Here is a 115,938-nt window from a genome sequence, read left to right as displayed (position 1 = left end):
GAATATATATAATTCACTTACCCACTAGGTCGTGATTGTCAGCACCAAAAGTGAAAAGCCTGCCTCTGAGGCAAGGTTGACAGGTGGAAAATTTTTTCCCACCCAAACCAGCCTAAATCCAGCCCAAAACCCGCCCAAACTCAAACCCCGCCCCTGACACCCCCACCCCCGCGTCATCAACCCTGCCCCCGTGCTGTGACGTCAGACTCCGTCCAACTGGAACTAAGGATGCATGCAGCTTTCAGCACGACGACGATGAAGAAGTTAAAGAAGACCGCGGCTGGGCTGGCGGGGGGTTGGGGTCCCCCGTCAGCTGAAGCAATATTTTAAAAAGCCGGCATGAGAAAGCGGACCTCGGGGGTAGGTGACGGCGGTAGGGGGGTCAAGGGCGAAATCTGCGGGGGCCCAGGCCCCTGTGGCCCCACGCAGATACGCCCCTGGGATAGCAGTACAAACATATGTCTCCATATACAAAGCAAAATGATTTAGTAATAGGACATATACAGACAATAAAACCGGCGTAACAACATTTACAAAGACATCCAGAGGTCAATCATCCAAGAGATGATAGCATAGAATAACAGTACAAGCATATGTCTCCATACAATAAAAGTAATATACAGTAATAGGAAATAATAAAATAATGTGTATAATTCATCAGAGGAGCTACTTTTGTCCATATAAAAATAAATAATGTGTATAATTCATCACAGGAGCTACCTTTAGCATATAAAAAGCAAATTAGGTCAAAGGCAATTTGAAGTCATGCAACAAGCTCATTGAAGGATGATATTATAAGAAAACTGATAGATCTATCTCTGCATTGAGTCCTGCTGAGGAGACTGTGTTCAATTCGAAAATGGATCTTTGTTCTTGTTGTAAAAGAATCTTCTCTGTGTTGCTTCCCCGCCATGATGGTTTAATTAACTTAAAGACTAAAAACCGGAGGTCGAAAAGTTATGAGAATGGTCAGTACAATGTTGTATTAGGGGGGCTGTTATATTTTGTCTTCTGATGTTACTTCTATGTTCGATCATTCTTGTTTTGATTTTTCTGATGGTTTTTCCTACATAGATAAGTTCACACGGGCAGAGGATAAGGTAAACAACACCTTCCGTATTGCAATTGGAGGAGAGTTTGAGAGGATATTCCTTCCCAGTTTGTGGGTTGGTGAACACTGAGGTGATCATGGAGGATGGACATATAGAACATGAACCACAAGGTTTATGACCAATCGGTGAGGGTGTCATGGTCAGTGTGACAGGTAGAGCAGAAGGGGCTATTCTCCTTAATATTCCGCTCCGTGTGTGGGCCATGGTAAGCCATTTGTCTTGAAAACAGTGGTGGCCTTCCAGAATGTGCCAATGTTTATGTAAAATCCTTTTGATGTTATTAGATAAGTTAGAAAATTTCATGCTACATACAATATCGGGCCTTCTTCGTTCTTCATGCCTCACAAGTAGCTCATCCCTGTCTGCAGCCCTCGCTCTATTAATGCCCTTAGAGATACACTGCTCTGGGTAGCCCCTGTCTCAAAATCTTTTTTGCGATGGGTATGCTTGTTTTCCAAAGTCACGATAGTCGCTGCACACCCTTCTCAATCGCAGGAATTATGAGAGAGGGAGATTCTCCTTGAGATTTCTATTATGATAGCTTTGGGAAATGAAGGTAATTGTTCTTATCAGTGAGTTTCCTGTATATTGTGGTATTGAAGTTATAAGTATCTTTCTTAATAAGAATGTCCAGAAAGGGAATTTCTTTGGAATCATAATGCATAGTGAATTTCAAATTCACATCTAGGCTGTTGAGCCACGTGTGAAATTCAATGTTTCTCAACTGTACCCTTCCATAGCACAAGAACATCATCAATATATCTTTTCAGAACTGCAGTTCCTCTTGAATGGATGTTCTCCAGATGTTGATGCTCAAAGAAGGCCACATAAAATTGCAATATCAGGGGCCATACTGGCCCCCATAGCAGTCCCTTTGATTTTTTGAAGACTCTCTCCTGAAAGCAAGAAACAAATGATAAAAGAACATAACGCAACAGGCATGGTGGCAGACAATAGTTTCATAAAAATACTAAATAATCGATTTCTACATTCAACCCTGCTGGTTGGACTGTATTGAGTTCAAAAATGCTACATTGTTTCTGTTGTAACAGTAATTGATCTATGGCTCCTCCACACCATGGTTTGTTGATGACCTTAAGTACAAAGAATCTTAGTTCATCAAGAGTATGTGACAATTCCAGACAGTGTTAGACAAGAGGTGCAGTGATATTCTTCTACGCACATTACTTCGGTGCTCAATAATTCTAGTTTTAATTTTTCTCAGAGTATTTCCAACATAGATGAGGGAACAGAGGCAATAATCACATAGACGACTCTTTCAGTGTTACAATCAGAATTATGTTTCAAATGATAAATTCGACCTGTATGTGGATGTGTAATGGTATCCAAAGTTAAGAACAGAGTACAGACGGAACATGTTCCACAAGGGCAATGACCAGAAAAACTAGTAGATGACATTCTTTCAACTGGCAGGCCTGATGGTGCTATTATTTCTTTGATATTTCTACTCCGGTATAAGCAACTGTCAATTTCTTATTTTTGAAACATGAATGTCCTTCCAGTAAATGCCAGTGTTTCCTCAATATCTTCTGTATTTCACATGACATATTAGAAAACCTCAGACAACATACAATGTTGGGGCTTATTCTGTCGGTCCTAGGTCATAACAAGGTGTTCCGGTCAGCTGCCCTCACCTTATTCAAGCCTTCGTTGATACATTGTTGCGGGTAACCTCTTTCTTAGAACAACATTGTCATTGTTTTGGTCTGCTTTTCAAACTCAAAGGAAATACATAGCCTCCATAATCTGAAAAACTGTGAGAAGTGAAGGTTCTCTTTCAGATTCCTGTTATGGAAACTATTGAAGTGTAGAAATTGATTTTTGTCTGTAGTTGTCCTGAAAATGGTGGTATTGAAGATATATATATATACTGTATATACTAGCAAATAAGGCCGTTTCTGAGCGAAATGAAACGGGCGCTAGCAAGGTTTTCCTGGGAGTGTGTATGTTTGAGAGAGAGAGTGTGTGTGATAGTGAGTGTGTGAGAGAGAGAGAGAGAGTGAATGTGCGAGTGTGTGTGTGACAGAGAGAGTGAGTCTGGGGGCGAGTGTGGTGTGAGAGAGAGGAGAGAGATACCTTCCTCTCCTCCCTCTGTGGTGTGAGCACCCCCTCCTCTGGTGTGAAGAGCAAATAGGGATGGAAGGGCAGCTGTGAAAGGAAAAGTGAAAGTTGGTGGGGCTGTAAATCCCAGCATGGTAGAAGGCAAGTTTTGAACCTGGTGACCCTGAAGCTGTTGATGCCTGTGCACCGGGTACCTTTGCATTCATGTTCGTCATGCAGCTGTTAGAGAGGGTGGAGTTACTTCCTGTTTGTGCGGTGTACTGTGCAGATCAGCAGTGAAGCGTCTTTCAATCAGTGAAACTCTGTTGCCTCGGTGACCTTCCCCGTCCAGCCTTGCTGTACCAGCACCGTTGTCGTTTGATGTTTGAGCTCCGTTTCCCCATGTCAGTATTTCCTGCATTGGCTGTGCTGTGGGAGTACTCGCAGCAGTTTCACGTTCCGTTTCTATGCGCCGAGGGGGGGCAGTGACAGCTGGGTGTGTGCCGGTTGAACTCGCAGCAGTTTCGCGTTCCGTTTCTATGCGCGAGGAGGGGGGGGCAGTGACAGCTGGGTGTGCCGGTTGAGATCGCGTTTCCTGGAGCATCAGTGTTGCGCCGTCGTTGATGGCGTTTCGTGGAGTGTGAGTGCTCCGCCCTCAGCGTCATCATGTTCTGACGCGAGGGCGGGGCACACAGCAATGGGCGAAAAGTGGTCTCGACGCCTTAACTTCCGGTTGGAGGCTTCATTTAGAACGTTGGGGTAGCGAATTACGTGCGGAAGGGGCATGGCTGAGGGCGGGTCTAGGAGTGACAGTGAGTGGTGCATGTGAGTGAGAGTGAGTGTCTGACAGCCTACCCTTGTGTTTCCCTCTGACAGACTGAGCTTCAGAATGTTCCAGGTGAGAATTATATATATATATATATATTATATAATATATATATATATTCTATATATATATATATATATCTTTGACAATCAGAAGGTCCAAAAAAGAAATCCGTTGATTGTCGTAATGCATCCTAGTGGTTAGGGTGGTGGACTTTGGTCCTGGGGAACTGAGGAACTGAGTTCGATTCCCACGTCAGGCACAGGCAGCTCCTTGTGACTCTGGGCAAGTCACTTAACCCTCCATTGCCCCATGTAAGCCGCATTGAGCCTGCCATGAGTGGGAAAGCGCGGGGTACAAATGTAACAAAAAAAAAAAAAGATTTGGATCCAATGAGTTCATACATAAAATTCCTGTAGCCTTTCTTCGCTGCCTCTTCATAACATCAGAATATCATCGATGTATCTTTTCCAGAAGTGGACTTCCTCTGAAAATGGATGTTCAGTCAAGAATAGGAATTCAAAATGGGTGACACAAGATGGCAATGTCAGGTGCCATCGTTGCCCGCATTGCTATGCCTTTCATTTGCTTGTAAAATTGATCTTGGAAACAGAAGAAATTTTCTCTAAGAGCCAGCGTTTCCAACTGGATAATTAAAGCTGTAGGAACCCTGTGTGGTTTGGGTCTATCATTCAGAACTTCCACCAAAACCTCTAGAGCTTGTTCTTGAGGAATGTTAGAATTCAAGGCTTTGATGTCAAATGTAACCAAGATAAGATCTTTCAAGTCATAACCAAAGTCATTCATGAGGATCCCTTACATATGTTTGAACTTTGCTGATGAAAGGCCTGAGAAATACATCCACGAAAATGAATAATGGCTCCAAAAGAGAGCCTTTGGCTGAAACTATCGGTCGTCCTGGAGGATTGACTAGTGTTTTGTGAATCTTTTGTATATAGGGGTCACTGGCCACTGTTGGAAGTAGGATACTGGGCTAGATGCACTATTGGTCTGACCCAGTATGGCTATTCTTATGTTCTTAAAATGGTCTGACCATGGGACAGGAAACCATTCACAAGAGGTCAGCAATTGGCTTGAGGTAGAAGTATGCAGATCTAATGAATGCCCTTTCTCATGAGTTGGAACACATTTTGACTGTCTTAAACTAGGCACTTGTGAAATTATTCTCAAAATGCCCAGACAACACAGATATAAAGAAAATAACCATTTATTTGAAATATCTAAGGATCAGGTTGGGTCAGCTGAAGAGTAGCATATTGATATTGGAAGTCTCCCCCCACCTCCCTGTTATTATGCAAATGTTTGGTCAAGTGTTAAGATTTTAAAAACAGCATTTAGAAAGGATGTGGAGAGGGGAATTCAAAGGTCCATGAGGATCTGTGACATTCTCACACTATTTTGCATGTGTATTTACAGGCACACCCAGTGTCAACAGCCATTTCCCAAGGAAAAAAAAAAGCCAGGTTCAGAAAAAGAACTGTGTAAGTGCCAGCACAGGCATCCGGTATAAGAGGCTTCGGAAAGCAAAACCTCCCCAGCTCCAACCACAACCTGCCCCTCCCTTCTGCCTGCCCACTGCCACCTCCACCAAGCCTGCTGTCTTCCCAGGTCTGCATCAGCAAAAAGTAGAAATATGTGCCCCTGGTAGCTTGGCCAATGCTGCCCCCCTATGTTTTTTTCTTTCTTTCTTTCTTCTTTCTTCTTGCCCAAGATCACAAGGAGCTGCAGTGGGATTTGAACTCAGCTGCCTTAGTTCTCAGTCTGCAGTTCTAACTATTAGGCCTGCAGCTGTAACCAGCTCAAGGACGGAGGTGGTTTTGGCCTCTGAAAGGTAGTAAAAAAAAATGTTAGTCATAAAAAGGTATCATCTTATTTTCCAAGTTTGTTGTACTTCTACTTATAAATTTTTAGGATTCCATTTCAATTAAAATTTGTAAACACAATTAAAGTCGAGGCATAGCCAGCTGTTCATGGGGGGGGGGGGGGGGGGAACACACACATAGATATCATACCATTGTTAGTGGGGGTGCCAAAGCGTCCCGTTTTGTCCAGCCGCTGATGTCGGCACTCCCCACGCATCACTGAAATATCAGAGTCCAAATACATCACTTCAACATTAAAAAAGTACACTGGCTTTCTGTAATGCACAGAGTTCAATTCAAGACTCTCCTATTGGCCCATCAACGTATATTTGGGACAGTCCCAGCCTATTTTCACAATACCGTGCAACAGAGGTGGACAGACAGTGGGTCTGGGACCCCAGGCAGTAAAGGACATTGAGGCCTCACCACTGTCCTCCTCCTGTAACACCGCAGTTGCCGCTGAAGAGCCCTAGTGGCCTAGTGGCTTCTTCGGGGGCAAGAAAGAACCCTACTTTTTCTTGCCTGCTATTGCTACTGTGCCCAGCCATGCCATCACTGTGTTTTCAAAATGACTACCGAGACTTACTGCGGTAGTTTTGTGGGTCTCCACATTTTTTAAAGAAAGGCAGTGCCGGCACCGCCAGGCAAAGTAGCAGCAGCAGGCAGGAAAGAGCGGGATTCTTTCCTGCTTTCTGTAGAAGCAACTAGAACACTAGAGCCCTTCAAGGTAGGATTGGGAAGGGCTGCAATGTGTGGTGGTGGTGGCGGTGGGCAATCGGGCAGAGCCTCTGTGCCCAGTGGCGTACCAAGGGGGGGGGGGCGGTGGGGGCGGTCCGCCCGGGTGCCGCGGCACGCGCCTGCTGTGAGAGTTCGCTAACTTCTCTCATTCGCTACAGCTCCCTCTGCCCCGGAACAGGTTACTTCCTGTTCCGGGGCAGAGGGAGCTGCAGCGAACGAGCAAAGTTAGTAAACTCGCAGCAGGCATGCGCTGCGGCACCCCCCCACAGTGGCATGCACCCGGGGGGGGGCTCTTTCACGGGGGGGGGGTCCGCGCTGCACCCGGGGGGCGGGGCACCGCCCCGGGTGTCCGCCCCCAGGAACGCCACTGTCTGTGCCCTCGGGCACTGCCTGGTTGCCCAAATGATCAGTCCACCCCTAATTTACACCAACTGAAACCTGGTGTAAATCCTGGCACGTAAGGTTTGAGAGAAGAGGATATTTCTCTGGGTAAGTGACATTATTTTAGTCTGTGCTTGGTAACTTAAAGATTGAATTTTCTGCCACAGCATTAACAGATAGGCTCTAGAAGGCACAGCAGGGCCTACCTCAGTCCTCATTCCCACCCACTCCTAGCACAGCAGGGCCTACCTCAGTCCTCATTCCCACCCCTCTCCCCTGCTCCCACTCACTCAAACTCTTTATTTAGTCGATTATTCTAATTAGGACGATAAGAGGAGAATTTTCATTAGAGTTTTAATTACATTTAATTAGTTTCTGAGATGCAACACTAAATAAATTATATATTATACCATAAAATCTTAAGGCTTTGTATATTCATTTGATATCCATAGTATTTTAAGAAGTTTTAGTTAAACAATTCTATAATACTAAGATGCAGACAGCAGTCCAACAGCAAGGTGGGTGCTATCCAGTCTTTTACACTGAGTGTCACATGTATGATTATCTCCCAGTTAGTGAGAGGTTATATGTGTGCACTTGATGCAAAGAGCTCCTAGCTCTCAGAGAACGAGTCCGTTCTCTTGTGGAAGAGCTGAGGGTACATAGAGGAAGCCTACAGGAATAATGTAGAGAAGTCCTGCCTCCAGTCTTGGCAACCCCTGTGCTGCCTTGTAGGAGAGGAGTCTTCTAGAAGGAGGGCATCACCCTGGTGAAAATGGAAGTAATCCTGTAGCCAGGACCAGCCTATCAGGGGATACAATATCCTCTCACACTGAGGATATGTCTCCAGGAGATTTTGCCCTGGAGATAAGGGTTAGGATGGCTGTTGTAGTAGGTGATTTGATTATTAGGCAGGTAGATAGCTGGGTGGCTGGTGGACATGAGGTTTGCCTAGTCACTTGCCTGCCTGATGCGAAGGTGGCAAACCTCACACGTCTCATAGATAGGATTTTAGATAGTGCTGGGGAGGAGCTGGCTGTCTTGGTACATCTGGATGCCAATGACATAGGAAAATATGGGAGGGAGGTTCTGGAAGCTAAATTTAGCTCTTAGGTAGAAAGCTCAAATCCAGAACCTCTAGGGTAGCATTTTCTTAAATGCTCCCCATTCCATGGATAGGACCCAAGAGACAGGAAAGCGTTCTGGAGTCTCAATGCGTGGATAAGGTGATGGTGCAGGGAGGAGGGTTTTAGTTTTACAAGGAAGTGGGTAACATTCTGGGGAAGGGGGAGCCTATTCTGGAATGATGGGCTCCACCTTAACCAGAGTGGGACCAGGCTGCTGGCATCGCCATTTAAAAAGGAGATAGAGCAACTTTTAAAATAGAAACTGGGAGAACGCCGGCAGTCATTCAAAAGTGCATGGTTGGAGCAAGGTATCTTTCAAAGGTATCACCAAGACAGGGAAGTTAGGTTATCTCAATAGTGAAGTTGCAATAGAGACCATAGTAGACGTGGAGGGGCATAATCGAAAGGGGCGCCCAAGTTTTCCTGAGGACGTCCTTGCAGGACGTCCCAGCGAAGGGGCGGGAAAACCTGTATTATCGAAACAGGATAGGCATCCATCTTTCGTTTCAATAATATGGTCAGGGACGCCCAAATCACGAAATTTAGGTCGACCTTAGATATGGTCGTCCTTAAAGATGGTCATCCCCAATTTTCGGCCATAATGGAAACCGAGGACGCCCATCTCAGAAACGACCAAATGCAAGCCATTTGGTCGTGGGAGGAGCCAGCATTTGTAGTGCACTGGTACCCCTGACATGCCAAGACACCAACCGGGCAACCTAGGGGGCACTGCAGTGGACTTGAGAAATTGCTCCCAGGTGCATAGCTCGCTTACCTTATGCTGAGCCCCCAAAACCCACTTCCCACAACTGTACACCACTACTATAGCCCTAAGGGGTGAAGGGGGCACATACATGTGGATACAGTGGGTTTCTGGTGGGTTTTGAAGGGCTCACATTTACCACCACAAGTGTAAGAGGTGGGGGGGGGGGGGATGGGCCTGGATCCGCCTGCCTGAAGTGCACTGCACCCACTAAAACTTCTCCAGGGATCTGCATTCTGCTGTCATGGAGCTGGGTATGATATTTGAGGCTGGCAAAAAAATATTTTAAAAAATTTTTTGAGGGTGGGAGGGGGTTAGTGACCACTGAGGAGTAAGGGGAGGTCATCCCCGATTCCCTCCGGTGGTCATCTGGTCATTTAAGGCACATTTTTGTGGCTTGGTCATAAGAAAAAAAGGACCAGGTAAAGTCGCCAAGTGTTGTCAGGGACGCTCTTCTTTTCCATTCTCCGAGGACAAGCAGGCTGCTTGTTCTCACTGATGGGTGACGTCCACGGCAGCCCCCCAATCGGAAACTTCACTAGCAAAGTTTGCTAGCCTCGCGCGCCCGCGCGCACGCGCATGCGGCCGTCTTCCGCCCGAAACCGGCTCGAGCGGCCAGTTCTTTTGTCGCACTCGGTACGGTCGTGTTTTCGCCGTGTCGAGCCCGGAAAGTCGACTCGCGCGTCCAATTTATTTTGAGGTGTTTTTTCCTTCGGGAAAGTTTTCTCTTAGTCGGGAAGTGCTCCGGAAACCCCGCCGGGTTTCGTGTAAATCCTCCCGTACTTCCAGCTTTTTGCCCGGTAAGTTTCTTTCGTCGTGGGGTAGGCCTCTTTTTCGGCCTCGGTCGAGATTTTCTCCCTCTAAATTTTGGTGCTTCAAATTTCGCCATTCGGCTTTTGATTTCGCCGGCGTGATTTTTCCGCCCATGACATCGAAGCCTTCCAGCGGCTTCAAGAAGTGCACCCAGTGCGCCCGGGTATCTCGCTCACTGATCGACACTCGTCGTGTCTTCAGTGTCTGGGGGCCGAGCACCGCCCTCAGAACTGCAGTCTGTGTTCCCTGCTTCAAAGGCGGACTCAGGTAGCGAGACTAGCCCAGTGGAAAGTGTTGTTCTCGGGCTCTTCGTCGGCATCGGCACCGGGATCTTCGAGTGCATCGACGTCGTCAGCGTCCAGACCATCCTTCCTCGGCCCGCCCCTGCATCGAGGCATCGAGGCATCGGGCCTCTGCATCGGCGCCGAGACACGGATAGCTGCATCGACGTCGGTGGTACCAGGACCTCGTCTGCTGATGTCGTCGGACGGTGGTGGCATCGGGTGGAGTGCAGGTGAGGGCTGTCCATCCCCTGCTGGTGGCGGTGAGCCCTCGGGTGGGTATCCGCCTACCCTGAGGGCCTCTGCGGTACAGCCCCCCCGAGATCGACCTTCTTCAGTCTCGGCCCCAGAGGAAGCGACGGATGGATTCGACGTCCTCCTCGTCGGTGCCGGGGAGCTCCGGGTGACATTGCTTCGGAAGAAATCGAAGAAGCATCGACACCTGGTCTCCTCCCCGTGTCGGCACCGAGAGCTCTGGGTCGCCGAGGGATTCGGCACCCAGCAGGCATCGGCACCGAGAGGACCGCTCACCCTCTGCTTCAGGAGGTGTCGATGCGCTCGCTCTGGACAGCCCGGAACAGCTCCACGCCCGGAAACAGGTACTGATCGTCGACGCCTGCATCGACCTCTCAGCCTTTCTCTGCAGCCACTCTAAACGAGAGCCTCCGGGCCGTTCTCCCAGAGATTCTGGGAGAGCTGTTGCGCACTACCCCTCCGGTACCGGCGGTGCTTGCGCCCTCGGTACCGTCGAGCGTGGCGCCGGCTGGCCCATCGCCCAGGTTGAGGTCCCCGACGTCGGTACCGCGTGCCGGTGCCGACCGCGGCCACCTCCCAGGAAGGCTCCCCGACCACGTCGGCGGAGGGAGCTTCGCCGATGCGGGCAAGGGAGTCTACCTCTCGACGCCCCCATCGTGGACGGGGTTCCACGGAGTCGAGCAGGGCGAGGTTGCAGACACAGGTCCGGGAACTGTGTCTGACACCGAGGGTGAGGCCTCGGGGAGGAAGAGGAAGATCCCAGATATTTCTCTGACGAGGAGTCTGAGGGTCTTCCGTCTGATCCCAATCCCTCTCCTGAGAGACAGCTTTCTCCTCCCGAGAGTCTGTCTTTCGCTTCCTTTGTCCGGGAGATGTCTACGGCCATCCCCTTCCCGGTGGTTGTGGGAGGACGAGCCCAGGGCTGAAATGTTTGAGCTCCTGGACTATCCTTCTCCACCTAAGGAAGCGTCCACTGTTCCCTTGCACCATGTCCTGAAGAAGACATGCTTGCGAACTGGACCAAGCCATTAACTAATCCCCACATTCCCCAAGAAGATCGAGTCCCAGTACCGGATCCATGGGGACCCAGAGCTGATGCGCACTCAGTTGCCTCATGACTCTGGAGTTGTGGATTTGGCCCTAAAGAAGGCTAAGAGTTCTAGGGAACATGCTTCGGCGCCCCGGGCAAGGACAGCTAGAACCTTAGACTCCTTTGGGAGGAAGGCCTACCATTCCTCTATGCTCGTGTCCAAGATCAGTCTTACCAGCTCTACACGAGCATACACATGCGGAACAATGTGCGGCAGTTGGCGGGCTTGGTTGATGCTCTTCCCCCTGAGCAAGCCCAAGCCTTTTCAGGAGGTGGTCAGGCAGCTGAAGGCGTGCAGAAAATTCCTGGCCAGAGGAGTTTATGACACTTTTGATGTTGCGTCCAGGGCCGCTGCTCAAGGTGTGGTGATGCGCAGGCTCTCATGGCTGCGTGCCGCCGACTGGAGAATAGACTCCAGCAGCGGATTGCGGACTCGCCTTGCCGTGCGGATAACATTTTGGCGAAAAAGTCGAACAGTGTAGGAGTCTCTCCACCAGCGGGACCACCGCATTCGACAAGTTCGCCGCCGGCAGCCTTCAGCTCTACCTCTACAGGTAGACGATTTTTTCGGGGAAGGAAGACTGTTCCTATACTTCTGGCAAGCGTAGGTACAATCCTCCTTCCCGAAGCCTGCGGCCCAGGCTAAGCCCCAGCGCGCTCGCTCTCGTCAGCAGCGTGCGACTCAGCAAGGCCCCGCGGCTCCAGCAAAAGCAAGGGCGAGCTTTTGACTGGCTCCAGCAGAGCATAGCCGACATCCAAGTGTCAGTGCCGGGCGACCTGCTGTCGGAGGAGGTGAAAGCTTTTCACCAAAGGTGGCCTCTCATAACCTCCGATCCGTGGGTCTCTCAAATAGTCCGGCCACGGCTACACCCTCAATTTGGCTCAAAACCTCCAAATTGTCCACCGGGAGCTCAGTCCTACAGCTTCCAGCACAAGCAGGTACTTGCAGAGGAACTCTCCGCCCTTCTCAGCGCCAATGCGGTCGAGCCCGTGCCATCCGGGCAAGAAGGGGCTGGGATTCTATTCCAGGTACTTCCTGTGGAAAAGAAAACAGGGGGGATGCGTCCCATCCTAGACCTAAGGGCCCTGAACAAATATCTCGTAAAAGAAAAGTTCAGGATGCTTTCCCTGGGCCACCCTTCTCCCCATGATTCAGCAAAACGATTGGCTATGCTCTCTGGACTTGAAGGATTGCCTACACACACATCCCGATACTGCCAGCTCACAGGACAGTATCTGCGATTTCAGCTGGGCACACGCCACTTCCAGTACTGTGTGCTACCCTTTGGGCTCGCCTCCTGCGCCCAGGGTGTTCACAAAGTGCCTAGCTGTGGTAGCAGCGGCGCTTCGCAGGCTGGGGGGTGCACGTGTTCCCATATATCGACGATGGCTGGTGAAGAACACATCCGAGGCAGGAGCCCTGCAGTCCATGCAGATGACTATTCGCTCCTGGAGCTACTGGGGTTTGTGATAAATTACCCAAAGTCCCATCTTCTCCCAGTGCAGAAGAACTCGAATCATCGGAGCCCTGCTGGCTTCTCGGCGGCTCGCGCCTATCTCCAGAGACGAGGGCCCAACAACTGTGTCCCTCGTTCTCGCGGGTGCGAGCGTTCCAGCAGATCACAGCTCGGCAGATGTTGAGATTGCTGGGCCACTGGCCTCCACAGTTCATGTGACTCCCATGGCCCGCCTTCACATGAGATCTGCTCAATGGACCCTAGCCTCCCAGTGGTATCAGGCCGCTGGGGGTCTAGGAGGACGTGATCCACCTGTCCACGAGTTTTCTCGAATCCCTGTATTGGTGGACGATTTGCTCCAATTTGACTCTGGGACGTCCCTTCCAAATTCCTCAGCCACAAAAAGTGCTGACCACGGATGCGTCTCTCCTGGGATGGGGAGCTCATGTCGATGGGCTTCACACCCAAGGAAGGTGGTCCCTCCAAGAAAGCGATCTACAGATCAATCTTCTGGAGTTGCGAGCGATCTGGAACGCTCTGAAGGCTTTCAGAGATCGGCTGTCCCACCAAATTATCCAAATTCAGACAGACAATCAGGTGCCATGTACTATGTCAACAAGCAGGGGGGCACCGGATCTCGCCCCCTGTGTCAGGAAGCCGTCAGCATGTGGCTCTGGGCTCGCCGTCAAGGCATGGTGCTCCAAGCCACATATCTGGCAGGCGTAAACAACAGTCTGGCCGACAGGTTGAGCAGGATTATGCAACCTCACGAGTGGTCGCTCAATCCCAGTGTGGTGTGACAGATCTTCCAGGCGTGGGGCACCCCCCTGGTGGATCTCTTCGCATCTCAAGTGAACCACAAGGTCCCTCAGTTCTGTTCCAGGCTTCAGGCCCACGGCAGACTGGCGTCGGATGCCTTCCTCCTGGATTGGGAGGAGGGACTGCTGTATGCTTATCCTCCCATCCCTTGGTGGGGAAGACTTTGTTGAAACTCAAGCAAGACCGAGGCACCATGATTCTGATCGCTCCTTTTTGGCCGCGTCAGATCTGGTTCCTCTTCTTCTGGAGTTATCCTCCGAAGAACCGTGGAGATTGGAGTGTTTTCCGACCCTCATCACGCAGGACGAAGGGGCCCTTCTGCATCCCAACCTCCAGTCTCTGGCTCTCACGGCCTGGATGTTGAGGGCGTAGATTTTGCCTCTTTGGGTCTGCCAGAGGGTGTCTCCCGTATCTTGCTTGCTTCCAGGAAAGACTCCACAAGAGAAGTTACTTCTTTCATGGAGGAGGTTTGCCGTCTGGTGTGACAGCAAGGCCCTAGATCCTCGCTCTTGTCCTACACAGACCCTGCTTGAATACCTTCTGCACTTGTCTGAGTTGGTCTTAAGACCAACTCCATAAGGGTTCACCTTAGTGCAATCAGTGCATAATTACCAAGTGGAAGGTAAGCCGATCTCAGGACAGCCTTTAGTTGTTCGCTTCATGAGAGGTTTGCTTTTGTCAAAGCCCCCTGTCAAGCTCCTACAGTGTCATGGGATCTCAATGTCGTTCTCACCCAGCTGATGAAACCTCCTTTTGAGCACTGAATTCCTGCCATCCGAAGTACTTGACCTGGAAGGTCATTTTCTTGGTGGCAGTTACTTCGGCTCGTAGAGTCAGTGAGCTTCAGGCCCTGGTAGCCCAGGCCCCTTACACCAAATTTTATCACAACAGAGTAGTCCTCCGCACTCACCCTAAGTTTCTGCCAAAGGTCGTGTCGGAGTTCCATCTGAACCAGTCAATTGTCTTGCCAACATTCTTTCCCCGTCCTCATTCCTGCCCTGCTGAACGTCAGCTGCACACATTGGACTGCAAGAGAGCATTGGCCTTCTACCTGGAGCGGACACAGCCCACCAGACAGTCCGCCCAATTGTTTCTTTCTTTTAACCCAATAGGAGGGGAGTGGCTGTAGGGAAACGCACCATATCCAATTGGCTAGCAGATTGCATTTCCTTCACTTACGCCCAGGCGGGGCTGGCTCTTGAGGGTCATGTCACGGCTCATAATGTTAGAGCCATGGCTGCGTCGGTAGCCCACTTGAAGTCAGCCTCCATGAAGAAATTTGCAAAGCTGCGACGTGGTCATCTGTCCACACATTCACATCTCATTACTGCCTGCAGCAGGATACCCGACGCGACAGTCGGTTCGGGCAGTCAGTTCTTCAGAACCTGTTTGGGCTTTAGGATCCAACTCCACCCCGAGGGCCCTGTTTGTTCTGTTCCAGGCTGCACTCTCAGTTAGTTGGTAAATTTTTAGGACAATCTCAGTTATGTCCTCGCCGTTGCGAGGCCCAATGACCATGGTTGTTGTTTTGAGTGAGCCTGGGGGCTAGGGATACCCCATCAGTGAGAACAAGCAGCCTGCTTGTCCTCGGAGAAAGCGAATGCTACATACCTGTAGAAGGTATTCTCCGAGGACAGCAGGCTGATTGTTCTCACAAACCCGCCCGCCTCCCTTTGGAGTTGGGCTTCCCTTGAAGTGTATTGTCTTGCTACATACTGGACTGGCCGGCTCGAGCCGGTTTCGGGCGGGAAGACGGCCGCGCATGCGCGGTGCGCGCGGGCGCGCGAGGGCTAGCAAAGGACTTTGCTAGTGAAGTTTCCGATTGGAGGGGCTGCCGTGGACGTCACCCATCAGTGAGAACAATCAGCTGCTGTCCTCGGAGAATACCTTCTACAGGTATGTAGCATTCGCTTTATTGGTCGAAGACACCCATGTGTTAGGCACGCCCCAGTCCCACCTTCGCTATGCCTCCGACACGCCCCTGTGAACTTTGGTCATCCCCGCGATGGAAAGCAGTTGAGGATGCCCAAAATTGGCTTTCGATTATGCCGATTTGGGCGACCCTGTGAGAAGGACGCCCATCTTGTGATTTGTGTCGAAAGATGGGCGTCCTTCTCTTTGAAAATAAGCCTGCAGGTGTCTTTAAATAAAAAAACAGACAAAAGATTGCAAATTATCACTGTCAGCTGCTGAGCAAGATTTAACTAGGAACAATGAACATAGTTTGAAATGTCTATATGCAAATGCCAGAAGCCTAAAAAATAAGATGGGACAGTCCTATATAATAATTCTCACCTAATGTTCTGAGTTGCCTGGGACCGTGGCTCATTCCGAGTTGGTCTGCTAGGCTCCTTAGATCAGGCTGACAGAAACAGATGATCCCACAATGAAGGCGCCGGAGTTGACTGGCGCTGAAGAATACTCTTCGGCTGGTGGGGATTGGGGACCCCCGCCAGCAAACAAGGTACCTGATGCGGCGGCGGGGGGGGGGGGGGGGGGGTTGCGGTTGCAGCGGCGGTCCAAAGTGGCGGGCAGTTTGCGGTTGCGGCAGCAGGGGGAGGGGTTGGCAGTGGGGGGAGGCAGCTAAACAGTGCCCCTCCACCTCAGGCTCTGGCCTCCCCTCCCGCTGAGGTCTGCCTGCCCTGGTCAGGATGAACAGACAGATGTAGAAACATTATCAGAAATTAGGGAGGCTAACAAACTGGGGAATACAATAATAATGGGTGATTTCAATTTTCCCTGATATGACTGGGTAAATGTAACAACAGGGCATGCTAGGGAAGTAAATTTCTACATGAAATCAAGGACTGGTTTATGCAGCTGGTACAGGAACCAACAAAAGGAGAAAAATTTTTTATAGACCTAGTCCTCAGTGGAGCGCATGATCTGGTGCAGGAAGTAATGGTGCTGGAGCCGCTTCATAACAGTGATCATAATATGATCAGATTTGGTATAAGCTCTGGAGTAAGTACACACAAGATATACCAGTACGTAACATTTAACTTTCAAAAAGGAGGCTATGATAAAATGAGAATGGTGAAAAAATAAATTTAGAGGAGCAGCTGCAAAGGTCAAAAATTTACATCAGGTTTTGATGCTGTTCAAAAATACCATTCTAGAAGCCCGTATCAGTATATTCCATGTATTAGAAAAGGAGGAAGGAAGGCCAAGTGACAGCCGGCATGGGTAAAAAGTGAGGTGAAAGAAGCTATTAGAGCTAAAAGAAAATCCTTCAGAAAATGGAAGAAGGATCCGATTGAAAGTAATAAGAAACAGCATAAGGAATGGCAAGTCAAATGCAAAGCGCTGATAAGAAATGAAGAGTCACTTTGAAAATAGATTCGTTGGAGTAAAAAAACACATAGTAAAAATTTTTAGGTATATTAAAAGCATGAAGCCAGCAAAAGAATCATTTGGACTGTAGATGACTGAGGGGTAAAAGGGGCACTCAGGGAAGACAAAGCCATAGTGGCAAGATTAAATGAATTTTTTGCTTCTGTCTTCACCAAGGACGGTTTGAGAGAGATACTGGTGCCAGAAATGGAATTCAAAGTTGACAAGTCAGAGAAATTGAATGAAATCTCTATAAACCTGGAATGTAATGACGCAATTTGACAAATTGAAGAGTAGGGTCAAGAAAGCAAAAGGGCAGACGGTCTGCAAACTCCAAGACGGAAAATCAACAAGCAGATCGTTATGAAAAAAGCCGGTATGCTGTTTGCCAGAATTTTTGCATGTATTCTGCGAATACCTTTTCTACCCTGGATGCAGGTCTCTGACCAAAGTGCCATTATTCATTTAATGTAGGCATCGGGTGTTTTCATTGTCAACATTGCTAGCAAGGAATGCGGATAGCACATTTAAGCTAAGTAGTCTCTTTTTCTTTATCTCATTTGTTGACTACATTTAGTACTAATTTTGGTACTAAATGTACTAATAGGGAAGGAGGGACACTGACAAATGACTGATGTAACACTATAAGCTTTGATCTGGAATTGCTGTGCACTATAAGAGATCTAATAGCTTTTTTTATTTCCATTTGATGCTTTTGTGTCTTTTTAGTTAATTTAGTCAATGTTCTTTTGACTATTGAAGTGGTAGGGTAGGGTCTACCTTGATGTATAGTTCTCCCTGCTTACTTTTATAATAGAACCCAAATAGCAGCAACATTAGTACCTGGCAGAAACCCAAATAGCAGCAATATTGACCTTCCTAAGTGTATGTGTGAATGTGAGTGTGTACACAGAAACAGAACAAGAACTAGGTGTACTCCACTATAATAACTAGCCTACATTTCATTCATACCAGACAGAGCACGTCCTGTAATTTTCTGTTGGAAACATCATCAGGTGTTGATATTTAACCAGAGATGGAATGTACGCCATTTCATTTCTAAATACCCATCCCAAAGATGAAGGAGCACAGCAAATTATTCACCAAGGGTATCTGAAGTTAGCGCCCACAGAAGACCTAGATATCCTCCCTAACTTAGTACAATTTATTCCCTAGAAGTGTGTATCAATCAAGTATACAAAGTCTCCTTATCCCCACAATTCAGCCTCTCCTGTGGTGTCCCCAGGGAGTCGGTTTTGGCCCCTTTGCTTTTTAACATCTTTATCTCACCATTACTGTTCTTTATTGAGCCTCTAGGTCTGGATGTCTTTGCTTATGCTGACAACATCCAGCTCCATTGTATCAACCCATCCAACATTATTTCCGTACAATCGCTCAATTCCAAGTTAGATCAAATAGCCTCCTGGCTCTCTCTGAACAAACCTGCACTTAACCCTGGCAAGTGTACTGGTCTTTATTTTCTTGCTCAGGTTCCCCTCCTCCCATCTGTCCTATTGCTATAGGGGCAGCCCTCTCTTTCATTAGTACCATCTGTACGAGTGCTAGGGGAGCCTAGTTGAGGACTTAACTTTCGCCCTCATATCTCCAAAACTATATGTTCCTGCTTTTTCAAATTAAAAATTCCTTACTCTGTCCATTGCCTGTTCACTGTTTCTGCCCTTCGAGTCCTTCTCCATTTTATTGTACTATCTAGTCTCAACTACTGTAATGCACTACCACGGAATTATTAAGAAAGACATCCAACTTCCATGTAGTTCAAAATGCAGTCATACATTTTCTCACCGGTGCAACACGGTTTGATCACACCACTCCTCTGCTTTGTGCTGAACACTGGTTGCCCATATCCTTTAGAACTACATACAATTGTTCCTCCTAGTCCACAATAGACTAGATGCTATATCATGCCTAAAAATCTGCGCTGAAACAAATATGCCTAGGCGTATTCTATAAAGTCCGCCTAAATTTAGGCATGCTTTATAGAATAAGCCTAAATTTCCGTGTGGTTTATAGAATATGCTGAGCACCCATCTGTGTGACTAAATTTAGTCATGGGCAGTAAAACTTGGTGTAAATGCCAATGCCTAAATATTTTTTTTGTTGCATTTGTATCCCACATTTTCCCACCTATTTGCAGGCTCCATGTGGCTTACATAGCACCGTGCTGGCGATCACCAGTTTCGTATATGACAAATACATAGTGATATCATGGTAGAGATCATGTGTTGCAGACACATTGTGGAATCGGCAAGGAGGAAGAGTTATGTTATGTCCATTTTGAGTATTAGATTTGTTCTGTTGCAGGGTTCAGGCATTTAAGTTGGATTTTCGGATATGCCTTTTTGAAGTTAAGTTTTTAGTGACTTCCGGAAGTTTGATAGGTCTTGCGTTGTTTTCACGGCGTTTGGTAGTGCGTTCCATACTTGCGGGCTTATATAGGAGAAGCTGGATGCATAGGTGATTGTATTTGAGTCCTTTGCAATTGTGGTGGAGATTTAGGTATATGCATGTTGATCTTGTTGTGTTTCTGGTTGGTCGATCAATGATATCTGTCATGTATCCTGGGGCATCGCCGTAGATAATTTTATGAACCAAAGTGCAGATTTTGAACACAATACGTTCTTTGATAGGGAGCCAGTGCAGTTTTTCTCGTAGGGGTGGGCACTTTCGAATCTTGTTTTTCTGAATATAAGCCTGGCTGTGGTGTTTGAGTGTTGGAGTTTCTTTATGATTAGTTCTTTGCATCCCGCGTAGATTCTTACAGTAGTCTAGGTGGCTTAATACCATTGATTGTACCAAGTTGTGGAATATTTCCCTCGGGAAGAAAGGTTTTATCTTTGCGTTTCCACATTGAGTGGAACATTTTCTTTGTTGTAGATTTTCGCTTGGCTTTATAGCGTGAGGTTTCATTGATTATGACTCCGAGAATTTTCAGGCTGTCTGAAACAGGAAGGGTGTAGTCTGGGATGTTTATATAGGTGGGTTTGTTCGTGCTGTATTGGGATGAGAGGATGAGACAGTGTGTTTTATCTGTGTTAAGTTTTAGTTGGAATGCATCCGCCATGAGTTCATGATTTCAGGCTGAGTTTGATTTCATTGGTGATTTCTGTTAGATCATGTTTGTAAGGGATGTATATGTGACATCGTCTGCGTAGATGGTAGGGGTTAAGGCCTTGGTTGGCTAGGGATTTGGCTAGTGGGGTCATCATTAGGTTGAAAAGGATTGGTGATAGTGGTTGTCCTTGGGGTACTCCACGTCTGTTTTCCATGGTGATGATATGTTCAAGTGCGATTTCACTTGATATGTTTCTAGTGGTTAAGAAACCCTTAATCCAGCTAAGTACACTTCCACCAATTCCGAAGTATTGGTAGGAGTATAGTAGTATTTTATGGTTTACCATTTCGAACGCACTAGACATGTCGAATTGTGGGAGAAGTAGGCTTTGCCTTTTGCAATTTCTTGTTGAATTATGTGTGGCCCCCGTGTATTCTATAATGCGCATAGATTTTAGAAACACCCATGACTCACCCCATTCCATGCCCCCTTTCAACTATGCAACTTAGAATTTATGAACATCTTGTTATAAATAAGCTTATGTACTTCTATGCATAAATTCTAATTAATGCCAATTGTATCAACAATTGCTTAAATGGCAATTATTGGCACTGATTAGCTTGTTAAGTAATTAACTTGTACATGCTGTAATCCCCAGGGGTACTCGTGCTGAGGGCCCTCTTGTGGCTCCTACCCAACATCACAAACCCTCAACCAAGGCTCACTAGCGCTTGAGAAAGGCTCAGAGACAAACCCTCCTCTAGGGCACCCCTGTAATCCTAGTCTCAATGTTTAGGGCTCCTCTTTCACTCAGGGTGACTGTTCCTCCCTTCTTAGAATCCTTCTCTGATGTATCCTCGGGTAGCAGATCACCTTTCTGTACACCTGATGTGCCCCGGACACCTTCCTTGGGAATATAATCCGGGTTTTCTCAGCTTTGCCAGATATGTAAATTAATCAGCAGATGCAAATCCACTCTATTAGCATCCCTGTTCGAATCTTGTGGGAACAATTTCTTTCCACCAAATCATTCAACTTGCTTCTTTTCCACTGAGCCCACTTATTTGGGAGACCTGGGTACTCAGTTTAAAACAGCCTCCTCCCCTGGACAGGACTTTCATCACTCACTTTAACTTTTCAGTCCTGTCCTTCACCCCACAGCTGTTAGTCAACTTCAAATAATACTCACTTCCATTACTACCATATCCATAGCCAGGTAAGTACCTTCTGGTTTTAGAGGGATCGTTCTCTCTCAGCTTCCAGAGGCGCTCCAGCAGGCTTCATCTGTTCCATCCCCTAATTCCTCTTCTCTAGCTCTCTGGAGGTGCTCTTTTATATAGGGCTGCTAATAGCCCACCATACCCTTCTGGGCCTCTCCGCCTAGTTCTGGAAGAGTCCAGAGTCTTCTGTGTGCCTTTTCTCTTAAAGGGGGAATCCTCTGCTAAGGGTCCTCCCTGGTCCCCCATGTTCAGGCCTTGGCTGTAGCTCCCTCTAGTGGCCCCTTCAGGTCATTACCCTGGTGTCCCCGTGGAGCTTCCTCTAGGAACCATATTATGGCATTTATCAATCTTTTCTCTAGGAGAGCGCCTCTGGTGGCCTCCTTAGGGTAGGGCAAGTCCTGTGTTTATCACAGTGCAAATCCAGAATATGACTAAATTGGCATGCACAAGTTAAATCGCACTATATAGAATCCAGGGGAAAGTTTTTCATTCAGGCCAACCACTCTATTTCCCTTCCCCTGGCAACTTCATTATCGACTTTTAAGGCACACCTTAAGGCTCATTTGTTCACTGAGGCCTTTGATTCTTCTGCCACTTATGGCCTGCTTGTTTTATTTTGTTCCTGCATGATGGGTGTCATATCTCTTCTTCTCTATTATAATTTTTGTCCCCCTGCCACTCTAGCTTTCTTTATCCTAAAGGCCTTCCTCCCCTGTACATCAGTCCTCACTTCCTGTCCTTTTCATTGGAATTCTTTTTCAACTATTATTTATTATATTATGTTTTGTAAAACGCTTCGATGACCCTCCCTTAAGTGGTATATCAAACTTCTGAATAAACTTGGAAACTTGAAAACTTATTGACGTTTACATTTTTCTGGGAACGGGCAACCAGAACATTTTTGTTTACTGCTGTTTCCTGTTCTGTTTCCAGGAATGTACGTATTGTTCATTTTCTTTGTCCATTTATTTGTCACAGGAACAAAGTCATTGAGTGCACACTCTTTTGACAGACGGCGCAGTGGTCCACTCATGTGCGGTAGTTCGCTCATATGTAATGTCTTCTTTGCAAATAGTATGTACTCTCTTAAAAGAGGCGCACACTGTTATCGGCAAATGGTATAACACAAATTTTAAAAATATTTCTGCTTGTTTTGTTTGATAATACAATGCAGTATTTCATTTGACATTTTCCATATCATTGCAAATGAATGCCCATCCTTACTCTATTCATATTCTTTCTCATTTCATTAACCCAAGTCAGCATAATTCAAAAGAGTCATGAAATAAGTGCTTGTGCTATGTCCTCGTGGACTGAGCTGAGACTACTAGCTTATTTCTCACAGGCCACCTGAGCTGTGCTTTGAACTGAAGTAGTACATCTCACTAACATTTGTCAAACATTAATTAACTTTAATTGATTATTACAGGTGGCCACGCCTGTTTCTGGTCATGTCAATCAGAATCAAGGATCCACTCAGGCCACACCCACTCTCCCGCCCATTCTCTGACATACCCCACCCCTTTGATATCACTGGATATCATAGCCCCGCCAATGAAGTGCTCTTTTGCATAACCCGGACCCTAAGCCCACTTTATTTGCATAACACCACCCCATACCCAACCCACTTTTGCATAACTCTGCCCCCAAACCCCACCCCTTTTGATGATATTACAGGAAGTAACATCATAGTCACATCACTTTCAAGATGGTGGTGACTACTGTACACATCACGTCACTTCCTGTTTCACACTTCTTCCTGCCATCTTGGATGTGGTCACATGACAGAAGTGACATCAAAGCACCTGACATCACCCTCTACAGCTTAGGAGGAACGTGTCATGGCATCTTAAATGTTGCTTTTTTTCCCTTTCTGTCAGGAAAGAAAATAGACATATTCTAGCCTTCACACAACTTTAAAATCCTTTTTCTGAACAGTGCAGCAAAACAAATAGACTTTGGAGCTTTCAGACTACAGTGCTATAAAAGGCTGACCTCAGACTCCCCCAACTCCTCCTCTTCTCCCAAGCCCCAGTGTCAGACAGATGTTTTTTTTCTGTCTCAAGAAAGATGCCACTAACCCTCCCAGCTGATGGAGCAATGTTATCCCCAGAACAAAATCCCAGCTGATGGAGCAATGGGTTGTATTATATGAGAAAATCCACACCTCCTTCCCCTAAACCCCTCTAATATTCCCCTCCTTTTTGCATCCAGACCAAGAGGCACAGATCATCAACAGGCTGCTTTTAACTCAATGTGAGCTCAAACATTCTGACAAGCTCCTGGAACAAAGCCCAGCTGACGGAGTGAGGTGCTGTATTGTGTGAGAAAATCCCAATCTTGAGAAATTACAAAATCTACAGAGGCTTTAATCAAAAGAACAGGAAATCCAGGATAGAAAATTGGAATACCTTGAGAATAATGGACGAAGGAGTACTTGAGATTTTTAAATTTTCACGAAGTCTCCTTTAATCAATGTGCTGGGACATGCTAAAAAAATATTTCAAGGATGTATTGGGGATTCCAGAGGAGGCATATCCTCCTATAATGAGAACCCAATATATTACAGGGATATCTTCATTACCTAAAGATAAATCTCAAGCAGCAACTTCTACTGAATTGAACTTGACAGAGTTCTTGGAATCTTCTCTCGAATTTATTTCCGAATGAACCACATTGTTGGTAACATTCGCACTTGAGCCGGACCCTAATAATATCTTACGGTCATATTTCAGGCATATAAATGACTTATTCATGGGACATAAAATACAAATTTTCCCTGATTTGGCGCAAGCCACTCAAAGGAAAAGAAAAGAATTTTTGATGTATACACCTAGGGTCTTAAAGTTAGGTGATACCTTATTTTGAAATTCCTTGCAGGTGTTGTATTACATTGAATTGGTTAACTACCTTTCTTTAATCCTAAGAAATTACTAGATTTCATTGAAGCAAAGGAAAGAATGTTCTGTCTCTGGATCAGAACCCGTAATTATGGTAATGCTGTTAAAATCGGCTGTGGATGCTCTTATCTCCTGTCCGCTCTTTATTATTATAAATTAATGTTTTCCCTATGTTAGAATTTCTTAGCTCTTGATTCACAATGTTGTGGACAAATGTATGAAAAAAATTTTGTGTTAAAATTCTGGGTAATGTATTACCTTATAGTAATTATTTCTGAAATTCCGTCACATTTATGTTTTATGGATATAAATGTAAAATTTAATAAATAAAGAATTAAAAAAAAAGAAAATCCAAATCTCCTACCTTCACCCCTCCCATATCTCCCACACCCCTCCTCCTCTTCCTGTCACAACCCTCCTGTTTCAAGGCATCATAACAGTTTCCCTGTTTCTGTGAGCTCAAACAGGCTACTCCTCCTCCTCTAAAATCATACAAAACACAGTAGTTCCTTTAGGAAAAGAGAGTACCCCTTGCACCCCCTCCCTCTCCATCCCTGCAGGCAAAAAGGAAAAGCACTTGTATATAAAGAGAAGCAGCTGTGTAGCTATCCATAGGCCCCCCCTACCCCACAGTGCCAATGACTTTTTAAAGACACAGCACTAGTGTTGAAATGTGCATTGCCCTATGAAGTCATGTACAAAAAATACCTAAGCAGAATTTACTTCGGTCCAAGGGAGACCAGGAGATTACATTTTCACTATGGCTACTGAAGTGCCATCCCTTCTCTTGCATCATAGCAGGGCCCTGCAACAGTGGTAGAAGTTTCTTTGTTAAAAATTGTTCGAACATGCCAATCTTACATTCAGCATGAAACCCAATTAAATCATATGGTGTTACACCTATTGGCAACCTATGTATGAAGAATTGTCAAACCAGTACCCGTTTATATGTTTTATGAATTCACTGCTGGTGATATTTAGCAATGGCCTGTTGTTTCCATCCTATAAAGTAAATCGGGATGATTTTATGGAGTCCACTTGTAAAAATGATGAGACTGAAAAGCCTCTACCAAATATACACACCACATAAATTTAAGCATTATATATCACCCAGAGCATTTTTTGTCAGGGCAGAACAAGCTGCACTATGACCTTAAATACAAACTATATGGTGCTGTTTAAGAATCTGAGAGAGAAGCAGCAGATAGATGTTCTTTACAAACAAATGTACCCAAGCAAGATGCATTTCTTTCTTGAGGCCTTCAAAGATGCTACCAGAAAGCTGTATGGCTAACTCATCATGGATTTGAACACGTTGACACCCAAGGCTTACAGACTGAGGATGGACATCTTTCCACCACATTTGACAGTCATATACGGCGAGAAAACAGTGGGTGTCTATAAAGTGACAACTGCCACTTTTTCCACACACGCTAATTGCGCTCTTCCAGTCAACATGTCTAGCCATCTGAAGAGGAACCTGGAACTTTTAAAACTTTTAGTTCAGGCTTCGCCCAAGCAGAGAAAGGCCATTCTTGACATCGCTTTGGACAATTTAATAGTGGCTATAGCAAAGATGGCTCAAAATACTCTGAAAGGTAACATACCAATATCAAAGCATCCTGAAAAGACAAAGGCATGCAATAAGATTCTCGGGGACAAAAGGATATTTCTTAAAACAAAGAAGAAGTTAGTGATGTAGTCTGGGGATTTTATTGGACCCTTGCTAAGTTTTGCCTTGCTGCTGATCATTTATCGACAATGCAGTACACTGAAAAGATGTACCTGGTCCCTAGCCAGCAGCTCAATCATTTAAGAGGTCCCCCAGCCCAGGTCCCAGTGAAAATATTAGAACTGATGCCATTCAAGGGCTTAATGAAGAAATGAGTGGTATTCTTCAAAGTTCCAGACTAACTGACTATGAAAAAGCCAAACATTATTTCATCTGTGTTACAGCGCTACCTTTCGTTTGCCAGACAAGCCAAAAGGGAAAGAGAAAAAAATAAACCTGTATCTCCCTGAACAAAGTCATAAGCAAACAGAGGCATCATATTGATGGACAACCTGACCCTGTTCATCAGGAAGCATTAAAAGGAATGGTGCAACGAGACATCACACCAGCAGCTCCCGGATTTTACCTTGAGTCACTGGCTGAAGCAGCTCCTTGTTTCTCAGCTATGGGGAAGAGGAGAGGGAAGGTGCAGGAGTTTCCCTCGACCCCCACCGGGACCCAGTTCCGACACAGATGACTCTTGAAAGATTTGGGATTTTAGCTGGATCCGTACAGGCGTTGGACCTGCAGTCAGCAGTGCAGATGGGGCCTCCATAAGCTCTATTTTGTGAGTGGCACTCCCGCAGCTGGGAAGTAATGCAGCTACAGTTGGTCCTGACCCCGGCTGTGAAGAACTGGGTGAGCAGGGAGGGCACGCATCCATAGCAGTTGAGAATTTGTTTTTTGGTCAAGAGTTAATACAGAATGCAGCACAAATTTTGCCTCAACAAACAGTGAGTACTCTATACCAGATTTCCAATTTGTTTACTCCTGATGTATCTACTCGGGTTTTGTGAAACCTGCCATTGTGACATTGGAGTCACTTTGGGACCTTACATCTGATATGCATTCTTCTTTACAAACTTTGACTTTGAAAAATACTAAGGATATAATGGTTTTGTCTGAAATTGCTCTTCTCCAAGCACAGAGTCAAAATTCAGACTTTGGAATCGTTGGGTACAGTTTCAATTAAGGATAAGAACTTTACTCATCGTCGGTTGGAATATTGGAAAATCAAGTTAGGAGTGAGGCAGGGGAACGGGTGATGTGTGGGTATGGCCTGAGAAAATCCTCAATTCTGATTGGTTGATCTGAATGAAGTGGGCATGGCCATCTGTCAAAATCAATTAAAGATAATTAATGGGTTGACGAATGCTAGTGAGGTATATTACTAACTGGTAACCTAGAAGTGAACGCCTCTGCAATGCTCTGATCATGCCCCTGAGACATCCAGTCCACACCAACTCTTTGTTCAAGCAATTGGAAGCTATCAATCTATCTAAAGCATGTCCCATAGAGCAAAGTCCTCATATCTAAAAAAAAAAGACAAGACAATAATGCCACAAAGTCACTATAAAACATAATTTATCACGTTTAAAAGAATATATGTCAAAATCTGCTGAAACATTAAAATCTAAGAAAAGTGTTGGGCACAAAAGGTACAAGTAGATTTTGAGCTGCAGAATGTATCTGCTCAACAAAAGGAGCGCTACATAAGGTTGGCCGAGGCTCTGATGCACTTAGACATCAAGGCTGGTGATTCGACTTTCATTTGATTACCAAGTTCTGATTGGCCACCAACGAATTTACTGTATTTGCTAGCAGTGCGTAAATTATCAGTTCGGAAGTTATATAACACTGTGCATGAAAACCACATTAAGACAAATGTTTAGCATCTGTAAGAAGTGTGCAGAAAAATATATAGTGCAAATCTGGTAGCATTTGCATCTTCTGATTTTCCTCTTATACATCCTACAGAGAAATAGATTATGCTTGTACAAAGAACACTTCTATACCATACGATCAGAACCACCACCATGTCTATACGCTCCTTTTGCTTACTGTATATGAAAAATCTATATAAAAGTGTTGAACACAGTGCTCGTGCTTAAAACAGCTTCAGATATTCCAGTGCATCTTGTCCATGCCAGTCAGTAAGGCCTAGGCCAAGACATCAAGCTACTGCCATGAACAGTGCCAGTTACAGGGGGACTCTAGGTGTGCCGTACGGATCATTCTCTTAGTTCTTCCCATGTGACTCTGTTGTTTTCGTGGCTTGAGTGCCTTCATTCTCACCTCAAACACTTCATGGATAGCCTTCCGAAAACAATGAAAATTATAGTCGATTAGACCTAGTGAGAAAGAAAGAAGAACCAAGAGATGTTAACTAATAACCATTAGTGGGGTTTCTTTTGTCTATGACATATTGAAATATCATTTACATTAAATGTATGTGTTGTGATAGAGTCACATTCAGGTAAGGCAGTTTCAATCTGAAATACAAGTCCCAGAAGGCATCGCAGGCAAGGAGCCAGGGGGTGAGATGAAGAACCCGGACTGGACTCCTAGCTGCAATAGGGGAAGACAGGGGTGTAAGCTGGCAGGACGTGTAGATTGGCTGCCACTAGGGAAGGAGAGATAGGAAACCCTGTGTGCAGGAGCTCATCATTAGTCTAATGCTCAACTCAGCTGGTATGGGTGGGGGGGAAGCTAATGGAAGGAGAATGATTGGTTGTGGTAGCAGAAGCCAGGGATTGATTAGGCAGGTGGAAGGAGTCCCAGGGAAGAGAGAAGCAGAAGGAGAGAAGAGGTAGAGTGAAGCAGATGCAGGGTGAAATCCGTTGGGTGTGAGAAAGTCCCAAAAGTATTTGTAGGCTGAAAACCCTTGGGTAAGAGAGGTCCCTAAGTATTGAATCTACCAGTGAAGCCGATGTATAGGGGAATCCTTGGGATATGAGAAATCCTTAAAGTATGGAACCCCTCCTGAAGGTAAAGAGAGTAGAAGGTAGAAACTGCTGCTTTGTGATTTAACTGTGATGATGAACTGAATGAACTGCTTCTATTTGGAATTGAAGTACTGTTTATTGTGCACTGGATAAAGAGCCCAGACTGGAGCTGACTGGGGCCTGTATTGAATCCTGGTATGTGCTGATAGCCTACTGCTTAAAGGGCATTATTTGCCACACACTTTCAGGTGGCTTATATGTGCTTAAGATTGAAGGTGAATGCTGCTGTTGGAACTGTGTATCAGGTCTACTAGAAACCTGCATGGAATAAAGTCCTTAAGATTGAAGTTGCTGGTGGACATTTATTTCTTGACTGTACCGGGAGCCTGTGGCTGGAGGAGATTGTTCTATCCTTGGCTGCACCTAGAGGTACCTGGTTACAGTGTCCAATTCACTTAGGTGGTTATTTTAGAAACTCTATTCTTGTTTTGGATGTCTGAAAACTGGCATTTAGATATCCATATTGCATGGATATCCAAATCCCAATTTTACAAACACAGGATATGAACATCTCACACTGCAGTACGTCCACATGACAAGGGGGCATGGTGTGGGCGTACTTTGGGCTGGACGTAAGGCCCAAAATATGGACATCCAACTCCAATCACAGAAGGGGGAAGGGACATCCGTGTCTAAAAAGATGGACATCTATATTTAGACCTGGTATTGACATGTCCAGGCTTTAGAAAGTTGCTCTGATTGAGTAAGATGTCCACTGGAGGGATTAAGGCATGACACCTCCTTAATCCTCCAGTGGTTGCCATCTCCCTCATTCTCCCCTGAATGTGAAACCAGAAAGGGATACCAGGCTCTATGACAGCTGTCGGTATTATGGGCATTCTTAACAGAGCAGCATGCAGATCAGAGGAGTAGCCTAATAGTTAGTGCAATGGACTAAGAGCCAAGGGACATAAATTGTGAGCCCTCCAGGAACAGAAAAATATCTACTGTACCTGAAAACATAAGACACTTGCAAGCCTGAAGGCTATTGAAATGGTATACTTTGCCACACTGAGCCTGCAAATAGGTGGGAAAATGTGGGATACAAATGCAACAAATAAATAAATATACATTGAGGTGCAGTAGGTATTTTTCTGTTCCTGGAGGGCTCACAATTAAAAAAAAATCACTCAACGTGTAATTAAACTCTGGAATTCATTGCCAGAGAATGTAGTAAAATCAGTTAGTTTAGCGGGGCTTTAAAAAGGTTTGGATGGCTTACTAAAGGAAAAGTCCATAGACCATTATTAAAATGGATTTGGGAAATCCACTACTTATTTCTAGGATAAGCAGCATAAAATGTATTGCACTTTTTTGGGATCTTGCCAGGTACTTGTGAAACCGGATTGGCCACTGCTGGAAACAGGATGCTGGGTTTGATGGAATTTTGGTCTGTCCCAGTATGGCAATACTTATGTACTTATGACAGCAGATAAGGTCCAAGTGGCCCATCCAGTCTGCCCTTCCTCAGTAACCACTAACTCCTCCTTTTCCTAAGGGATCCCACGTGCCTGTCCCATACTTTCTTAAATTCGGACACAGTCTTCGTCTCCACGATCTCCACTGGAAGCCATTCCACACATCTACCACCCTTTCCATGAAAGAGTATTTTCTTAGATTCCTCCTAAACCTGTTTCAACTTCATCCTATGCCCTCTCATTCCAGAGGGCATTTCCTTCATTTGAAAAAGGCTCACCACCTATATATTCATGAAACTAAGGTATTTAAACGTCTCTATCATATCCCCTCTCTTCCAGCGTATACATGTTGAGGTTCATGAGCCTGTCCCTCTATGTTTTATGACCCGTGACCCGGATTGGCCACTGCTGGAAGCAGGATATTGAGCTAGATGGACCATTGGTCTGGCCCAGTATGGCTATTCTTATGTTATACCAAAAACCATACACATATTATTAGTCAATCTCTTATTTAAAAGGATTTTCTTTGTGGAAAGTAGAAAAAAACGTAGCTTCAGCAGAAGGAATGATCCCAACAGGAACCCATTTTACCTCCCAGCTTCTTCAGGGGAACATATACTCTGCTGATGCTTTTAAATGCTGAGGTCTTACAAACTTTCACTAATAACACGTGTATGATACACAATTGCAAAAATCTATTGGTGACTGTGTCTGCACAATTATGCATGAGGGAGCACTAGAATTCAAGATTGATAATATAATCGGAGGTGTTTGGACCAATGATTGATCCTGTGAGCTGTGGATATATAAAGTGGCTTTATCCTATTGTTGGAATAGCAAAGACTTTATTTTGAAGGTCACGGCCAGCTGAGGTCTTTTTCCCTCCATTTTCAATGTGCTTCTCCTACATATTTTGATCTAGATATTTTTGGGGAAGAAATATTTGTTCACATGCTTGGTTTTTGGTATACCATGTTTAAGTGATTGTTTTCCCAAAGTTGTTTGGTACTTATAGGTATCTACTACATTCTTGGAGCACCACAATGGAAGCGCCCAGTTATAGAATTGTTCCTCCCCCACAAAGGATTTAACACTGCATATATTATAGTTCTGCGAATACCATACCTCACACAGCTAAATAGTGGAGTGGAGGAGTGGCCTAGTGGTTAGGGTGGTGGACTTTGCTCCTGGGGAACTGAGGAACTGAGTTGGATTCCCACTTCAGGCACAGGCAGCTCCTTGTGACTCTGGGCAAGTCACTTAACCCTCCATTGCCCCATGTAAGCCGCATTGAGCCTGCCATGAGTGGGAAAGCGCGGGGTACAAATGTAACAAAAACAAAATAGATACTATTGGAGATTCTACATGGAATGTTGCTACTATTGGAGATTCCACATGGAACGTTGCTATTCCACTAGCAACATTCCATGTCGAAGGCTGCGCAGTCTTCTGTTTCTGTGAGTCTGACGTCCTGCACGTACGTGCAGGACGTCAGACTCACAGAAGCAGAAGCCTGTGCGGCCACATTGGTGATCTGCAAGGGCCGACTTCTACATGGAATGTTGCTAGTGGAATAGCAGAATCTCAAATAGTAGCAACAGTGGAGGAGGAGTGGCCTAGTGGTTAGGGTGGTGGACTTTGGTCCTGGGGAACTGAGGAACTGAGTTGGATTCCCACTTCAGGCACAGGCAGCTCCTTGTGACTCTGGGCAAGTCACTTAACCCTCCATTGCCTGCTGCATTGAGCCTGCCATGAGTGGGAAAGTATGGGGTACAAATGTAACAAAAATAAAAAATAAATAAAAATCTCTTGGCACAGGAATTATTTTACAACAGGTTACATCTAAGAACAAGATTTAGCACATTATAAAGCGTTTAGAAAGCTCTGAAAAAAATACAATTATGTTCTTCGATTTAGACCTGAAACAGACTAAATCAATACTGCTTTACCACCTTGTACTTCTGCTCCCCAGTAGTTCAAGAGCATTTTACAAACACCTAGAAGCAGTGGCGTACCGGGGGGGGGGGGGGGGGGGGGGCGATGGGGGCAGTCCGCCCTGGGTGCACGCCGCTGGGGGGGTGCCGCAGCGCGCGCCTGTCTGCTCCCAGTTTGCTACGCTCGCTAAATTCTCTCGTTCGCTGCAGCTCCCTCTTTCTGCCCCGGAACAGGTTACTTCCGGTGCGCTGTGGCACCCCCCCCAGCGGCGTGCACCAGGGGGGGTGTCATTTTGCGGGGGGGGCACGCTGCACCCGGGGGGAGGGGGCGTATCGGCGATCCGCCCCGGGTGCCGTCGAGGCTAGGAACGCACGCCGCTGCCTAGAAGACACATCAGATATTAAAATGTATCAGAAAATAAATTCCTGAAAATCACTTGAAAAATTACCTTTTCTCTCAAAACTTTCTTCTCTGACAAAACAAACAAGAGCAAGAAATTTTGTCACTTCCTTTAAATACAAAACCGTTGTATTATTCAGTTTATGATTGCCATGGACTCCTTATCGTATGGGGTTCCAACTTCTTTTCCTTTCAGCCTAAGTGGAGAGAAAAGTGTGGAAAAATTCAAATTGTATTATTATACAAATTCAAACTGCTAATGGTACTTGCTTTCAAACTTATGTTTAACTCTCTTCTTAGCAAGTAAACCTCTCTCTTGTGTTATCTACTATATTAAAAGAGGAAAAAGGCTTCAGATGCTCAACATTCTCTGTTTAGATTTATATTAACAGTGAATGACTGATTGCTCAATATCCACTATTGAAGAGAACTCTTCTTAATGCGGATATCTTGCGAGCTCCTCATGAGTCAAAAAAACCTCCTGAGTGTATTAGCCCCTTATATATATCGGGCTTAACTTAATTACCCTCTACCATATTGTAGAAGAATTACTGTATTACTCTATACTAGTAAAAAAAAAAACCCCGTTTCTGATGCAAATGAAACGGGGGCTAGCAAGGTTTTCTTCAGAGTGTGCATGTGGGAGTGTGTGTGTCCCTGCCCTCTGCCCTCTCTCCCTCCCCCTCCCCCTCCGAGTCCAGTCCTTCAGTGTTGTTTCCTGCTGTTCTGTGTTTTTGTTACAGAGAGAGTGAGGGCATCTCTCTCCCCTCCCCCCTCTGAGTCCTTCACTGTTTCCTGGGATTTCCTGCTGTGCTGTTTTCCTTCACACATGGGGAAACCGGATATCTCTGGCGCTTCACACTTCCGGCTGGAGGCTTCAGTGGTGCCTTTTATATATATAGATTATACAACAGTTTAACAAGCGACACAAGCAATACAGTAATTCTTCTACAATATGGTAGAGGGTAATTAAGTTAAGCACTATATATACCCAAGAGACAACTACATTGACCCAGTCTATATCTCCCACCTTAATCCCTTCTCCACTACCTATCCTTACCTACTTATCTATTCTGCTACTCGGTGATACTTAATTTCTACTCTCTGTACCATAGTCTGTATTCCCTATTACTATGTAAGCTGCATTGAACCTGCTTTGAGTGGGAAAGTGCGGGATATAAATGTAATAAATAAATAAATATAAGGGGCTAATACACTCAGGAGGTTTTTTTGACTCATGAGGAGCTCGCAAGCAGTGGCGTACCAAGGGGGGGGGGGGGGGCGGTCCGCCCCGGGTGCACGCCGCTGGGGGGGGGGTGCCACGCGCCTGTCGTCTCTTCATTTTCATGCTCCCTTTGCCCCGGAACAGGTTACTTCCTGTTCCGGGGCAGAGGGAGCATGAAAACGAATAGCCGGCAGGCGTGCGTGCACCCGGGGGGGGGGGTTCTTTTGTCGGGGGATCGGGGGTTCTTTCGCCAGGGGGTGGGCGTCCACGCTGTTCCGGGGGGGGGGGGCGCTGCACCCGGAGGGCGGGGTGCATCGGCGATCCGCCCCGGGTGTCAGCCCCCCTAGGAACGCCTCTGCTCGCAAGATATCCACATTAAGAAGAGTATTATTGAAACGAAAGATGGCCGCCCATCTTGTTTCGATAATACGGGTTTCCCCGCTCCTTCGCGGGGACATCCTGTGAGGACGCCCTCAGGAAAACTTGGGCGCCCCGTTCGATTATGCCCCTCCACGTGGTAAGGAGAGGAATGGGATGTTACGGATCACCTGAACTCTGTGATGTTCCTCTAGGAGTGGAGTAAAGTGGACTGACTGGAACACGGCTTCAACTCTTCACTAGTCAAGGTTAGGTGACTCTTTGCAAAGGCACTAGTTGAGAGTTCAGATCAGGGGCGTATCTGGAATCCGGCGGTAGGGGGGGCCAGAGCCAGAGAGGGGGGGGCACATTTTTGCCTCCCTCCCCCCCCGCCGCCGCCGCCGCCGCCTCTCTCCACCCCCTCCCCGCCGTCAACCCTCCCCCGTTGCTTACTTTTGCTGGCGGGGGGCCCCAACCCCCGCCAGCCGAGGTCCGACCCGCAATCTCCATATTTCGTCTTCCTCCGTGGCCATGTGCTTCAAGGAAGTAACGCTGCAGTGCTGATTCGTTGAATCCAGTTCGGCTTCAACGAATCCTTGAAGCACATGGCCACGGAGGAAGACGAAATATGGAGATTGCGGGTCGGACCTTGGCTGGCGGGGGTTGGGGCCCCCCGCCAGCAAAAGTAAGCAGCGGGGGAGGGTTGACGGCGGGGAGGGAGGCCAGGGCGAAATCTGCGGGGGCCCAGGCCCCTGTGGCCCCACGCAGATACGCCCCTGGTTCAGATACTTCCTTATATACCACTAAACAGGAAGTAATTACATCAGGCACTGCCTTCTTGCAGGGCTATAAAAGGAGGCGCAGAGTTGCAGGAAGTAAAACATAATTCTTCTGGCACAGAATGCTGGCAGATATAGGGTTACCTTATGTCCAGATTTCCTTGGACATGTCCTCCTTTTCAGGGGACTGTCAGGAGTCTGTATAGTTATTTTTCCAGCCAGTCCGTGGCTGGTGGGCGGACAGACGGGCTTGCCTTCCCCCCCCCCCCCCCCCAGCCTACCTTGCAACCCTGGTAGTCTAGTGGCCTCTTCAGGGTAGAACGCCACTCTTTCCTGCGCGCGTCTGCTTGAAGTCTTGGCAGCCATTTTCAAAAAACGGCAGCAGCGGGGAGGTCAGCAGCGGTGGGCAGGAAAGAGTGGTGTTTTTCCCTGTCCCGAAGAGACCACTAGACCACCAGGGTTGCAAGGTAAGCCTGGGAGAAGACAGGAGGGGAGGGAGAGAAGGGAGTATGCTGCTCGTGGATGGGAGGGAAGGGAGAGGAGAGGGGGACATGCTGTACATGGAGGGGGGTGGGAATGGAAAAGGGGGAAATGCAGAACATGGATAGAATGGGATGGAGAGAAGGGGGTCATACTGTTCATGGATGGAAGGGAAAGGAAGGAAAGGGGACATGCTGCTCATGGATGTTTGCTTTTTTGGAAATGTACATCTTTTCTAATTTTTATTTAGACTGTTATGCTGTGACGAAACAGAGGGACTCTAAGCCTATGAACTGTATTATTTGACTGATGTGTATTTCTTCTAATTGGCCAGCAGATGGCGATTGTCTTTTTCTTTTTTTTTTAATTAAAGCTGTACCAGAAGAGAGTTTTCCTTTTCCCCCTAAGTTGTGATGTAATTTTTTTAGTCTCAACTAGGAAGCACAGAGGTAAACATCTCTGACCTGAGGCCCTGCAAACCTTTGAGCAGTTACATTTCCTGAAGCTTTCCAGGCACTTTTCAGGTAGGAATTGTGGGTCCCCTGGGAGTGTGACCCCGGTAACCTAGAAATCACTGGGGAATAACTTGAGAGTGGGAGACTCATCCAGAGGCAAGTGAGACCCGGTCGGTGGGGTGGAGGGTGCTAGTGTAGAGCACAAGTGGCAGGTGCAGGCAGACCTGAGCTGTGCTGAGGACAGACCCTCCAGGTGGCCGCAGGGTTAGCCCCAAGCAGGTGCTAGGTATGTTGTGACAGACCTTGTCCTTCTTTTTTGGTGGCAGCATGGTGGGATTGTCAGGCTCAGTGTGTGGGGTGAGGGTCACCATCCACTGAGTGGTTCAGTTTTTTAATCTGTAACCTCCAGACACAGAGTACAGTGAATGAGTACCCTATCCAGTTTTTTTTTTGGTAGTGTTAGATTAGCAGCATGCTGATGGTGACTGACAGTGGCCATCAGTCATGGATATGCCTGTCCTAACACCAGAGCGACCAAATGACCTCAGCGAGGAGGAGCTGCAGGACCTCCCTGCATAGAGTTCTCATAGGGAGACTAAACTCTTTGTGGGCAGAGGCCTGTGAATTGGTAGGGCAGGATGCCACACCAGCTGAAATCTGTCAGATCTACATGACAGAGCGACAGTGGCAAGAGGAACGGCAAGAGCAATGGCGACGAGAGGAAATTCAGCTGCGCCATCACTATTGTTAGCAGAATCTGTGGTACTTCAGGAGTCAAACACCACACACCAGAATGAGAGAGAAATCTTCTTTATTTGCCAGCAAACAAAGTAGGACATCAGCGCTAGCTCTCTCCTTCTCTTCAGCTCTCTGTGTCTTGTGTCTCCTGTCTTGGTTCCTTCTCTTCTAACGTAAGCTGCTTCTGTTCTCCTTTATATAGGGTCCTAAACCCTTCTAGCCCCCCCTTCTCACCAGATGGTAAGGAATAGATTGATTACCCTGTCTTGAACTAATTATCTCTACACATTTACTCAAAAATATCAGTTACATAGGTTTGAGATATTTCCTAAACTGACCTATGACCTGGGGCCTCTCAAACTAGACAATGTGGCACCTATCTCCTGCATTTTATTATTATTAAATTCTCAGATTCCCAGCTAACTTCATAACTTGAGCTGGGTTCATTAAGGGGCTAAGGGGCCAGTCTTGCTTAATGGCACACAGACATGGTTTGTTATTACTTTCAGGAGACCAGTCCTACACTTAGCTATAATCAATCAAGGAGAAGACTTGACTTTCCCTGACCTCTTTCACCTTCTAGCTTCATACACAGAACTAGCTAGGACTGTGGATAATTCAAACCAGATGATGACCTCTTAAACTGCAGACAAATCTCACTTGAAAGTCAGACACTGAATTGAAAAGATATTTTACATAGAGAAATAGAACTTATTAATTAAACAGAATAAAACATATTTTAAAATAAGCAGAAATCAGAATTCCTTATAAGACAAAATCTAACTCATCTAGAATTATTTAAATCTACTCTATCTCCTTCTAAACAGCATTCAGTCTAATCTTTTAAAACAGCTTGCTTGCTGATCCCCTCGAGATTGTCCAGTATGCCTTACTCAGAATGGCATCCAGATGTGGTAAATAATACCTATGAACCAGCCTTAACAATCCATCACTCAAAAAGGGACAAAGAAAGTTTAATTTCTCTCTGACCTTTCTAACCTCTAGTCTAGCAAAAGCTAGACATTTGAGTAATTAAAACCAGATGGCATTCTACCACTTTACAGGACTGAACCAAACTTAAACAGAATTAACAAATTAATATGATTTCACCATGAAGAATGGGAATTCCAGCTCAAAATTGCTCGTATCCAAAGCTCCAGCCCATCCTCTATGCCAAGGACAGGGGCAGGATCCACAGCCCAGATTGGTCCCAACTTGTTTGCGCAGTTTGATGATTCCTGAGGTGATATTGATGGATAGCTAACTGCCTTTGAAAAAAGTTTCCGTCTCAATGAGATTCTTCAGAAAGACTGGGTGCACTGTCTTGGAGGAAAGCTCACTGGTAGAGCCTTTGAGGCATTCCAAGGACTGTCTATGGAAATATGCTCCCAGTTTGAGGAGGTGCACAAAGCTTTGTTGAACCGTTATGCCATTACCTCCGAGACCTACAGACTAAAGTTCTGGACTTTGCAAAAGGGGGCGGATGATACTCACAGCGAGTTTGTGATCCACTTAAGATACCAGCGCCAGCGGTGGCACAGTGGAGCTGAGGTTAAAACCCTGGAGGACTGCCAAAACCTGATGGTCCTGGAGCAGTTTCTTCAGCGTTGTCGTCCAGAGGTGAGGGAACATGTTCAAGATCACCAGCCCCGCACTCCAGAGAAAGCGGCTGAGTTGGCTAACATTTTTGTGGCTAACCGTCCCTGGTTGGCAAAGAAAAGCCGTCCATATCTGCAGCAGTCAGGATATAAGGGCATCCAGCAGGGCCGGTCCTAGGGTCTCTGGTGCCCCCCTGCAGACTATCAGTTGGTGCCCCCCCCCCCATCTAGCATCTTCTTTCTCTCTTCTCCCTCCCTCTCTCTCCCCTTTCCCTCTGCTCTGAGTTCCAAGCCCCCCTCCCTCTCCTCTGAGTTCCCGCCCTTGCGGAAACAAGAAATGAGGGCGGGACCAGAGGCAGAGCTGAGAGCGAAGAGAAGGGAAGGCAGCCCACTGAAGCGCCGACTCGCTGAGCCTGCTCGCCTTTCACTGCTGCCGCCGGGACCCCGGTAAGATGACTTTTAAATTCTGGGCGGCATGCAGGAAGGTGAGGGGCAGGCGGACTGTGTTGAGGGAGATGGGAGAAGAGGTCGGCCAGCGGGCTGGCTCCTGGCTGGGAGCCTCCAGCTTCCGGTTCCGGCGGGGAAAATTGCATGATGCGGCGCCCTTGAAGGCATGCGCCCCCCCTACGGTGCTTACCTCGCTTACCAGGTTGGGCTGGCCCTGGCATCCAGGGTCCTAAGCCAAATATCCCTGTAACCTCAGACTGTCAGCAAACCCTCCAGTGTTGCCCAAAAACCTAAAGACTTTACCCATGAATGTCCTTGTTACCAGTGTGGGCGTACAGGACATTTCAAAGCAGATTGCCCAGATAATCCTAAGCCTGCACTAAAGAGCATTTCAGTTCCCGTACCAAAGCTGGCGTCTTTCTTGGGTGACTCCAGTCCTACAAAGGAGGCCCATGCAGTTGCTGCAGCAAAACAAGTTACTGGTCATTTATCAAGCATGGGTTTCCACAACACTACAGCACCCCAGTGAATCAGACCCAGGTGGCTGGACTTGTGGATACTGGCTCTAGCATGACGTTATTACGACCAGAGCTAGTGCCAGAGGACGTTATTCTTCCAGGGCGCACAGCGGAGATAGAGTTAGCCAAAGGATCCAGAGAGACTGTACCCATTGCTCGAGTATTCCTGGATTGGGGTACCAAACCCGGATACAGAGAAGTAGGAATAATGTAAAACATGCCGGTACCAATCCTGTGTGGGACCGACATGGGTCCAATGAACATTACCCTTGATAGCAGAGTCAGCATTTCCGCTATGGTGACCCACAGTCAGGCCTAGGCGGCCCAACAAGCAGAAGCAGCAGAGATCCCCTCTCCAGTTCCAGATCCTGAGCCACTCCAGGTGGAACCAGCTGACCAAGCGGCAGGAGGAGGCGCTCCAGTGCTTCCAGCAGCACCAGTTCCTGAGGTGACCAGGGCCGTGAGTACGGAACGGCCTGACATACCTACTGAGCAGACTGTTGACCCTGATCTGTCACAATTGCCAGCAGAAACCCTTCCAGATATGGATACTGATATGGGACAGAGACCCTGTTGACCCTGATCTGGAAGCCCTGAGGCAGAGGGCTGGTCAGCTAACTAATGAGACTTGTAAAGATCTTATCCTATGGAAAGGGGGCTTGCTATACAGAGAAACTGATCCTATAGATCCTAATAAGCCATGGGCAGCAGGCAAGCAGCTTATAGTGCTTAGGGCATACAAAGAACAACTCCTACAGATTGCACATGATATTCCACTATCAGGACATCAGGGGGTCACCCGCACATGTATTAGATTGACACAGAACTTCTATTGGCCAGGAGTATCTCGAGTCATAGCTGACTATTGTTGAACCTGTGATGCGTGCCAAAGAGAGGGTAAGACCCAAGAGCACCCCTGAAAACTTTACCCATTATCGGTGAGCCATTTGAGAGGATAGCTGTGGATATAGTGGGGTAAACAGCAAGTAGCGCGTGAGACCTTACCGCTAGGTCAATGGGTGGCAGTAAGGTCTCAGGCCGAAACAACTACCTTTCGCAAATCTCTGAAGACATATTTCTTCAACAAGGCCTACAATGAGAACCTACAGCCCCCACTAATCCACTTCACCAACCCATTCAGTTATGAAAGCCCACCTTCTATAAATACCCTAATAAATTCCTTCCTTCTTCTTTCTTCCCTTAATTAATCTCTACACAATACTAACTATACTTGATATACTGGAATAACTATGTTAACAATACTATGTAAGCCACATTGAGCCTGCAAATAGGTGGGATAAGGTGGGATACAAATGCAATAAATTAAATAAATAAATAATAAAATGGACACGCGTTGGTTTCAGCTTTAGTTCATGTCCATTTTCCGGCCCCTTAAAAAAAAGGCCCTTTTTTCCTAGGCGCGGTAAAAAAAATAGCCCAGCGTGCGCCCAAAAGATGCGCTCGCACTACCGCAAACCACTTTTTACTGCGGCTTAGTAAAAGGGCCCCTTAGACACAATGAAATACGCCTGCCATTGACCTGGTGTAAGTGGTCACTCCTAAATCCAGGCAAGCCAATGTGGGTTTGTGCACACCCAGATGCCATTACAGAACTGACGTTCAGTATGCACCAAGTGACTTTTATAGAATTAAGGGGATAACTTGGGGCATTATGTACAGGAAGAGAGCCTTTTTCAAATGAAGGAGAGCTCTGGAATGAGGGGGCATACGACAAAGTTAAGAGGGAATAGGCTTAGGAGTAACCTACGGAAGTATTATTTCACAGAAAGGGTGGTGGAGGTGGTGGAGTTGAGGACTGTTCTAGAATTTAAAAAGGCATGGGATAAGAATGTGGGATCGCTTAGGAACAGGAAGAATTAGGGGTTACAGAGGATGGGCAGACTGGATGGGTCGTATGACCTTTATCTGTTGTCATGTTTCTATGTTTCTAAATGAAAAGCCTACAACAAGAATACATCATCTACATTTTGATTCCACTTTAGACTGTAGATCATTCAATAGGATGTATACAAACAAGTCTCTTCAAAAGAAACACAACAAAAGGATCATAGAGGTTCACCTCAAGGAACATCAAAGTTGTATCAATAGAATGAAACTGCAGGATCTAAAATGAACAGTGCTTACACAAGGGAAGAGCAGCAGATGTAGATATGCCAGTTACAGTGCACGTGTCCTAACAGGATGAACAGTGAAATGGAATCAGGAGGCTATTTTTGATTTCTGACTCTTAGGAGGGAAGTTATCAACATGGGAACCCATTACGATGGGTTATTTTACCACAACTCATGCTATTTTAGCACAGGTCCCATTTTATGCAATGAGATGTAGTTATTAATAACCCGAGATATAGGGCTGGTGTTAGGGACTCTGGCGTCCCCCTACAAACTATTAGTCGGCGCCACCCCCCCCCCCATTCCAGTATCTCCTTTCTCTTTTCCCCCTCTCCTATTCTCCCATCCGCCCCCTTTTTCCAAGCAGATTATTTCTTCCACTTCACCTCCTCCCCCACCCTCATTCAGACATCTCTCTCTTTGAATCCTCCCCCCCCCCCCCCATCCAGCGTCTCCCTCACCTGCATGGTGTAACTTAAAAATGTTTTTTTTTTCTATGCAGAGGGTTTCCGTCGAAGGAGCTATTCAAACATGCTGCCTTTGGCCTCCTCAGCACTCTCCCTCTGCCGCAGTCTGCCCCACCTCTGATGCAACTTCCTGTTTCCGCCTGGGCAGACTGCAGCAGCAGAGGGAGAGTGCCAAAAAGAGGCCGAAGGCAACATGTTTGAATTGCTCCCGAGCCAGAAACACTCTATAAAGAAAAAAACAGGGAGGTGAGGGAGATGCCAGACAGGGGTAGAAGGAGAAGATATGCTGGCCCAGCATGCACTATTTCTGGCACCCCCCCCCCCCCCGTGCCGTGCATTATTATCAACGAAGACACTGGCCATGGTAGCCCACACTGATAACTTCGCCCCTTAATGTTAGATGCTATGTGTGATTCAGAGCTTTGTCAAGAAGGGTTTCGTCTGGGAGACATATGTGGTCCCATATCTCTCTATATAAAAGGCAACACCAACGTTCTATGAAGCCTCCAGCCGGAAGTGTGAAGGGGGCGAGATATCCGGTTTCCCTATGAGTGTCTGCCCCGCCCTCTCTGTAACACAGTCAGTGAAGGAAAACAGCAGAGCACGAAATCAAATCGCTGGCTCTGTAACAGTGAAGGACTCAGAGGGGGGAGGGGAGAGAGGCCAGAGGGCAGGGACACTCACACTCCCACATGCACACAGAAGAAAACATTGCTAGCCCCCATTTCATTTGCATCAGAAACGGGGCTTTTTTACTAGTGATTGGATATTTAGCTCATGTGCTTGTATTTGTTTGATATTGGAAGAAAAGATTTAGGGCCTCTTTTATCAAGTTTTGCTAGTCGTGCCCGGTGTGGTCATGCCAAGAAAATCCTTTCACTCTGAATGGGCTTCGTCGGCATTGCTACGCGGGAACCGCTAGCGTGGCTTGATAAAAGAGGCCCTTACTGAGTACATGAAATTGGAATTACGCCGTACTAGATCTTGTTTAGAATTGATACCCTTGATATAGTATTGGATATACGAAACCCAGCAATCACATTGGGTTCTTCTGCTCCTGCAGAAAACAGATAAAAAATACTGGACATTATTAACTCCGAAACGAGGAACTGGCACATGCACAGCATCAATAAAATATTGTGACGCTGGATCAGTGGTTCTCAACTCAAGTCTTCAGGACACATCTAGGCAGGCAGGTTTTCAGGATATCCATAGTAACATAGTAGATGACGGCAGAAAAAGACCTGCACGGTCCATCCAGTCTGCCCAACAAGACAACTCATGTGTGTTACTTTTGTGTATACCCTACTTTGATTTGTACCTGTGCTCTTCAGGGCACAGACCGTATAAGTCTGCCCAGCACTATCCCCGCCTCCCACCACCGGCTCTGGCACAGACTGTATAAGTCTGCCCAGCACTATCCCTGCCTCCCAACCTCCAGCCCCGCCTCCCACCACTGGCTCTGGCACAGACCGTATAAGTCTGCCCAGCAGTATCCCCGCCTCCCACCACCGGCTCTGGCACAGACCGTATAAGTCTGCCCTGCGCTATCCCTGCCTCCCAACCTCCAGTCCCGCCTCCCACCACTGGCTCTGGCACAGACCGTATAAGTCTGCCCAGCACTATCCCTGCCTCCCACCACCGGCTCTGGCACAGACCGTATAAGTCTGCCCCGCACTATCCCCGCCTCCCAACCTCCAGCCCCGCCTCCCACTACCGGCTCTGCTATCCAATCTCGGTTAAGCTCCTGAGGATCCTTTCCTTCCAGTATGAATATGCATAAGATGGATTTTCATGTACTGTCTCATCAACTGTATAAGCGTACAACTGAAACTCTCTAGTCATCCCACATAGGACGTTGATAAATACGGCCTTGTAAGTTGTTTGCAATTTGTGGATTTCCTAACATTATACCCATCTGTTACTTTTGTCATGTTGAGGAGCAGGTAACTCAGTAGGAACAATGGAGCATCTCCTGGCGAGATGCTGATGTAAACAAACTGTGGTGATACGCCCCCCTTCAAGACTCCCCCTTAAAGGCACTGGCCAGCACCACAGGAATCACCAGTGACTCATAGGCTTATGTACCTTTAAGAGGGCAGATTGAGGGTATGTACAAGTGCTTGCAATTTACATCAATTGCAAGCAGTGTTGCCAGGTGGGCGGTTTTACCGCCCAATTGGGCGGTTTTCCGCGACCCGCCGCGGGAAATTTTTGCCCGCGGCGGGTTGCGGTTTTTTGAGCGTTTTTTCGGCCGCGGGGACAGGGTTAGTGACGTTTTGGGCGGGGCCGATGATGGGGGAGGCGGGGCCGATGACGGGGTTGATGAAGGCGGGGGCGGGGTTGATGACGGCAGGGGCGGGGTGATGACGCGGGGGTGGGGGTGTCAGGGGCGGGGTTTGAGTTTGGGCGGGTTTTGGGCTGGATTTGGGCTCGTTTGGGTGGGAAAAAATTTTTCCACCTGGCAACCCTGATTGCAAGTAATGAGACCATCTTTAGCACAGTAGCAGCTGGTGTGAGTAGCACAATTAGGTTGGAGTATAGAGCAGCAGAGGCTGCAGCATCATGGTTAGGTGGGGAGGAGAAGAGAGAAAAAACTGGATAGGGGTAGAGATAAGAATCGGCCCCTCATGGCAGGACAATTTTTTTACCACATTCCACAAAGATCATTTGATCAAGCTGTATTTGGTATACCAGTTTCCTTCTTGCTTTTGCATCTTTGCTGTCATAAAATGAACCCCTTCCAGCATGTTCCTGGTTACGAGAGCATTCCAGGCATAGCGAAAAATGGGATCCATGTCTTGAAAACTCATGCACACCATCTTGATATAATTCTTACATTGGACCAACACCTGGGAAGCACAGTCTGAAAAGAGTTCCATTTTTTCCGGAACCACTAAGGAGTACTAGAACAACCCTCCGCATGAAAATAATGGAAATAGACCTGGTTAAAGCTCTTTGGTAAGAAATTAGAAACAAGGCATTGCTTCTAAACAAGCAAGTGCCCTTCCTGCCTTTTTTATGATTCAAGAACATCAGATGAACCTGGGTACCCTTCACACAATCATAAAAAACATTTTACAAACGATTATGCACAATAATTCCCATCCCCATACTCTCATTACATAGGTACCAAAAGGCGTGGGTGCCTTTTTTCTCCATTGCAATGTTACGCCAGGGAGCGTGAGACGTCCCGAGTAGGAGTTCTCAACCCAGTCCTCTAACACCCCAAGCCAGTCTGGTTTTCAGGATAACAAAAAAAAAAAAGGTAAAACGACCAAGGAAATCAAAGTGACTGTGCTTATATCGGTAACTGAAGAGTTTACCGAAGCCCTGAAAACACTGAAGCCTTGAATATGGAGGATTAGCAACTCTACAACACTGTCGTGGCAGCGGTTTTTGCTCTATCCCCTGAGGAAGCCATATTGGTGAAACAGTGATCCTCGTCGGGACCAATTTTGAAGATAAATGCTACTTTGTTCTGTGGCTTGGTTTTGTTAATACTTGAACTGTATTATTGGGCAAAGTGGAGTTTTGTGCAAAGAAGTTTTACTAAAAGAAGCTATGGACATTATTGAATTTTTTTTTTTTTAGAAAGGAGAGTTTTTGACCTATGATTAAAAGTTGGGCATTTTATGCTATGATGCATTTTGCAAGCCAGATGATGTCTTTTCTCCCTTGAAATCCAATAACATCTATATAGGTAAAAATAAATAAATAAATATATCTATATCTATATATCTATATATATATAATTAAGTAATTTTGATTGCTACGGTTGTGATTTTCCACTGGTTTTGATGTTTTGGGGTTTCAGGATACCCATAATTAATATGTATGAGAGAGATCTGCAGCGCATGCAAATTTATAAGTTCATAAGTATTGCCACACTGGGACAGACCAAAGGTCCATCAAGCCCAGCATCCTGTTTCCAACAGTGGCCAACCAAGGTCACAAATACCTGGCAAGATCCCCAAAAAGTTCAATACATTTAATGCTGCTTATCCCAGAAATAACGCTCAATACCAGTAGAGTGCTACGGGAGAGACACTCTACTGGTATTGAGCATTGTTATCAATGATAAAAAGTAAAGTTAGAGCTGCATTCTTTGGCAGTATCCCAGAAATAAGCAATGGAGTTTGCCCAAGTCATTTTAATAATGGTCTATGGACTTTTCCTTCAGGAAGCCGCCTAAACCTTTTTTAAACCCCACTAAGCTAACCGTTTTTACCACATTCTGTGGCAATGAATTCCAGAGTTTAAATACACGTTGAGTGAAGAACAATTTTCTCCAATCGTTTTAAATTTACTACTTTGTAGCTTCATTGCATGCCTCCTAGTCCTAGTATTTTTGGAAAGAGTAAACATGCAATTCACGTCTACCTGTTCCATTCCACTCATTATTTTATAGACCTCTATCATATCTCCCCTCAGCTGTCTCTTCTCCAAGCTGAAGAGCCCTAGCTGCTTTAGCCTTTCCTCATAGGGAAGTCGTCCCATCCCCTTTATCATTTTCATCTCCCTTCTCTGTCTTTTCTAATTCCACTATATCTTTTTTGAAATGCGGTGACCAGAATTACACACAATATTTGAGGTGCGGTCACACCATGCAGCGATACAAAGGCATTATAACGTCCTCACAATGCATGTTCATTGTCGATACCTTGAAAACCAGACTGGGTTGGAGTGTTCCGAGGACTGGTTTAAGAACCCCTGATCTAGAGATATTGAAATGTTTCATTTGTGAGTGAGGGTCTCTAACTGAGGAGGAACATCTGAGCTCTCCAGGAACAGAAAAAAGCTACTGTACCTGAATATACACTGCTTTGATGGCTTTTGGAATTACAGGCAGTGTATAATGATAAATCCACAAATTAAAACATTTACATTAAATAAAATGACAAACAGCATTGACCTAACAGGTTCAAAAAGTATTGACATTCAAAACAGAAATCTGACTTCAGTGTACTATGCCATGACCACAATAGCTTCGGGTATTCTGGGTGGAGCAGTAGCCTAGTGGTTAGAGCACCAGTTTTGACATCCAGAGGTGGTTGGTTCAAATCCCACTGATGCTCCTTGTGATTAGATTGTAAGCCCTCCTGGGACTGGGAATTACTTAGTGTACCTGAATCTAACTCACCTTGAGCAAAATCCAAGACAGAAAAACAAGCATTGAACCTTCCCCCCCCCCCCCCAAAAAAAAAGGTTTATCCAGAATGGATAGGCTTTGAAACTGGAGTACAGCAAATGGAAATGGCTAGTCCAGGCCTGCAACTACAAATCTGTTGTACCCTGAAAGGACTCACCTGGTGTGGTTGGGCATTAGTGAGGCAGACCAAATAGCCATTACCCTGACACAAGAGGAGTGGGATAGGCAGAGTACACTGAAGTTACTGGAATTCTGTTTGCAAACTTTACACTGCAGGGTTTTCACATTCATTGGCCACAAACCTCTTTTGTGTCTGGGTAACTTCTTGTGAGGAACACAGCAGCTTTTGTCTAATAAAAAATAAGAATGATATTACTACTAATCCCCACAACATACACATAGATACATATAGGCAGTGGCGATCCTAGGTCGGCTGCCAACCAAGGCGGATCGCCGCTGCGCACCCCCCTCCCCGGGTGCAGCGGCATCTGTCCCCCCAGGGTGCAGCACGACACCTCCCTCCACGGCGCATCAAGCCCCCCTCTGCCAGGTTTATTCTTGGCTGCTGGAGGGTGCAGAGAGCAGCCGCGCGCCTGTTGGCTCCCCTGGCTCCCTGCTCCCTCTGCCCCAGTAACCTGTTCCGGGGCAGAGGGAGCAGGGAACCAGCGGAGCCGACAGGCACGCGGCTGCTCTCTGCACCCTCCAGCAGCGTGCACCCGGGGTGGACCGCCCCGCTCTTCCCACGCCACTGCATATAGGGCCCGATATTCACCTAAATTTATGCTCCTAAATTAGCCTCCTAAATTTGTGCCCTGTTTTCAGCCAAACGTAGGATCACAACTTCATCTTCGTTTAGGAAATGTCATGCTCATAAATTTAGACCTGCCCGTTGTTTGCCTAGATTTATGAGCCTAGTACTGAAAATCAGTGCTAAGCTCCTAGCTTCTTTTCCCTGCCCTAAATCTGCCCGTTACCACCTACTTTTTAGGCTCCTTAATTTATGAGTTTAGTGAAATTTTGTATATACATTTTTGCACTCAGCCCTAGTAAATTTTCCAAGAGGCCAATTCATGAGCATAACTCTCAAAGTTTGAATATTGGACCCATAGACGTAAGCCCCACAAAAATGCTTACTAACAGAAAGCAATTTCTAATATATGCAATTTATTTCACACACTGAAGGTGCAGACAAAACAGGCAACGGGCTGGTTTTTTTAAAATAATTTCATTCCACAGACAAGTTCTCACTTTCCTGTTCCAAATGTACTTCGACAAGCAAATACATCTGATGAAACACGTACAAAACATTAAAAAAAAAAACAAAATATATACATATTGCATTAATATTGGTTTCATGTTTTTTCAGTTTTGTATGTCTTTCATCCTCTGACAAAGGCATAATTAACATAGTAACATAACATAATTGATGCTGAAACACAGCCCATGTTGGTTCTACCAATAAAAGACTTTTGATTGTCCCATATGACGAATCATGGTACTTTTTCTGCTTGTTCCTATGTGTGTACTTCGACTTTCTCTTCTGCCACCAAGTTTACTTCAAGTGGAGGAGTGGCCTAGTGGTTAGGGTGGTGGACTTTGGACCTGGAGAACTGAGGACCTGAGTTCAGTTCCCACTTCAGGCACAGGCAGCTCCCTTGTGACTCTGGGCAAGTCAATTAACCCTCCATTGCCCCATGTAAGCCGCATCGAGCCTGCCATGAGTGGGAAAGCGTGGGGTACAAATGTAACAAAAACAAAATAGATACTATTGGAGATTCTACATGGAATGTTGCTACTATTGGAGATTCTACGTGGAATGTTGCTATTCCACTAGCAACATTCCATGTAGAAGGCTGCGCAGGCTTCCGTTTCTGCGAGTCTGACGTCCTGCACGTATGTGCAGGACGTCAGACTCACAGAAGCAGAAGCCTGCGCGACCACATTGGTTATCTGCAAGGGCGGACTTCTACATGGAATGTTGCTAGTGGAATAGCAACATTCCATGTAGAATGTCAAATAGTAGCAACAGTGGAGGAGTGGCCTAGTGGTTAGGGTGGTGGACTTTGGTCCTGGGGAACTGAGTTCGATTCCCACTTCAGGCACAGGCAGCTCCTTGTGACTCTGGGCAAGTCACTTAACCCTCCATTGCCCCATGTAAGCCGCATTGAGCCTGCCATGAGTGGGAAAGTGCAGGGTACAAATGTAACAAAAAAAAAGTAGTACCTTTCATGAGTATTTTTTTTACTTTAGCCCCTCTCCACCACCTTTACCTCTTCCCCTTGGGTGGCTACAGTCAATCAAGTCAAGCCCTCTTAGTTAGCCAAAGACTTGAAGAACCAATAGGACTGATTTTATGAGCATGTGATCATCTTTTCTCCTAACGTTCAACAGTATCACCTCCATGACTTGACATCTTGATCTTTCTAAGAGATCCAATTGGTCAAAAGTTTTACTTCGCATTTTTAGTGCCCTCTACAAACCCGTCTCATTGCTCAGAATACTTTCTCTCTCTTGTTTCACCTTGTTACATAGCTAAGGAGTCCAAATTTGTGAATTTCCACCACTGCCAGCCCCCCACTCCACAAATGAGATGAGCTAGATTCTCAGCAAGTTCTGCCATAATCAACAGAGCATGAAGAAAGGAGTAACTTAGTGGTTAGTGCAGCGGGACTTTGATCCATGTGACACTGGGCAAGTCACTTAACCCTCCATTGCCCCAGGTACAAATAAGCAAATAAGTACCTGTATATACTATGTAAACTGCTTTGAATGTAGTTGCAAAAACCACAGGAAGGTGGTATATCAAGTCCCATTTCCCTTCCCTCCCACCCTTTAAGGGCTTCAAGGTAAAAGATACCTCATCCAGGAATTGTATCCTGGAGATGTTGAACACTGACACTAAGCCAGACAATGAGGAACAATTTGATATCCATACTAATGGATTTCAATTACCCGCATATAGCCTGGGTTAATGTAACATCTGTACACGCAAGGGACATAAGATTTCTTGATGAAATCAAGGACAGCTTCATGGAACAGCTAGTTCAGGAGCCGACAAGAGAAGGAAAAATACTAGACTTAGTCCTTAGTGGTGCTCATGATCTAGTGCAGGGGGTAACGATACGAGGGCCGCTTGATAACAGTGATCATAATATGATCGGTTTTGATATTGGCATTGAAGTAAGTGAAACTAGGAAATCAAGTACGCTAGCGTTTAACTATAGAAAAGGTGATTACGACAAAATGAGAAAAATGGTGAAAAAAAGACTGAAAGGAGCAGCTCGCAGAGTAAAAAACTTGCATCAGGCGTGGATGCTGTTTAAAAACACCATCCTGGAGGTTCAGGACAAATATATTCCACGTATTAGAAAAAAGGGAAAAAAGACTAAACGTCAGCCGGCGTGGCTAAACAGTAAGATAAAGGAAATCATTAGAGCCAAAAAACAATCCTTCAGAAAGTGGAGAAGAGAACCAACTGAAAGTAACAGGATAGATCATAAGGAATGCCAAGCCAAATGCAAAGCGGAGATAAGGAGGGCAAAAAAGGACTTTGAGAAGAAATTAGCGTTGGAAGCAAAAATACATAGTAAAAATTTTTTTAGATACATTAAAAGCAGGAAACCGGCCAAAGAGTCGGTTGGGCCGCTGGACGAAAATGGTGTTAAAGGGGCGATCAAGGAGGACAAAGCCGTAGCGGAGAAATTAAATGAATTCTTTGCTTCGGTCTTCACCGAGGAGGATTTGGGGGGGACACCGGTGCCGGAAAGAATATTTGAAGCGGGGGAGTCGGAGAAACTAAACAAATTCTCTGTAACCTTGGAGGATGTAATGGGTCAGTTCAGCAAGCTGAAGAGTAGTAAATCACCGGGGACCTGATGGTATTCATCCCAGAGTATTAATAGAACTAAAAAATGAACTTGCGGAGCTACTGTTAGAAATATGCAATCTGTCCCTAAAATCGAGTGTAATACCGGAAGACTGGAGGGTAGCCAATGTTACTCCGATTTTTAAGAAGGGTTCCAGAGGAGATCCGGGAAATTATAGACCGGTGAGTCTGACGTCGGTGCCGGGCAAGATGGTGGAGGCTATTATTAAGAATAAAATTGCAGAGCATATACAAAAACATGGACTGATGAGACAAAGTCAGCACGGATTTAGTGAAGGGAAGTCTTGCCTCACCAATCTAATGCATTTTTTTGAGGGGGTAAGCAAACATGTGGACAATGGGGAGCCGGTTGATATTGTATATCTGGATTTTCAGAAGGCGTTTGACAAAGTGCCGCACGAAAGACTCCTGAAGAAATTGCAGAGTCATGGAATCGGAGGTAGGGTATTATATGGATTAAGAACTGGTTGAAAGATAGGAAGCAGAGAGTAGGATTGCGTGGCCAGTATTCTCAGTGGAGGAGGGTAGTTAGTGGGGTCCCGCAGGGGTCTGTGCTGGGTCCGTTGCTTTTTAATGTATTTATAAATGACCTAGAGATGGGAATAACTAGTGAGGTAATTAAATTCGCCGATGACACAAAATTATTCAGGGTCGTCAAGTCGCAGGAGGAATGTGAACGATTACAGGAGGACCTTGCGAGACTGGGAGAATGGGCGTGCAAGTGGCAGATGAAGTTCAATGTTGACAAGTGCAAAGTGATGCATGTGGGTAAGAGGAACCCGAATTATAGCTACGTCTTGCAAGGTTCCGCGTTAGGAGTTACGGATCAAGAAAGGGATCTGGGTGTCGTCATCGATGATACGCTGAAACCTTCTGCTCAGTGTGCTGCTGCGGCTAGGAAAGCGAATAGAATGTTGGGTGTTATTAGGAAGGGTATGGAGTCCAGGTGTGCGGATGTTATAATGCCGTTGTATCGCTCCATGGTGCGACCGCACCTGGAGTATTGTGTTCAGTACTGGTCTCCGTATCTCAAAAAAGATATAGTAGAATTGGAAAAGGTACAGCGAAGGGCGACGAAAATGATAGTGGGGATGGGACGACTTTCCTACGAAGAGAGGCTGAGAAGGCTAGGGCTTTTCAGCTTGGAGAAGAGACGGCTGAGGGGAGATATGATAGAAGTGTATAAAATAATGAGTGGAATGGATCGGGTGGATGTGAAGCGACTGTTCACGCTATCCAAAAATACTAGGACTAGAGGGCATGAGTTGAAGCTACAGTGTGGTAAATTTAAAACGAATCGGAGAAAATTTTTCTTCACCCAACGTGTAATTAGACTCTGGAATTCGTTGCCGGAGAACGTGGTATGGGCGGTTAGCTTGACGGAGTTTAAAAAGGGGTTAGATAGATTCCTAAAGGACAAGTCCATAGACCGCTATTAAATGGACTTGGAAAAATTCCGCATTTTAGGTATAACTTGTCTGGAATGTTTTTACGTTTGGGGAGCGTGCCAGGTGCTCTTGACCTGGATTGGCCACTGTCGGTGACAGGATGCTGGGCTAGATGGACCTTTGGTCTTTCCCAGTATGGCACTACTTATGTACTTATGTACTTATGTACTAGCCGTTGAGCCCGTAAAAACGGGCTGGTATAGAGGTTTTCCTCCCCCCGCGGTCACCACCGCTCCCCTCCCCCCCGCGAAGTCGCCACCGCTCCCCCCCCCCTCGAAGTCGTCGCCGCCACCCCTCCACCTGGTCCGGGCCCTCTCTTCACTTCTGAACTTACAGATCCATTCGCCGAACGCAGCAACGCACATCAGCTGAGCTGCCCCTTCCTTCTCTGCCTGTGTGTGTCCTGCCCTCACTGACGTTACGTCACAGGAGGGCGGGGCCACAGGCAAAGAAGGAAGGGCTCACTGCAGCTCAGCTGATGTGCGTTGCTGCGTTCGGCGAATGGATCTGTAAGTTCAGAAGGGAAGAGAGGGCCCGGGCCGGGTGGAGGGGTGGCGGCGGCGACTCCGAGTGGGGGGGGGAGCGGTAGCAACGTCGGCGGTGCAGTTTCCCTCTCTGTCCCGCCCCCCCCCCCCCGTCATCACGTATTGACGCGGGGGCGGGACAGAGAGGGAAGTCTCTACTGCGCATTTACAGTGAGTACGGTCACTCGCAGTTTATATGTTTGATTAAACCTGGCAGAACTGGAAAGGCAATGCTAGAAGTATGCGTTATTCAGAAGCCTCAATTTAGCAGCCACTAGACCTACGTCTACTGGAAGAATCTGTCAAATGAGATTCCCCACTTTCTGAAGTAAATACCATCAACTTGATACTGAAAAGGACGTAGGCAGTCCGTAGCAGGTGCAAACCATTTAAGTCTCTTTTTCAAAACTGTTTAGACCTATAGGTTATTATATAGCCAAAGATTATCTGTCCGAGCCTACGGACAGTCCAAAGGCTGGGCTTAAATTTAAATGGAGAATGGCAAAATTTAGTTGCTCCCCATATAAAACTTTAAACATACCACTGAGACAGCCATACAGCAACTATATATGGGTATGTTATTTGTATAAAGTTGTGTGTATATTCCAGTGGTGTAACCAGAAGTTCATTTTGGGGTGGAGCCCAGAGGTGGACTCAAAGAGCCACGTACTCTCCCCCCTGCTGCACCATGTCACTGCCTTCTGCCTCCCGTATTAAACCATACCTTTACTGGCAGGGATGCCCAAACCCCACCAGCTGAAGAGGTCTTCTGTGCAAGTCACCACATATGTAGCCAGAGCAGTGCTCTGGTTGGTGGCATGCTTCAACTGCCAATGCCAACAATGTTCCTGCGAATGCTCAGTTCAGCATCAGTCGCTGAACTGGGCATGTGCAAGAGTGCCAGCAGTGGCGGCTGATGCACTGCTCAGACAGCACGGGTGGGGACTCTACAGGAGACCTCTTCGGCTGGCGGGGCTTGGGCATCTCTGCCAGCCATTAAAGTAGAGGGGGCTTGAGCCCAGTGGGGGGTGGGGGCCAGGCCCCTGAGGCCCCAGCTGACTATGCCCCTGGTATATTCACTTATGCATCTACTGTTGGGTATATGTACTGTATAACTGTATAGTAGAATTGGAAAAGGTGCAGCGAAGGGTGACGAAAACGATAGCGGGGATGGGACGACTTCCCTATGAAGAAAGACTAAGGAGGCTAGGGCTTTTCAGCTTGGAGAAGAGACGGCTGAGGGGAGACATGATAGAGGTATATAAAATTTTGAGTGGAGTGGAACAGGTGGATGTGAAGCGTCTGTTCACGCTTTCCAAAAATACTAGGATTAGGGGGCATGCAATGAAACTACAGTGTAGTAAATTTAAAACAAATCGGAGAAACCACTACTAAATGGACTTGGGAAAAATCCACAATTCCAGGAATAACATGTATAGAATGTTTGTACGTTTGGGAAGCTCGTCAGGTGCCCTTGGCCTGGATTGGCCGCTGTTGTGGACATGATGCTGGGCTCGATGGACCTTTGGTCCTTTCCCAGTGTGGCATTACTTATGCAGTTAAGTTATCTATATAAAGATATATCTGCTTTGGACTACTGCAGTTACATGTTTAAAGTGTTATGGCTGGCAGCTCTTTACACATTTATCCTATCTCTAATGTTGATCGGAATAATCTGTAGATAGATTTATTTTCATGGGGAGAGAAAAACAGCAGGTACTACAATGCAGCCAGGAGAAATCTAAACATAGTTACTGCCAATACTTGGCACACAAGAACCTGACACAGCATGTTGTTCTAGTAAACTTTTGTTAAGAAACACAACCGAGGAACTTAAAACAACAGAAGTTCCCTTGACAGTGTGTGACCATGTGCATGCAACAGTCACTCATTGTCCACAACTCCTGCTGTGTTTCCTGGTTGCGAGTGTGGGATCAGGGGCCAGAAGCAGCAGAAAAACAGGGGCACAGAAAGAGCATGACTCACTGTACCCATGGCTTGCATTCCCTCCTCTTTCTTTCCCGTGTGTCATCCAGTAAATGAGAAGAATTAACCTAGGGATTATGAGGTCTTCACTGATGCTACCAGTGACCTACGTCCCAGGAGTGAGGGGCCAGTGAAGCATACAAGGAGCCATGGAGGAGTGAGGAAAAGAGATGGCGAAGCGAGGGAAGAGACACAGCCAGAGGAGACCTCTAACAGCCATGTTTTCCTTTCTTCATACTTAAGAATATCATACTCTGTTTCAAACCAGTCTCTCCAAATGTACTGATGCTGCTTTTAACTCTTAACCCTTATTCACTTGTTCAGAACCCTTATTTTATCATCCTCACTTTAATATTCCCTTATCTCTTGTTTGTCCTGTTTGTCTGTCCTAATTAGATTGTAAGCTCTGTCGAGCAGGGACTGTCTCTTCATGTTCAAGTGTACGCTGCGTACGTCTAGTAGCGCTATAGAAATGATAAGTAGTAGAAGCAGTAGTCTTTGGGATTCTGGAATCTTGCTACTCTTTGAGATTCTGCACGGAATCTTGCTACATTGGGATTCCGGAATCTTGCTACTCTTTGTCCTTATCCCTTATTTGTCCTGTTTGTCTGTCCTGATTAGATTGTAAGCTCTGTCGAGCAGGGACTGTCTCTTCATGTTCAAGTGTACAGCGCTGCTTACGTCTAGTAGCGCTATAGAAATGATAAGTAGTAGTATTGGGATTCCGGAATCTTGCTATTATTTGGGATTCCGGAATCTTGCTACCCTTTGTCCTTATTCCTTATTTGCCCTGTTTGTCTGTCCTAATTAGATTGTAAGCTCTGTCCAGCAGGGACTGTCTCTTCATGTTCAAGTATACAGCGCTGCGTACGTCTAGTAGCACTTTAGAAATGATAAGTAGTAGAAGCAGTAGTCTTTGGGATTCCGGAATCTTGCTACTCTTTGGGATTCTGCACAGAATCTTGCTACATTGGGATTCCGGAATCTTGCTACTCTTTGAGATTCTGCACGGAATCTTGCTACTCTTTGAATTCTACACAGAATCTTGCTACTCTTTGGGATTCCGGAATCTTGCTACTCTATCTCCTTGTCCTTTATTTGTCCTGTTTGTCTGTCCTGATTAGATTGTAAGCTCTGTCGAGCAGGGACTGTCTCTTCATGTTCAAGTGTACAGCGCTGCGTATGTCTAGTAGCGCTTTAGAAATGATAAGTAGTAGTAGTAGTATTTCCTTGAGCTAGAGCAAATGACATCTTTCTTTTTATGAGTTCAATGCCACACCAGAACAATGTTTGTGCCATACAAGAAGGCTGCTTTATCAACTAGAGGCAAATGTTGCGCAATCCAAATGTGTTTAGGCTAGAGAATGACATGGGGACGGGGACCCGCAGCAACCGTGGGATGAGGACAGGGACAGATCCCATGGGGATGGGGCGGGGACAGAGTCCACGGGGATGGGGACAGAGCTCACAGGGACGGGGGACAAACTTTGTTCCTAAGTCATTTTCTACTTTGAAGCCTGTTAATGAATTGGACTGCTATTTATGTTTGAATGATACAGACAACGATATTTTGATGTTTTGGAAAAACAAGCAAACATGATGGCCACAACTAGCAATATTTGCATGGGGGATGCTGTATATAAGGAATGTCAAGTCAAATGCAAAGTGCTGATAAGGAAGGCAAAGTGGGACTTTGAAAACAAGATTGTGTTGGAGGCAAAAACACATAGTAAAGAATTTTTTTGGGTATATTAAAAGAAGGAAGCCAGCAAAAGAATCGGTTGGACCGCTAGATGACTGAGGGGAAAAAGGGGCGATCAGGGAAGACAAAGTCATAACGGAGAGATTAAATGAATTCTTTGCTTCGGTCTTCACCGAGGAAGATTTGGGAGAGATACCGGTACCAGAAATGGTATTTGAAGCTGATGAGTTGGAGAAACTGAATGAAATCTCTATAGACCTAGAAGATGTAATGGGGCAATTTGACAAATTGAAGAGTAGCAAATCTCCTGGACCGGATGGTATTCATCCCAGAGTACTGAGAGAACTTGTGGAACTATTGTTAGTAATTTATCCTTAAAATCGAGCATGGTACTGGAAGATTGGCGGGTGGCCAATGTAACACCGATTTTTAAAAAAGGTTCCAGGGGAGATCTGGGAAATTATAGACCGGTGAGTCTTACGTCAGTGCCGGGCAAAATGGTAGAGACTATTATAAAGAACAAAATTACAGAGCATATTCAAAAGCATGGATTAATGAGACAAAGCCAACATGGATTTAGTGAAGGGAAATCTTGCCTCACCAATCTATTACATATCTTTGAAGGGGTGAATAAACATGTGGATAAAGGTGAGCTGGTTGATATTGTGTATCTGGATTTTCAGAAGGTGTTTGACAAAGTACCTCATGAATGACTCCAGAGGAAATTGGAGAGTCATTGGATAGGAGGTAGTGTCCTATTGTGGATTAAAAACTGGTTAAAAGATAGAAAACAGAGAGTAGGGTTAAATGGTCAGTATTCTCAAGGGAGAAGGGTAGTTAGTGGGGTTCCCCAGGGCTCTGTGCTTGGACCGCTGCGTTTTAACATATTTATAAATGACCTAGAGATGGGAGTAACTAGTGAGGTAATTAAATTTGCTGATGGCACAAAGTAGTTAAATCTCGGGAGGATTGTGAAAAATTACAAGAGGACCTTACGAGATTGGGAGACTGAGCGTCTAAATGGCAGATAACACTTAATGTGAGCAAGTGCAAAGTGATGCATGTGGGAAACAGGAAACCGAATTATAGCTACGTCATGCAAGGTTCCATGTTAGGAGTCTTCAACCAAGAAAGGGATCTAGGTGTCATCGTTGATGATACGTTGAAACCTTCTGCAGAGTGTGCTGCAGCAGCTAAGAAAGCAAATAGAAAGTTAGGTATTATTAGGAAAGGAATGGAAAACAAAAATGAGGACGTTATAATGCCTACGTATTGCTCCATGGTGCGACCGCACCTCGAATACTGTGTTCAGTTCTGGTCGCCGCATCTCATAAAAGATATAGTGGAATTAGAAAAGGTGCAGAGAAGGGCGATGAAAATGAGAAAGGGGATGGGACGACTTCCCTATGAGGAAAGGCTAAAGCGGCTGGGGCTCTTCAGCTTGGAAAAAAGGTGGCTGAGGGGAGATATGATAGAGGTCTATAAAATAATGAGAGGAGTGGAATGGGTAGACGTGAAGTGTCTGTTTAAGCTTTCCAAAAATACTAGGACTAGGGGGCATGCGATGAAGCGTCAAAGTAGTAAATTTAAAACGAATCGGAGAAAATATTTCTTCACTCAACGTGTAATTCAACTCTGGAATTCGTTGCCAGAAAATGATGTAAATGCAGTTAGCTTAGCAGAGTTTTAAAAAGGTTTGGACGGTTTCCTAAAGGACAAGACTATAGACCATTATTAAATTGGACTTGGGGAAAATCCACTATTTCTGGGATAAGCAACATAAACTGTTTTGTACTTTTTTTTGTGATCTTGCCAGGTATTTGTGACCTGGATTGGCCACTGTTGGAAACAGGATGCTGGGCTTGATGGACCTTTGGTCCATCAATACTTATGTGCTTAAGAAAACATCTTCTATTGAAGGAAGGATTGTGGAAGACAGAAGAGCTAGACAGTGTATCATAGGGCGTATTTCTCCCCTCTAGGGCATACAGAACGGATTACATTTTGTACCCCTGGACATTTTAACAGGGTGGATTAGGATTCCTTGGGGAAGGGTAGAGGGTGGTAGTGAGAAGGGTTATTATAGCTGCTCACTGTTATTATTGTTTTCTATTTGTAATTTATACACAATAGTTGCACAGCATATTGTTCCTTTTATACTTTAATAAAAAGATTTAAATATAAAAACATAATTGTTCAAGGTTTCTGCAGATGAGGACAAAGCCTATGGGAACGGAGCAGGGACGGGGCAGGGATGGGGACAGAACTTGCGGGGACGGAGATAGTGCCTGCGGGGGCGGAGACAGAACCTGCAGGGACAGGGCGGGGATGGAGACAGAACCCACAGGGATGGGGTGGAGACAGGGACAAACATTGTCCCCATGTCATTCTCTAGTTTAAGCTCAACTGGCTTGTCCCTGTTTCAACCAATTCAGCTATGTAACCATGTAGTAGTACTACTACTACTTCTAATCATTTCTATAGTGCTGCTAGACGTACCATGTAACTGCACTGTACTGTCCCCAACTCTTCTGCTGTTCATTAACACATGGTCCTGTGGTAGGGCGGAGCCTACGCTCATCAACACAGGAAATATTGCATGGCGGCTGAGAGGGGAAGGTTGGGGACGTCACTCCAATTAGATGGAATGCACACAAACAAAATTTTATAAATAAAGCGAAGGGTGAAAAGGATTTATGTACTCACCCGTAGATGCAAGAAATGTCAATCACTACATCGATCATATCACAACAGAGCTCGTAGGTCTGCATGTCCACAGGACTGCTGTCTGTCGCAATGTAAATTTTACTGACCACATCAAACAGAAAAGCTTTTTCAATTCCCGAGTTCTGAAACAGAAAACACATCTGGCCACTAAAGATACTGTTAACATGGTTTACATCCCATAAACAGTCAAAAGGAGGTCAAAGCAGCATGGTGAGTGCATGAAAAACAGCACCACATGGAAAATTCTGGTTTAGAACCAGAGTGATAAATCAGGAACCTGTATATATTGCAGAAAGAGATGAGACCTTTGGGATATACCTTATTTGATTAAGTAAACAGGGTGGGGCTGTGGAGAGAGAGAAAAGGCCAAGGCTCCATAGCCCCCCCATCCCACTTCCCTCTTCATATACAGGATACGGTCAACAGCGGAAGCAGAGAGAAAAAAAAACCCAAAAGATGGCAATAGTCTGCAGTACACACTTGAAAGGCTGGAAGTAGTAATCTACCATCTTCACTGTTGAGAAGTTCACAGGTAGGGAAAGACTACACTTTTAAGGTAAAAGAACTCACAAACAGACTCTAACAGGTACATGAACTAACAGGTATCCAGTACTGTAAGCACAACAATGGCTTGGTGGATCCCATAGGTCCTTAGGTAAGGAAACTCAAGAGAACAAAGCTTGCTGCTTGAGGTTGGGTAGGTCTTGAGTACCAGTGTTACCCAGATCTTCCAAAAGAGGACATGAGGATCCCAAGTTCACTGTACTTAAATGTAGAACAATGCTTATACTATATAAGAAAGCTGCTTTACCAACTAGAGGCAAATGTGAAGCAATTCAAAGATGGCGAGACTCAATAAACTTGTCTCTATTTCAACCAATTCAGCTATGTAACCATATACTACTATTAACTGAAGGGCTTATTTCCAAAACCTGCTAAGTCCAGCATTGGACTTAGAGGGTTTTGGAAATAAGCCCTTCAATTATTTTTATAGTACTATTAGATGTACCATGTAACTGCACTGTACTGTCCCCAAATCATCTACTGCCCAGTTGTACATGCTCATGAACACATGGTCCTGCGGTAGGGTTGACCCTTTACTCATGAATACAAGGAGTGGAGAAGTAGCCTAATAGTTAGAGCAATGGGATGTGAACCAGGGGAGCCTGGTTCAAATCTCACAGGAGCTCCTTGTGATCCTTTGCAAGCCACTTGGCTCAGATATAAACTCAGGTTGTGAGACCTCCAGGGACAGAAAAATACCCACAGTGCCTGAATGTACGTCACTGATATCTTCCGTGCTTGCAGGGGGTATATAAGAAAATGAAACAAAAAGAAATGAAGAGTACAGCAAACAGATATGTCCATAGTGGAGATGAAACAATGCAGCTAGAGGCAGGCAAGGGACCGGGTAATCACTTGAGGAACCCTGCAGAGTCCTTGGTCTCCTTTACCTGTGACAGATAAACCCTATGTAATGTCCTTGTGCCTGGGAGCTTCTGGGTCAGGGCTCCAGTCTTGGTTTCATGTTACCATTTGGAATTTCAAATGGAGGAAATTTCAAATGGAAGCCCATCTATCCCCCCTTCAGTCCGTTCAGAACTCTGCTGCACGTCTTATCTTCCGCTTTGATCGATATACTCATATCACCCCTCTCCTCAAGTCACTTCACTGGCTTCCGATCAGGTACCGCATACAGTTCAAGCTTCTCCTACTAACCTACAAATGCACTCAATCTGCAGCCCCTCCTTACCTCTCTACCCTCATCTCCCCTTACATTCCTACCCGTAACCTCCGCTTTCAAGACAAATCCCTCCTTTCAGTACCCTTCTCCACCACCGCCAACTCCAGGCTCCGCCCTTTCTGCCTCGCCTCTCCCTATGCTTGGAATAAACTTCCTGAGCCCATACGCCAAGCCCCCTCCCTGCCCATCTTCAAATCCTTGCTCAAAGCCCACCTCTTCAATGTCGCCTTCGGCACCTAACCACTACACCTCTACTCAGGAAATCTAGACTGGCCCAACTTGACATTTCGTCCTTTAGATTGTAAGCTCCTTTGAGCAGGGACCGTCCTTCTTTGTTAAATTGTACAGCGCTGCGTAACCCTAGTAGCGCTCTAGAAATGTTAAGTAGTAGTAGTAGGAACGCTCACAATTTCTGTGCAAAACAATTAGGTCTGCCTTATATATCACAACTATGCAGCCACTCTTACATGTAGAATTTTTGCAGGTTTGCATCATGAATGTATCTACTATATAAAAATATCCAAATACTGACTGGATTCAAGGGCAACAGCAATAAACTTTTGCTTAGAGAAGTAACTTTGTTTATCCACTCCTACCCTAGCTGAAGCTTTCTTTAAGTGAGACCCCCTTATTCTCGAACTCGTTATTCTATCTTATCTGTCTATATGTTGCACCCTCACTTCTACTCTATGCTGACATTGTAATGTAGCATACTATTCCGCAATGTGTACTGTTCTTTGAATATTTTATCCGTTGATATTGTCTATTGCCTATGTTCAGATTGATCTTGTTGTAACACTGCCTTGGGTGAATTTCTACAAAAATGCAGTAAATAAATTGTAATAAATGAATGCATGCTTTTTCTGAATCAAGTGATAGTTTCCAAAACATGCCAACGTGACACTGGGAAGTCACATAAGTACGTAAGTATTGCCGTACTGGGAAAGACCAAAGGTCCTTTGAGCCCAGCATCCTGTTTCCAACAGTGGCCAATCCAGGTCACAAATACCCGGCAAGATCCCAAAAATGTGCAAAACATTTTATACTGCTTATCCCAGAAACAGTGGATTGTCCTCAAGTTCATTTAATAACGGTCTATGGACTTTTCCTTTAGGAAGCCGTCTAAACCTTTTTTAAACTCTGCTAAGCCAACCGCCTTTACCACATTCTCTGGCAACAAATTCCAGAGTTTAATTACACGTTGAGTGAAGAAAATGTTTCTCCGATTTGTTTTAAATTTACTACATAGTAGCTTCATCGCATGCCCCCTAGTCCTAGTATTTTTGGAAAGCGTGAACAGACGCTTCACATCTACCCGTTGAACTCCACTCATTATTTTATAGATCTCTATCATATCTCCCCTCAGCCGCCTTTTCTCCAAGCTGAAGAGTCCTAGCCGCTTTAGCCTTTCCTCATAGGGAAGTCATCCAATCCCCTTTATCATTTTCGTCGCCCTTCTCTGCACCTTTTCTAATTCCACTATATCTTTTTTGAGATGCAGCAACCAGAATTGAACACAATATTCGAGGTGCAGTCGCACCATGGAGCGATACAAAGGCATTATAACATCCTCATTTTTGTTTTCCATTCCTTTCCTAATAATACCTAACATTCTATTTGCTTTCTTAGCCGCAGCAGCACACTGAGCAGAAGGTTTCAACGTATCATCAATGACGACAACTAGATCCCTTTCTTGGTCCGTGACTCCTAACGTGGAACCTTGCATGACGTAGCTATAATTCGGGTTCCTCTTTCCCACATGCATCACTTTGCACTTGCTCACATTAAACGTCATCTGCCATTTAGACACCCAGTCTCCCAAGGTCCTCTTGTAATTTTTCACAATCCTCCTGTGATTTAATTACTTTGAATAACTTTGTGTTGTCAGCAAATTTAATTACCTCACTAGAGACTCCCATCTCTAGGTCATTTATAAATATGTTAAAAACCAGTGGTCCCAGCACAGAGCCCTGGGGAACCCAACTAACTACCCTTCTCCATTGAAAATACTGACCATTTAACCCTACTCTCTGTTTTCTATCTTTTAACCAGTTTTTAATCCACAATAGTACACTACTTCCTATCCCATGACTCTCCAATTTCCTCTGGAGTCTTTCATGAGGTAAAGAGAATGGGCAGACTGGATGGGCCATTTGGCCTTTATCTGCCGTCACATTTCTAGGTTTCTACGTTAAGCTCATACCATGCACTTTGCGTGACTGTCTTCGCCCAAAGATAAACAGATACATTTTGTTCAGCTAACAAGTTGACTGGACAAGTTTTATGTAGTGAGCAAGGGAGGGAGAAAGAAAGTGCTGATTTAATAATCAAAGATTTGGTCAGGCAGTTCTTTTGAACATTGGTTCAGCTAACAAAGAATCTTCTGCCAGTCCTGAATAGTTTCATTTTGTGTCAGCAGCAAAAAAAATACTCTCCTGCTTCAAGCTGATAATATGAAGGAAGTACCAGAGCTTCCTGCCCTGACACAGGCATATCACTTAATGTTAAAAGCCACTGGAACATTGTTCCATCCTGAGAGGAACATGCAGTGTCCCTGATTAGTGACCAATATCCTTAAGTTCCTTCTTGTACAGTACAAAATGTCCTTTATTACCACAAGTTCTCTGCATGCTGGGGGGGGCGAGCATCTCTTCCGCCTTTGCTGCTTGCCAGCCTGCTCTTGCTCAGCTTGAGTAAGTCTTTTCCCTGTTTTCTCACAGTGGGGGTCCACTCTCAAAACACCCCTCCTCCTTTTCAACTTAATTACCCCAGACCCATTTCAGGTTATACCATAGGCGTAGTTTGACTGTTTCATTTGGGGGGGGCAAAGAATGGGTGGAGCATATTAGCATATCATTTGCATATATACATATGCAAATGAATATGCTAATATGGAGGAAGGAATTGAAATTTACAGGCAAAATATCACAGATGCACATTTCAAAAAGCTGACATATTTCAATTAATAAATTGTGAATAAAATACTTTTATCTACCTTTGTTGTCTGATCATTTAGTTTTTCTATTCGCTTTGGTCCCAGTGTCTTCTGTTTTATGCAGTGTCTTCTTTCCAGTAGGCTTCCCTCTGCTCCCCACCCTCCCAGTCCCATCCATCTCTTGCTCCTTCCCTCTGCTCCCCACCCCTCCCAGTCCCAACCATCTCTTGCTCCTTCCCTCTGCTCCCCACCCTCCCAGTCCCATCCATCTCTTGCTCCTTCCCTCTGCTCCCCACCCCTCCCAGTTCCATCCATCTTCCTTCTACTGCACCCCCCCGCGAGGTCCAAGATCGTGACTCCGTTTACCCCCTCTCTTCTTCCCTCCCTCCCTCCGGCGCAGGCAGCAGTCTTTTCCAGCGTTCCTGGCAGCGGTAGCGATGTACACGCTGCCTTCGGTCTGCCCCAGAAGCCTTCTCTTCAAGTTCCTGTTCCCACCTATGCGGGAACAGGAACTTGAAGAGAAGGCTTCGGGACAGAGCCAAAGGCAGCGTGTAAAACGCTACCGCTGCCAGGAACGCTGGAAACGACTGCTGCCTGCGCCGGAGGGAGGGAGGAAGAGAGAGGGGTAGACGGACACGCTCCTCTCCGTCCGCTTGGCTTCCCTGCCCTCTCTGTCTGCGTCCCGCCTTCCTCTGATGTCAGAGGAAGGCGGGACGCAGACAGAGAGGGCAGGGAAGCCAAGCGGATGGAGAGCAGCACGTGCCTGCATGTGTTTTTTTTTTTTTAACTAATGGCGCGGCGGCGCCTCGTCGTCGTTTGGGGGGGCATTGCCCCCCTCGCCCCCCCAGTCTACGCCTATGGGTTATACTGGGTTTCTCAGTGCAGTTCCTGCTAGTTCTTTGGTCTCTGTCAGAGCAGCAGGAGCTGTAATATAGTCCTGTCATGACTGTTTCTCATTCACCTCCCTTTGCCCAGCAACTTTTACAGCAAGTCAGGACATGATCAAAAGGAACAACTAAACCCAAATGAGCTCCAAACTACTGCTCTTCTTGGTTTGTGGTTTAGTTTGATATACTGGCTTTCCTAATAAAATAACAAGGCAATTTACAAAACTATAATAATCCAAGGAATCAGTGAAAGGAACACAATTAGATTACAGGAAAGAGAGGAAGAGAGCAGCGATGACAGAAGCAGCTGAGATCGAAGGCAGTCACTACCCCCCCCACCCCCCCCACCCCCATGTGAGCTAAACCCCCAGTGATACACTGATTTTTTTCACTCAACGAATAATTAAGCTCTGGAACTCAGTGCCAGAGGATGTGGTAACAGCGGTTCGCATATCTGGGTTTAAAAAAGGTTTGGACAAGTTCCTGGAGGAAAAGTCATAAGTGCATATGTATTGCCATACTGGGGCAGACCAAAGGTCCATCAAGCCCAGCATCCTGTTTCCAACAGTAGCCAATCCAGGTTACAAGCACCTGGCAAGATCCCCAAAAAGTACAATACATTTTATGCTTCTTATCCTAGAAATAAGCAGTGGATTTTCCCCTATGTCCATTTTAATAATGATCTATGGACTTTTCCTTTAGGAAGCCATCCAAACCTTTTTTAAACCCCGCTAAGCTAACTGCTTTTACTACATTCTCTGGCAACGAATTCCAGAGCTTAATTACATGTTGAGTGAAGAAAGATTTTCTCTGATTCGTTTTAAATTTACTACTTTGTAGCTTCATTTCGTGCCCCCTAGTCCTAGTATTTTTGGAAAGCGTGAACAGACGCTTCACATCTACCCGTTCAACTCCACTCATAATTTTATAGACCTCTATAATATCTCCCCTCAGCTGTCTCTTCTCCAAGCCCAAGCCTCTTTAGCCTGTCCTCATAGGGAAGTCGTCCAATCCCTTTTATCATTTTCGTCATCCTTCTCTGTACCTTTTCTAATTCCACTATATCTTTTTTGAGATGTGGTGACCAGAATTGAACACAATATTCGAGGTGTGGTCGCACCATGGAGCGATACAAAGGCATTATAACATCCTCATTTTTGTTTTCCATTCCTTTTCTAATAATGCCTAACATTCTATTTGCTTTCTTAGTTGCTGCCGCACACTGAGCAGAGGGTTTCAACATATCATCAACGATGACGCCTAGATCCCTATTCTGGTCGGTGACTCTTAATGTGGAACCTTGCATTACGTACTCTGCTATTGAGATGGGGAAGCCACTACTTGCCCTGAAATTGGTAGCATGGAATGTTGTTACTATTTGGGTTTCTGCCAGGTGCTTGTGACCTGGATTGGCCACTATTGGAAACAGGATACTGGTTAGGTATGTAGGTGGAAGTACGGGGCTCCTAGTTTTGGACTGCTTGAGTGTGTGTGTGTGGGGGGGTCTTTGAATCATGACCCTTGGACCAGAGTTGTTGGTCTGTGGGTTCCTGAATTGGAAATCCCTTTTCCACAGTTCCCTAACCTGGAGATCTCAGAATCTAGAAAGGATAACTTCTATATTGACTTCCACTGAAGCCAATTAGAAGTTCAAACCTGAGATGAGATAAGTTTTAACACTACTTTTCAGCACACTTTCCCACACTGGAAGTAAGTGTATGTGTAGGCCATTAACATTACAATTAGTTCACTGCTTTACCTCCAGGTCGGCAGATGCTTTTGTGCACTGAAACTAATTTTAGCATACAAAGATTAGGGTTTAAATAGTGCAGCTTATCACATCAGCTCTATACAGGGCAATTTTCAAAACGTTTCATCCCCATAAATTGCTCATCTGAAAAATTCCCATCCTGTATGTGGATAAAATGAGGCAAACACTGCCACAACACACATCCTTTGACCAGTGGCGTAGCTACTATGGGGCCATGGGAGCCAACTTTTCAAAATGATTGGGGGTGCTGAAATTTTTTTTTTTTTTTACAGGCAGTGCATGCGTCCCCTGCCTCAATACCTTAAAATTCTGTCTACCACAGTCTTCACCTGGGCAGTGGCAGTGCCACTCGTAGGCTGCCTGCAACCTGCACCAGGACTTCTTCCCTGAACAGTCCCACCCCTCAGTCCCCCTGTACTGTGCAAATATAAGGAGATACAAATTTCAAAAACGGACATATTTCAATCACTATACTATAGGCTAACAAATACAAATAAAACAAAAAATGGAAAATATGATAATATCATTTTAGTGGACTAAATATATTTTTCAATTAGCTTTTAAAGGCCAAAACCTCTTTCCTCAGGTCAGGACAGTATACTGCTGTTATGGTATTCTGTTCTGACACAAGAAAGGAGGGTTTGGTCTCCAAACATTAGTCAAAAATGTATTAAAATTAGTCCAGTAAAGATATCACCTTACTTCCATTTTCTGTATTTATTAACACAGGTACCACACTACTTTATCCTAAACTAAAAATAAAATTCATTTTTTCCTACCTTTGTGGTTTGGCCGTTTATTGTTTCTAATTGTGTTGGTCCCAGTCTCTTGTTTCTTCTTTCCTCAATCTTTAACTTTCCCCCCTTTTCATCCAGCGTCTACCCCCTCTCTCTTCCTCCTTTCCATCCAGCATCTGACCCCTCTTTCTCTCCTTTCCATCCAGTGTCTGCCCCCTCTCTTCCCTCTTTCCATCCAGCGTCTATTTTCTCCATCCATGTGTAGTTTTTCTCCTCTTTTCCCTTTCCCTCATCTCTGTCAGTATGCATCTCCTTCCTCTTTCTTCACTCCCCTCCATCCATATGCAACTCCTTCCTCTCTCTTCTCTCTCCTCCATCCATGTCCACCATTTTTCCTCTCTCCTCCATCCATGTTCATCTCACTTCCTCTCTTCCCTTCCCTCCATCCATGTCTAGCATTTTCCTCTCTCCCCTCCATCCATGTGCATCTCCTCCTGTCTTCCCTCCCCTGCATCCATGTTCAGGGATTTCTCCCCTCTTATTTATTTATTGCATTTGTATCCCACATTTTCCCACCTCTTTGCAGGCTCAATGTGGCTTACAATACATCATGAATAGTGGAAATAAGAAGAGAAAAGACATTTGGTATTACAGAAGGATTTTGGGTTACATGACAATGAAAGAAACATGATTGTAATATAACAGAAAAAACATTATAAGACAGTTCAGGATACATGTGGTTGCCCTACCTCTTAAAACTCATTTTACCTGTTGCTCAGAAGAGCAGTGACAGCTGAGATATGTGCTGGAAATTCAACTCACTGGTGGCCCTAGAAGACTGAAAGTGAGCACAGCTGACCTAGGAATTAACTGCAATTAATTCCACAAATTCTGTGTGGAGTATCTCTAAAAGAGTGCCACACTGAAGAATAAAGTTGATAGTCTAATTGGGAAGGCTTTAAGATCGTATATACCAGATTTTCTGTTTTCGGTCCACTGTAACTTTCAATATGAGGTCAGTTTCTGTCAGAACAAGCACAGCAGGTAAGCAGCATGGTGAAAGGTTGGATAAATGTGTTAACATAAGATTTAATGACTGGCTTCCAACTCTCCTAAGATGCAAATTGTGGACCCCCTGGCAAACAGAAGAATAAACCATGTTTGTCTCTTTGCTGTGTTGATTTGAAAATTGAGTATGTAAAATTACAGCATAACAAGTATTTCACAGATTCCCATACAGCCAGTGGTTAAAGTCAATCTGCACAGCTACTATGTTAGGTTTGACAGTTTAGGGCAAATTTTTCAATATTCTCTACTTGTGTAACAGCAAATGAAATGCATCAATTTACAGCAAATTACAGATAACCTGTGAATCACTGTTAATGCCTTGCAAGCATAATTTGTAGACCTTTATAGTAAAAGAACTGGTGATTCAGAACGAAACAAAAAACTCATTTTACCTGACTGAATGGAAGTGAAAGGAGCAGAGTACAGGCTCTGTCTTCAGCAGCTTTCTCCTTCCCTCAGCGTCCCCCCTTGCGTAAACAGGAAATGAGGGCGGGACCGCAGCTGAGAGGGAAGGAGAAAGCTGCTGAAGACCAAGCCTGTACTCTGCTCCTTTCACTGCTGTTCAGTCAGGTAAATGAGTTTTAAGCTGACTGAGTGGCAGGAAAGCAAGGAGGGTAGGTTTGAAAATATTGGGGGTGCTCAAGCACCCACAGCACCCACGGAGTCAGCGCCTATGGTCTGGGCCCCCGTAGCTTTGGCCCTGGACCCCCCTGACGACCCTCTCAACCCCCCCCTCCCGCCACCAACCCACCCCAACCCCCGCCAGCCGAAGTCTTCCTTTGTTTTGTTTCCGAGTCTGACGTCCTGCACTTACAACGTGCAGGACGTTAGATTCACAGAAACAGAACGAAGCCCTGCAGATCGCAAGGCTTCGTTCTGTTTCTGTGAGTCTGATGTCCTGCACGTTGTACATGCAGGACGTCAGACTCTGAAACAAAACGAAGGAAGAAGACTTCGGTTGGCGGGGGTTGGGGTCCCCTGCCAGCAAAGGTAGCAGACCGCGACGGTGGGTTGATGGCGGGAGGGGGGTTGAGAGGGTCGTCGTCGGAGGGGGGGCAAAGTTGTTGTTGGTGGTGCTGGCGGCGGGGGGTGTCGGCAATGGCGCGGGGGGGGGGGGGGTTGGCGGCGCCGGGGAGGGGGCTAAAATGTGCCCCCTCTCCTCGGGCTCAGGACCCCCCTCCCGCCGAAGTCTGGCTACGCCCCTGCCTGACTTGTAATTAGAGAGTGTCCCTTGGGACAGGGACTGGAACAATATGCAGTGGGCTGTTTGTTGAAGAAAGCATCCATTACAAAAAGGGTTTGCAAATAAATTCAGGTACTTTTTTCTCAGGCAATTTTAAAAGAAAGTTTGCACACACTTTAGCTATGTGGGTAGTTTGAAAAACTGCCCCCATAAAGTACACCTTTCAATATAGGCAAATGAAAAATACTATTAGAAAATGGCAACAGACATAAACACTTTTATAAAAACATAAGGATTTTCTTCACAAATGCTCCATGCCCATTTGAGAAGAAACATTCACGCTTGGGAATCAGCGTTTTGTGAATGGTCAGTGAATCAAGTGCAGAGATGGATTAGTATTTATAGTTTCTAAGCATCCTCACAGTTGTTGACCCCCAGGATTAGGGTTACCATATTTGTGGAGACAAAAAAAAAAGGACAGATCCCCATACTGCACTATCACCTTGCTCAACCCCTCCCCCCATCCCAATGGTGCTCAGTCACCTTGCTTTGCCCCACCCCTCACCACCACCACCACCAGGATCTCTTCTCTGTCTCTCTCCTCCCCCCCATCCAAAGTTGCCCCATGACTCTCTCATCCACCATCCTGCACTGCCCATCTTACTCTCTCTCTCTCTCCTTCCCCCACTATACAGCTCTGTCCCTCTGTCTCTCCTACCCCGCCCCCCTCCATTGTCCTGTCTTTCTCCTTTTCCTCCCCATCCCCTCATGAGCTCATAGACACCTTTGCCCGGTGGCCGGCCATAACAAGAAAAACAAACTGAAAGCTTCCCCTCCCCACCTACCCGACCCCCTGCCTCCTCAATTCGATGCCAGTGAATAAATAGAAACTGTGTGCGGGGCCATTAAGCTCTGCACACCACTGCTGGTCCTCAACGAACAGGAAGTTACATCATAAGGGGCAGGTCCGGCAGTGGCTCGCAGAGCTCTCATGGCCCTGCAAACAGTTTCTGTTTATTTGCTGGCACCGAATTGGGGAGGCAGCTGGTCAGGCAGGTGAGGAGGGGAAGCTTGTTTTCGTTGCTGCCATGTAGATTGCGATCGTGGTTGGGACGCCTCCCCAAGCTGGTTATACGCGGTGCCTATGGGTGCATCTATCACCAGCAACTCAGACAAATGGTCAGCACTAACAAAACCGCCTGGACATCCAACAGGCCCTTGAAAAGGAGAACTTGTCCGTCGAAACCCAGACGTATGGTAACCCTATGAGGATCAGTCACAAAAAAGAGGGAAAACAGCATACAAAAGCAACCAAACAAACAAACAAAGTAAACACTGGGCCTTCAGGAATGAGAAAAATGCAGTCCTTTATTTATGAATAAGGACTGCATTTTTCTCATTCCTGAAGGCCCAGTGTTTACTTTGTTTGTTTGTTTGAACCCTATGAGGATCAACATAAAGATCCCCCTCCCCCACAATTACCGTCTGAACACTGCCTACAGATAAAGCTTTTTTTGTTTTGTTGTGTGTTTTATAAGCGTATAACTTTTTCATAGGCCCCTAGGAGCTTTGTAGGCCCTGGGCACTGTGTCCCTGGCAGAAAGGATTACTTACTGAGATGAAAATGTTCAGAAGATTCTCCAGAGTTGGGAGCTGGGGAATTAATTTCTGTACCACCTTGCTAAAAGCTTCAAATATCGAATGATCGTATATACTTGTCAAATAAAAACTGAAAGAAAACAGAAAATAAAAACTGAAACAGGAAAAGAACAAGAGCAGAAACGAATCCCTCACCACATTCCTCCAACCTTACACACGTTCTTCATTTGTCAACTGGCGCAGTTAACTTTCTGGGAATAATGCAGTTTGCAAACCACAAGCTGTTTTATGGTTTTTTTGGCATAATAATGAGCTGTGTTCTGAGCTCTGCAATTCACCTGATTTTTGCTTAAGGCAAAAACCACATTACATCAGCAAACAAGGCAATAATTGCATACCCAAAACAGACAAAACTAATTGGATAGCAAAACATACCATATACACACCAATCAAAAAGTATTTTGCCTTTGAGGCCTCCCAGTATGTGCCAAATTCATATATACCTCTCTCCTATTGATAAAGAAAACGATATTACAATTCTGGACCTCCACGGAGAGCGCTCCGGTGGAGGTGTGGTATGCTAAGATGAGAGCATTTGGGGAGAATGAGCGCCGCATTTACTCTAACGCATCAAAGCTTGCTACTATACAAATCATAGCACGTGGATGGAATGCTTAAAAGTGTTATCTTTACAAGGGGATGTAGAGGAGGGGGAGGGTGGGAGGGGGGTGAATGGGGTGTGACTGTTGGGCAATGGAATGGGATAGGATGGTGAGAATGGAGGATGACTCTGGGGGATCAGGATAGGAAGAGGGGGGAAAATGGAAAATACAGTGTGTGGTGTGAGCCATGCGGGTAAACATTGTTTAGTTGACATGGAAGGTTCAGCTTGCGGTTTCTGTGTTTTCAAGTATAATTGCAATTTGTAAGTTTAAAGTGCCTGAGGGCACACACTGATGTACTGTGTTTATAGAAATTTAAAAAAAAAAAAAAAAGTATTTTGCTATCATACCATGTGGGAAAGAGCATAAGCAGGAATTTCTGCAACACTATTATATAGACATAAAAGAAGTCTCAACCGTCCAGGGAAACTTTTTATGTGTAAATCCTTTTTATTGGCAAAAAGAAAAACCAATACAATAAAAATGATGTACAAACAATCCACTGCATTTGCCTCTTATATTTTCTAATATTAACTCCCCCCCTACCCCTCAGCCATCCCTTCCAACATTGCATACCTATCATATCCATATTATCATATTGAGATATTAATCTAATGTATAAAACAAACTAATGTTCAATATTTAGGCACTTGCACGACAATTTGGCATCCTCTCTCAATTAGAAAACTAGCAATTCCAAATAGGTAAAACAGTATGCAACATCAACCCAAAGAGAGAAAAAAAAACCCTCCTCCACAACCCCTTAACCCCCCCCCAAGGATCCCCTCCCCTAAAATCACACCCCCTCCCTTTCCCGTGCACTGCTAGAAGTTTAAGATTCTACTGCGTGCCACCGCTGTCAAGGAATCCCAAAAGGGAGACCACATACGGCAAAATTCATCCCCCCTGAGTGAGGCCAGGTCACCCACCTCTCTACGTTCCAGAGAACAGAGTGTAATCATCCTAGATCGCCACTGGGAGAAAGCCGGGCAGTCAGAGGTTATCCATGAATGAAGAATGGTTTTTATATTCATGGATCTTGGATTATATTCCAGTTTATCATTATGCCAAATGTGGAGCGTCGTGCTTTCAGCTAAGTCGTTTTTATTTTGGATTTTTATTCCAAGTGCATGTTTTTGGAATGTTTTTTTTTTTTAATTTTTGGTTTTTCTTTATTACTGTCATCATTTTGGGAGAGTTCATAAGTATTGGACGCATTGTTTAGAAATTGTGGCCGACATGGTTTTTGACGCACTGTTTTTTTTTCTCTTACGGGAGTTTTTTCACTGCTGTTTTTTCCATTGTCAGCAGGAGCCAGTGATAGAATTCCTTCTGGGGTTTGTTAAAAAGTCTATCAATAGAAATCAAACAAAATAAAACATGGAAAAGAAAATAAGATGATACCTTTTTGATTGGACATAACTTAATACATTTCTTGATTAGCTTTCGAAGGTTGCTCTTCTTCGTCAGATCGGAAATAAGCAAATGTGTTGGTTGATAGTATATATAAGTGAAGCATCAAAGCTTTTCAATGACAGTCTAGCAAGGTGGGGGTGGGTAGGAGGTACGCATGGGTACATCAAAGCATTTCATTTCATTGATAGTCTAACAGGATGGGTGTGGGTAGGTGAGAGGAGAGTGAGAAACAGAGAAATACAACTTTATGGTTTATAATGGGCTAGAAAACCCAGATCTTTGTTAAGTCAAGGATTATAATCCCATCATATTCGCTTCTCAATCATCATTCAACACATTGGACTCATGTGTGAAAATCTCTATCCATTCGACCACTATGATACAACTTTGGAATAATCCAAAACTAAAAATTAATGGAATGTGTTTTGCTTGGCCTAAATGGATTGAAGCAAAAATATGGTTTCTACATCAACTATTGGATAACCACAAGTGGCTACCTTTTTCTACACTACAGGCAAAGTATAACCTATATAATAATCTTGAAGAAGTTTCTGCTTATGCTCTTTCCCACATAGTATGTTTTCAAAATACTTTTTGATTGGTGCGTATATTAATAGCGTACCCAGACTCAAATTAACTTCCACTTGAAATAATTTTACCACTAACCTCAGCGGTGACACTCACTAAGTTATCTTAAAACTAGTAAAAAAGGCCCGTTTTCAAAACCAATGAAACGGGCGCTAGCATGTGTTTTTTTTTTTGTGTGTGTGTATGTGTCACAGAGTTATTTTGTGTGTGTGTGAGGGTTCGGTGTGTGTGCAGGTTGTTGATGTGTGTCGGGAGAAGAGCACGGTCTCGGGCCGTCGGGGGGCGATCCGGTATGTTTGGTCCATTTCAGGCCGGCTGCAGGGGAATGCTGGAACATTTATGCGCTGCAGGAATCAGCGCCGTCTTTTTCCGGGTGCTTGGGGAATCCCCGAGGTGGGAGACTGCTTGCCTGAGGCTGGGGATGGTTGGGCACGTCCTTGGCCACTTCGGCAAAAGGGGAAGAGGAAGGGGGTGGGGAGTTACCTGCAGCCGCCTGAGAAACCATGTATTCTTTGTTTTGTATTATTAGTTTGCATTTCTGTTGAAGAAAGAGTGGATGCCTTTCGAATGATGGAGGTGGTGCGTCGGTGTGCGGTTGTTTCGTTAGTTTGGCAGCCAGTCTCCAGCGATTCCTAGGCAGGGAAGGAGTACTCCTCCCCTTCCTTCCTTGGTCGCTGTTTGCTGCTGCCTGGGTCGCGGGTAATCCTTCCAGCTGGGCCGCAGCTTGTCCTGTTTGCCCACGTCCCAGATGGTGACGGGCACGTTGTTTTCCAGCTCCTCTGACTCCATGTCAAGCGATCCCAAATATAGTCTGTGCTATAGGCCCTCTGGCACTCTTCAGTACTGGCATTAGGCATTTCAAAATTTCTCCCCCCCCCCCCCCCCCCCCCGGCCTATTTTTGCATATACCCACAGCAGGAATATTCTTCTCTCGTTCCAGCGGTGGTTCTGTGCTCTCCGTGCTGCACAGATAATGAGCCATTCTGCTGGGGAATGCTCCTCCCTTATTGTCACGTAGTTTCCTCTGATTGGTCCGTCTTACGTTGCCTAGTGTTGCCTGGGAACGGTGTTGTGATGGTCCTTTGTGTTTCAGAATGTTGAGGGTGTTTTTTCTGATTGGTCCGTCATGCGAGGGCGGGGCAGAGAGACATGGTCAGTGTTGTGGCTTCACCACCATGAATCCATGAACCCTTCAGGGAGTGACTGAGTGACTTCAGAACGTTGTCTTCAGAACGTTGAGGGTGAGTTTTATTATAGTAGATGGTGAGAATTACATACCCACCTCTTCATCGGGAAGCGGTGAAAATTTTAATTGTCAAATTGTTGATATTTAAATATTCTTCTTTATGTCCTTATAGCAGCATTATAGCTAGTAATTTTAAATATATTGAACTTAAAAGCTTGAAAGTTTAATGCTCCCTAGAGCATTACAAAGATGAGTATTGAACTTTCAAGCTTTTAAATAATTCTCACCATATTAAAATGAGACTATGAGAGGCATATTTTCAAAGCACTTTGGGAGGCTAAGTTCCATAGGTTTCTATGGAACTTTGGGAGGCTAAGTGCTTTGAAAATGAGCCTGTTGGTGAATTAGCGGTAAAATTATTTCAAGTGGGAGTTCATTTGAGTCTGGATAGATACTAACTCCCTGAAAGTTATTGGCACTAGTGGATGGTATTAATAGCAAACCGGAATGGAAAAAAAAGCCAGCAGATCAATATAACATCAGAAAGATTTTATTGAAGATACCGCATGTGAACAAATTGCCCGACACAGGCCGTGTTTCGCCCACCAAGGGCTGCGTCAGAACATATACATAAAAACAGCAAAGCAAGGGCACTGATATACAGCATTAGACCTTGAACATATATAAATATGTGAAAATATTGTGTAACATATTTATATATGTTCAAGGTCTAATGCTGTATATCAGTGCCCTTGCTTTGCTGTTTTTATGTATATGTTCTTAAATAGATATTTATTATTTATTATATATATGTTGGGAATCGTATACATGCTTGTATATATATATATATATATATATATATATATATATACAATTTTTAAATACATATAATGCGTTTTTTGTGATGGGATGATTGATTGATTTATTTATTTGTATTAAGTGGTCCTTTCTATGTACACCACATACTTATTTATTCATGTTTAGATTTTACATACATGTATGTATAACATTTATTATCATTTTATAGCGTAAACATTATCTATTTGTTCAAGAATATATGAGAAACTATGGTGGTATGTTGTTTTTATATTTTAAATTTGATGTTTTATTTATTATAATTCAATCTGTTTGTTTATTGTAGCCCCTGACGTAGCCCTTGGTGAGCGAAACACGGCCTGTATTGGGCAATTTGTTTACATGCGGTATCTTCAATAAAATCTTTCTGATGTGATCTGCTGGCTTCTTTTTCCATATTGGATTTTGCAGATCGCTTGCCTTGTTGTTTTTTGGGACCCTCATTAATAGCAAACCGTCATTGCTGATTTTATGCAACTTATGCTCCTGTCATATTGGTGACTTGGCTGCCCGTCGGACAAGTTCAAATGTACTCCAGCTGATGTTCAGCATTATTTAACCAGCCAGGAACGGCTCCTGGCCGGTTAAATAGCTCTTAGGGGTCCTTTTACTAAGGTGCGCTGAAAAATGGATTGCGGTAGTGTAGGCGCATGTTTTGGACGCGCACCAATCCATTTTTCAGCACACCTGTGAAAAAGGCCTCTTTTTTTCCCCCCAAAATGGACGTGCAGCAAAATCAAAATTGCCACGCATCCATTTTGGGTCTGAGACCTTACTGTCAGCCATTGACCTAGCGGTAAAGAATATGGGCAGTAATGACCTACGCACATCAAATGCCACTTGGCGTGCGTCCATTACGCGCGTCTGAAAATAAAGAATATTTTTCCGATGCGCGTATCGGATGCGCGCCAAAAATGAAATTACCGCAAGAGCCACGTGGTAACTCCATTTTGGCACGCGTTGGGCGTGTGTAGATGCTTAAGCGGCTTAGTAAAAGGGCCCCTTAGTTGGCTAAGCACTAATATTCAGCACGAGATAGCCGGTTATCTCTGCTGAATATTAGCACATTAACAGCTAACTGGCTAGATCACGCAATATAATCGGTTAGCTGTGAATATTCAGCTCTTCACCAGCTAAGTTTAGCAGCCAAACCGGACCGCCTAAATAGAAGTCCTATCTCTGGCCGCTTTAAACTTAACCAGCCAGCGCTGAACATTAACTTGGCTGATCACAAAATCCCACAGAGTCTGAAGTACAAGTAAAGAAGTGGAAAGTGGACCAATAACTCCAGGAAGCTGTGGTTGTGATGGTATGTGATGAACAAAGTTTATTGTAGACTTGACACAGTACTGTGTTTCGGTCACAGGCCTGCCTCAAGAGTCTTTAAAAAGACCTACACTGTGTACAAACGCAGTAAAAAACAGAGCGTATCTGCATACAAATTTCAAAGGCAAAAAAAAGCTTCCTGGAGTTATTGGTCCACTTCCCACTTCTTTACAGAGCAGAGGAATGACATATGTGCCTAGTAAAAGATCTGACAAGCATTCCTTCCTCAACTAATTCGGGCCAGTTGGGTTTTCCAGCTGCTCAGGACTTGGCTGATTATTTTTAATCTAAAGTTGGTCAGATAAGGGCTGCACTAACTTGTTTACAAAGCCACACTAGAGGCTGCCACATGGCAATGCTGACGCATTACTGCACCGGCAGCAGTTAGCACTGCTTTCTAAACAAGGGGGTAAGTCTAATTCTGTTTTTATTTCAGTTACTGAGACTGTAGATAAGCCTTTTTGGCATTTTTTTCTGCTCAGTTGTTGCTGAGGAGTTTAAGTCAATATTGAATAAGGTTTTCCACTGCATGTTTTCTAGATGCAGTTCGACACTTCAGTGGCCCTTAGAAGTACATGTCTTGAGGGGGCGCTGCTGAGCGCGACAGAGAATGGCGGCTTAATATCTCGGCTCCCGCTCGGAGTTAAAGAATCTGGCAGATTGCTCACAGCTTACCTCGTTTTTTCACAGCAACTTTAATCTTACTATTTGTCTGATATCATGCCAAACAAATCTCCAAAGGCAGATATTAAACAGCTCTTGTCTCCTGCCTCCAAGAAGCCTCGTCAAGATTCCTCTCATCGAGCTGCAATGGCGGCCGAGACTGGCAACGAGGAAATCACAATGCAGACCATTATGGGCGAACTTCTCTCTCACAGAGGTATTCTCAAAGAAACTCACCTCTCCATTTCCCAATTCAGAGAAGATAATGAAATAAAATCTCAGCTTTTACAAACTAAATCGCACATGGATTCTGTCTCTCTGAAGTATGAAACTAACTCCAATTAAATTTCCTCTCTCCGATCAAGAACAAAAGAGATTGATTCACTTAAAAAAGAACTTGAACATCTCAACAATAGAGCAAGGAGAAACAACTTAAGAATCCTTGGAATCAAAGAAGGTGCCAAGGGCTCTGACTCAATCAAGTTTATGGAAAATCTCCTACCTACGCTTTTGGGTTCAAACTTTAACCCACCTCTTGAAAGAGAGGGCCCACAGAGTCCCCTCCGGCAAGCCTGCTCAACAACACTTCCCACGACCAATTGTCCTGAAGATTCTTCACTACCCTCAAACCTTAGCGATTCTGCAAAATGCCAAATTTAAATCGCCTATTTTCTATGAGGGCATGAAAGTCTTAATTTTTCCGGATCTCAGCAAGTCTACCGTCCATCGCAGAAAACAACTTCTTGCACAACGTGATCGCCTAAAGTCTCTTGGCGCTCAATTTGGTCTCTATCGTTTACGAATGCGGGTGATAATCCATAATTCTACACACTCTTTTGACGACCCGGAGGCTCTAAAACTTTTTCTGGACACCTTTTGAGATCTAAATTCTAACAAGGTTTGGAGTAACCAATTCAATTCCTTTTTCCAATCCTTTCTCTTGTTTTGGAAATATCTCCATTATGTAATGAGATTTATATAAACTTGCATAATACTTTCCATAAATGTTTATTGTTCTCTTTTTGCTAAATATCTCCAACCTCCTAATGGCTGTTCTCTCCTCGGTATTTATTTTTTTTTTGTTACATTTGTACCCCGCGCTTTCCCACTCATGGCAGGCTCAATGCCGCTTACATGGGGCAAGATAGATTACATGTTCCAAAATGTCTTCTTTGTTAGCTCTCTGCAGATTCATACTGTTAAATATTGAGCCTCCTATTCTCTCAATATGTGCCTCTCTTCTCCCTTACCAATTTGCTACGAGTGTACTGGCATTGTTCTTTGTTCTATGCCATTGTTTTCTTTGAATCCTTCTTTCCTAATGTTTTTCTTAATTTTTTCTCCCTCCCAGTGTTCTGAGCATATGGGTATACTTGTTATTCTCCATTTTGTCAATGTTCTTGCCTATTTGACTTGTGGTATAATTGATATATCCTTTCCATAGAAAGCCAAGTCAGTTTCTCTATTTCCTGCATTATTATCTAAACATTTTATATGAGAATTACTTCCATTAACATAAAAGGTTTAAACAACCATACTAAGAGGAAGAAACTTCTACCGTGCTCCCCAAGACCCGCTAGGTCTTATTTTCAGGGGAGGCCTTATTTTTCGGGGAAACATCGGGTCGCCCCCCCACCTGAGGTCGCCCCCCCCCCTCGATCGCCGGCTCCCCCCGCCCTCAGTCGCTCCCAGAACTAACCTCTTAAACGCTTCCTTTCACCATTCATCTTCGCACTCGCCGCAAGCAGCAGGGCAGGCCACTCCTTCCTTCCGTGTCCCGCCCTCGCCTGACGTAACGTAACGTCAGGCGGGGGCGGGACACGGAAGGAAGGAGTGGCCTGCCCTGCTGCTTGCGGCAAGTGCGAAGGTGAAAGGAAGCGTTTAAGAGGTTAGTTCTGGGAGCGACTGAGGGCGGGGGGAGCCGCCGATCGAGGGGGGGAGCTGCCGATCTCGGGTGGGGGGGGGTGACCCCGATGTTTCACCGAAAAATAAGGCCTCCCCTGCTAGGTCTTATTTTCAGGGGAGGCCTTATATTTTCAAATTGCAGCAAGACCTCTACTAGGTCTTATTTTCAGAGGATGTCCTATTTTCGGGGAAACAGGGTAATATATTTACACAATTTGAACTCTGACTTGGCTTTCATTCAGGAAATTCACCTATCAGATTCAGACTCTAAACGCCTCCAAGAAAAAAATTTCTCACTCACAACATACTCTCCTGCTGTGCACAAAAAAAAAAAACGGTGTAGCCATTTTACACAAGAAATCTCTTTCAATTAATATTACTAACCAATCTTGTGATGTGGAGGGCAGATGGGTTAAAGTGCACAACTTGATAAATAATGCATCAGTTACTCTCATAAATATATATATGCCGCCAACGAAGACTCTCCTGAGTTTTTTCATCTACGTTTTAGAAATCAACCTCGCCGGTACTATGTAAGCCACATTGAGCCTGCAAATAGGTGGGAAAATGTGGGATACAAATGTAATAAATAAATAATCCTACAATTTTAGGTGGGGACTTTAACCAAATTCTTGACCCTCTCCTTGATATGCTCTCCAATTGTCCCTATTACCAATCCAAAGCCTTTTCTGCCTTACACTCACTCATTTCTTCCCTGGGTCTTGTAGACATTTGGAGACTGTTTAATCCCACAGAAAAAGACTTCACTTTCTTTTCCCCTCCTCACCTGAGCTACTCAAGAATTATTTCCTGATCTCCAAAACTCTCATACCTAGTGTAGTTAATTCTCAAAGTCACGGAAGGAATATATCTGACCATTCCGCTATCTCAATAAACCTCTCAGATATCTCCTCCATTAAAAACCTTCTGTTTGGAGACTCAACATTTCCCTGTTAAAGGAGGACCCTTATTTTATCATCCTCACTTTAATATTCCCTTATCTCTTGTTTGTCCTGTTTGTCTGTCCTAGTTAGATTGTAAGCTCTGTCGAGCAGGGACTGTCTCTTCATGTTCAAGTGTACAGCGCTGCGTACGTCTAGTAGCGCTATAGAAATGATAAGTAGTAGTAGTAGTATATCTCTGATGAAAAAATCCACTGAAGATTATTTCTCCAATAATCCTCTACATAATTCTCCTGTGAATATATTGTGGGATGCCTATTAGGCCACCATCAGAGGAGTCATAATAAGTTACTCTGCTGGCATCTATAAAAAAAATAAAAAGATTTAGACCAATTGGGAAATGAAACTAAATCTCTCGAAAAACAATATCTAGAAACCAAAGACCACAACATATATCAAAAGCTTCTTTCAAATAGATATAACTTAAACACCATTCTCACTAAAGAGGCCCTTTCCTCTATAAATATCCAGAAATCTGTCTATTATGCGGAAAATAATAAATAAGGACATTTGCTAGCACAGTTCCTTAAAGCAAAACAAAATCACGCCCGCATCTCTCACATAACTGATTCCTCAGGAAATCCTCACTATACGGACTCTCAAATAGCCCTACAATTTTCCAAATCCTACCAACAACTTTATACTTCAGAAACTGTCTTCTCCGAGTCCTCCTTTAACAACTGTATGGATAATCGGAGTCACCCCTTATTATCGCAATCTCAAAAAGCTAATCTAGATAAAAATATTTCCATAGATGAAATCATCAATGCCATCAAAGAAATTCCCCATAATAAAGCCCCAGGTAATGATGGCTTACCCATAGAATTTTATGCAATCTTAGTATATATTCTTAATCCCAAATTACTCATTTTATTTGACCATCTCCTTCACCACTCTGGTGATAAGGGTTCTTTCCTAGAATCTAAAATTGTTGTCATCCCCAAACCAGGAAGAGACCCTTCTAATGTCGCATATTGCCGACCAATCTCTCTCATTAATTTAGATAACAAGATTTATGCCAAAATCCTTGCTAATCATTTAAAACTTGTGATACCTTCACTTATCCACCATGATCAAAACAGTTTTATACCTGGTAAAATGCCCAGTGATAACTCTAGATTATTATGGAATACACTAGCTCACACATGTGACATTGACTCTCCATTAATAGCCCTTTCCTTAGACGTCCTCAACTGCTCTCGCTGGCAGGTTTGCTGTAGGGGGAAATGGGGGTCTGCCAGCATGCAAATGCATGCTGGACAGGGCTCACCATTCCTCCCCAGTGATCTGCAGGTCGGAGCTGGCGTAGGGTTTGTTGCAGCCAGCGACCCAATCTTTAGCGCACTGGACGCTGATCATTGGGGATGAATGCGTTAAGCGCTGATTAGCATGCATTTGCAGGCTATTTGCGCTAAGAGCCCTGTTTAGCATGCATTTGCATGCTACTTGCGCTAAGAGCCCTCGAGCGCGTTGTTTCACATGCTCGAGGGCTCTGATCATGGGGTGGTAGCAAATGCCGGCCCTAGTATGGCGCTAACAGCCTCTAGCGCCGGCATTTGCTTTTGATCATCTGCCTGTCATTATATGCTTTTTACCCTGCTGTTTTGTTTTGTTTGGAGGGGGGCATCAACTTTTTCCTACTCCTTTGGTCTTACAGACCAGTAAGACCCAGCCCACACTGGGCCTAGAAATCCATAAGCCTTCATTCCCAGCTACCTGGAGCTGTTTTCCTGTTTTATCACCCTGACATATAACCTGGCCCCTGCCATGCCACTCCAGTGATTGAAAGGTCCAGGTTGAGGTTCCCTCAAGAACACGATACAAACAAGAAACTGTCCCTCTTTTTCCAGTATACCCAGGCCTGCAGCAGAAGCAGGCTCAGAAATCAAAGCTGGGTCTCCTGCATGGCAGAGGTGTTGCCAGACCTCAATGAAAGGGGGGGGGGCACATTTTGGCCAGGTTCCCGTGGCCCCCTGTAGCTACGCCATTGCTGCATGGCAGCGTGTCCCAGCACAGTCACTGCGATTTTGGGTCTTCCCTTGTACACTGCTGCTTTTTACCTGAGGTGGATTTTCTCCAGCGCAGCATCTGCGAGGTCATCGTTTGCCCTCTGGTGAATGTCTCTTTGGGTTTCGATCTTGTGGTCATCAGATAAGCCATCAACTTTATGTATAAAGACTTCAAAATTGATGTCTGGGTTTACTTTGTAGGCACTGGTCACAGTGAGATGTAATCTAGCCAGAGCCTCCATATAATCATCCTGAATGGTACAGAAAAATCATAAAATCCATTAGAAGTCGCAAATATGAGATAAAATAAAAACCTTGACTACACTTCTTCCTGAAGTTAACAGCCTTCCCGACATTGGTCAACAAGCACCAGAGTCTACAGCACTACTTCATACTCAGGAGAAAGACAACTTGACAAGTCTTGTAGCCAGATCTTGGGAAATGTTTTATAGGTTTTACATGAAACCGCCTACCATGAGTTTGTAAATTGCATTTGACGCTTTCAAAAAAGTGCAAAAAAGTCCAAGCTTTTTAAAAAAATTTTGATATTTTTATTGGCAAGAGAAACGCACAATCACAGTACTTGCGTGCATCAGTTACATATAAATGCAGAGAAAAATACAGTGAAAATACAATTCAAAATGCATCTGACACAGTGGCGTTCCTAGCCTCGACAGCACCCGGGGCGGATTGCCGATGTGCCCCCCCCCCCCCCGCGAAATGACACCCCCCCAGGTGCATGCCGCTAGGTGGGGGTGGCGCAGCGCGCGCCTGTCTGCTCCCAGTTCGCTACGCTCGCTAAATTCTCTCGTTCGCTGCAGCTCCCTCCCTCTGCCCCGGAACAGGAAGTAACCTGTTCCGGGGCAGAAGGAGGGAGCTGCTGCAGCGAACAAGAGAATTTAGTGAATGTAGCGAACTGGGAGCAGACAGGCGCGTGCTGCGGCACCCCCCCCAGCGGCGTGCACCCGGGGCGGACCGCCCCCCCCCCTTGGTACGCCACTGATCTGACGCAATAACAGATTTGGTAACAGTGAGTGCCCGACCAACCAAACTGACCCAGCACAAATATTCTAACACATCCAGGCACCCTGACTTGTGTGATTTGCGGCATTCCCTCTTGTTATTTTTATATCTCTAAACTTCCCCTCCCCCCTCCCTTACCCTTGAGGCTGAGTCCCAACCCTGCTGAGTTCATTCACGCTGATTCAATGTGTATTGCCCTGTGTACAGGATAGCTGCGATAATCGCTCATAACACAGTATGGCTTGGAGTCCATGTTAACATTAATTGCACCGTAACCTGTAATCTGAAATGTTCATGTACTCGATCATCCTAATTGTGCAGGCCATAACTCTCATCGAGTAGGCAACCTCCAGTCCTCCTTCAAGAGAATTTCTTCATAAAGCAATAAGTTCTCATGTCTTTACGACATGTTTCTCTCCTCGTCTCTTTTGAGGAAACCACAATGCGACCCAATTGATTGAACAAGTTTCTAAAGACTATGAAATCTACAATATGAAGCTGTGGGAGAAATAATTGTGAAGTGACCTGCAATTAGAGATAAAAGCTAAGTCATAGATATTGTGATAAAGTCACATCGAGGATAGTTGGGTTAAGGCAGTTTCAGTCTGAAATACAAGTCCCAGAAGGCATGACAGGCAAGGAGCCAGAGGGTGAGATGAAGAACCCGGACTGGACTCCTAGCTGCAATCGGGGAAGACATGGGTGTAAGCTGGCAGGTTGTGTAGAGTGGCTGCCCCTAGGCGGAAAGAGAGTTAGGAAACCCTGTGTGCAGGAGCTCATCATTGGTCTCATTAGTCTAATGCTTAACTCAGCTGGTATGGGTGTGGGGGAAGCTAATGGAAGAAGAATGATTGGTTGTGGTAGCTGAAGCCAGGGATTGATTAGGCAGGTGGGAAGGAGTCTCAGCAGTTCAGTTCAGGAGAGAGAAGCAGAAGAAGAGAAGCAGTTGCAGGCTGAAAACCCTTGGGCAGGGAGGTCCCTAAAGTACTGAAGCAGGCTGAAATCCCTTGGGTGAGAGGAAGTCCCAAAAGTATTGAATTCACCAGTGAAGCTGATGCAGGGGGGAACCCTTGGGGTAGAGGGAGTCCCTAAAGTATTGAACTTTCCTGAAGGTAAAGAGGATAGAAGGTAGAAACTGCTGCTTGGTGACTGAACTGTGATGATGAACTGAAAGAACTGTTTGTCTTGGGAATTGAACTACTGTTTACTGTGCACTGGATAAAGAGCCCAGACTGGAGCTGACTGTAAGCCTGTATTGAATCCTGGTATGTGCTGATAGCCTGCTGCTTAAAGGGGACTATTTGCCACACACTTTCAGGTGGCTTATATGTGCTTAAGATTGAAGGTGAATGCTGCTGTTGGAACTGTGTACTAGAAACCTACATGGAATAAAAGTCCTTAAGATTGAAGTTACTGGTGGACATCTATTTCTTCATTGTACCGGGAGCCTGTGGCTGGAGGAGATTGTTCTATCCTTGGCTGCACAAGAAATGTACCTGGTTACAATATATGAAAATTGTCTGAACTATTTAAGTATTTAGAATTACATGGAGGCATATTTTCAAAGCACTTTGGGAGGCTAAGTTCCATAGGTTTCTATGGAACTTTGGGAGGCTAAGTGCTTTGAAAATATGCCTCATAGTAACATAGTAAATGATGGCAGATAAAGACCTGAACGGTCCATAGAATTGTGGGAGTTATAGCTCTTTGGAAGAGATGCACTATAGGGAATGTATTTATGTGATTTTATAATATTTTGTGAGTGAATGGAATGAATGAGTGTGTTTGATAGTGTTTTGAGGAAGTTTCAAACAAAAGTGGATAGATATAATGAAATAATGTGTTTAAATAAAGTTTGTTTATAAACTGATAACGGTTGTCAATGATTAGTAGCAGTTATTAGGAACTAGGGGGCCTTTTTAGTAACCCACGTTAGACTGTATGCACATGCAGCGCGCACCCAAATGAGACTACTGCCAGGCCAGCACGCCTTCCTGGTGGTAATTTCAGATTTGGCACGCACCCATAAAGCATGGACGAATTATTTATTTATTCCCGCCTACGTGCACCCATTCCGGCAGTAATCAGCACTCAGCACGCACCAAATGGTCACCGTGTGCGTAGAGCATAAGCCCTTACTGCTAGATCAATGGGTGGCGTTAAGGGCTCAGGCTGTTTCTAGATGTGCGCTGGTTTCATTTTTACCGCAGGCCCTTTTCCAGTCCCATTAAGAAAAAGCCATTTTGTTGTAGACGTGGTAAAAACTGGCCCGGCGCGCCCCCAATACACACGCCTACACTACTGCAGGCCACTTTTTACCACGGCTTAGTAAAAGGGCCCCTTGGTCTCACTGATTAAAATGGGACCTCTGCTAAAACAGCATGAGTTCATGGTAACATAACACGTCCTAACAGTAGCCCACATTGATAACTTCCCCCCTTAGTGTGAACATGTCATTCTCTCTTAACCAGAGCTAATATTGTGATGTCATAATGCCTCATTCCACCAATATCTAAAAGTCAACCTCATCAGTGATATCACAATGACTTGATTGTTCTATACTTAGCTCAGACATTTAAGCGCACCTAGTTACTAATTTAGCCTAGGTCTCAATGCATTAAAATGAGACCTGTGCTAAAATAGTATGAATAAGTGCTAAAATAACGTGTCCTCATGGTAGCCCACATTGATAAATACAACGCTTAATCCCAAACAAGTATATTTGTTTAGAAATATTTCCTTAATGACGGAATATTTAGAAAGACCTTGCAAGGAGCTTACTGAAACAGACTGCAGAAAACAAGCAATTGAACTGCAACAGTATATCATAATTATACGCCATACTGAAAAATACATCTAGCATTCAAAGCACAAAAAGAAATATCATTTATCCTAATTCCAATACTGTCTGTTTCGGGGCCCTGAAGGGCTTGTTTGAAGAGAAACCACTTCCCTCATGGGAAAAAGAAGACAACTTGTACACTGTAATTTTGGATTTGTAGACAAACAAAACAGCAGATCAAGATAAACGTGAAGATTTTATTGATATCATATACCAGAATATTGCCTGACACAGGCCGTGTTTCGCCCAAAGGAGCTACGTCAGGGGCTAAATTATTGACCGTGCAGAAACAATGTTCCAACTGGAAATACGATTTATACACATCAAACATAAAGGACAGAGTTGTGAGTTGTTTGGTTGATCGTTATACAACAGTTGTGGTCACCTTGCTTGTTTTTTATTATATGCCCTTTATGTTTGATGTGTATAAATCGTATTTCCAGTTGGAACATTGTTTCTGCACGGTCAATAATTTAGCCCCTGACGCAGCCCCTTTGGGCGAAACATGGCCTGTGTCGGGCAATATTCTGGTATATGATATCAATAAAATCTTCACGTTTATCTTGATCTGCTGTTTTGTTTGTGCACATTGGAGTTTGCAGATCGATTGCCTTGCTGTTTTTTGGGACCCTCATTTTGGATTTGTATACAGTTTTGTCGAAATAGCTTTATATGTATATGTAATTACTATAATAAGGAGTGGAGGAGTGGCCTAGTGGTTAGGGTGGTGGACTTTGGTCCTGGGGAACTGAGGAACTGAGTTCGATTCCCACTTCAGGCACAGGCAGCTCCTTGTGACTCTGGGCAAGTCACTTAACCCTCCATTGCCCCATGTAAGCCGCATTGAGCCTGCCATGAGTGGGAAAGCGCAGGGTACAAATGTAACAAAAATAAAATAGACACTATTGGAGATTCTACATGGAATGTTGCTACTACTGGAGATTCTACATGGAATGTTGCTATTCCACTAGCAACATTCCATGTAGAAGGCTGCGCAGGCTTCTGTTTCTGTGAGTCTGACGTCCTGCACATATGTGCAGGACATCAGACTCACAGAAGCAGAAGCCTGCGAGGCCACATTGGTGATCTGCAAGGGCCGACTTCTAGTGGAATAGCAACATTCCATGTAGAATCTCAAATAGTAGCAACAGTGGAGGAGTGGCCTAGTGGTTAGGGTGGTGGACTTTGGTCCTGGGGAACTGAGGAAGTGAGTTTGATTCCCGGCACAGGCAGCTCCTTGTGACTCTGGGCAAGTCACTTAACCCTCTATTGCCCCATGTAAGCCGCATTGAGCCTGCCATGAGTGGGAAAGTGCGGGGTACAAATGTAACAAAAATAAATAAAATAATAATGGTATTCACTTCAATGTTATCTGTTTTTGTACACTGTCTAGTCTGAGTAAAAGAAAGCCATTGCCAACCTTTTCATAGATTATTACCTGAGAATCAATGACAAATATCAATGCCCCTGTAGCTCTGAAGATCATTTCGTAGTCAAACGTAGGATCGAAGAAGTCAATCTGCCCAGGGAAGTCCCAGATCTGAAAATTAACGAAGGAGCTGTTGGAAACGTCTTCCCTGCAGATTTTGTTTGTGCTCTCCAAGAAGAGGGTTTCATTCGGTGACATTTTGTGGAAGACCACTTTCTGGATAGAAGACTTCCCACTTCTCCTCAGGCCCATCAAGAGAATCCTTGGCTTCACCTCGGTACTGAAGGGGTCAGTGAAATCCAGAACTGAAGAGATGAAACATTGAAGAAGCAGACATAAGCTATACCATCCACAGCTGTCCACTAAAGCATTGCAATTACAATTATTTGCGATTTTGTGCTGCTCCGCACCTGGGCTACTTCTCTATATTCTGTCTATTAAAATATTCCATTACGTATTTTGTTAACACTGTAAGTAGTATACTGAGCCATAATTTGTATTGCTGTTAGAATATTTTTACTGCTGTAAATGTCTATTGCTCGTGTTTGACTTATTGTTGCTGTACACTGCCATTTAGGTGGGAGAGAGGAGATATGATACAGATGTTTAAATACCTACATGACATAAATGCACAAGAGGCAAGTCTCTTTCAACTGAAAGGAGGCTCTGGAACGAGTGGGCATAGGATGAAGGTGAAAGGGGATAGACTCAAAAGTAACCTGAGAAAATACCTCTTCACAGAAAGGGTGGTAAATTAATTCATGGTACAGCATCCTGGTGGAGGTAGTGAAGACGAAAACTAACCGAATTCAAGAAATCTTGGACAGGTACATAGGATTCTCTAGAGGAGAGGAAGGGACAGTAGATGGCATGGATGGGCAGACTGGATAGGCCATATGGTCTTTATCTGCCTTCATTTTTCTCTGTTTTTATGTACTCTAGTGAGGCAGCCATGGGCATAATATATATAAGAAATCATATTAAGGGTTAATTCTGTTTAAAGGTGCTCAAATACTATTTTAAATTCTCAGTTTTGCAAGTACAGTGAAGGAATGCCAGATGGTTCAGGTTAATTACTCAATGTCTAGCTTGCCGAGCAAAAGGTTAAAAAGGTCAGAGACAGGAATTTCTTTCACCCTTGTGAATGATGAATGCTAGCTGGCACATCTGTATACTATTAAATCTTGAGGGGATATTATTATGAATGAACAAAGGAATGAGCCAGACATATGACATATTGTAGTTTAAAGATTAGGCAGAAATACTGTTTAGAGAGAGGCAATAGATTAGAATTTAGAAGTTCTTGATATTTAGAATATGTCTTATAAGGATGCTTACTTTAGAATATGCTGTATTCTGTGTAAATTAATAATTCTGTGTAGAATGTCTGTTAAATTCTGTATTACTCTTTGTCTGCTGTTTAAGAGGTCAAGCAAGGACTGCAGTGAAGAGGCCAACATGTGTTTTGAGTTATCTGCAGTTCTGGCTGGTTCAATGTATAAGCTGATAGGTGAAAGAGGTCAGGACTAGTCAGCTCTCTTCTCCTTGATTAATTATAGGTAAAATGTAGGAATGGTCTTGAAAGTAATAACCTGATATGTATGCTATTAAGTAAGATTGGCCCTTGACCCCTTTAATGAATGCCAGAGTTTAGTTAGCAGTTAGTACTAGGAATATGAGAAATCAATCATAATAACATGTAAGAGACTGGAGCCCAAATGTCTGGTGTAAGGGGCCCCAGGTCACAGGTCAGTTTAGGATGTCTGGAACCTATGTAACTGATATTTGTATGGAGCTGATTGGTTGAGGCAAGGTAATCAATCTATTCCTTAACCAATTGGAGAGTAAGGGGGCTAGGCTAGGCTAGATAGAACTGTATTTAAGTGGGAGAAGAAGCAGTTTACGTCAGAAGGAGCTCAGAAGAGAAAGAAGGACAGAAGGAACAGACAGAAGAAGGACAGAAGGAACAGACAGAAGAAGGAGAAGACAGCATAAGAAGAGAAGCAGCTGAGACAGAGAGCTGAGACAAAGACACAGAGAGCTGAGAGAGAGACAAAGAGAGCTGAGAAAGAGAAGAAGAGACTTAATGCTGATGTTCTACTTTGTTTGCTGGCAAATAAAGAAGATTACTCTCTCATTCTGGTGTGTGCTGTCTGACTCCTGAAGTATCATAAATTCATGCATCCATTCCTGCAACACTAGAACCTGAATAAAATTGTTTTTTTAGGCTTAAACTGTAAGCTCTATGTAGCAGGGACTGTCTATCTTGTGCTGTAGAGTGTCAGGTACGCCTAGCAGTGCTTTAGGAATAAAAAGTAGTAGTAGTAGTGTGTTAGAAACAGTAGTAAAGTAATAAAAAATGCATTTAACCATTTTTTTGAAGTTAAACAATTGGAGGCTTTCCAGTTCAGCCCAGGACCCTTTACCCAAAGAAGCCTGATCTAGAATCCTCATGTCTGAATGACTATATACCAGGACTCGCTCCCTACCCCCCACCCTGTAACCCCAACCTCTCCCTTTTACAGTCACCCCATACTTAAGTATTGGGGATGTGCCTTCATTTTCAGATGACTGAGGCAAATTTTGGTTCATATAACATGAAGTCAGCATGGGCACGGGATTTCAGCCAAAGGCGTTCGGCAGAGCGGGCAAAGGAACATAGGCAGCGGATTCTAGAGGTCAGCCAAGGCTGGGGTTTGGTACGCTTTACAGGACAGGGAATGGGAGGAGCGAGAGTATCCAGAGCAGAGGAGAGAATAGTATTATAGGAAGAGACAGCCTCATTGACAGACTTGGATAACATAGTGGTAGAGAAGAGATTTGAAACATTGGAGGACAGAGTAGAAGGGTCAATAGCCTGAAGATTCCTAAATGTATTGGTTAAGATTGGACGGGACTGGGGAGGAGGGTGTTTAAGTGTGAAAGTGATCAGATGATGGTCAGAGAGGGGAAGAGTTGAGGCACAGAAACTGGAGAGTGAGTAGTTTGAGAAGAGGATAAGATCAAGACAGTGGCCATTCTGGTGAGTAGGGGCAGCGGAGCACAGTTGAAGATTGAAAGAGGATGTTAAAGCAAGAAATTGTGACGCATAAGAGTCAGAGGGATCATTAGCATGAATGTTAAAATCCCCAAGAATGAGGGAAGGAGATGAAGGTTCAAGAAAGAAGGAAAGCCAAACATCAAAGTCAGTGAGAAAGGAAGAAAGGGACTTATCAGGGGGTCGATAAATGACTGCTACTCGGAGAGGCAGAGGAGTGAATAGATGGATGGAGTGGACTTCGAAGGAAGAAAACCAGTGAGACTGAGGTAGAAGAAGAGGTTGAAATCTACAAGAGGGTGAAAGTAGTAGACCGACACCACCTCCGTGGCCAACCAGTCGAGGAGTATGGGAGAAAAGATAACCTCCATGGCATAGGGCCGCGACTGAAGAAGAGTCTTCAGGGCAAAGCCAAGTTTCAGTTAGGGCAAGCAGATGGCGAGATTGAGATATAAACAGGTCATGGATGTAGGAAAGTTTGTTACAGAAAAATTTGTTACAGACAGAACGGGCATTCTACAGAGCACACGAGAAAGGCAGGCAAGAAGGGGGGAGGAGAGGAACAGAAATTAGATTGGAGACATCAAGGTGTGACCTGCACAAATAGGTCTGCTCTTTTACTTGCCAAACAGGATTATTACATCCAGTTGACAAATTCTCTTGGCTCAAACCCTCCAGGTCTCTTTACCACACTGAACTCTCTCCTCAAAGTGCCTTCACCTCCAACCCCCCCTTCACTTTCCCCCCCAGACTCTGGCTGAGTTCTTTCATGATAAGGTTCACAAGATTAAACTTGAATTCTCAACCAGGTCACCTCCACCTCTCCTTCCCTTAGTCCATTCTCTGCCTCCTTTTCTGAAATCACTGAAGAGGAAACTGCACATCTTCTTTCAGCCTCAAAACTAGCTACCTGTTCCTCCGATCCTATTTCCACTCATCTACTTAACAGTATCTCTCCTACTGTCATCCCTTTTATTTGTCATATCCTCAATCTTTCACTTTCCACTGCAACTGTTCCTGATGCCTTCAAACATGCCGTAGTCACACCACTCCTTAAAAAACTTCATTGGACCCTACCTGTCCCTCCAACTATCGCCCCATCTCCCTCCTCCCTTTCCTATCCAAGATACTTGAAAGTGCTGTTCACCGCCGTTGTCTTGACTTTCTTTCCTCTCAAGCTATTCTTGATCCACTTCAATCTGGCTTTCGCCCCCTTCATTCAATTGAAACAGCACTTGCTAATGTGTCTAATGACCTGTTTCTGGCCAGATCCAAAGGCCTCTATTCTATCTTCATCCTTCTCGATCTATTTGCTACTTTTGACACTGTTGATCACAGCCTACTCCTTGATACGCTGTCCTCACTTGGATTTCAGGGCTCTGTTCATTCCTGGTTTTCTTCTTATCTCTCCCATTGTACCTTTAGTGGATATACTCTGGTGGATCCTCCTCCACTTCTGTCCCACTGTCAGTTGGAGGGGCATAATCGAAAGGGACGCCCAAGTTTTCCTGAGGACGTCCCGGTGAAGGGGCGGGGAAACCCGTATTATCGAAACAAGAAGGGCATCCATCTTTCATTTTGATAATACAGTCGGGGACGCCCAAACTTGACATTTAAGTTGTCCCTAGAGATGGTCGTCCTTAGACTTGGTCGTTTCTGATTTTCGGTGATAATGGAAACCGAGGACGCCCATCTCAGAAACTACCAAATCCAAGCCCTTTGGTCGTGGGAGGAGCCAGCATTTGTAGTGCACTGGTCCCCCTGACATGCCAGGATACCAACCGGGCACCCTAGGGGGCACTGCAGTGGACTTCATAAATTGCTCCCAGGTATATAGCTCCCTTACCTTGTGTGCTGAGCTCCCCCAAACCCCACTCCCCACAACTGTACACCACTACCATAGCCCTTACAGGTGAAGGGGGGCACCTAGATGTGGGTACAGTGGGTTTCTGGTGGGTTTTGGAGGGTTCAAATTTACCACCACAAACGTAACAGGTGGGGGGGATGGGCCTGGGTCCGCCTGCCTGAAGTGCACTGCACCCACTAAAACTGCTCCAGGGACCTGCATACTGCTGTGATGGACCTGAGTATGACATTTGAGGCTGGCATAGAGGCTGGCACAAAATATTTTTAAAGTTGTGTTTTGAGGGTGGGAGGGGGTTAGTGACCACTGGGGGAGTAACCGGAGGTCATCCCCGATTCTCTCCGGTGGTCATCTGGTCAGTTCGGGCACCTTTCTGTGCCTTGGTCGTAAGAAAAACTGGACCAGGTAAAGTCGTCCAAATGCTCATCACGGACGCCCTTTTTTTTTTCCATTATGGGTTGAGGATGCCCATGTGTTAGGCATGCCCCAAGTCCCACCTTTGCTATGCCTCAGACATGCCCCCATGAACTTTGGTTGTCCCTGTGACGGAAAGCAGTTGGGGACACCCAAAATCAGCTTTTGATTATGCCAATTTGGGCGACCCTGTGAGAAGGACGCCCATCTTCCGATTTGTGTCAAAAGATGTGTGTCCTTCTCTTTTGAAAATAAGCCTGTTGGTGTACCTCAGGTATCTGTCCTGGGACCTCTTCTTTTCTCCATCTATACTTCTTCCCTTGGTACTCTGACCTCATCCCATGGTTTTCAGTACCACCTATACACTGATGACTCCCAGATCTACCTCTCCACACCAGAAATCTCAGCCGAAATCCAGGCCAAAGTATCAGCCTGCCTGTCTGACATTGCCGCCTCGATGTCTCACCGCCATCTGAAACTAAACATGACCAAGACTGAGATTCTTATCTTTCTCCCTAAACCAACCTCTCCTCTTCCCCCATTCTTTATTTCTGTGGATAACACTCTCATCCTCCCTGTCTCATCAGCATCCTCCCTGTCTCATCAGCTTGTAATCTTGGGGTCATTTTTGACTCCTCTCGTTCCTTCTCTGCACATATTCAGCAGACTGCTAAAACCTGTCGTTTCTTTCTCTACAACATCAGCAAAATTCGCCCTTTCCTTTCTGAGCACACTACCAGAACCCTCATCCACACTCTTATCACCTCTCGCTTAGACTATTGCAACTTGCTTTTCACAGGTCTCCCACTTAGCCATCTCTCTCCTCTTCAATCTGTTAAAAATTCTGCCGCACGACTTATATTCCGCCAGTGTCGCTATGCTCATATTAGCCCTCTCCTCAAGCCACTTCACTGGCTTCCTATCCATTTCCGCATACAGTTCAAACTCCTCTTATTGACTTATAAGTGCATTCACTCTGCAGCTCCTCAGTACCTCTGCACTCTCATCTCTCCCTACATTCCTCCCTGGGAACTCCGTTCACTGGGTAAATCTCTCTTATCTTAACTCTTCTCCTCCACCGCTAACTCCAGACTCCGTTCCTTTTATCTTGCTGCACCATATGCCTGGAATAAACTTCCTGAGCCGGTCCGTCAAGCTCCATCTCTGGCCGTCTTCAAATCTAGGCTAAAAGCACATCTTTTTGATGCTGCCTTTAACTCTTAACCCTTACTCACTTGTTCAGTACCCTTATTTTATCATCCCACCTTAGTAATTCCCTTATCTCTTATTTGTCCTATTTGTCTGTAGCTCTGTTGAGCACGGCAGGGGCGTAGCTACGGGTGGGCCTGGGTGGGCCCAGGCCCACCCAATTTCAGCCCAGGCCCGCCCAGCGCCAGCCCCAGCACCCATTGCCGGCCACTGCTGCTTTTCCTGTTGAGCAGCAGGGCCGGCGCTACAAAAAGAAGAAGCGCTAACGGCGCTAAGGACGAGAAATGTTTAAAAAAAAAAAAAAGCGCGGCACCGGCAGGCACTGTCTCGGCAGCCTTGAGGCATTGGCTGCTGAGGCATTGGCTGCTGGCTCGCAGGCTCCTCCCGTCTGTGGAAAGGTAAAGAAAATAATTTTATTTTTAATTTAGGATAAAGTAATATGGTACCTGTGTTAATGAAGTTTCAGAGACCAATACTTCCTTCCTTAGGTCAGGCGAGGATACCGTAACAGCATTATACTGACCTGAGGCAGGAGGTTTTGGCCTCTGAAAGCTCATTGAAAAGGGTGTTAGGCTATTAAATAAATTTTCTGAAATCTGATGCACTGAAAAGCAGCACTTTACCCTGTGTGACAAATGCATCTGATTAGCGTGACTAAATTTTGCTGGGGGAGGGGGGTAGAGAGAAAATTTTGTGCCCACCCACTTTGGGTTCAGGCCCATCCAAAATTGGCAGTCTGGCTACGCCACTGGAGCACGGACTGTCTCTCCATGTTCAAGCGTACAGTGCTGCGTACATCTAGTAGCGTTATAGAAATGATAAGCAGGAGCAGTAATGTAACATGACTGACAGAAGGTTACAGGTGACGTGATCACATCACACCATTTGTGCAAAAGCTCCTCAGACTACCAGCACAACACAGGGCTAAATTTAAAACTCTCTTTCTGATCTTCAAGGCCCTTAAAGGAAATGGAACGAAGTACTTGAAAAACAGGATCTCTCTCTATGCACTTCCAAGGTTGCTAAGGTCCTCCCAAGGAGTATCCTTAACTACACCCTCTCCAAAGGAAATCAGGCAATGTGACACCCAACAATGAGCCTTCTCTGCAGTAGCCCCCACACTCTGGAACACACTCCAAGAAAGTCTTGCATTAGGTGAAGCCTATCTCTACTTCAGGAAGCAGGTGAAAGCCTAGCTTTTCTCCCAAGCCTTTAGTGGAAGAAGCAACACATATTTACCCCCGGATTCTATACAGTGCAACTGGAGTTGTGCATGCAAATCAGGTCATATTCTGATTTGCACGTGCAACTTAATAATCTTAACAAGCCAATCAGCGCCGATAATTGCCACTTCACAGGCAATTACTGACACTAATTGATGTTAATTAGAATGTATGCGCAGAGCAGGTGAAGGGTAGCCTAGTGGTCAGTGCAGTAGAATGTATGCGCAGAACTTGCTAAGCGTATTATGTAACATTCTGTGCGTAAATTCTAAGTTGCAGAACTGAAAAGGGGGTGTGGCCACGGGCATGAATGGGCAGATTGTGGGTGTTTCTAAAATCTACGCACGCTGATATACCTGCTCTGGGCCCGATTCTATATATGGCGCCTAAAATTAATCTACAGTAGGCAATCATGCCTAAGCATATTCTAAATACCTCATGTACATCTACGTGCAGTATTTAGAATACACTTAGGCGTAGTTCATGCAACTAAATCTATGCACGTCCATTTACACCAACGAAAAGCTGGGGTAAATCAATGCACATAGATTTACGGGCAATGGCCCCTATATTGGAACACACATAGTGTAGACAGGTCCCCCTTCCACTCTTTGGTCCAGGTTGATCCTGCTTAGCAGATATGCTGAAAGGGTTCCTGTCCCTCGTAGTATCGGTCTTACTCCTGTTCTCCGTTCTCCACAGCCTGGTTACCTTGAATCACTGTGCCTTTAGTCCACACATCCCAACAAACGGACAGAGACTCCAATCGTCTTATAATAAAGGAAGCTCTTTTATGTACATCAATTGTAGTAATTTCAGCAGTGCAGAATATTGTCTCATCTTAAACTCCTTGACCTTTGTTCACATTCACAGTGCCAAACAGTGGTTCATTGTTGAGCATAGTACAATGTTTTAAACACCACTTCTCTCTTCTGGGCTAATCACCAGTTCTTTACAACACACAGTATTTAACTTTTGCCCCACACTTAAACCTTCTGGGTTACTTGTTGCCACAGATTCCTTCCCAGTTGCATCAATTCTGTCTTACCTACTCTAGACAGCTGAGGAAGTACAGCAGCTAAGAAACCTCTCACCTTAGCCCCAGTGGTCCGTGCTAATGCAACCACCTCCATACCTTCCTCCTCACTCTCCTCTATAGCCTCCTTTTTATCCCATTCCATTTCTTCTTCCTCCTCCCAGGGGTTCCCCCAGCTGCTCCTCATCTCCCTGATTAGAAGCCATCTCCAAATCCTGCCCCTCCCTTTTCACTTCCTGTGAGTCCTGTATTGGGTCAGGTGCATTGTGGGCCTGGTGGTCCCTGGGCCTATTCCTGATTCCAATAAATCTCTTGGCCATCGGAGGGCGCCCTCCCCCTCTACAAGAGTTTTGTGAATGCCTCTTCATCTCCCTCCGGGGCTGTTCTCGCTTTCCTTGAGGCCGTCTACTCAGTAACTTCTCACAATAGATTTTGGAATACCCACGACACACCCATTTCCACACTCCTAACCATGCCCCTTTTTGCCTGCGCGCATTAGAATTTAGGTGCAGTACATTACAGAATACACTTAGCAACGTACGCACGTAAATTCTAATTTTTGCCAATTAGTGCTCATTATTGCTTGTTAAGAGATGTTAACGCTTAACAGCTTGATAAAACAATTCATTTATACGCATAGTTATAGAATATGCCTAGATTTACACGCATAACCGTGCTTAACTCTAGGCGCACTATATAGAATCCAAGGGTCTGTGCATTTATACCAAGTTTTACTTGACGTAAATACCGGCGACTAAATTTAGTCATGCAGATGGGTGCTAGGAGTAGTCTATAAACCACGCCTAACTTTAGCCGTAGTTTATAAAATATGCGTAGGTGTATTTTTTCAGTGCTGATTTTTATGGTGCAATATATAGAATCTGGTCCATAAGGACTAACATTAGTTACACTTGCTTATGACACATACAACTTTTATGACACCATGAGCAATTTTTCCAGAAATTACTCATGCTTATCTTCTATTTATAACTCCTGTTGCCCTGTCTCAGAGGATTTCAGTCCAGTCCCAGTCAGGAATTTCAGGATTAATAGGGATATCCTGAAAACCCCAACTGGCTAGGTGTGCCCTGAGGACTGGTTTGAAAACCTTTGTGTTATCTTAGCTGTCAATGTGCTCCGCCTCCGCTTACCCCCATGCTATCATTGAGATCTTTTAATGTGTGGCATGTTGCATTGACATTGTAAATAGCACTTTATGTTATAACTAGTAAAAGAGGCCCGTTTCGAACAGAAAGGAAACGGGCGCTAGCTAGGTTCCATGTCCCCCTCCTCCTTCCCTCACCCCCTCCCCATCAACCCCCCTCCCCATCCTCCCTCCCCATCACCCCCCTCTTTTCCCTCATCCTTCCCCCATCCCCTTATTCTCCCTCCCTCCTCCCCCTCCTCCTCTTCTCCCGTCATCCTCCTCCCCTTCTCCCACCCTCCTCCCTCCTCCCCACTCCTCCTCTGACCCCCCTCCTCCCTTATTGGGGGGGGGGGCTTTGGTTGGCAAACTGGGACGGTGTGGCTGTGGGGTTTTTTTTCCCGTAGCGAGGCTGACGTATCATTCAGACCATGTTGTTGCGTTTTGGTGTGTCTTTCTGATAGAGCTTTTGTGTGTTTGGTGGGGGGGGAGCATTGCTGGCGAGCTGGGAGGGTCTGTCGTGTGTCTGGGAGGGGAGTTGTGAGGGAGGTGGCGAGTGGTTTGCAGGGGGTGGTAGCAGCGGCAGTACCGGCAGTGTTGATGCTGGCGACGTTGGGCGTGGACTGAGGGTGGAGGTGCGGCGTAAGTTATCTGAGGTGGTTTTCGCCAGCGCTGGTAGCGGCAGTGTTGAGGTTTTGGACGTTGGCTGTGGAGCCGGGGGGGGGGGGGGGGGGAGGTGCCGCGTGTGTCTCTGAGAGGGGGTTACCAGGCAGTACCAACAGTCTTGAGGCCGGTTGTCTTTTGCTTCGGTGAAGTTCTGTGTGTGAATCTGTGTCCGGGCACGCAGGTTGCGTTATTCTTTGAGTCCGTTGGTGTGCCTCGTGCTGCTATCGTGTGGTTGGTCAGTGCTGCTTGTGATGAACCAGGAAGCACGCTAACATCAGGACAGGAGATAGATACAGCGTTACAAGCAGCACGAACCCTACAAACCCTTCACTGCCACGGAGTCAGCTTCAGAACGTTGGATGTGCTTTTTATTATAGTAGATGTGTATTGTTATTTCAATGTTTTCTACTGATGTAATCACTTAGGGGGTCTTTTACAAAGGCTAATGATTAGCACGCACTAAATGCTAGAGATGCCCATAGGAATATACAGGCGTCTCTAGTGTTTACCGCACACTTATTTTTAGCGTGCTAAAATCGCTAGCGCACCTTCGTAAAAGGGGCCTTTATTGCATAAGTCCAGGTTATTCTTGCTCTACATTGCCTTTGGTGAATTTCTTCAAAAAGGTGGTAAATAAATCCTGATAAATGAACCAAATAGGCATAGGTAAATAACCATTCATTTTTGGCACCCATTAGAGTCTATGGGGCCAGGCGTATGTATGTAGAGAAGAAAGTGGGATGTTTGACCACGGAAATACAAAACCTGGAGAGATGGATCTTAAAAACACTTGTTTATTGATGAAAAAAAGACTCGACACAACCATTGTGTTTCGGCCATTAGGCCTGCATCAGGAGACTCGCTCAACGGAGACCGTCTGGTGAACACGCTAAAATGTATGCGGCGAGGTGTTCCGTGTGGTGAGTCTGTGGCTCAGCCACCGGAGAACAGCTGATGCATCCCTTAAAAGACACGTAATGTGTTAATCTCTGAGGTGGGTCTTCAAATGCAGCCAGGAGTATATGGCAGCTTTTCAAAATGATTGAGGGTGCTAAACACAACCCAATTTCCCCTCCATGGGTAAAGTTAAGGAGATTGCTCAGTCCTGTGAGTGATCAGCACCCACTGCATCCACAGAGCTGGCACCTATGGGGCCAGGAAAAGAATGCTTCTTTGGTTAGTGTGAGGCTCAGCAGAGATCAAAAGCCATGACCCTTGGGAGTGGAAGTTAGTGCAGCTGTATAAAGCAAGTACATAGTTATCTTTGGACCAGTATTTGGTCCGTAATCAAGGTTCCACCTCTTGCTGATCCAATGGGCTCTTTCAGGGGCGTGTCTTACCTTCTGCTGCCCAGATGTTAAGTATTCCACGGCTTCTACCTTAACTGAGGAGTCTCTAATGAAGGATCTTCTGTCCAAGGATCCACAACGTGCCTGGGTGTTAAGATTTTTTTTTTTTTTTCTACTAAATGTGCATATTCGAATGCAGCAGTTTGAGTTTTGTTAAACACCAGTCATGGCATTTAAGTATACTACAGACAAAAGATTCTAGAATAAGAGAGGAAAATACTATTATCTAACACAATCCCTCTCTCACAAATCTGGAGGCATTAAAGCTATCCTTCCCCCTGGGTGATTTGGTCTCTCCTCTCACCTGCATTCCATATGGTCTCTCAAACATCCCCCTACTCCGCCTACCTTTTATTATTATTAGCATTTGTATAGCGCTACCAGACCCACGCAGCGCTGAACACCTGACACAGAGAGACAGTCCCTGCTCGATAGAGCTTAAAATCTAAAAATACAGACAGACAATACAATTAAGGGCGAGGGAAGTACTGGGTGAGAAGGAACAAGGGGAGGGCAATTGAGTAGTGGCTAGGAGCCAAAAGCAGCAGATTTTCACGGCAGCGAGCAGCAACTAATACACACTGCTCATGTTGACCCCACAGCCTTCCCTCTGATGCAACTTCCTGTTTCCGCATAGGTGGGAATACATCAGAGGGAAGGCTGAGGGGCCGGTGCGAGCAGTATGTATCAGTCGCTGCTTGCTGCAAGCGAAGATCTGCTATTTACAAGGTATGCAAGAAAGACAGTTGTTGGGCATTTTCAGCTGGTGGGGCTTGGGAATCCCTGCCTAGACGCATCATTGGTGTACTGCTACTGGGTGGCCCTGAGCCCAAAGTGAGTGGGCCTGGGTCCACCCGGGCCCACCCTTGGCTACGTCACTGCTCCAAATAAATGCTTCCAGCATTGCAATAGGTTTGTAGTTTATTTATTTATTTATTTGTAGCATTTGTATCCCACATTTTCCCACCAATTTGCAGGCTCAATGTGGCTTACATTATGCCGTGATGGCGATCGGCATTTACGGGTACAGAGTTACAAATGGTTTTGCATTAGGTGCATACCTACATGGTAGAGAAGAATACATTATGGTACTGCATAGAGGTTTCTGAGGGGTAGAGTGAATTGAGACATAAGTTGGTCCTCGGCTTAAGGAAGATCATTTTCAGCATAAGAGATAAAGTGGTCGTTCGTATTGCGTGGCTTTCAATTAATAGCAATAAGGTTAAACAGTCAAATGACAAGAGCTCGGTTTTGTCTCTATCGTGTAAAGTCTAATTATTTTGTAAATAAGATGGATCGTTATGGTAGGCCTTCTTGACTCTAAGCAGATGGTTAGCCTTCAGTTTCCACACAGATGAAGTTTACCAACTCATTTTGAAGTTCATCTCCCAATATATTATGCAAACTAAGCACTACTCACTGTATGGTGAGTGATGCTGAATATCGTTTCTCCCGGCAGTGAACATCTTGCAAGTAGAAATTTATTAAACGAAGAGTTCCTGAAGACGTTTTCGAAACCCTGCAGAGTCGGACTGTCATTGATTCTACTTTATAGGAAATTGTGTTTGAGCAGAGTGGGACCTATGGCGAGCTTACCCGGTTTGGAAGACAGCTGACTGGCACATGAATTGGATCTTTTATCAGTCAGGTTTGAACAATATTATTACAGCGGATCATCGTTCACGGATATGGACAGAACTGAACCGATGAGCGGAAGTAGCTGGCTTAGCTGAACCACAGCATTGCATTACAGCATTGATACCATGATATGGGAATCTTCCTTTACTGATCGGGAGTTCGCCAGTTTGATCTGAGGCCCCTCTGACTTCATAACGCTAAGTGCCTTTATCCTATTTTTTATATATATAGAGGATAAGAAAAATGTAAATGATATATAAGCTATTCGGTTAGCTACATTATAGCACTTTAATGTCTTGTGCTTATGAGGTCATTGGAAATCAGTGACAGAACTGATCTATCAGTAGCCTATATTGGCAGAGGGTGCATGCTATAGGAAAGTTTGATAAGCATTATAGCACGGGGGTGCATTTGCAAGCAAAAATTATATATATAAAAAAATACATTAAGGAGAAGTTCTGTGATCGAGGTGCTTGTCCACCCTTAGAGACGTAAAACACTTTGTGAAGTCTTGTTTGGGTGAGTTTATACTCTGAGATCTCTCCTTATATCCAAATATTATATATAGCAGCTGCCGAGTAGGTATACTCCTGGGTCCATTCTCTCACTGACATTGTTTCCATTATATCATACCCTGGTTTGTATGATTGGTGTTTAGAATATGTACATATGCCATACTGAACATCTCAAGCCACATAGCTATAAAGATGGAATCTAAATATCGCTTACTACCTATAGAGAGAGGCAGAAGACCAGGGCTGGCTTAACTATCAGGTAAACTAGATGGTCACCTAGGGTGGCACGTTTGGTTAGTGGGGGGGGGGGGGGGGAGAGTCAAAGAGCAGATGGAGTCAAAGCAAAACAGTAGGTCCTGACATCAAACTAACTCGAAGAAACAACAGAGCCTTCTTTAACCATCATGGAGGGTGGGCAACTTTCAAACAGTTTTTGGAAGTTGCCTTCATTATGTATGTGTACGTGTGTGTGTGTGTGTGTATATATAGGTACATAAATATCGCTGTACAGGAAACAAAGTTCAATCATTGTGACCATCTCTGAGAAATGATGACTAAAAGTAGCAGATCCAAAATGTTGAGAAATGGCCGATTTTTCATAAGCAGTCTGCAAAAGTTATATGTCTGCGACTCTTATTTTTTCCACATACAAGGATGGGATTTGGACTGTTGAATTACAGATTGTTTGAAGTAACAGAATTAATTAGAACCTTTTTTTGTTTGTTTCTGGTGACTTTAGCCACTTTTTCCCCAGAGATGGTCACAAACAGTACAAGCACCAGAGATGGTCACAATTAAACATCTACAAACACAATCATTATAGAACAGGAGGCACTGGGGTGATTATCATTGCATTTAATTGTCAAAATGTGAAGCGTCTGTTCACGCTTTCCAAAAATACTAGGACTAGGGGGCATACGATGAAGCTACAATGTAGTAAATTTAAAACGAATCGGAGAAATGTTTTCTTCACTCCACGTGTAATTAAACTCTGGAATTCGTTGCCAGAAAATGTGGTAAAGGCGGTTAGCTCAGCGGAGTTTTAAAAAGGTTTGGACGGCTTCCTAAAGGAAAAGTCCATAGACCGTTATTAAATGGACTTAGGGAAAATCCACTATTTCTGGGATAAGCAGTATAAAATGTTTTGTACATTTTTGGGATCTTGCCAGGTATTTGTGACCTGGATTGGCCACTGTTGGAAACAGGATGCTGGGCTCGATGGACCTTTGGTCTTTCCCAGTATGGCAATACTTATGTACCTATGTAAAATATCAGAATGGGAGCCAGGAACTAGGCGCCTGAAAGTTTCCTGGGAGAGGAGAGGTAAGACTGAAGAGTTACCTAGGGGTGCCTAATACCCTCGCGCTGGCCCTGCCCCCCACCTATGCTTCACCCTGTCACTATCCAAATAATACCAGGACAGTCTGGAAGACTATAGTGCTGCTGAAAATACTTATCCATATAGTGGTGACTGCTGCATGGATACATGCTTTTGAGTAAATACCATTTACTTTTAGAGCTGGTATTATAACTCAGAACTAAGAACTGGAAAAAAAAAGTGCTTCAGTGCCCTTTCCTGCATTGGAAGTCATTTTGCAAGGAGCATGCACTAAACTGAAAGTACTCTTTTCGTGTGTAATTTTACAGGTTAAACCTTGTATTAAAAATGGGAGTAATCGTATGCTAAGGTCAGCCTGCTTTCTTGCATCATGCTCATAGACACTAGCAAATTCTCTCCACCCACTGACTACTACACTGTGTGAATAATTATTCAATGCCCTACCAATGATCTCAAAAATGTCACCTATGCAGAACAGGTTCCTTAAAATAATTGATCTGTTGCAATGAACCTTCAAGTCTCATACCAAGGTTTTGCTGGACGTTTAGTACTCAGTGGTCATTTTGGGCTTGGAGAGGACTGGACAGTGGATCCTGTGCCTTGTTGAAACACCTTTTCGTGAAGCAGAATAAGGTTTCACCAAAGACATGGACTTTGAAGACCACGTCATCATCTCTGATAAAACAACCTGCACTTTTCACACTGCAATACTGAACTTCTTATCTTTCCCACTAAACCCACCTCTCCTCTTCCCCCATTCTCTATTTCCTGCCTTGTCAACTCATAACCTTGTGGTCATCTTTGACTTCTCTCTCTCTTTTGCTGCACAAATCCAACACACTGCTAAAACCTGCCATTTCTTTCTCTACAACATTACCAAAATTCCACCCTTATCCATACTCTTATCGCCTTATGCTTAGATTACTGTACCTTGCTTCTCACAGGTTTCCCACTAAACCATCTCTCTCCCCTTCAATCTGTTCAAAATTCTGCTGCATGACTTATCTTTCACTGGTGTAACTACACTCATGTCACTTCATTGGCTTCCTATTCGTTTCTGCATACAGTTCAAACTCCTCTTACTGACTTACAAGTGCATTCATTTTGCAGTTCCTAAGTATCTCTTCACTTAGATTTCTCCCTACACTCCTCTCTAGAAACTCTGTTCATCAGGTAAGTCTCTCTTATCTGTACCCCTCTACTCCACTGCCAATTCTGTTCCTTTTATCTTGGGGAAGCCACTACTTGCCCTGGGATTGATAGCATGGAATGGTGCTACTATTTGGGATTCTGGAATCTTGCTACTCTTTGAGATTCTACATGAGATGTTGCTACTATTTGGGATTCTGGAATCTTGCTACTCTTTGAGATTCTACATGGGATGTTGCTACTATTTGAGATTCTGAATCTTGCTACTCTTTGAGATTCTATATGGGATGTTGCTACTATTTGGGATTCCGGAATCTTGCTACTCTTTGAGATTCTACATGAGATGTTCCTACTATTTGGGATTCTGGAATCGTGCTACTCTTTGAGATTCTACATGGGATGTTGCTACTATTTGGGATTCCGGAATCTTGCTACTCTTTGAGATTCTACATGAGATATTTCTACTATTCGGGATTCTGGAATCTTGCTACTCTGAGATTCTACATGGGATGTTGCTACTATTTGAGATTCTGAATCTTGCTACTCTGAGATTCTACATGGGATGTTGCTACTCTTTGGGATTCCGGAATCTTGCTAATCTTTGAGATTCTACATAGAATGTTGCTACTATTTGAGATTCTACATAGAATGTTGCTACTATTTGGGATTCTGAAATCTTGCTACTCTTTGAGATTCTACATAGAATCTTGCTACTCTGAGATTCTACATGGGATGTTGCTACTATTTGGGATTCCGGAATCTTGGTACTCTTTGAGATTCTACATAGAATGTTGCTACTATTTGAGATTCTACATGGGATGTTGCTCCTATTTGGGTTTTGGAATCTTGCTACTCTGAGATTCTACATGGGATGTTGCTACTATTTGGGTTTATGCCAGGTATTAGTGTTGGAAACAGGATACTGGGCTAGATGGACCATTGGTCTGACCTAGTATGACTATTCTTATGCTGCACAGTAGCCCTGGAATAAACTTTCCAGAGTCAGTAAAGTGGTGAATTTGAAGTTTGTATTTTTTTGTATCACTATTAGAAGCTCATTTCTAAACCTGGGTGACATAATCATTGGATTATATGACTCCTGACACAGGCAGCTTTGCTGAAATATGGCCAGGTCAAGTCTCACCATTTATGCCACCATTGTTTGTAGCTGAGTTATCATATTGTGCATGGTTATTTGTTGTTGTAACTACGTTCTTTTTCTTGCACTCTTTGGCCCTATTCAAATCTAGGCTAAAAACCCACTTTTTTTGAGGCTGCTTTTAACTGTTAGCCCCCTATTCACCTGTTCAGTGTCCATGTTTATTTTAATCATTTCCATAATAAATAACTCCCTAATCCCTTATTTATGCTGTCTTGAATAGATTGTAAACTCTATTGAGCAGGGACTGTCTCTTATGTGTCTTGTGTACAGTGCTGTGTACATCTAATACACTATAGAAATGATAAAGTAGTGAGAGTAGGAGCAGTTGATGCCCTTGTAGAAGTCATTGGCGAGGCCCCACTCGGAGTATTGTGTTCAGTTTTGAAGGCCTTATCTCACCAAGGATGTAAAAAGACTTGACGCGATAGAGAAAAGCACCTAAAATGACAGGGGGTTTATGTAGCAAGACGTATGTGGAGAGACTTACTGACCCGAACATGTATACCCTGGAGGCAAGGAGAAACAGGGGTGATATGATACAGATGTTCAAATATTTGAAAGGTATTAATCCACAAACAGACCTGTTCCGGAAACGGGAAGGCGGTAGAACTAGAGGACATGAAATGAGATTGAATGGGGGCAGACTCAAGAATAATGTCAGGAAGTATTTTTTCACTGCGAGGGTGGTAGATAACTGGCAGGGTCGGTCTTAGGCAGAGGCAACCAAGGCGGCTGCATAGGGCCCCGCGCTTAGGGGGGCCCTGCGCAGCGCGCCTCAACTCTGCCTCACTCCGACCGACCCCCGCTCGGATGACCGCATCATGATCCCGCTCGGCCGCCACCGCTCCGTTCCCGCCACGTTGCAGCATGGTGCCCACCCCCCGCTGAGCCCGCCGTCAGCAGCCTCCCACCTCCCCGGACCCCGACAGTTCCACTGACGGCCCCGACAGACAGTTGCAGCGCCAGTGAGACGGCCCCGGCTCCCGACAGAGAGTTGCAGCAACGGCTCACCCCAGCATTTCACTTCCCGCTCAATGTCCCGTCTTCTGATGAGGTATTTCCTGTTTGGCGGGCGGGAGTCACTGAGTGGGAAAGTTGCCTGGAGCCTGGTCGGAGGTGAGCCGGTGTGCAAGTGAGTGCGACTTAAAGATAAATAAAGACAGTCAAGTGGAACTCGAGCTGGAGCAAGTTTGTGCCACTGCCATTCAAAGGCAAGCCAGGTATGATGATAACTTTTCTTATAAGGAAGAAGGAAGTTTCAAACCCCTTTTGTGCCATTTTAAAGGTAAATACTACTACTACTACTATTTAGCATTTCTATAGCGCTACAAGGCATACGCAGCGCTGCACAAACATAGAAGAAAGACAGTCCCTGCTCAAAGAGCTTACAATCTAATGCAGTAGTCTATTATTCTCCCATCAGTGATTAAGTCAAAATTCAGTGTTTTATGAAGGGCAGTGACAGGAAAAGATCAAGAGGTTAGCTAAAGTGGTGCGTGAATGTGAGGGGTGGGGACAGGGGCAAGTGGAGAGGGCTAGTAGTGTCAGACTTTACTGTTAATTTGCCCAAAGTTATTGAAAACCTAAAGAATCCCAAGTGGGCAGACTAAAAATTGTCCATCTAAAGGTACTTATCTTGCTAAGCTGGCCAGATCATGTGTATTTAGGAGAATTTGAGTTTCCAAAGCAAATAGCATTGTAGCCTCAAGAAAGAGGGGCATTTCTCTAAGCATGTTCAGCTTAGGAGAGGAAAAGAGCACATATAAAATCCATTTCCAAGGAACCTTTTTAAATTAAAAAATAGGGGAATTTGAAAGTACTGGATCTTTTCTTAATATTTTTCCTTTATTCTCCTTTCTTATGAGAATTGGAACTACTAATTGTAGTGGACTTGAACTGAATTTCGGGGGGGGGGGGTCATGATAGCATTGGGCTTATTATTTCAATCATTTTTTTGTACAAGTTGTACAACTTTAGCTTCATTTGTCTTTATTTGAAATTGCATAAATAAAAAATTTTCTAAAAATGGAATAATCTTATCAATGGGGTGGAGCTAGGGTGGGCGTGGATAGGGTGGGGCCCCACCAAATTGGTCTGCACAGGGCCCCACACTTGCTAAGACCGGCCCTGATAACTGGAATGCCCTCCCGCGGGAGGTGGTAGAGATGAAAATGGTAGCACAAATCAAAACTGCGTGGGACAAACACAAAGGAATCCTGATTAGAAAAATCAGATCAAAAAAATCTTAGCGGAGATTAAGTAGGAAAGCCGGTGCTGGGCAAACTTCTACGCTCTGTGCCCTGATCGAGGCTGAATAGATTTGGATGGATCAGTGGTGTTCCTAGGTCGGCTGCCACCCGGGGTGGATTGCTGCTGCGCACCCCCCCCCCAGGTGCAGCAGCGTCCATCCCCCCAGGGTGCAGCACGACACCCCCCCTGGGCGCATCAACCTCCCCCCCCCCGGCACGACACCCCCCCCCCGGCGCATCAACCCCCCCCCCCCCCGGGTGCATTCCTAGCTGCTGGGAGCAGCCGCGTGACTGTCGGCTCCGCTGGCTCCCTCTGCCCTGGAACAGGAAGTAACCTGTTCCGGGGCAGAGGGAACCAGCAGAGCCGACAGGTGCGCGGCTGCTCACCCCTCCAGCAGCGTGCACCCAGGGCGGACCGCCCCCACCGCCCCGCCCTTGCTACCCCACTGGGATGGACTGTAATGGAGTTATTTATGGGCTTTGATAATAAGTGAAGAAATTTGAGAACAAGGATAGTGCTGGGCAGACTTCTACGGTCTAAGCCCTAAAAATGGCAAGGATAAATCAAGATCTGGTATACATATGATGTATCATTTCATACCATATGCAATGAGTTTATCTTATCGGGCAGACTGGATGGACCATACAGGTCTTTATCTGCCGTCATCTACTATGTTACATCTTTTCATTTGTTATGCTGGTCCGATAAAGGATGTCACAAACTGAAAGAAAGCAAAATCCTTTACACCAACGAATGAATCTCTTCCTAAAGGCGGTTAATAAAGCCCGATAAATAAATGAAATGTACCCCAGACATCCTGAAACACCCAAGTCCTCCAACAGCTTTAAAACATGTACTATGTGGACCTCGCCTTCTCATCAGTTCTGTGTTTCCCTGTGTCCTGTGTACAAGGAGTGAGTGATGTGGCTGGGAAAGAGTTAACACTCTCTGGAATGCAGAACTGCTGGAACCAGAGCACCTGTGAGTCACATTTCAGATCTGCTTGAATAATTTCCAGTCTCAAGCAACCTAAACCCATGAGTAAAGCACCCAAGAACATTAAAAATCTCAGGGTATGGTCAAGCTGTTCCCAGCCGCGGTACTGTATCATAAGCCGAGGCTTCCAACTCCCGAGTTCCCATCTCCACTTCATCCAGATAGTCTCAGACCTGAATAAATCTATTACAATTACCAAATTCGCCTCTGTGATATTTGTGACTTTCTCAGCTATTTTCACATACTACATCTGATCTGCTGGCTACAATGGGCCCAACATTCAAAGTAAGTTATGCCTTTTGGGCAGCAGGTGATGAATGCATAACTTGCCTATCCAAGAATTCTTTAAACTTTCATGCGTAATATTAGGCCATTGAACTCATTAAGGGGATATGTGTATGGAGTTCCTTTCTTGCTGTTTACTTTTATTTTTTGTTACATTTGTACCCCGCACTTTCCCACTCATGGCAGGCTCAATGCGGCTTACATGGGGCAATGGAGGGTTAAGTGACTTGCCCAGAGTCACAAGGAGCTGCCTGTGCCTGAAGTGGGAATCCAACTCAGTTCCTCAGTTCCCCAGGACCAAAGTCCACCACCCTAACCACTAGGCCACTCCTCCACTGTTGCTACTATTTGACATTCTACATGGAATGTTGCTATTCCACTAGCAACATTCCATGTAGAGGTCGGCCCTTGCAGATCACCAATGTAGCCGCGCAGGCTTCTGCTTCTGTGAGTCTGACGTCCTGCACGTACGTGCAGGACGTCAGACTCACAGAAGCAGAAGCCTGCGCAGCCTTCTACATGGAATGTTGCTAGTGGAATAGCAACATTCCATGTAGAATCTCCAATAGTAGCAACATTCCATGTAGAATCTCCAATAGTATCTATTTTATTTTTGTTACATTTGTACCTTGCGCTTTCCCACTCATGGCAGGCTCAATGCGGCTTACATGGGGCAATGGAGGGTTAAGTGACTTGCCCAAAGTCACAAGGAGCTGCCTGTGCCTGAAGTGGGAATTGAACTCAGTTCCTCAGGACCAAAGTCCACCACCCTAACCACTAGGCCACTCCTCCACTGTTGCTACTATTTGAGATTCTACATGGAATGTTGCTATTCCACTAGCAACATTCCATGTAGAGGTCGGCCCTTGCAGATCACCAATGTGGCCGCGCAGGCTTCTGCTTCTGTGAGTCTGACGTCCTGCACGTACGTGCAGGACGTCAGACTCACAGAAACAGAAGCCTGCGCAGCCTTCTACGTGGAATGTTGCTAGTGGAATAGCAACATTCCATGTAGAATCTCCAATAGTATCTATTTTATTTTTGTTACATTTGTACCTTGCACTTTCCCACTCATGGCAGGCTCAATGCGGCTTACATGGGGCAATGGAGGGTTAAGTGACTTGCCCAAAGTCACAAGGAGCTGCCTGTGCCTGAAGTGGGAATTGAACTCAGTTCCTCAGTTCCCCAGGACCAAAGTCTACCACCCTAACCACTAGGCCACTCCTCCACTGTTGCTACTATTTGAGATTCTACATGGAATGTTGCTATTCCACTAGCAACATTCCATGTAGAAGTCGGCCCTTGCAGATCACCAATGTGGCCGCGCAGGCTTCTACATGGAATGTTGCTAGTGGAATAGCACTAACCAGCAGGCAGAAGCAATTATACTAATCTTAATATAACCAGATTTTCAGCCAATAGCAATAGATGATACAATAATCCAGTTTAATATCTCTATATCCTCTTAATTTTTAGAGGTGGTAGGCTGTTTTTCAAAAGCACAGTTTATAGCATAGATACTTCAACCAAAGTAGTTAAACATGTATATTTTCTTGAACCTCAGTGATGTAAATCGCCATCCTTAGGATAGAGTCGATTTAAAAACATCCAATTCTTCACTGGTTCTTAATATTTTCACTAAATCTATTCAACGTTTTTTTATATATATATAATTATTTCATTTCAAACACTTATCTTTTTAATTTTTGTCGGACTCAGGGGATCAGCTGTCCGACATGCACGTTTCGCCCATAATGGGCTGTCTCAAGGACATTCCCCCCGTGTTTCTTTTAGCGTCAGCTCAGCAAATAACTTTTGCTAATAACTTTTGCTGAGCTGACGCTAAAAGAAACACGGGGGGAATGTCCTTGAGACAGCCCATTATGGGCGAAACGTGCATGTCGGACAGCTGATCCCCTGAGTCCGACAAAAATTAAAAAGATAAGTGTTTGAAATGAAATAATTATATATATATAAAAAAACGTTGAATAGATTTAGTGAAAATATTAAGAACCAGTGAAGAATTGGATGTTTTTAAATCGACTCTATCCTAAGGATGGCGATTTACATCACTGAGGTTCAAGAAAATATACATGTTTAACTACTTTGGTTGAAGTATCTATGCTATAAACTGTGCTTTTGAAAAACAGCCTACCACCTCTAAAAATTAAGAGGATATAGAGATATTAAACTGGATTATTGTATCATCTATTGCTAGTGGAATAGCAACATTCCATGTAGAATCTCCAATAGTATCTATTTTATTTTTGTTACATTTGTACCCTGCGCATTCCCACTCATGGCAGGCTCAATGTTGCTTACATGGGGCAATGGAGGGTTAAGTGACTTGCCCAGAGTCACAAGGAGCTGCCTGTGCCTGAAATGGGAATCCAACTCAGTTCCTCAGTTCCCCAGGACCAAAGTCCACCACGCTAACCACTAGGCCACTCCTCTACTGTTGCTACTATTTGAGATTCTACATGGAATGTTGCTATTCCACTAGCAACATTCCATGTAGAAGTCGGCCCTTGCAGATCATCAATGTGGCCACGCAGGCTTCTACATGGAATGTTGCTAGTGGAATAGCAAAATTCCATGTAGAATCTCCAATAGTAGCAACATTCCATGTAGAATCTCCAATAGTATCTATTTTATTTTTGTTACATTTGCACCCTGCGCATTCCCACTCATGGCAGGCTCAATGTTGCTTACATGGGGCAATGGAGGGTTAAGTGACTTGCCCAGAGTCACAAGGAGCTGCCTGTGCCTGAAATGGGAATCCAACTCAGTTCCTCAGTTCCCCAGGACCAAAGTCCACCACCCTAACCACTAGGCCACTCCTCCACTCCGTAAACCGCTTTGCTCTGCTTTCAGTTTCAGCGGTATAGTAAATTTTAATAAACTATAAAACTAAAACTTTTTTTGTGTGCACAATGGTTTTTACACACCTTCCTCTGGATTCTCTATAGTGCAACCGGAGTTGCGCGCACAAATCAGGTCGTATTCTGATTCGCACCTGCGTGGATGGAGCATGGACAGAATCGTAATTTTCACATGTATTTTATATGCCAACATTTACATCTCTTCCTAAGTGGCCTCAATCTAATCACAGTTTCTGTCAGTTGCCGCATCTCAAAAAAGATATAGTGAAATTAGAAAAGGTACAGAAAAGGGCGACGAAAATGATAAAGGGGATGGAACGACTTCCCTATGAGGAAAAGCTGAAGCAGCTAGGGCTCTTCAGCTTGGAGAAATGAAGGCTGAGGGGAGATATGATAGAAGTCTATAAAATAATGAGTGGAATGGAACGGGTAGACGTAAATTGCTTGTTTACTCTTTCCAAAACTACTAGGACTAGGGGGCACACAATGAATGAAGTTACAAAGTAGTAAATTTAAAATGAACTGGAGAAAATGTTTCTTCAATCAACGTGTACTTAAACTCTGGAATTCACTGCCAGAGAATGTAGTAAAAGCAGCTAGCTTAGTGGGGTATAAAAAAGGTTTATAATTAAAATGGACTTGAGGAAAATCCACTGCTTATTTCTAGGATAAGCAGCATAAAATGTATTGTATTTTTTTGGGTCCTTGCCAGGTACTTGTGACTTGGATTGGCCACTGTTGGAAACAGGATGCTGGGCTTGATGGACCTTCGGTCTGTCCCAGTGTGGCAATATTTATGTACTTTATGTACATAAATAGGAGTGGCCTAGTGGTTAGGGTGGTGGACTTTGGTCCTGGGGAACTGAGTTTGATTCCCACTTCAGGCACAGGCAGCTCCTTGTGACTCTGGGCAAGTCACTTAACCCTCCTTTGCCCCAGGTACAAATAAGTACCTGTATACAATATGTAAGCCGCATTGAGCCTGCCATGAGTGGGAAAGCGCGGGGTACAAATGTAACAAAAAAAATAAAAAATAAAATAAATCCCTAGTACTTTATAAAGACACATAGGAATCTATGTATCCAAAGATAGCAAGACACATTTGCCCTCTCAAACTTTCAGTGTAGAAAAAAGTTCTAAGGGAATCAAGACGCTGAGGTGGCAGATTAGCATGAAAATACACTTACAAACCCAGGTATAGGATAGCGCACAGGTTCCCAAACCTGGTCCTGGAGGCACCCCAGCTAGTCAGGTTTTCAGGATACCCACAATGAATATTCAGAGATTTGAATGCACTACCGAGTGGAGGTAGTGCATGCAAATCTCTCTCATGAATATTCATTGCGGATATCCTGAAAACCTGACTGGCTGGGGTGCCTCCAGGACCAGGTTTGGGAACCACTGGCCGATAGCAGCAAAGTGTCTTTGCACATAACTGCAAAGGGGGTGTGGCCCTGTGAGGGACATGAGTGGATTAGGGGCATTCTGGAAAATTGTGTGTTTTATAGAATTCCGTAGATGCGAGCCAGGATTTACACCAGGTTTCAGCTGGTGTATGTCCTCGCAACCAACGCTATTCTATAACGAGTGCTCATCCCAGAGCACCCTTTATAGAACAGTGTTGGGTGCCGATGTTTTCCGGCACCCAAATTTAATTATCTTTGTTATCTTTTGCATACTGTTGTTTTAAATGATATTTACTACCTTACTTATTGTATAATTGTACTTCATGCACTGTAGCCTTACTACAGTTTTCTGTAAGCCACATTGAGCCTGCAATTATTATTATTATTATTTTATTTAATTAGCGGGAAAACGTGGGATATAAATACATTAAATTAAAAAAAAACTTACATGCTAGGATTTACAGCAAGTTTCAGCTGGCGAAAGTCCTCATGGCCAAAGCTGGGCGCAGAAATTCACGCTACTCAATAAAGGGCACTCCTCCCGGAGCACTCTAAGAATTGCACTGGGCACAGATTTTTCAATGCCATTTCTAGAATCTGGTCCATACTGAATATGCCAGGATCAGGGGCGTAGCCAGACCTCGGCGGGAGGGGGAGGCAGAGCCCAGGTGGGGGGCACTATTTAGCTGCCTCCCCCCCCCCCCCAGCGCCGCCCCATCAGGTACCTTGTTTGGTGGCGGGGGTCTCCAAACCCCGCCAGCCAAAGAGTCTTCTTCAGCGCCGGTCGACTCCGGCGCCTTCATTGTGTGATAATCTGTTTCTGACGCCTTACGTCCTGCACCGTGCACATCCTGTATGTAGCCCCGTGCAGGACGTAAGGCGTCAGAAACAGATTATCACACAATGAAGGTGCCGGAGTCGACCGGCGCTGAAGAAGACTCTTCAGCTGGCAGGGGTTGCGGGGCGGGTGATGCGGCGGCGGGGCGGGTGGCAGCGGCAGTGTGGGGGGGTGGTCGGCAGCTGGGGGGGGGTCAAATGTAGGGGGGGCAGGGCTTAATCTGTGGGGGCCCATGGCCCCACGTAGCTACGCCCCTGGCCAGGATTCTAAAAATGTGTATGCAAGTACCTCTGTTATAGAATTGCTCTCTAAATGGATAAGATATCTGTTTTTAACTTAGCAGACCCAAATCTAAATGGAGGTCACCACTTACTTATATACTCAGTGGCTTAACTGGACAATGCCCTGGACATATGTATTAAAATGCAACAACAAAAAAACCAGTGTAACTTTAAACGGTGGCTGCCCTGTCTGAATATTGGCTCTAATGTATCTAATATGTACTTGTTAACATTTGTAAAGTTCATTCTCGGTTTAACTACGCTTTTGTTTAAGTTTGATACAATACAGATTTTCATTCTAAATGTCTGTTCCATACTGCAAATCTACTGATACATGAATCCAAACGAAAGGAACACCGGGGAATGTTTATAAAAGCCTTCCAAAAATAGTACCAAGTGGCATGAGGAGTTAATGCAGCCAGTCTGCAAAAGTCTCATGACAGTCCCAGCACACAAAGGAGTGGGTTGGAAAAAACTGTTTCTTCAGCAGGCCCAGCCCCCATCTCTGCCTCTACAGCCCAGCTGATCCTGGAATTATGTTGCCCCTTTCTTTTTCATGGTACCAACTAGAAAGTAGCAGAGTCTTACTATGAGGTTTTCGGGGCTCACACACACTACACTCATGTCTCTCTCACATGGGCAGAGAGAGCCACTCAGCCGAGGGAATGACACTGACAGCTGCTTTATGTAAACACGGACACCTGCCCTACAGAAAAAGGTCACAGGTTGGTGGTGTAAAAGGCGCAGGAAAGCCTCTGGGTTTCCGATCGCCCTTCTGGCTCCCAGTCAAGGGGGCTAAGGGCAACTTTTTTCTCAAAAGCAAGGTAGTCCTACCTTCCTCCACCCCACTCTCCGGGTCTCCATCCCCATACTCGGTCACTCCCACTAGGTCGTCCTCGTCTTCCTCTTCCCCATCCTCCTCCTCCTCCTGGCTTTTCCCGGGCATCGCCTGGCTCATCATTCTCTGGCTGGTGTCCTGCTGTGAGCTAGGAAGGACTTCCCTTGTGCTGCTGATTTCTTACTCGCCACCCCACGCAATCTCTCTCTCTCTCTCTCTCGATTATTTATTTCCTGCAGATCTTGGCCATGATCCTCCCAACTCCTTCCTCCCCTCCTTCCACGCCCGAGTGAGTCCCGACTCCCTGCTGGAGCAGAGAGAGAGAGAGAGACAGCGTGACCCGAGTCACCTGACACAACAGCCAGAGCTCACTATGCAGAGCAACAACATACTTGTGTGCCTGGTGTGTTTCACGGCGCAAACACACACACACGTAGGTTGCTACACAGTGTCTGATGTGTCTCTAACAGCACAAGTTATCAGCAGAGCGTCCACCTAGGGAGCTAATCCAGTGGTGAGGGGGTGCCATTTTCTCTCCCTCCCCCCATATTCCACTCTAAGCCTA

The 115,938-nt window shown here is 45.1% G+C and overlaps 1 protein-coding gene across 1 annotated transcript; it reads right to left on the bottom strand.

Annotated features, from left to right (window-relative positions):
* Positions 1 to 27,884: 27,884 nt before the first annotated feature.
* On the bottom strand, positions 27,885 to 115,685 carry LOC115458761 (ras-related GTP-binding protein D-like). Its single transcript, XM_030188572.1, is given in 10 exon segments — positions 27,885 to 27,922; positions 27,925 to 28,035; positions 32,491 to 32,586; positions 32,589 to 32,638; positions 47,092 to 47,139; positions 59,042 to 59,184; positions 71,002 to 71,116; positions 82,610 to 82,809; positions 87,862 to 88,157; positions 115,370 to 115,685. Coding segments are annotated over 10 exon segments (1,224 nt in total). The 5' UTR covers positions 115,497 to 115,685.
* Between the last annotated feature and the right edge of the window lie 253 nt (positions 115,686 to 115,938).

The sequence above is a fragment of the Microcaecilia unicolor genome, unplaced genomic scaffold (genome assembly GCF_901765095.1).
Source record: "Microcaecilia unicolor unplaced genomic scaffold, aMicUni1.1, whole genome shotgun sequence".
Taxonomy (NCBI): domain Eukaryota; kingdom Metazoa; phylum Chordata; class Amphibia; order Gymnophiona; family Siphonopidae; genus Microcaecilia; species Microcaecilia unicolor.
The sequence above is the reverse complement of the archived record's forward strand: the minus strand, read 5'-3'. Positions and strand labels throughout refer to the sequence as shown.